General features: G+C 35.5%; 2 long non-coding RNA genes across 2 annotated transcripts; one reads left to right on the forward strand and one right to left on the reverse strand.

Moving 5' to 3' along the window:
- Positions 1-53,283: 53,283 nt before the first annotated feature.
- LOC116552858 lies at positions 53,284-69,726 on the forward strand. The gene is made up of 4 exons (XR_004269536.1): positions 53,284-53,350; positions 64,495-64,498; positions 67,908-67,916; positions 69,714-69,726. It is a non-coding gene; the product is annotated as an uncharacterized LOC116552858 (long non-coding RNA).
- Positions 69,727-70,145: 419 nt separating this feature from the next.
- On the reverse strand, positions 70,146-93,277 carry LOC116552897. The gene is made up of 3 exons (XR_004269550.1): positions 92,860-93,277; positions 73,693-73,702; positions 70,146-70,157 (listed from the first exon to the last, which is right to left on the reverse strand). It is a non-coding gene; the product is annotated as an uncharacterized LOC116552897 (long non-coding RNA).
- Between the last annotated feature and the right edge of the window lie 50,902 nt (positions 93,278-144,179).

Genomic DNA, 144,179 nt, shown 5'->3' on the forward strand with positions numbered 1-144,179 from the left:
CAGGCAACCTCCAGAATGGGAGAAAATTTTTATGATCCACCCTTATGACAAATGTCTAATATCCAGAATTTACAAGGAACTTAAATGTATTTACAAGAAAAATACAACCCCATCAAAAAGTGGGCAGAAGATATGAACAGACACTTCTGAAAAGAAGACATTTACATAGCCAACAAACATACAAAAAAAAGCTCAACATCACTATTATTAGAGAAATTCAAATCAAAACCACATTGAGATGCCTTCTCACAACTGTCAGAATGATGATTATTAAAAAGTCAGGAAACAATAGATGCTTGCAAGACTGTAGAGAAATAGGAATGCTTTGCACTGTTGGTGGGAATGTAAATAAGCTCAACTATTGTGGAAGACAGTATGGCAATTCCTTGAGGATCTAGAACCACAAATACCATTTGACCCAGCAATCCTATTACTGGGTATATACCCAAAGGAATATAAATCATTTTACTATAAAGACATATCCACATATATATTTATTGCAGCACTATTTACAATAGCAAAAGCATGGAACCAACCCAAATGCCCATTAGACTGGATAAAGAAAATGTGGTGGCTGGGTGCAGTGGCTCATGCTTGTAATCCCAGCACTTTGGGAGGCTGAGGCAGGTGAATCACCTGAGGTCGAGATTTTGAGACCAGCCTAGCCAACATGACAAAACGCCATTCTCTGCTAAAAGTAGCAAAAAATAAATAAATAAATTAGCCAGGCATGGTGGTATGTGCCTGTAATCCCAGCTACTCAGGAGGGTAAGGCAGGAGAATCGCTTGAAGCCAGGAGGTGGAGGCTGCTGTGAGTCAAGATCACACTACTGCACTCCAGGCTGGGCAACAGAGTGAGACTCCCCCTAAGTATAAAAGAAAAGAAAAGAAAATGTGGAATACTATGCAGCCACAAAAATAAATGAGATCAGGTTTTGCAGGGACATGGATAAAGCTGGAAGCCATCATCCTCAGCAAACTAACACCATAGCAGAAAACCAGAAACCACTTGTTCTCATTCATAAGCAGGAGTTTAACACTGAGAACACATGGGCACAAAGAAAGGAAAAACAGGGCCTGTTGGGGGATGAGGTTTGAGGGGAGGGAACTTAGAGGATGGATCAATTGGTGCAGCAAAGCACTATGGCACAGGGTATACCTATGTAACAAACCGGCACATTCTTCTCACATATCCTGCTTTTGTTTTCGTTTTTGTTTAGAAGAAATAAAGAAAAAAAATAAAATAAAAATGGAATGTCACATGTATGGAAACCCTACAGCCTCCACCAAAAACTATTAGAACTATTCAATGATTTCATTAAAGTTGCAGGATTCAAAATCGACATACGAAAATCAGTAGTGTTTCAATTGACTAACAAGGAAGTATCTGAAAGGGAAATCAAGAAAATAATTTCAGATATAAAAAACACAAAAATAAATAAGAATGAATTTAATCAAGGTGACAAAAGATCTGTACACTAAAAACTATAAAACATTGATGAAAGAAACCAAAAAATACGCAAATAGATGAACAAATGTCCTGTATTTATGAACTGAAAGAATTAATATTGCTTAAATGTCTATACTACCCATAGATATTTACAGATTCAATATAATCTCTATTGAAATTCCAATGACAGTTTTCACAGAAGGGAGAACAAAATTCTAAAATTTGTATGGAACCACACAAGACTCTAAAAACCAAAGCAATCTCAAGCAATAAAACAAAGCTTGAGCTGTCACAATATCTGACTTCAAAATACGCCACAAAGCTATAGTAATCAAAACAGCATGATACTGGCATGAAAACAGGCACAAAGACTAATGGAACAAAATAGAGATAAATTAATTAATAATTAATACATTTATGGTCTATTGATCTTCATCAAAGACAGCAAGAACACATGGAGAAAGGCTAGTCCCTTCTTTAACAGGTGTTGGTATATCTGCATGCAACCTTATCTCACATCATATACAGAAGTCCACTAAATTCATTAAAGACTTAAATATAAGACTTGAACCTACAAAACTAGCAGAATAAAACACAGGAGAAAAGCTCCATGACATTGGTCTAGGCAATAATTTTTTAATATGAACTCAAAAGCATAGACAACAATGAAAACAAAATCAACAAATGAGATTACGTCAAACTAAAAAGCTTCTGCACAGTCAACAAAGTAATCAACAGAGTGAAGAGGCAATACAGAACAGGAGACAATATTTCCATACCATACATATGATAAGGCTTTAATATCCAAAATAATATAAGCTGTCTGGGTGTGGTGGTTCACACCTGTGATCACTCCCAGCAATTTGGGAGGCTGAGGTGGTAGGGCACTTGAATCCAGTTAAAGGCCAGCCTGAGCAACATAGGAAGAACCCTGTCTACACACACACACACACACACACACACACACACGCACACACACAAAGCCAGGTGTTTGTAGCTTCAGCTACTCAAGAGGCTGACATGGGAGGATTGCTTGAGCCCAGGAGTTTGAAGCTGCAATGAGGTATAATTGTGCCAGTGCAAACAGCTCAATGGTAAGAAAACAAATAACCCAATATAAAAATGGGCAAAATATCTAAATTGACAATTTTCCACAGAAGATGTACAAATATCCAACAGGTATATGAAAAAATGCTCAACATCACTAATTATTAGAGAAATGCAAATTAAAACCAAACTGAGACATCCAATTTGTTAGAACGGCTATTACCAAAAAAAAAAAAAAAAAAAAAAAAAAAAGAAAGAAAGAAAAACCAGAGCAAATAAGAGGATATGGAGAAAAAGGATCCCTTAAACACAGTTGGTAGGAATATAAATTAATACAAGCATTATGGAAAACAATAGGAAACAGTATGGAGTTTCCTCAAAGAATCTTAAAAGAAACTATCATACGATCCAGCAATCTCACTATTGTATATATATTTAAAGGAAATTAAATCACTAAATCCAAGAGATATCTGAATTCCCATGTTCATTTCATCAATGATGACCACAGCCAAGATATGAAATCAACTTAACTGTATATCAATAGATAAACAGATAAATCAGATGTGGTACATAAACACAATGGAATACTATTCAGCCTTAATAAAAATGGAAATCCTGTCTTTTGGGATAACGTGAATGAACCTGGAGGATATTATGTTAAGTAAAATAAGCCAGATGCAGAAAGACATACTGCATGATCTCACTTACGCATGAAGTATAAAAAGTTTAACTCACAGAAGTAGAGAGTAGAATGGTGGTTACCTGGGGATGTTAGGGAGGGAAATTGGGAAAATGTTGGTCAAAGACACAAAATTTCAGTTAGCTAGGAGGAATAAGTTCAAGATACCTACTCTACAACCTGATGACAACAGGAAATAACAATGTATGATATTCTTGAAAACTTGTCAGGAGAATAGATATCAAGTGTTCTCAACCACAAAAATGACAATTATGTGAGGCAACACATATGCTAATTAGCTCAATGTAGCCATTTTACGATGTATACATATTTCAAAACAATATATTATATACAATAAATCTATATAATTTTTGGTCAATTACAAATAAAACATTTTGACTCTATCACCTATGGTTTTAAAATTATATTACACTGTTTTACATAAATACAGGATTTTAAACAAATAAGATATTTAAACAGCCTGGATATAGGAACTACCTTTAGATACAGGTAAGCAGTGAACTAGAGCAGTAAAGGATATTAGGGAAAACCAACTGGAATAACAGGAACCAACTAAGAGGGTGAAAGGGCTGAGATCCGCATAGTCTGACCAAAATGATCATCTATTCTGGATTACATTCTAACATGATTTTTATATGGTTTTTATTTCCTTAAATGACTGCTGTCTGCAGCTTCTTAAATCCATGTGATAGCCATCCTGGAGAAGAATGCCTGAAATGAAACAGCTGCAAGGGTTCAGATGCCTCTGTCAATCTCATTTGTCATTTTCCATCAAAGCCATCTTAGTCCAACAAGCAGTTCTGTGGTATTCTTAGTTCAGGTCTACTTAGTTGGCTGAATCACTATGACCTTTCTTTTTATGGCAACCTATTCGAATTGCTTCACTTGGCAGGGACCTCCCATTCACACCGTTGTTCTCCTCCCTCTTATCTCAAATATTGCTTTGGGAGAGAGATTTTCTGAAGAATATTCTCTAATAAATGTAGTTTTCTTCTTTTATTTTTTAAAAAATGAACCATAAATATATATATATCACCAATAGTAATTCCTGATGGCAAGCTATGTTCAAGGCTCATTTAGAGAAAAATTTGAAAAGTTGATGCACGGTACAAGTTAGAATTATGTTGTATTGCTTGTGAATACATAGTCAGCTCCAGCATAAGAAGCTTAGAAACTCCCTTTACTTGGTGTTTTCTACCATTTCTGATTTAGTTTTTTTACTGCATACCACAGGAAGCTAAAATTGCAGCAATTTCCAGGGTCAGATGGGGAGAGAAGTCCTGGATGAAATTTAGACAGAACCACACACTTCCCTTCCCCAAACCCCCCAAGATGTGGCCCCTGGAAAAGGCCTTTCATAAAAAGGACCTATCAGTTAAACGTCTCCTTTGTGGGCAGATCTGGCTCCAGTTAAGTCTCAAGGTGTATATAGAGAGTGGAAGTTTTTACAGCAATTGCTCAAAATTGTGTTTTAATTTCCATACACACATTTGGAATCGTGTTATTTTTAGTTTTTGCCATCACTGTTCAAACAAAGCAGCAGGTTAAAGCTTTTTTTTCCCTAAATCATATGAAAACCACATATAACAAAAGTCCAATGCTATTTTAGACCAAGTAAATACAGACAAGTAGACCTTAGACCTCTCTTGCCTTTTGGCTCTGCTTCAGTTTGAAGTAAGTGAAGCTTTTCTGGAAAAAAAGAAAGAAAATTATAATTCTTAAAATGAGTCTAAATTTAGGAGACCTAACAAGCAATATTCCTGCATAGAGCTGTTTTAAATTCCATGTGGAACAATCTATAAAATACAAATACATTAGGTACCATGTACGTTTGAATTTGTTTTCAGGACAGTACATGTGCATGCGTATTCTGACATCATGTTTTGAAATAATTACCATGGAGATTAATTCAGTCCTTTATTAATATAATCAGCAAATATTAAATGTATGCCATGTACAAAGGCTTAGGTTGGCTTGGGAGAGAAACAATATCTTAGTCTAGAGCTGGCCCTCAATGAGTCACAGTGTAGAAGGGAGGACAAACTATAAACAAATCATTACAACACAATGTGGAAAGTGTTAATGAATATATGTATAAAGTGCCATGAGAACACTGAAGAATAAGCAAATAACTGTGCAGGAGAGTCAAAGGAAAGCAATTCAGAAATTCTTTACCAAAGAGGTGGTATTTTAGATGAGTTATCAAAGTGGGTCAAAGTACCCAATACAATAAAAAGGCATAGGATTAAAGAGAAAAACACATAATTACATTCAGACAACCAGAAGTTGTTTGTGTTCGATTTTAGGATGATTTTTAAAAGCAGAAAAGAACCAAAGTTTCCTGATGGCTGCTGAGGAATTTGAGCATATCCTGGAAGAAATGAGGAGACCGAAAAACTTTAAACTATTAAGTAATAATTGTGAGACCTATTAGCAAGTGCAGCAGTATAGATGGGAAAACAAAAAGACCTGAAGGAATGAAGAAAAGGGGACAGAACCAGGAACTATCCCTGAGAAAAAATCAAAAGGCTTTGGCCCCTGATTAGTTGTGGGCGCTGAGGGAGAAAATTGAATCAGAGATCATTTAAATAACCTCACAGGAGGCTTTTAGTTGCAAGTAATGGAACACCAAGTTCAAAATGGCCAAAATAATAGGAGTCTCATACAAGTAAATTGTACAAATTTAGAAAAGTCACAAGCAGAGTTTCATCAGGGCAGCTCTGCTTCTCTGCAACTTCCTTGAACTGCTTTCTTCCAAACAGTAGGTTTTCTTCTAGGCTGGCCCTCCTGATGCAAGAACATACTGCCAGACTTACATAGGCCACATACTTTCTGGTTAACTCACAGGAGAGAGTATCTATGAGCTTTGTTATGAGCATCTCTGAAAACAACCGCAGCTTTGTCATGATAGGAGTGGCAAAGGTCTTTTGCTCACCCTGAATCAATATTTGTGGAGTGAGAATGTCATCTGCTAATTGGCTTAGCCCAAAGTTTCCAGATGCAATCACTATGGCAAGATACAGATTTATCCTAATTAATTTAGGCTTACCACGTCCCACCTCCTCAGCTAAGAACCAGATGCATTCCATTGAAAATATGTCTGCTACACAACTGAACCAAACATAAAATATGTGTGTGGGAGATACTACAACGTCTACCAACAGGCTGAGCAGAATCATTGTTTATACATATTACTTTGTAAGTAAATGGTCAAGACCGATTTCTACAAGCATATTTCCAAGATGAAGAATGAACTGCTTTATTACCTCTGTTCCTGCAGAATGACAATATTCTGTAACTGACAGGCTTCTCCCTGAGATAAGCAAAGACAGGTATTTAGATATGTAATATTATCTTTCTTAGAACTATGATATCTTGGAATGTCAGCTACAGAGTTCTATAATTTGGGTAAAGTTGCATTTCCCCTAATTATTTTTATTTAAGAATAAATCAGTTAACAATTCTCATTTTTAAAGAATGCTCTAATATATGCTCCCAGTACAGTGACTAAGTAAACTTTTCTACCTATTTTACATTATTTCTTGTAAGTTTTCAACTAACTTGCATGCTTCTACTGGAATTATACTTATCCAGAATATGTACTACTAATCTTCTGTTACAAAAAATACATTAATGTGTTTAAAATTCTCACATAAAATTGGCATATGTGTGAATTTTCTATCATTCAGTAGAAGTAAAAATTCAAAGATTAGCTGTTGTGTTAATTTTTAAGATGGTTGCATGCCAATTTATCAGTAAGGTATCATTAAATAAAATTCAACTGATTAACAAGACTCAAACATTTGTTTGGTACTTTGTAAAGTGGTGTTCAGAGGACTCAATAGGAAAATATATGCAGGATCAGCCAGAGGGTCAAATCCTGGTTCTGTCACTTACTAACCATATGATCTCAAGCATGTCAAGTGTGTTACTTATATCTCAGGATATCAATTTCATCACCTATAAAATGGAGTCAATAATACATGACTTATGAGATAAAAATAAAGATTAGACATAATAAAAGGTGTAATAGGCCTTCCCCACAATGTGCTTGTGTACTACATTTACTGCTTGACTACTATACAACAAACTCAAGTGTATTTGAAGAACAGGATACAAATTAAAAGTTTAGTAAACACCTTTATATGTTTTACAACATATGAATGGTAAGGTTTTTAACATCTTCTATGGGTTTTTAAAGGTACAGGAGATGTTTAAAAGCTAGATAAATTATTGCTGTACTTAAGAGAGCTAATTGTGGAGAAAAACACATTTATTGATTTTTTTTTTATTCAAAATATTTGAGTACCTAACTTGTGTTAGGTACTGCACTAGGCCCTGGGATACAATAATGAATGAACAAGACAAATCCCCTGCCTTCATGAAGCTTACAATCGTGGCACAAACAAGAAACAACTAAACAAATAACTTAAGTATGTATCACTAAATAGTGTTAAGTATAATGAAGAAGAATGGGATAGAGTGAAAACCTCAAAAGTGACCTGGCAAGGAGGGGAGTTAGCAGGCAGGGTTTTTTTAGATGGAATAATGGCAGAAGGCTTCTTGCTAACTCTACATTAATGTCTACCATACAGATTTTCTCTCAATTTAACTAACAGAAATATCAGCTAACCTCTCCTGGCTACATTTTTTATGAATGAAGTCTTAAGAAAATTCTGGCTTGATTTTTTTAGAATCAGTTTAACCTTACTGTTTGTTGGTTAATATGAAGAAATTATGAATTGGTTTGAAATTAAGGTAGATTGTCCTGGCAGCTGAGAGCATATGTCAACTTTTCAGAATATTAAGTTTTTAACTAAGTAAATTAACAAAAGCCTTACTTTGTAAAGTTTAATATTTCCTTTGCTATCTAAAGACTACACACTTTTGGATTGTGTAAAGGATACAATGCAGTTTTAAAATGTGATTTATTTTACTTTGGAATTTAACAGCATCTGATTTGTTTTCATCGTAATCATTTTAAGCACCTTCTCAATCAAGCAATACAATTTGTGAGAGGGAACTGACTGAATATCTATGAGATTACCTGGGTGCAACCATTAAAATGAAAAGACTGTTTCACCATGCATTGTGCATTGTATTGCATTGAATGTGTGTTGATTATAAAAATAATGAAAAAATGTTATCAATGTTTAATAAATATCTGAGAAATACTGTGATCAATCATAACAGTATCTGAAGACAGGTGCAGATTGATGTTTTATTATCAACTTAACATAATAAAACTTTAAAAAAATCTCTAAGGATCTCTTCAAATTGTTTTTAAAAGAGTTTTGTTTTAAAATATTGATTCCTATAAATCGAGGAGTAATATATACATGCATATTACACATAAATACATATACATATGTATGTGTGTAATTGAGTCATATTGCAATCCTGCTTTTTTCTAAAATCTTGTTTGTCTCCACTGCACCAAAATGTATATAGATATAAATTAAAATACCAGATATTGGTTAGAGATAACAGAAATGTTCAAGTTTTCTAGCCTTCCTAAGCTTTACTGGTCTAGCGCCTACCTTGTTAAACTCATCTGCAAAACATCTTGACTTAAACAAAACTATGGGAGTTTCAATCCCTGGTGCATTTTCAGAACACCCTTAAATGATACCATGATCTAAACACCAATGTGTAAAGATGAAATGGCAGCTGGGACAGCAGCCTAAAGAGTATTTGATCTAAAATCTTCTGTGGCATTTGATGTTTCTTGACCACAATTTTCTTCTTGATTTTCCCCTTTTCTTTGGTTTCCGTGACACCATTCTCGTGTACTCTTAGGATCTGCTTCTTAATTTTCGGGATGCTTTTGTTTTGTCTATCTTTTATTTATTTATTTATTTATTTATTTATTTATTTTATTGCATTTTAGGTTTTGGGGTACATGTGAAGAACATGCAAAATTGTTGCACAGGAACGCACGTGGCAGTGTGATTTGCTGCCTTCCTCCCCATCACCTACATCTGGCATTTCTCCCCTTGCTATCACTCCCCAGCTTCCCACCCCCCACCGTCCCTCCCCTATTTGCCCCCAACTGACCCCATTGTGTAGTGCTCCCCTCCCTGTGTCCATGTGTTCTCATTGTTCCTTTCCTCACTGCAGAACATAAGTGTTGCTGTTCCACAGGCTCCCGTACAACACACTTTGCTCTTCATTAACACCTATCTACTAACAATTACATATTAAGAACTGTTTCAGGCAAGGCAACGGAGAGGATGGGAAGTAAGGTTAAACATAGACTATGCTTCAGATAAGCTTATAATATGGTCAGCTAATAGGCACTCAAGTTCATGTTAGGTCCTTACTGTATCAGAATGTTTAAACTTATTTACCCATCAGAGTCATATTAAGATACCATACCTGAGAACAGAACTTCCTAGTATAATTTTGTTCTCAGGAACAAATATAATGAAATTAAATTATGCATTTCCTCATTATTGCACAGATTCAGTTATGTATATAACCCTATGATATCTAGAGAATTTTTTTTACTCAACCATGAAAATCCCCTAAGGTAGGTTAAAATTACATTCTAGGGAAAAGAACTTGGGGTTTTGGATTTAGACACCCACAGACATCATAAATAGCATATTTTTAATGAATGAAGTGAGTGAATGAGTTTGGCTTAATATAATACGATATAATAGAATATAATATATATTACAAACACAGTTTTAGTCATACACACCAATGAGCACACACACTGAGCATAAACAGATATAATTAAATGCTATATTTTAAAATTAAAAATACATGTCCATGTTCTAATTGATAATTTTCTGATTCTACTTATATAGAACCCATACCCCAGTGTACCAAATAAAACAAAATTCTCAAATATCTTTAAATTTGAAAAGAAAAATCCTGTGATTTCTAATTATGAACTATTTTATGGTTTAAATTTAGATATTATTTTTCTTTAGTAACATTTTCATTTTATAATTCTTAAATAGAAACAAACCATGAAGGAATGACTTTTAAATAATTTTTAATTAATGACATCTGAGTACAGATGACTATATCTTCATTGGTAAACACAAATATGCAAATATTTTCATTAATATTCAGTTATTCCTACAGTTAGTGTACTCTAGAAAGAAACAACAAAGCCTCTAAATGTTATAATCCTTAAGAATCTCAAATATACAATAATTCCAAGTAATTATACATACTCTATTTTTGCTCTTTATTAACTTTCAAATAAAATGAGGCAAGACCAGGGCTATTGTTCAAAATACAAGGTTGAAGTCAGGCGTGGTGGCTTATGTCTGTAATCCCAGCACTTTAGGAGGCCGAGGCAGGAGCATTGCTTGAGCTCAAGCATTCAAGACCAACCTGGGCAATACAGCAAAACCTGTCTCTACTAAAAATACAAAAATTAGCTGGGCGTGGCAGCATGCACCTGTAGTCCCAGATACTCAGGTAGCTAAGGTAGGAAGATCACTTAAGCTGGAGAGGTCGAGGCTGCAGTGAGCCATGATTGCACCACAGCACTCCAGCCTGGGCAACACGGTAAGAACCTGTCTCAAAACAAAACAAACAAAACCAAAATAGAAGCTTTACTGAGGTAAAGCTTCTCTAATGAATTAAAAAGATATAACATATTTTCTTTTCCATACTTTTTAGCTGAATTAGGCCAAATTAAAAAAAAAAAAAAATTCAAAATTCAGCCCAAGAAAGAGTCCCAACGAACAAAAGATCTACATAGAATCTCAATTAACAAATTTAGCAAATATTTATTGAGTGCTAGCTATGTGTTGGGTACAGCTCTAGGCACTTGGAAAAAGTAGGAAGGACATCTGTGTTCTTCACAGAACACAGATAATAAATGATAACAGTAAGTAAATCATATTCAAAAAAAAGAACAAGTAGAAGGGAACAAGTGTGTTAAAGCAGGGGAGGGTAGCAATTTAAAGAAGACAGGACAGGTATCATTAAAAATGTGACATTTCAGCAAAGATTTGAAGAGAGCAAGGGGATTCATCACATCAATACCTGGACTTATGAATAGAGTACATCAAGCAGGGGAAGAGCCAATAAGCAGGTCCTGAGGCAGAATATGCTGAATGCATTCTAGGGCAAGAGGGAACAGGGGATGACACAGAGTGAGGAAGGGAATGCAGACAGGAATGAGGTCAGCAGGCCAGAAGGTGCTGGGGTGTGTGCAGAGATCAGAGGGCACTGTAAGCCATTTGTTTGCACTTTGGCCTTTACTATAAGTAAAATGGGAAATCTTACTTTTTGAGCAGGGGTGAAGCATGACATTGTCCAACATGCTGTGAAAGCATTGCTCTGACTGCAGGGAGCCAAAGTTATTTATTCCACAGTGAGCTGACAAAACAGGCATCAGCATCAGCAACCCAACAAATGCAAGTACCCACATAACCATAAACCAAACTCTCCAGAAACACCTGGGATCACTCTTTTCCGTTCTTGTTTCATTCTTCTAAGAAAATTGTGCTGAGTCAAGCAAAACAGCTTCACGGACTGTAAACACTACAAGGGATTTTTACAGATTATCCCATTTCATTTTTCTTTTTAATTTTAAAATTATTTCCTTGCTTTTAAAATTATAAAATTACATGTGCTTATTGAAATTGTTCACAATATATGGAGTGAAAAGCACAAACCACCACAGTCTTCTAGAAAGAACTACTTATTAACATTTTGTTTTGTTGTGTATCCTTCAAGACCTTTTAGTACATTTGTATATCTGTATTTCTTCATTATCTTTAATTTTATCTGCATCATGTATACTGACATCTACATCAGCTTCTTCATCCTGGAGATAGATGGCAAAACAGAAGCCATGAGAATTCAGGTGATTTGCCCAGAGGCACACAGCTGGCCAGAAAGAGAATGAAGTCTAGACCTGAGGTTTCTAGAACAAGCTCCTCCAAGTTTCCCCACACGATAGATTTCTCACCACAACTCTGGATGGCCAAATTTTATTGTCATCCTCTACAAAAACACATACACTTCTGTAGAAATTACTATGACCTATTAAAGTTAGTTATTATGCATTAAAGGAAGGAGAGTTTTGACTGGTACTAAAGTAGAAAGAAAAAAGTTCAATTATTGGGCAATGCATTCAAATAGGCAGGATAACGTGTAGGTTCTGGTGCTGTGGAATTAGAGTAAGACAGTAGGATTAGAGCAGAAATTGAGAGAATGTAAAGATGAAATCTGCCAATCTTGAAATTTTACATCACACCATGTCCAAGGCTAGAGGAGGGAATGTTCTTTCTCTTTTTTTTTGTGCATCACATGATTCTGTGCTTCTGAAACCCACACATCTGTACAGTAGCGTCAGTACTATGGCCAAGTATATTTCAGGTTCAGAGGCAAAGCAGTGTGGTATAAAACACACGCAAGTGTGTTTTGAATCTTGGGGAGGCCTAGGTTCAAATCTCATTTCACTGGCTTCCTTATTTATTATCCAGACTAATTATGTTTATGTGACAGGTTTGTTATGAAGCCCAAATAACATTATATACTGCATACACACACAGACACACACACACACACACACACACACACACACACACACACACACACATACACACACCACTGCTGGCAAAGTAAACATTTATTAAATTCTAGATGCTATTTTATCCAACAAGAGTTTATAATACTGTATTTTATTCCTGTTTCCAAAAAATATACAGACATGTAGGCATTTGTAACATCTAAGATGGTTATTTTCCCATATTTTAGACCAGAAATTGAAGGTGAAAATATTTATTCAGAAATAATATTCTCAGTGAAACTTTTTTCTCCATTTCACTCTATACTTGAAGATAATCTAAATTATTATTGTATTGCTAGTTGTCTTTGCTCTTAAACACATTTTTTCAAGGTTTCATATGAGAAAATTTCCAAGCTACATCCATCTATCTATCTACCTGTCTACGTACCTACCTACCTATCAATTGATCTACCTATAGTCCGCCTATCTAAGATATGACATTGATAATAAAATCATTACTTGTGACTTTAGATATACCACCTTTGGTTGTGTTAAACACAGGCACAATATCAAGACTTTAACATATAATTACACTCAATCAGGATTTCTCAGGGTCACTATTGACACTTTAGACCAGATAAATTTTTGTTGTGGAGGGCTACCCTGTGCATTGCAGACCACTTAACAGCATCCCCGGTCTTTCTCACTAGATGCCAATAGCGCACACACACACACACACTTGTAACAATTCAACCCAGTCATGACAATTAAAAATGTCTCCAGGCATTGCCAGATGTCTCCTGAGAGAAAAGTCACCCCAGGTTGAGAACCACTGTACTATACTTTAAGTAGCATTGTAAAAAGACTAAATAGCAAAATGACTTTTACTCAAGTGAAATGTGTAATGGGAAAACAACATTTTCTCAATTGGGGAAACACCCTTATCAACACCGGAAGTCAGCATCTTAAAAACAAACAAACAAACAAAAAACCTTTCTTCCTCCTCAATCCAGACACAATGCCACACCAGAAGTTAAAGCAAAACATCCTGATTATATTAGCACCAACTTCACTGGCTGCCAGAATTGACTCCCCAACAGGGTGGAGCATGAAAAGAAAGTTACTTGTCTCTTTACAGACTGCTTGCAATGGCCTGTATTTGGGCAGTAGCCTGAAGCAACCCATTCTTTATTGAAACCATGATTGATGCAAGTTTATTGTTTTTCTTTGTGGAATCTCAAAGGATACAATATTGCTTGTTCATTTCCTTTACACAGTGTCTGTCTGTCCAGCCTAAGTAATGCAGGGTCCAAACTTGGGTTTGGCAACCTTTAGCCTCCAAGCTAAATCCCATTCTGGTGAATGCCAGGTCTGGCTTAAAATTTAAGTATCCCCCTGTCCAAGACTCATAACATACATGGTTTGACCAGATGTTGGGAGTTATTCCCAAAAACCAATCCTTCTCTAGACTAGAGGAAAAACAAAGCCACAACTTTCTTATTCTTCCTGATGTTCTTAAAGTTCCTGCTTTCAAACATGTTGGCATATTATCAAGAATGGTACTGCAGTGGTGGGAGTAGGGATGGCTAATGGGTACAAAAATATAGTTAGATAGAATGAATAAAATCTAGTATTTGATAGCATAGCAGGATGACTACAGTCAACAATAATTTATTGTGCATTTAAAAATAACTAAAAGAGTATAATTAGATTGTTTACAACACAAAGAAAGCATAAATTCTTGGTAATGGATATCCCATTTACCCTGACATGATTATTATACATTGTATACTTGTATCAAAATAGCTCATGTATCTCACAAATATCTATGCCTACTAAGTACCCACAACAATTTACATTTTGAAATTTAAAAAAACATTCTGTACTTGGGATCCTTACAATTTTCATGCTGCACAAGAGTAATGACTGTCATACAGCAGGTGCTCTAGAAGAATATGGTGGCTTGACTTTTGTCCCAAGTAGATATTACATATCAATGTCCTACTAGAATATGTTATTCTACTTTGTATTTTTCTGAGAGAATATTTGATTAAAATTCTGAGGCCTCTCACATCAGAGCTTTTACTGCTATTTCTACATGCTGAATAAGTTGGTAAAAATTCTGCTCGTTGCACACCATCCGCACAAGTCTCATACGGCATCTATATTACTCCATGAAGCCTAAGTATCAGTAGTAAACAAATGAAAACAAGATCATCTAAGCTTCACTGTCTCTGATATCCTTGAGGCTTTAAGTTACACACCCCTTCTAGCTTTTTCTTAACTCTAAAGTTGGTCTGTTCAGATAATGGAATGAGAAGGTCAGGTCACAAACCTGCTATGTTTGTGCCATGGCTGCAAAACCACTCTACTGACCAAGCTGGGGAATGTGAGTCCCTAGTGCATCCCATGTGTCTGGCTCCAGGCCTCAAAATACCATCAGCAAGAAGCATCCAGTTGGCTGCTATATCTCTCAGACATGCTCATAAAACACACACCTATATATACCCACATATCACGTTTCTCTGCCCAATGAGGTAACGATGCCTTTTTTTGCCTTAAGTTTCTAGTAATAACCTAAACTATGGTAGGCTAAAATGTCATCCAGCTCATGGTCATATCCACAAGTGCTTTCTTAAAAGGTTTTCTGACACCACGGCTTCCAATTTCACTATTTTAAAATCCTTTTGCACATTAAAACCCCCATACCTCTAGTATTAAAAGCAAGTGTGAAGATAAAACAGAAACATACTGTGCTCATGAACGAGGAGATTGTTAAGCTTGTTTTAGTGTCAAAATGTCATCTGTGCTGGTATATATATTTTTTAATTCTCTGGGAAAAAATTGTTTCTCTTCATCTGTTAAAAATTTAAAGTGAATTGAAAACTCTTTGGGAATGCAACCCTTGTGTGATTGACAGTGACAAGCACACATACCTTGAAAGCTCCACTGTAATGTTTATGCTTAATAAAAACAAATACTGTGGCATCTCAGAGTAGCCTAGTCAGCCATGCAGCTCTCTACCTGGCGTCTTGTAAATTAATCTGGGTGTTTATGCTGTAGATCATTCATGATGAACATATTGCTATAGCAACATGCATTTCTTCCATTTTTTCCTGTTAATTACACTAACATCACCATCAGCTACTAAATGTTTGAATTACTAATGAATGTACGTGAAAAGCAATGTCTTGATAACACATTTTCAATATGTCCTCATCCTCAAAGATGCATGTAATTTGATTACTTTCATTGTTAAAATTTGTCAATATACTGTTAATCCATACTGAAATTTGAACATGCTGAGGATACAAGAGGTGCCTCTATAGTACGTGGATCTCAACAAGACAGAACATGGTGAACTGGTAGAATTCTTCCTCTGATACCACACCATCTTCATTTGTATATATGTTAAATTAGCATTTGGCAAACCAGGAAAAATTATTTAAACCTATGAGCTGTTCAGGTTCTTAAGTTTCTGTGGCTCAACACTAAATATTAAAATCTATTTAGATTAAGCTTTTGGTAGAGCATCTAATGAAAGAGTACAGAATTTTTAGTTGATACGCAGTAAGTAGGTAAGACGCTTTTGGAAAATTCATGTTCATCAACACTGTGGGAGTGAAGAAAGACCATCCCAAGTATTTCTCCAAATCACTGCATCTTAGAAAAGTCCTATTAGTTTTATTTCAGTTGCACATTGATGTTTTGGGAAAAGTCTCTATTCTTTCAGGTCATCATCTTTCTACTTAGGTCATCAAAGGAGATATTTCCTAGTTATCTACTGATGTAAATCATTAATGCTTACTCCAAATATGTCTAAACACACCCACATTATTTGCACCCAAAAGCATGGCTCAAATCTTTAATAAAGCTGGACATTCCTCAGAAGATACAAATGGAGAATATTTCTATTTTCTAGAATAGAAATAGAAAATAGAGCAAATATCTTTATTCTTTGAAAATAGAAATTTTCACCCACTCAACACATACTTGAATGTCAGGGAAAGGCAAATGAGAAGCAAAGGTATTGTGAAAGACAGCTGGAGTCTCTTAGCTAAACAACTTAGTTCAATAAAATATGATCATTTAGTGGCTGGTTTAGCCAGATTGCCCCTACAAAATTTCTTCTTCTAGGTTTTGCTGTCTATTCTAAGCTAACCAGAAGTGAAATGATAACCATCAAGAAGATGAAAAAGGAATCTCTCCATTGGAGCCTTACTATGCTACCGAATATCTTAATTTTAATTTTCTTTTTCCTAAGCTTGAGCATTCTGGGGTATTCTTGTGTATCTTTTCTTTGTAAAAATTATGATTATATAAGACGATTTCCAATGTTCATGTGTAGGAATGAGAAGAAAATATGAGGTTAAATAAGACAAGGAAGACCTATAATGACGATAATAATAATAGTAACAGCTAGCATTTTAAAAAGTAACACTCTATGAGAAGTGCTATACCTGCATTACCTTATCTGTAAAATAAACATGTGATACAGATGTTCTTACCTAAAGGCAGCCAGAGAGACTATATAATTGCAGGTTGTCACACAGATCATAAATTGTACATGTGAGATTCAAATCCAGGTCTTTCTTTTGTCAAAAACCCGGGCTTCTTTAAGGACATTAGATAAGGCAAGGACATATCTAAAGGAGGTTTTCTATGCACTAACTGCTAGGGAAGAACTGTAACATAAGACAGGAGTAAAGTTCATTTTAGCAAATGTGAAATAAAAGCTGAAATATCCTTTTGGATGTGTCTACTTAACTGGGCATGTCTGGATGCTCTGTACCCAGTTTCTCCTATCATTATCTTACATTGGTGTGGTTCATTTCTCGCAATTACTAAACTAACATTAATACATCATCATTAACTAAAGTCTCTACTTTATTCCTATTTGCTTAGTTTTTGCCTGACGCCATTTTCTTCTGCTCCAGCATCACATCTTGGATACCCCATGACACATTGTCATCACATCTCCTCAGCCTCCTCTTGGTTCTAACAGGCTTTCCTCATTTTCTATGACTGAAAGTTTTGAAGAGTACTTGCTAAATATTTTATAGAATGCCCCAAAATGAAATGTCTCTGGTGTTTTTTCTCAATTAGATTGAGGTTATGGATTTTTGAGAGATCACAGAAGTGATGTTATTCTTTCTCACCACGTCATATCAAGGGTACGTGCTTTTAACATGAATTATCACTGTTGATGCTAACCGTAATCTCCAGGCTGAGTTTATATTTGTCAAGTTCCTTCACTATAAAATTATTTTCCTCTCCTTACCAAGAAAGAAATTAACATGCACAAGCCACACACAAAGAATAGAGAATTATGATCCACTTTCTTGAAGGCAGAGTATCTACAAAAAATATTTGGGATCTTCTGCAAGGGACATATTTCTCCTCTCCCTATTTATTTAATCATATATTTATATCATTATAGATTCACGGATATTTATGTTATATTTGTGTTATTGTTGCTCAAAGTTTTCCAGCTTTGACCACTGGGATCCTTTTCAGTTGGCTCCTGTGTCTCTTTGATGTGTGTCATCTATGTGTACATATGTACATATGTGTGTTTGGAGGTGGGGAGTGGTGTTCAACATTTCCTTACTTTCTGACACTATGAGGTGCTATAGGCTCCTCTTACATAAGTTCTGCCAGTCTTACTATTCTTTTTGACAATTATTTGCTAAGTGCTAGGCAGTATGTTGAGATGATTAAGAAATGCTTTAACTGGCACAGTGGCTCACACCTATAATCCCAGTACTTTGTAAGGCTAAGGCTGGCAGATCTCTTGAGGTCAGGGGTTCGAGACAAGCCTGGCCAACATGGCAAAGCCCTGTTTATACTAAAAATACAAAAATTAGCCAGGCACGGTGGTACACACCTGTAATTCCAGCTACTTCGGAGGTTAAGAATTGAACCCGAGGGGCGGAGGTTGCAGTAAGCTAAATCACACCACTGCACTCCAGCCTGGGTGACAGAGTGAGACTCTGTCTTAAAAAAAAAAAAAAAAAAAGAAAGAAAGAAAGAAAAAAGGCATGCTTTCATATCTCAAAAGAATTTAGAATTTATGTACACAAATCAAAGAAATAATTTTTAAGGTGAGAAATTGAAAGTGTGCAGTGAGTTTGAAATGTGTCTTTAAGTTTCAAATTGTATTTTGTAGAGAAAATGCTTATAAGTGCTCTTGTGGAAACAGACAGAAGAGTGTTATACCCAATTGTTGAATCAGGGAAGTAAACCAGGTGGAGGTCAGAAGAGGAATTCCTGTATAGGTTTCACAGGGGTCAGAATGGTACAGAGTGAATACTAAGAAACATCACCATATAACACAAGCATATTAAATAATGATCAATAGGATAGCTTTATTCCCATAAGCTTAAATATCTTTCTACATAGGTATGATTTACACTACAATAAAGATTGTAGCCATCCTTAGTCTTTTAGCCAGAATCTGTGGATTTAGAACTGGGTATAAAATAGGATGACTAATTTCACATTCCTGGTTACTCACTCTCTAATCAATGGCAGACTAAAGGCAGGTACTGAAAATTATTAAAAGCAGATCAAAGTATTAAGAATAATCATCTTATTGTAAAATTGTTTAATAATTGCTATTTATATAGGGCTTACTCTACATTAGACACTTTACATATATGATCTTGTTAATCCCTTCACATAAATACTATTACACTTTACATGTCTGTAATTTTCTTCATAACATTTAGAACACTGACTTATATCATTTTCTGTCATTGTCTTTTATGAGGATATTAAGTGTTGGAGCTCCTCAAGATTCAGTCCTCCAATTTCTTTTCTTCTAAATCTATATTTTTGTTCCTTAGGCAATCTCATCTAAACCCACCACCTAATCAGAGATGCATTCGATATATAAATATCTAATACACACTTTTCATCTCATCTCCAGACCTAAATATCTAAATACCTACTTGATAACTCACTTTGGAGACCTCAAATCTACTTCAAACTCAAAAATGAAAACTTTTTCTTATAACATACGTTCTTTTTTCAGTGGTCTCCAACTCAGTGAATGGGTATTGCCATATCTTACACTAGTATCCATTCCCTCCACAAGCCCTGTCAATCGTACTTTTTCATATCTTCATATTTTCCTAATATATTTCTTCTATTTGCCTCACTACTACCTAGTTCAAGCCATGATCCTCTTCACCTGGACCAATGTTTCTTAGCTTTGACACTATTGACATTTTGGATCAGATAGTTCTTTATTGAAAGCGGCTTGTATTAAGGTTAGCTCTAAGGGACAGAGCTAACAACTATATATATATAAAGGGAAGTTTATTAAGTATTAACTTACACAATTACAAGGTCCCACAAATGCTACCTGCAAGTTTAAGAGCAAAGAGAGCCAGTCCCAGTTCCAAAACTAAAGAAGTTGGAGTTCAGTGTTTGATGGCAGGAAGCGTCCAGCACTGGAGAAAGATGTAGGCTGGGAGGCTAGGCCTGTCTTCCTTTTCACGTTTTCCTGCCTGCTTTATATTCACTGGAAGCTGATTAGATTCCACCCACCAGATTAAGGATGGATCTGTCTTCCCCAGCCCACTGACTCAAATGTTAATCTCTTTTCGCTACACCCCACACAGACACACCCTCAATCCAATAAACTTGACACTTAGTACTAACCATCACAGGGCTGTTCTGAGCATTACAGGATGCTTAGCAGCATCCCTGATCTCTACTCACCGGATGCCAGTAGCACTCCCAATCAATAGTGACCATCAAAAACATGTCCAAACATTGCCATATGTCTGCTGTGATGAAATAATCCATCACCCACAATACATTACGGGTTTTCTTTGCTCTAAGAAAGTGATTTGATCCTAATATTTGCACTACTCCCTTCTGTCACCAAGCATTTTAACATATTGTTTCATTTCCAGAAATGTTCTTTTTTCCAATATTTAACTGGTTGAATTTTATCCATCTTTTAAATCCAGCCTAAGCCGTCTTTCCTTGGGAAAGCCTTCTTCAACCTATCAGAGTAGACCAAATTTCCTTCTTATAACTCTCACGGCATTATGCTTCTCTCTTTCCTCACGGTCTTTTCAATTGCAATTTTACACTTATTTTTGAGATGATTTTATTAATTATCTTCCACATTGAACTTAAGCTCAATGAGGGTAACAACTGGGGAAGCTTTTGTTTACAATTTGAAACAGACATTTCTTGGTATTGCTTCTTAGAATTAACATTCCTCCTTTTGGAAACAGTATCCGCATTACACTTTCAGGAAACTTCTTCCGATTTCGTAATGTATGCAATGGGCTTATTCGAGACTCCAGGGATGGGACATATGACCTGGGTTTAAGCTGGTCTAGTCATTCCACTTTCCTGACTAGAAATGAGCATAGGATTCAGTATGGGCTAATGAGAGAGAGTGAACACCAGGGCTTGTATTGTGTCTGTTAACACAATACCCTAACAGACATTTTCGAGTATTATTATGATGTGAACATGATGATGAAAGAGCTTGGAAGGAAGACAATCCAGAGGAAGAAGAGTGAAGGAATGGACACTACAGAGATCATTTGAGCCCTTAATCAAGCTACACCTGAAACACACTATCCATCCACAGAGCATACTTTTTCCACCACCTGAGCCAATACATGCCTCACATGTTTAAGCCCATGTGAATTGGATTTGCTGTCACTAAAAACTCAAAGTTTTCTGATTGGTCACTGGCTTGCTGGTTGCTAGCACAGTGCCTAGCAAATACTTGGTGTTCAGTAAATATTTGGTGAAAGAGTATATTATCTTCATTAGGAAACTAATCCTTAGGGAGGAGCTAAGTTTCTTTATAAAGGTTACTTAACTAATAGATAGTAAAGCAAAAATTTTAAACGTAGATTTGTCTGACTCCTGAATGTTGAACGTTGCTGTTGAATGCTCATGGCTACTAAACTATATGAGGTAAATGCTCCCATACATCCAGTTCCCTAGATACGAATACACTGGCAAGATTACAGGAGAATAGAACGCAGAGTAGATCTGAGACACACCCCTGCGGGGATAGGTGTTCTTCCACACAGTCCCATCCTTGCATTATAGCAGCTTCTTCATGCCTCCCAGAGAAGCTAAATCATGAAGTACCATATATGACCCCTCACCTAAGTCTAATACTTCTTTGACCCTTCCCTCTCATCTTGGTCTTTTCCATTCACACATTAGGTCTCCTCATCCTACCTGCTCTACCACTTTGAGGATGCTTTAAACAAGAAAAGTCCCTCTTCCCTTTTGTCTACCACTTTGAACACCTTCTCCTGAATCTATGTAGGACCTTCAAACCTAATGCCTAAAAGTTATGTAATTTGTTGAAGTGTTTTATTTTAATTATTAAATATTTTAAAATAAAAGATTACATATCATAAGCCAGTGTATGCAAGGTGCACATAATAATAAAGCATGGATTTGTATACACATCACTCCTTTTGAAAATAGAACATGCTAGTAGCTTTTAAACACAAACATTCCCCCCAACTCCCCAAAACTTCTCTTTCACCTAAATTTTGAGTTAAAATTCCTTCTTTTGACTTTCTGTTTCATGTAAGTATTTATATATCTCTAAATAATGTGTTGAGTTTAGCATGGTTTTGAACTTTACAAAAATATTCTTTACATTGAATGTTTTCTTCTGTAACTCATGCTTTTTCCTCCCTCAACACGATGTTTATTGTTTGTGAGGTTTGTCCATATTGATATGGGCCATTAATTTTCACTTTGGTATAACATTCCATTGTATGAATAGTTCATAACATATTTTTAAATCTTTTTAGTCAGTGGTATCCAGGTTTTGCTGTATGGAACAATGGTATTATGAATATTTTTGTGGAATATTTTCTCTGGGATATATATCTGTTAGTGATCTGAGTCTGAGTCATAGAAGCATGCATCTTCAACTTTGCTGAATAATACTTTTTATTTTCAAAACTTTATATTTCTGCTGGTAGGGCCTGGGAGCTTATTTTTAGACACCTTTACTTTTCAGTGGAAAAACAAAAACAAACAAAAAATATATATATATTTATATATTAATATCTATATTTAATATAGATATAAATATATATATTCCATAATTACTGTGTGTGTGTGTATATATATATTTATATATATATATACAGTAATTGAGATAGAGTAGTAAACACTGAAGAGATGAATTTAAAAAGATTCTTTTCACTTTAAGAGCCAATGAGAATATCACTGAAGACGACACACTGCAATGACTGAGGTTCTAGAGATGGACTCAAGTCAGAAAAGTAAAACTGCATACAGATAACTTTTCTTTAGCAGGCAAAAGCCTATAAAATTCATTTTAGAAAAAAAAATCAGAACTATTCAAGTGTAAATTTTCTGCTCTTCCCAGTGAATACGTTATTCCACAGGAAATTATGTTTATATGAATATTTCCAAAATGTTAGCTAAATGAGAATTCTATTTTATTAATTTATAAAAATTGTGCTAATAAACAAATATATGTATATACAAATGTGACAGATACATCTTAAGTGATTTATGCTCTTATCAAATTTCCTTCCCTTGAGTGTGGGTGGAAGCCATGACTTGCTTCTAACCAACAGTATGTGGCAGAGGTGATGTGATTTCATTTCTGTGATTTCGTTACATTATATAAGCCTCCATCTTAGTAGACGAAAGGGAGAGACACCCTCTTGTTGGCCTTAAAGAAGCAAACAGCCACGTTGTATAGAGGGTCATGCGACTAGGAATTTCCTGGTAGTCCAGGAGCTGAGAGCCTCAATACTACAACCTCAAGGAACTGAATTCTGCCAACAACCAGTGAGTTAGGGAGAGGACTACAAGCCCCAAATGAAGTCACAGTCCTGGCCAACTTCTTGATTGCAGCCTTATGAGACCATAAGCAAAGGACCCTGTTAAGTTACATGCAGACTCCTGATTTAAAGCAACAGTCAAATCATAAATGTGTGTTGTTTTAAGCCACAAAGTTCAACATATCAACAGGAATCTCACACAATAAATTAGCCATCAAAGGAATTAATAATAAAGATCATCAAGGCAATTACCATTCATTTTGTGAAATCACCATTATTATTTCTCTTGCCATTTATCCCGGCTCACTAAATAAATCCTGATAATTTTGAAACGATGGGTTCATTAAGTATGTGTCCTCCCCAACAAGACGTTTTCTCTGTCTGGGGTCATTTGGGTGCTGTGACACCTTCTTTTTCCTACAAAAAGGAGAAAGAAGTATCTAGAAAAGATTTTCACGTTGTGGTAAAAACATTTATGGTTATTTTTAAGACATGGAGTTCAGTAGAAACCACTGAAGTTAGAATGGATGGGGTAGTGAGTCTCAGCAGCTTTTCTGTGCGGGAGAAAGGAACATCCAGACTCACTTCACAGCTGGTAGGATTACTGTGCATCTCTCACAGGGCTGTATGCTGCCCTCAGGATGAAAGGAAATGAAGAAACTAATACAAGAGTGAATGAGTTTAAGGGAAATTATTTGAGAACAAATAAGTCAAGATGGGAGTCCATTATTTTTATTACTTAACTCTAAATTTATTATATGTAAGCAATTCATCAAAGGAAAAGTTATAAAAATGAGTACTTTTTGGTCCATCTATTGGTCTTGGCAGAGAAAAACTTCTGGCTCAATTACTAGGATAATATTTAGAAGAATTAGGCTGGGCATGGTGGTTCATACCTGTAATCCCAGCATTTTGGGAGGCTGAGGCAGGTGAATGGTTTGAACTCAGGGGTTCAAGACCAGCATGGGAAACATGGTGAGAGTGAGACCCTTGTCTCTAAAGAAAATACAAAAAAATTAGCCAGGTGTGGTGGCACAGGCTTATAGTCCCAGGGACTTAGGGGACTGAGTTGGGAGGATCCCATGAGCCCAGGAGGTTGAGGCTGCAGTTAGCCGAGATCAACACACCGTTGCATTGCTTTCAGCCTGGGTGGCAAAGTCAGACCCTGTCTAAAAACAAAAACTAAAGAAATTTAAAAGAATTAAGTTAAATTTTGACTTTTTTTAATGTAGTGGGAAAAATAAAAATATACATATTTGTATAAATACAAGGAAATGTATAGGAGAATCCACAATTATAGTAGATCCCAGGTAGGTGGGATTATGTAAGAAAGGAGCCGGTTTTTAATAATTCCTTTACACAGCATTATGTTATTTAACCTCTTAAAACAAGCATAGTTCCTTTTGCAATTTAAAAAAAAATTCAAATATACTATTTAAAGGAACCCTCTGATGAGAAAGGACATTAGATGCAGAAATAGGCTGTTTCTTCCTTTGCTTCTTGTATATCAGGAATTTTCCCTTTCAGAAGGGAAACCCAGGCCTAAGATTTTTCATTAAAGAAAAACTCAGTTAGAAAGCAATACAGAGGAGGACTTCTTTTTTCTTTTTTCTTTTTATTTTTGTAGAAAATTTGTAAAAGAAAATTGCTTCCTAGCTGAGACCATGAATGGCAAGTTGCAGCTGAGAATGAATTTTTAATACTTAGTTAAAAGTCCTTGATAACAGAGGTTTATTATACAAATGTTAACAAATCCTTAATTATGTCAGTGTTTGCAACAACTCCAACTGCATTATCCCAGTGGTTCAGCACCTTATGTATATACTATTTCTATCTGATTCAATTAGATCTCCAACATAATCAATACAGAAAAGACTTAAACAATTAGCTTCCTTTTCACACTCACAAAGTTGGTCACAGAGTAGCTTAGAAATCTTTATTCTTGACAATTTGGATTGTATGGGCTGCCATGTTTCCAGCATGGTCCATACAATCATTATTATTGTGTAATTTAAGTTTATTCATGTTCGTTCTGGTGTTTTGGGGGGTGGAAACCTAATCCAAAGTGCTCCTTTAAGAATACCAAACGAGAAAACTCACATCTCCAACTTGAGGCAACAAGAACTATTACAAACATTAGAATATGATTAAAATATCTCTGAGCTCCCTTTCTAGAAAATTAGAAACTAGACATGCCAGTTGTTTTATTTCTTTACTGAATCCAACTATGGTTTGATTGAACCAGGATTGTTATTGTTCTGTTTTTGGCCGAAAACCATTTGCCTCAAATCTGCTTTTACCATATAAGCAAATATAATTATTCGAATATTTAAATATGAATAAAATCTCATTAAATATCTGTACAGAAAACCATGGCTTCTTTTTAATGAAAATGCAAAAACCAAGGATGCCTTATTTAGAGCCCGTCTGAAATGTGCCTCTGAAATGTGATTTGAATTCACATCAGAGAAAGCTCATAACAGGACAGCTTTTGTCAACTAACATTTTCTTTGCACCAACCATGTATCGTTAAGGAAGCAGAGCAATTTTACGCTAGAATATGAGGTTTGATTTGGGTCAGGGCTGCAGAGTGCAGGGAGCACTAGCATAGGGGGGCTGCTATTCTGACAAGCAGCTGTGTGACCTCAGGGAAAGCATTTCACCCAACAGAAAGCATCTTTCCTCAACCATCAGATGCAGATAACAATGCTCGCCTTCTTTAAGTAGTACAAGAAGGCTCAAATAAGATATCAAAATTAGTAGCATCCTCATCTTTCCTCTTCATCTTTTCTATCCAGAGTTAATAGAACTTAGCATGTGCTATCGTATTTTAGTCTATGTATATGTCTGTCTTCCCCACTAGATTGCACACTCTTCTAACGCAGGTACTGTGCCTTTTTTTCTTTGTTTTCCAATTAATGTAGGAGCACAATACATATTTGGAAACATAATATTCAATAATTAAAATTGCTTTTAGAAAGTGAAGCATCACATAAATACAAGGTGTTGGATATGATTTTGCATCAGTATTGACAAGAATTAATTTTAAAATGAAAATCCCTTTATGAGACAGTCATTTCACTCTGTAGTACACTATGTTCTGAATTAACTAGATCTACATTTCTCACTGAATTCAGTACTATCACCATGGCCATCATCAACTAAGCCCTGACTTTCTCTTGGATAGGTTTTTTTTAAAAGACCAGTGATCTTTATAGTTTACATTTCCCATCTCACATTGAATGAAGTACATTCCATGGTTGGAATTGTGTGTTAAAAGTAATATAAATAATTTCCCCAAAAGGAATTATTAAGCTGTAAACTTTCTCAGCAAGATTTCCAAATGCATGCAAAAGATCATTGCACTTCAAGGACAGTTTGCCAGCTTGAGCAACATGGTGAAACTCCATCTCTACAATGCGAAAATTAGCTGGGCATGGTGGTGCATGCCAGTATTCCCAGCTATTCCTTGGGTTGCTGAGGTGGGATAATTGCTTGAGCCCAGGAGGTCAAGGCTGCCAAGAGCTGTAGTGGCGTCACTACACTCCAGCCTGGGAACAAAGCAAGAGCTTGTCTCACAAAATAAAAAATTAAAGGACAGTTTGCACAAACATTTTCCATGGCCTCTTTATTTCCAAACAGGCAGGAAAAAAAAAGAAAAGAAAAAGAAAAAAAAAATACATTTTCAACAAGAACTGTGACAAACATTAGAAGAAATGTATAAGAAGAAATCTACTTCAAAGGCAACATGGCTGTCTATACTCTAGCTCTAGCATAACATACATTAAAAATGAACTGATTGTTTCTTTTTAAAAAGATAAAAATGACCATTTATGGCTTGGTAGAAATTCCAAAGCCATTGACCAGAACCTAACAATTTGTATAATTATCCAAATAGTATATGAAAGAATATCATAGTAGAAAAAGACCAATAAGATAATTTTTGAAAGTCCATGAATGTAGATAAAATTATTCTATCTTGGTAATAGATAAAATTCCTTCAATAAAACTGAACATTCTTTAGATTAAAAAATAAATTAAATAACATTTTTCAAACCGTCAGTGCTTGGTATATAATAAGCAGTCAATACATATAAAACAGACGATTAAACATCAATATAGTAATTGAGAAATATGTTAGAAAATAGGCTTTGGCCCCACTTCCACTTGTTGATCTATTATATAAAGTCCTAATTCAGCAGTTTAAGTTATACATTTTCCTTTTCTTAAATGATACTTTACATTCTGGGATAAAGGTACAGAACGTGCAGGTTTGTTACATAGGTGTATATGTGCCATGGTGGTTTGCTTCACCCATCAACCCATCAATTACATTAGGTATTTCTCTTAATGCTATCCCTTTGCTAGTCCCCTAATCCCCCACTACCTGACAGCCCCTGTAAGTGATGTTACCCTCCCTGTGTCCATGTATTCTCATTGTTCAACCCCTACTTCTGAGTGAGAACATGCAGGGTCTGGTATTCTGTTCCTGTGTTGGATTGCTGAGAATGATGGTTTCTAGCTTCATTCACATTTCTGCAAAAGACACATACTCATCCATTTTTATGGCTGCATAGTATCCCATGGTGTATATGTGCAAGGTTATCTTTATCCAGTCTATCATTGATGGGCACTTTGGTTGCTTCCAAGCCTTTGCTATTGTGAACAGTGCTGCAATAAACATACATGTGCATGTGTCTTTATATTTGAATGACTTATAATCCTTTGGGTATATATGTAGTAATGGCATTGCTGGGTCAAATGGTATTTCTGGGTCTAGATCCTTGAGGAATGATGACACTGTCTCCCATAATGGATGAACTAATTTACACTCCCTCCAACAATGTAAAAGCATTCCTATTTCTCCACATCTTCTCAACAGCATCTGTTGTTTCCTGACTTTTAAGTAATTGCCATTCTAAATGGCATGAGATAGTATCTCATTGTGGCTTTGCATTTATCTAATGACCAGTAATGATAAGCTTTTTTTTCATATGTTTATCAGCCACATAAATATCTTCTTTTGAGAAGTGTCTATTCGTACCCTTTACTCACTTTTTGATGGGATTGTTTGTTTTGTTTCTTGTATATTTATTTAAGTTCTTTGTAAATTCTGGATATTAGCCCTTTGTCTGATGGGTAGATTGTAAACATTTTCTCACATTCTGTAGGTTGCCTGTTCACTCTGATGATGGCTTCTTTTGTTGCGCAGAAGCTCTTTGGTTTAATTAGATCCCATTTGTCAATTTTGGCTTTTGTTGCTGTTGGTGTTTTACTCATGAAGTCTTTGCCCATCCCTATGTCCTAAATGGAATTGCCTAGGTTTTCTCCCAGTATTTTTATGGTTTTAAGTCTTACATTTAAGCCTTTAATCCATCTTGAATTAATTTTTGTATAAGGTGTAAGAAAGGGATCTAGTTTCAGTTTTCTGCATATGGATAGCCAGTTTTCCAAACACCACTTATTAAATAGGGAATCCTTTTCCCATTGCTTGTTTTTGTCAGGTTTGTCAAAGATCAGATGGTTGTAGACGTCTGGTGTTATTTCTGAGGCCTATGTTCTGTTCTATTGGTCTATATCTGTTTTGGTACCAGTACCATGTGGTTTGGTTACTGTAGCATTGTAGTACGGATTAAAGTCAGGTAACATGATGCCTTCAGCTTGGTTCTTTTTGCTATGGATTGTCTTGGCTATATGGGCTCTATTTTGGTTCCATATGAAATTTAAAGTAGTCTTTTCTAATTCTGTGAAGAAAGTCAATGGTAACTTGATGGGGATAGCATTGAATCTATAAATTTCTTTGAGTAGTATGGCCATTTTTACGATATTGATTCTTCCTATCCCTGAGCATGGAATGTTGTTCCATTTGCTTGGGTCCTCTCTTATTTCCCTGAGCAGTGGTTTGTAGTTCTTCTTGAAGAGATCCTTCATATTCCTTGTAAGTTGTATTCCTGGGTATTTTATTCTCTTTGTAGCAATTGCAAATGGGCATTCACTCATGATTTGGCTATTTGTCTATTATTGGTGTATAGGAATGCTTGTGATTTTTGCACATTGATTTTGTATCCTGAGACTTTGTAAAGTTGCTTATCAGCTTAAGGAAATTTTGGGCTGAGATGCTGGGGTTTTCTAAATATACAATCATGTCATCTGCAAACAGAGACAATTTGATTCCCTCTCTTTCTATTTGAATACCCCTTATTTCTTTTTCTTGCCTGATGGCCCTGGCTAGAACTTCCAATATTATGTTGAAAAGGAGCAATGAGAAAGGGCGTCTTGTCTTGTGCTGGTTTTCGAAGGAAATGCTTCCGGATTCTGCCCATTCAGCATGATACTGGCTGTGGGTTTGTCATAAATAGCTCTTATTATTATATGTTCCATCAATACCTAGTTTATTGAGAGTTTTTAGCATAAAGGAGTGTTGAATTTTATCAAAGGCCTTTTCCGCATCTATTGAGATAATCATGTAGTTTGTATCACTGGTTCTGTTTATGTGACTGATTATGTTTATTGATTTGTATATGTTGAACCAGCCTTGCATCTCAGGGATGAAGCCAACTTGATTGTGGTGGATAATCTTTTTGATATGCTGCTGGATTCAGTTTGCCAGTATTTTATTCAGGATTTTTGCATTGATGTTCAGGGATACTGGCCTGAAATTTTCTTTTTTTGTTATGTCTGTGCCAGGTTTTGGTATCAGGACGATGTTGGCCTCATAAAATGAGTTAGGGAGGAGTTCCTCTTTTTCTAGTGTTTGGAATTGTTTTAGAAGGACTGGTACCAGCTCATCTTTGTAACTCTGATAGAATTCAGCTGTGAATCCATCTGGTCCTGGGCTTTTTTTCATTGGTAGGCTATTCACTATTGCTTCAATTTAAGAACTTATTGTTGGTCTATTCAGGGGTTTGACTTCTTCCTGGTTTAGTCTTGGGAGGGTGTATGTGTCCAGGAATGTATACATGTCTGGTAAATTTTCTGGTTTATTTGCCTAGAGGTGTTTATAATATTCTCTGATGGTAGTTTTTATTGCTGTGGGATCATTAGTGATTTCTCCTTTATCATTTTTTATTGTGTCTATTTGATTCTTCTTGTTTTCTTCTTTATTAGTCTGGCTAGTGGTCTATTTTGTTGATCATTTCAAAAAACCAACTCCTGGATTCATTGATTTTTTTGAAGGGTTGTTTTTTTGTGTCTCTGTCGCCTTCAGTTCTACTCTGATCTTAGTTATTTCTTGTCTTCTGCTAGCTTTTAAATTTCTTTGTTCTTGCTTCTCTAGTTTCTTTAATTGTGATGTTGAGATGTTGATTTTAGATCTTTCCTGCTTTCTCCTGTGGGCATTTAGTGCTATAAATTTTCCTCCAAACTCTGCTTTAGCTCTGTCTCAGAGATTCTGGTACATTGTGTCTTTGTTTTGGTTCCAAAAAACTTATTTATTTCTGCCTTCATTTCATTATTTAGCCAGTAGTCATTCAGGAGGAGATTACTCAGTTTCCATGTAATTGTGTGGTTTTGAATGAGTTTCTTAATCCTGAGTTCTAATTTGATTACGCTGTGGTCTGAGAGATTGTTATGATATCAGTTCTTTTGCATTTTCTGAGGAGTGTTTTACTTCCAATTATGTGGTCAGTTTTATCATAAGTGTGATGTGGGGCTGAGAACAATGTATATTCTGTTGATTTTGGGTGGAGAGTTCTGTAGATGTCTACCAGGTCTGCTTTGTCCAGAGCTGAGTTCAAGTCCTAAATATCCTTATTAATCTTCTGTCTTGTGGATCTAATATTGACAATGGGGTGTTATCGTCTTCCACAATTATTGTGTGGGTGTCTAAGTCCCTTTGTAAGTCTCTACAAACTTGATTTATGAATCTGGGTGCTCCTGTATCAGGTGCATATATATTTAGGATAGTTAGCTCTTCTTGTTGCATTGATCTCTTTACCATTATGTAATGCTCTTCTTTGTCTTTTTTGACCTTTGTTGGTTTAAAGTCTATTTTATGAGAGACTAGGATTGCAACCCTGCTTTCCATTCGCTTTGTAAATATTCCTCCATCGCTTTATTTTTAACCTATGTGTGTCTTTGCATGTGAGATGGGTCTCCTGCATACAGCCCACCAATGGGTGTTGACTCTATCCAAGTTGCCAGCTTGTGTCTTCTAATTGAAGCATTTAGCCCATTTATATTTAATATTGTTAGGTGTGAATTTGATCCTGTCATTATGATGCTAGCTTGTTATTTTGCCCATTAGTTGATACAGGTTCCTCATAGCATTGATGGTCTTTACAATTTGATATGTTTTTGCAGTGGCTTACCCGGTTTTTCCTTTCCATATTTAGTGCTTCACTCAGGAGCTCTTGTAAGGTAGGCCTTTTGGTGACAAAGTCTCTCAGCATTTGCTTGTCTGTAAAGTAATTTATTTCTGCCTTGCTTCTGAAGCTTAGTTTGCCTGAATATGAAATTCTGGATTGAAAATTCTTTTCTTCAATAATGTTGAATATAGGCCCCCACTGTCTTCTGGCTTATAGGGTTTCTGCAGAGAGATTTTCTGTTAGTCTGCTGGGCTTCCCTTTGTGGGTAATCTGACCTTTTTCTCTGGCTGCCTTTAACCTTTTTTCCTTCATTTCAACCTTGTTGGATCTGACAACTATGTATCTTGGGATTGCTCTTCCTGAGAAGTATTTTTGCTATGTTCTTTATATTTCCTGAATTTGAATGTTGGCCTGTCTTGCTAGGTTGGGGAAGTTCTCCTGGATAATATCCTGAAGAACGTTTACCAACTTGATTCCATTCTCCCTGTCACTTTCAGGTACATAAATCAAAGACAGATGTGGTCTTTTGACATAGACCCATATTTCTTGGAGGCTTTGTTTGTTTCTTTTCATTCCTTTTTTTTTAATCTTGTCTTCATGCTTTATTTAATTAAATTAATCTTCAGTCTCTGATATCCTTTCTTTCACTTGATCGATTCAGCTATTGGTACTTGTGCATGCTTCACAAAGTTCTTATACTGTGTTTTTCAGCTCCACATCGGGTCATGTATGTTCTTCTCTAAGCTGGTTATTCTGGTTAGCAATTTCTCTAACCTGTTTTTAAGGAACTTAGCTTCCTTGCATTGGGTTAAGGGCAACCAGAACATGCTCCTTTAGCTCGAAGGAGTTTGTTATCACTCACCTTCTGAAGCCTACTTCTGTCAATTCATCAAACTCATCCTACATCCAGTTTTGTTCCCTTGCTGACAAGGAGTTGTGATCCATTGGAGTAGAAGAGGTGTTCTAGTTTTTGCAGACTTTATTGAAAACATGGAATTTTCAGGCTTATTGCACTGGTTTTTCCTCATCCTTGTGGATTTCTCTACCTTTGGTCTTTGATGTTGGTGACCTCCATATAGGGTTTCTGTGTGGATATCCTTTTTGTTGATGTCGATGCTATTCCTTTCTGTTTGTTAGGGTTCCTTCTAACTGTCAGGACCCTCTGCTGCAGGTCTGATGGATTTTGCTGAAGGTCCACTCAAGATTCTCTTTACCTTGGTATCATCAGCAAAGGCTGCAGAATAGCAAAGATTGCTGCCTGTTCCTTCCTCTGAAAGCTTCATCCCATAGGGGCACCTGCCAGATGCCAGCCAGACCTCTTCTGTATAAGGTGTCTGTTGGCCCCTGTTGGGAGGTGTCTGTCAGTCAGGAGGCATGGGGATCAGGGACCCACTTGAGGAGGCAGAACTCAAGAACTGTGCTGGGAGATCCACTGCTCTCTTCAGAGCAGGCAGGCAGGAATGTTTAAGTCTGCTTAAGCTGCCCCCGCAGCCGCCCCTTCCCCTAGGAGCTCTGTCCCAAAGACGTGAGAGTTTTATCTATAAGCCCCTGACTGGGGCTGCTGCCTTTCTTTCAGAGATGCCCTGCGAGAGGAGGAATCTAGAGAGACGGTCTGGCTACAATGGCTTTGCCAAAGGCTTCCTGGGAGTTTTGTTTACACTGTGAGGGGAAAACCGCCTACTCAAGTCTCAGTAATGGTGGACTCCCCTCCTTCCCACCAAGCTCAAGTGTCCCAGGTTGACTACAGATGTTCTGCTGGCAGTCAGAATTTCATGCCAGTGGATCTTAGCTTGCTGGGCTCCATGGGGGTGGGATCCACTGAGCTAGACCACTTGGCTCCCTAGCTTCAGGCCCCTTTCCAGGGGAGTGAACGGTTCTGTCTTGTTGATGTTCCAGGTGCCACTGGGGTATGGAAAAAAGCTCCTGCAACTAGCTCAGTGTCTGCCCAAATGGCCACCTAGTTTTGTGCTTGAGACCCAGGGCCTTGGAGGTTTAGGCACCTGAGGGAATCTCCTGGTCTGTAGGTTGTGAAGACTGTGGGAAAAGCATAGAGTGCACAGTTCCTCAGGGCAAAGTCACCCAGGACTTCCCTTGGCTAGGGGAGGGAGTTCCCCAACCCCTTGTGCTTTTTGGGAGAGGTGATGCTCAACCCTGCTTTGGCTTGCCCTCCATGAGCTGCACCCACTGTCCACCCTGTCCCAGTCAAATGAGCCAGGTACATCAGTTGGAAATGCAGAAATCACCCATCTTCTCCATTGATCTCTATGGGAACTGCAGACTGGAGCTGTTTCTATTTGGCCATCTTTCCAGTCCCTCATTTTCCTTTTTATCATTTTTTGTGTGATCTAATATTGGCCATGTTTTATCAGGAGTTCTTTGCTTTACCATTTTTCAAATGAGAAACTGAAGAAAGAGAATTCAAGTGACTTGTACAAGATCAAATAGTAAATCTATGACAGAGTTGCCAGGGCACTATAATTCAGTGTTAGAATCTTCATTACCCCTTCAGACCACTGAAATGCTCTCTTCAGTCACCTGTAAATTATTATCCCACTGAAATTACATATATATCAGATTTTAAAGCTGATACATTCATTTTGATGTGAAAAAATACGTAATTTCAATTATACTTCATGGAATCATTGCTTCTCCATTAGAGGGTCAATTTTTAAAAGAAACTTTTAGATTTAATGTTGAAAATATGGGAAATTGGAATGTGGCTAATAAAATTATACTATTTTATAAAAGCTATTTGTTTTGAACCTCTTCAAACCCACATGCAATTAATTTGTAGTCACTGGCATTCTTTGTTACTTTAGAAAACAAGCCAACAGAGTGGAGAAGAACAGTTGATAAGCAAATAAGATGAGCAAGAAAGAGAAGAGTTGACCCAGCAAACTCACTACAATGCCCAAAATATGAGTGTTCCAAACTTTTGGCATCAGGGATTTCTATCCTTAAATATTCTCCACCGTAGGCCTTATATTTTGAAATGTCTACTTAATTTCACAAACTACACTTAATAAGTTTTTTGAAAACTTGTTAAACTTATAGTATTGAATTAGTCTAATTCCCAGCAAAAGCAAAAACCCTAGTTATCTCCGTCGTGTAATCAAGGGTAAACCTATACATACTTCTTAGGGTTACTGAAGCAATAAAAAGACTTCAACCACTGCCACCTGCTCACTCAAGGATATGTGAGGATTCACACTGTGAAGAATTACATTAGGAAATCTAGTACTTGCTCTGTACCCGAAGGTCCATGATTCTTCTTGTTTAGAATACTCATGACATGAAGAGTCACTGATGTATGCACCTCACTCTTTTTGGCACCTGATCTATCAAGTCTTGCTGAATCTACCCCCAAAGAATATGTCTATTTGTCTCTGTCCTCTCTCATCTTTCCTGTTCAAGGAAGCAGTATCCTTTTCATGGACCCCCATAACAGCCTCCAACCAGTGCTCCCTGCCTCCATCTTCCTCTCCTCAAAATTCATTCTCCACACAGAAATTGAAATTTTCTTTTTAACATGTAAATAAGATAATGTTTCTTTCTCACTTATTTAAAGTTATTCAGTGTTTTTTTTTTTCTTAAATTTAAAAGAAATCCCAGACTCCTTACCATAACCTACAAGATGTTTTAACAATCAAATCTATTCCTTCTCCTACAACTTCATCTCAAAGTCTTCTTTTTCTAGACACTGGGCATCAGTCTCATTGTAATTCTTTGTTTTCTCCCCAAAAGTCAAACACATTTCTTGCATTTGCTGTCACCTCCACCCAGAATTTCCTTCTCTCTGATCATCCCATGGCTGACTCCTTCTCAACATTCATGTCTTAGTTCAAATAGCACCTATTACAGAGACTTTCCTTGATGCCTTGATCTGCCACAATCTTTTCAAACATCTTCTATCCTATTATTTACCATATTATTTTTCATTAGCATTTTTATTACTAAGTGTATTCCTCACATTCATTTTATTCATTTGTTTGTCAATATTCTTTTATCAGAATGTAAGCTTTCTGACAATGGGGACTGGCACATAGTAGGCAGGCATTCAACAAACATCTGGGCCAGGCACAGTGGCTCACACCTATAATTCCAGCACTTTGGGAGGCAGAGGTGGGTGGATCACGAGGTCAAGACATCGAGACCATACTAGGCAACATGGGGAAACTCCATCTCTACTAAAAATACAAAAATTAGCTGGGCATGGTGGTGCACACCTGTAGTCCCAGCTACTCGGGAGGCTGAGGCAGGAGAATTGCTTCAACCCAGGAGGCAGAGGTTGCGGTAAGCCAAGATCGTGCCATTGCACTCCAGCCTGGGTAACAAGAGCAAAACTCCATCTAAAAAAAAAATCTGTTGAACAGATTAATGAGTGTTATAAGCTAATTTTTAAATTAAACCTATTTAGAAATATATCTGATCTTCTCCATTTGATATGCTTATTCATTAGTGATGTTCACCTTTGTTCTCTTTTTTGTGCGTTTGATAATCAATTCTTTGAATGAGTAAATTTTTAAAAATTCTAAATTATTTTAATTCCATCAGAGACTTCTGTGCTAGATAGAATAATAAAAACTTGGTTTGGGGAACACAGCTTGTAAATGGAAGACTAAGAAGAAATATAAGAATCAATCCTAGATTTCCAGTCGAAGAAACGCATGGAAGCAACTATAGTACCAACTAAGGTGAAGTGAATGAAGCTGAAGAGGGAGAACTAAGATTAGGGAAGGCAGCTGATTGCGAATATGGGCTGCGGTCTGAGGCATGTGCAGGGATACAATGGCAAATGAACCTGAAGCAGAACAGATTTGAGTGGCATCTTAATTTTCCAGAAAATAGAAAAATCTTAAAGAAGAATAAATGATAAATTTTCCATCTGTTTAGATGTAATTTCCTCCAAATAGCTCTCATCCTCAAGGTATTGATAGGGGACCCCATAGCACTTCTTATTTCCCCTTCAGTGTATCTGCTCTGATGAGCTGTAATTGCCACTTTGCCAGTTTGATTTCTCCATCATCTTTAAGTTCCATGAAGGCAGTATTGTAAATATCTTACTCACCATTTTATCCTCAGCACCTGGCAAGATATCTATATCATAAAAAGGGCTCCATAAACGGTTTTAGAAAGAAAGAAGACAGAAGGAAAAGAAGGCAAGGAGACAAGAAGAAGGAAGGGTGGAAGGGAATACAACGTGGTGAGGGAAAAGCAAGGCAGCCTCCTCCCTCCTCAACACCACCCCTCCCAACAAGCAGTGGGGTGAGTGGCACCTACTCTGCTGCTCACCATTTGAAAATCTTGATATGGTTCATCAAGTGAGTGCATTTGGCAGAATAAATTATTAGAAGATTAAATGCAACATATTCATAGTTATAAAAAAATAAGCCAGTTTCAATCGTTATATTTATAGGTTATATCTTTTGCAAGTTTTAATTGAAGAAACACTTTAAATATTTATCCAGATTTCAGAAGCATGTATTAGTCATTGATTTAATATATTCTCACACTTGTATTCAATATTTAGGCAATTTACTATTTTTATCTTAATTAAGACTTGTCTTTTTAACTTTCAGCAAGCTAAATCACATGTGTTATCATAGAATTCTAAATTCTGAAGTCCTCTGTTTGATAGGGTGTGACCTTACTGTAAAAGTTATTCTTTATGAAAACATTTGAAAATATAAATACATATAGTGCCTCATTTGAAATTATTCATATATTTAACATTTGAATCATAAGTAGGAAATGGTGTAGAAGTATTAATTCTATTTAGTGAGTACTTCCATTTTCTATTTGGCATTGGAACAGTCACTCAGGAAAACTTATCTGAGTCTATACACAAAATAGCCTGCCTTGTCCTTCTCTAACAAGGAGACTATCCTAACCTTTAGTTTCACCATTTGTTTTGGAAGAACATGTACTGCACAGCTAGAATGGCACCTTAGACAGCACAAGAATGAGAAATCAGAGTTTTAAATGCAGATCTACAAAAGGCTTCCTATTCAACAAGTCAATTATTTCATTTATATCAGTTTCTTTCAGTTTAAAATGAATCTTTTAAGTGAAAACAATCAACAAATAATTGAAATAAGTATACAATAACAATTTACTTATGATATTAGCATACCTACTTTTAAGTGATATTCACTTTTAATTTAGAGTAATGTGAAACACGTTGATCATTTCACTGCCAATTACTTGTGTTCATTGCACAAAATTTTAAAAACAAACATAGGGTGCTCTCTGCCCTCAAAAATAAAATATCATTTCCAGAGAGGTCTCAGAATATATCTTGATACACTGAAGTATGTCTAAGCCATTCAATTTTTGGATCCTGAAAATATAGCCAGCCTTCCATAGAAGAAAAGCCTATACTATACTTCCTGCTTCTTGATAAAATAAATTAATCTTAAGAAAAAGTGCTTATACACTTACTTTCTTTGACTTACTACACTGAGGAAGAAAGGCAGCAGTATGGAATATAGTGAGCATAGAATTTTGAATCTGAACTACTGGTTTTGAGTCCTGGGTCCACATTTACTACCTTGCAATTTTGGGAAACCCATTTCCTTCCTCTGAAACTCAGGTGTACTGTCAGCATTCACAGATAATACTGCACATACTTACATAACATATCTCAACAGTATGCAGTGAAAATACTCTCTAAAAAGCTGTGTTGAGTGCTATATAAATGTTCATCATTGTATTTCCATAATCTTTAACATGCATTCTTTATTATGGAAAGTGTTTCAAACCTTCCAGATTCAAGTAAGGTGAATGTTTTTGACACGTTTTCCAATCTGGTGCCAGGTTATCTGCACATAGACCTAAACAAAGTCACATTGCACAGCTTTCATGTACTGGGTATTTTCCTTGACATTGACAAATTCCTGGTTGCCACGGTTTACAGAAGATAAATGCACATGGGCAAAATAAGAACAGAATAAAAGCAATCTCACTTTGGATAGTATCTAGCAGGCCCTAAACATGATGGTTGAATGAGTCTTTTCTGTGGCTAAAATGAAGGCCTTTTTGGTCAAGGCTTTCATGGTAAGGCAATCTATTAGGTCTTTTCCCCAGATTAGTTTTTAATCCAGTTTCCCTGACTACTTCCTAATAAAAAAAGGGAGTGTTTGCATCAATGTCTCTGCAGCCTCATATCAAGCCAGACTTTGCAGTACAATGGGCTATTATAGGCCATATTTTCCTCTTAAAATTCAACTATATATATCTATTAGTGCTACCAGTAACCTGCCTTAATAACTTCATTAACTAGCCCAAATATGTAGTAATCTTTTATATTATCTTAAATCTTCTTCTTTATTCCCACATGGAAAAAAAAATCATGTTTGTGAGATAAATCTTTGAGTATAATTTCTCCAAGCAGATTTTGGAATTCTCCTAAAATAAAAATATGAAGAGCCATGGAAGATGATTGGGATAGCTAAGAGATCAGAGTTGGCACCAGCGAATGCCAACTAATACAGTTTTTATGGAGCAAATATATTCTTTTGCTGTTTTAAAAAATGAATTACAGAAACTGAAATTTAATTCCTTTTTAGGCAATTTTTTGTAACTCTAATGAATTTAGGAAAGACATTTAGAAAAGAGGTCCAAAAAATAGAGCTATCTAACATCTGGGACTTTCCTACCTTAATACAAGTTCTTGGGTCCACTGCTCTGCCCTCATTTACCATGTTCGTTTAACTTGGTCTGCTGTATCAGTTTTCTTACTTAGAAATGAAATTAACTATACTGCCATAGTGGCGTCCCTCCCACCATTAGTGTCTGTCTTACTCAGCTTCATCTTGTTATAGTTCTAGCAGTTGGGTGTATTTCTTTCTGAGAAATTGTTAAAAAGGAATAGAGGTTTAGCAGACTGTAGCAATGGAAAAACATCCTGAGAATTACAAGGGCAAAAGTTGAGCAACACTGTATGTTGTTTTTATGAAAATACGAATTGTTGAGAACAATTTATAAAAGGCAGATTTATCTTTTTTTTTTTTTTGTACTTTGGGCTCTGGGGTACTTGTGTACATCCTACATCCTGCAGGATTGTTGCATAGGTACATACATGCCATGGCGGTTCGCTGTCTTCATCCCCCCACCTCCATTGCCTACTTCAGGCATTTCTCCCAGTGTTATCCCCATCCCATGCTGTCCCTCCCCCCACCCCCCTACATAGCCCAGTGAGTGTTGTTCCCTTCCCTGTGCCCAAGTGTTCTTATTGTTCAACACCTGCCTATGAGTGAAAACAGGTGGTGTTTGGTTTTCTGTTCTTGTGTCAGTTTGCTGAGAATGATGGTTTCTAGATTCATCCATGTCTCTACAAAGGACACAAACTCATCATTTTTTATGGCTGCATAGTATTCCGTGGTGTATATGTGCCATATTTTCTTTGCCCAGTCTATCATTGATGGGCATTTGGGTTGGTTCCAGGTCTTTGCTATCGTAAACAGTGAAAAGGCAGATATATCGTAAATAGAGAAGTCATAACATTGTAATCTTAAATTTTGGCAGTTGTGAGTAGTTCATTATAACTTTAGTATTCAATTATATTAATGGTAAGTGATTTCTATATTCATTAGATTCCATATGCAGTCTGAAAGCCCTGTACATATGAAAAATGGAAATAAATCTTCCTAGCTATTGGCAAAATATACGGCTTTGTTGCTGTTATATCATTGCCCATGTTGATGGCAGTGGTGAGGTAATTTTTTGAGGGGAGACTTTGATTTTTCATCAGAAGTAAATATGCAGCAAAATTAGATGTAAAACTGAATTCCAAACATGCTCTCTTCTTTACAGATTGTAATAAGTTCTTCGTTATTTTTCAAGACATATACTTACATAAACATATCACTGATGTTTTAAATAATATGAAAATTAAGAAGTAAGGTCAATACAAAAGGCAAACTATATGCATAAGAGATTTTAAAAATCTTTGTGTATTTCTTTGCAGAATAAGCCAAATGAAAAACATAATCATCATTTATATTACACTTATTTATATTTTATATGGTTCTTAAAGCAACCTGTAAAGAATCAACAATCCCGTAAAGAAAAGTAACTTTCAGACATACATTTGTCTTCAAAAAATAGTTGTTGCTAAATAAAGGAATTGAAGAGTGTATGAGTTAATAATTACCAGTAATTTTAAAAATGAGGCCAGGCACAGTGGCTCATGCCTATATCCCCAGCACTTTGGGAGGCCAAGGCAGGCAGATCACCCAAGGTCAGGAGTTCAAACCAGCCTGGCAAATATGGCAAAACCCAGTCTCTACTTACAAAAAGCAAAGATACAAAAAGTAGCCAGGCATGGTGGTGGGTGCCTATAATCCCAGCTATTCAGGAGGCTGAAGCAGGAGAATCACTTGAACCTGGAAGGTGGAGGTTTCAGTGAGCCAGGATCGTGCCACTGCACTCTATCCTGGGTGACAAGAGTGAAACTCCATCTCAAAATAAATAAATAAAGCTTACTTGCAAACTATTCTGACAAGGGATCAATATTCAGAGTATATAAGAAACTCAAACTATTCTACGGCAAAAAATAAAAATTCCCTTTAAAAAGTGGGCAAAGGACATGAACAAACATTTCTCAAAACAAGACATACAAATGGCCAATGAGTATATGAAAAAATGCTCAACATCACTAATCACTAGAAAATGCAAGACAAAACCATCATGAGATATCCTCTTACTTCAGGTAGAATGTCTATTATTAAAAGGACAAAAAATAATAGGCACTGGTGAGGATGTGGAGACATGCAAACTTCTATACACTGTTGGTGGGAATGTAAATTAGTGCAGCCATTATGGAAAACATTATGAGGATTTCTCAAAATACTGAAAATAAAACTACCATATGATGCAGCAATTCCACTATTGGGTATATATCCAAAGGAAAGGAAATCAGCATATCAGAGGGATACCTGTCATGTTTATTGCAGCACTTATTCACAATAGCAAGAATATGAAATCAACCTAAGTGTCCATCAAGGGATCAACTGATAAAGAAAATGTGGTATATACACATATATACAATAGAATACTATTCAGTCATATAAAAGAATGAAATCCTAACATTTGCAGCAACGTGGATGGAACTAGAGGTCTTTATGTTAAATCAAATAAGCCAAACACAGAGAAACAAACATTGCATGTTCTCACTCATATGTAGAAGCTAAATAAAAAGTTGATCTCATGGTGGTAGAGAGCAAAATGATAGATACCATAGCTGGGAAGGCTGTGGAGGAATAATGAAAAGAAGTTGGTTAATGGGTCCAAACATACCATTTGATAGAAGGAATAAGTTCTCATTTTTGATAGCAGAGTGGGGTGATTATAGTTAACAACAATGTATTATGTATTTCAAAATAGCTCGAAGAGAGAACTTGAAATGTTACCAACACATAGAAATGACAAGTTCTCGAGGTGATGAATATTCTAAATACTCTGGCTTGCTCATTACACATTCTATGTGTGTAAGAAAACATCACATGTGCTCCATCAATATGTACAAATATTATATATCAATCAATAAGAAAATAAAGCTCAAAGAAATTAAGTAACTCACCAAAGATGGCACACTAAACTGTTTTAAGATACTGGCCTTGAATACAGGCATTATGACTCCAGTTTTATTGTGCTTTTGACCTCCCTGTAATTCCCTTTTCAACAATTGACACTGACCTTTATCCACTTTTTCCTCTGCTTTAGCTCTAAGATATCTGAGGCAAGTAAATTTCAAAGCAACTTTCAGGCTTACCTACCATATGTACACATTAATTTATAGCATTTGCTTCTTTGTCTCTGTTCAAATCTGGACTTGGGAAGACATGCATAGAGAACTGTGTAATCGAATTGGAGTAAGAGGCAGGGAGTACTTTCTAATTTAAGAACAGACTGAAAGAAAATGTATTCACCTTTAGTGTGTGCTGGGAATCCCAGCAAAAGCAATGACAACATTGACAATCCTGATCTTCTCACTTAAAGAACATAGAAGTTTTGATATCTTTCCTGAACTCATAGCACTCAACCAGAAAGACCTAACCATTTAAAAGGGTGGGTAGAACATAATTTGTTTCATGTTGCATTTAATTACTATTCAGTATGATTATACACTGAAGTTTACAAACTTAGGCAAAATTTAGTCAATTCAAGCTTATCCTAATAATAAAGCCACTCTTTTTTTTTTTTCCCCATTTATTTATTTTATTGCATTTTACATTTTGGGGTACATGTGAAGAACATGCAAAATTGTTGCATAGGAACACACGTGGCAGTGTGATTTGCTGCCTTCCTCCCCATCACCTACATCTGGCATTTCTCCCCTTGCTATCTCTCCCCAGCTTCCCACCCCCCACCCTCCCTCCCCTATTTCCCCCCAACTGACCCCAGTGTGTAGTGCTCCCTCTTTATGTGATTCCCAATATTGCTTCTCAAGACTTAGCAATCAGACTGAGTAATCATTCAGACTATATGACTTACTTAAAATCCAAAGTTTATGTGGATGAGTCTATGGGAAAGTTACCGGTTGAAAACAGTTAAAGGATTGAAAACACTCTCCTATATAGGCAGGAAAGTGATTCTATAACCTGCCAAAATATTTGTACGTATTTCCCAAGACCTGTAAAAAAGAGTAAATAGGCACTTGCAAGAGCCACTGATTTCCCAAAGGGTGAGAAAATGGGAAAGACGCAATGGTTAAATAAACTTAGTTGCTCTGGACAATTAACCCTATGGATCAAGAGGGATTATTCTTGTATAATCATCTTGCTGGCTATTGGTTGGCATTTAAGATTAAGGTAAACATAAGTAACTGAGAAAAAATGATGCAGCATACGAGTTCCAAGTATATTAATTCCATCTTTGTCAGTGTTTCTTACGTACACTTGGAGAGTGATGGCATTTTTTTCCCCCAGTCAAATAAAAAAAAGGTTTTCCTTAGACAAGGAATTTCATCATTTCTGAACTTTTACAAATGTGTGCCCTACCTATTATTTTCATATGCTTTCTTAACCAGCAAATGATGTGGTAAAATTGTGGGTAGCAGCAGCATGAAGAACAGAACCATTTTAATTTCTCCCATCTGGCATATTAGCATTAATAAAAGATGTTTAAAAAGAGAAGCTTTGAAAGGCTTTCACCTCTTGATTTAACAAGATAATAAGGAAAGCTTGCAATCTGCCACTAAATATAACTGATAAGAATGAATATAATATGATGATCACCAAGATTAACCTCTGAGACAATTTGTAAAACCCTGCTGATTATAATACAATCATGTTAAGACTAGCACTAAAACTGTTGTTGTTACTTTTTAGTACAAATAAAATAGAAAAAAAATCCCATTTTGTAAAAATATTGATTACATAGATTAATAGAACCAAAATCGGGAAGTTACCTACACCTGCCTGATCTGTATACTGACCATAGTGAATCTCCCTCTCGATGGTGTTTGTTGATCAAATATTACTACTGAATGATTACATTGCTAGTTTAAATTAAGTACAGCATAATATTGATTGTATGTTTCTATATCTGATTTACCTAGTTTTGTTGTTATCACAGTACAACTCCCTTCACTAACACCTCATTAATATTTTCCCATTTATCCTGGGTTTTTGATGGGACAGGATAAAATTTTACTTACCCAGGCAGTTTCTCAATTAAAATGGGATTTGGGGATCCTATTCTTCTTAATTGGAAAATTACCTGAGTGGTTTGTCCAAGCTTTTCATAGCTTTTATGGCTTATCTTTTTGACCACAACTACAGTTCCAAAGAACACTATAGCTGAAAACTACATAGAGCAATAAAATGAAGAGATCATAAGGGAATTTAACACAAATGTAATCTCAATTTCTTTGTTCAACTTATTCTTCACTGTGCATCAGGTAAGTGTTTCAGATGGTTATCTTACAGGGTAAAGGGGCAGTTTGGGAATAAAAAATTGCTTACAAACATTCTTGTTTCTACCAAAACCCATTTATAATAAGGTCAATGAGGTCATCTACTGACCCTAATATCAAAAACTACCTATAAATACAAAGACTGGCCTGCTTACATAAGATATACCTATATTATTCATGTCCTTAAGTGAAGGCATAGCTTTTGTCTTGGTTTGGCTTGTTTATTCAAGGCAAAATTTGGTATCACAAAGTTTAGAGCTTAGAACTGAATGAGAGATGTTCCTAAGGTATCCTTGATGCAATCTTGAACTATCTGTAGCTAGAGGAATTTATTTATATAATTAATCAATAAGCACATAGGGAGTATATAAAAACTTGTTACTTTAGCTTTTGCACATATGGTATCCAATCCTGAAAGCCCCCTTTGTATTACAAAGACACAAATAAACTGGTAGCAATCACAACAAATGTGTACATGCTACCTTATCATCACAACTATATATCTTGTTTAATTTCTCAATTGAAAGCAACTGTGTGTATTTTTAACATCCAACGCAAAAACAGTGCAGATTGGAAGCCAATAATGAGAATTCTGTGCACAGAATGAGACTGACTGTGGCCCACAGGAAGAATGATAAACCCATGGCAACCATGACAGATTTTTATTTTTAGACAGACTCAATTAATCAAAATCATTTGGCTAGGATTTTTTTAGATAGAAGAATCAAACTCCAAAAATTCCTACTCAGTGTTTAAGGCTATAAGAATACATAAGTACTTCAACCACTGAAAATTAGAAGAAAATAAACAATCTAAGTCTTCATTCATTCTTCACATAGGGGAAATAGGGAATTAGATCTTGCATAGTATCTAAGAATACCCATAATTTTTCATCTATTATGTTCAGTATTATTTCCAGTAATCATAAAAGTAAGTACTTTTCTTGTTTCTTCTAAAAATCTAAAAATCATTTAAAGTGGAGTTTTAGGGCCATAGAATGTATCACATGTACTCATAGGAATGCATATTTTAGATGAAAAGATTTATATGCATCCTAAAATTATTTTATTTTTTCTTTTATTCAATTTTTGATTAATTAGACCGATAAATATGCTAAATAGTACATTATTACCACTTGCATTAAAAGAAAAATGATTTTATTTCTTTTAAAAATATGGAGTTAGATTGGATAATTAGCATTGAATATTTTTTAAAGCTCAAAGATATAAGCAAACACATTGCTTTCTGTATTTCAAAGACTTTTTGAAAATACCAATGGAAAAACAATTTTTTTAAAAAAATTACCCCTAACCTTCCATATTTTGCAAAGTAAAAAATTCTTGATCCAAAGTCTTCTAACCAAAAAGAGTTAAAAAACAAAATAAAATAAAAAGCCTCCAGTTGGCAATTATTTTCCATAGATCTGTCCTCAGGGTAAGTTTTTCAGGAAAATTTGGAATTCCCCTGATGGTGAATTTTCCAAGAACTATACATAACTTTAAGACAGTGTCTATAATAGGGATCAATCTTAAAGGTAAATTCTTTGTTTAACAAAATCACAGGACTTGTATGTTGATTATACTGCTTGAATGGCTTTGATTTTGTTGAGAAAAAGCTGGTCCAATGAATTCAGTGTTTCCAATTCTATTTCTCCAGCCAAGGGATATTGATGAATCACTAACAATTCATCACCACTACTGGGAAAGTAATGTAAAGCACATTTCATGTTAATTCCATATTGGTAGTATCAAACTTGTATATGAAAGGTGATACAAATAATACTCTTTATATTGAATACATTTCTAAGTGACAATTAACAAAACATCAACCCTATCAAAATAGAAAGCAAACAGGTCATCTCTAAATAAAAAGCATTAAGTAGCATGAAAAAAATAATTTGTGTCAGATCTTGGTTTTTAAATGCCAAAGCAAGGGAGGAACCAAGTGTGCTTAGGAGAAATGGCTGGTTCTAGAGCTGGGGTAAGGAAAGTACAAGATAAGCCTGAATCATCTTGTAATACTAGGAGAGAAAACAAAGAATTGTAGGGTGTGCCAGAACACATAAACCATCCTGAAAGAGCCCCCAAAGACCAAAGCTGAAATAATTTGATCATCAAATAAATAGTGAAATATTGGATTTATAGCCCAAAGTACAAAATATATGCCTCTGTATCCATACTGATGTAAATGAATCTTTTAATAATCAAACAAGTAGGAAGAAAAGGCAAATCCTTAGCTAGGAAATCCATATAGTATATGTAGATTTTCAGGAGGTAGAGCCTAATTCTCTTCCTCTTAAGTATGGACTAGAACTAGTGACCCATTTCTACTGAATAGAGCACAGAATGAGAAAAAATAGTAACTTTACAGAGACAAAACCAAGCAAACACTACCTTAACAAACAGTGAAAATTAACATCGTTGGTGATTCCATGGGGATCTCATGTATCTTTCTTATGATGTAATAATCAGGCCACTTTGCCTTTGTAATATTCACTAGAAAATTCATAACTCTAGTCTAATAACTATAAAAATATTAAACCCAGATTTGGGGGCATTCAATAGGATACCTGGCCAGTACTCCTCAAGACTCTCAAGGTAATGACAAACAAGACTGAGAAAGTGGCATAGATCAGAGGAGACTGGGGAGACATGACAACTAGACATAATGTGTTATTCTCATTGAATCCTGAAACATTAGTGAAAAAACTGATGACACGTAAGTAGTATGGAGTTTAGTTCATAGTAATATACTAATGTTGGTTTCTTAAGCTTGAGAAATGTACTGTGGTGATATAAGATGTTAACAATAAGAAAAACTTGTTGAGGTGTAAACAGAAACTCTATTATCTTTCCAAATATATACTTGGAATATATATTTGGAATACTGAAATATTTACATAATTCTAAAATTATTTTAAAATTTAAAATTAATTTAAAAGTAATTGTCATAAATAGTGGTCTCAGAAGGAAACTCTTGCATATAGGGTCTAATAATTGTTTTCAAAAGGTGCCAAGATCAGTCATTCAAAGCGAAAAGGACAGTTGTTTCAATAGTACTTTTTTTTTTTTTTTTTTTTTTTTACAAAGATGGGGTTTTTCCATGATGGCCAGGCTGGTCTTGAACTCCTGACCTCGGTGATCCACCTACCTCGGCCTCCCAAAGTGCTAGGATTACAGGCGTGAGCCACCGTGCCTGGCCAAGTTGTTTCAATATTAACGTTGGTAAAACTAGATATCTGCAAGCAAATGAATAAAGTTGGGGCCTGACTTTATGCCATATGTAAAAATTAACCCAAATGGTGAAAGACCTAAATGTAAGAGTTCAAACTATAAAGCTTCATGATACTGGATTGGGCCATGCTTTCTTGGATAGTATTCAAAAAGCATAGGCAACAACAACAGCAACAACAAAAAAATAGAAAACTGGACTTAATCAAAATTTTTAAAAATTTGTGCATCAAAAGATACAATCAACAGAAATAAAAGGCAACCCCTGGAATTATAGAAAATACTTGCTAATCATATATCTTATAAGAAATGGATATCCAAAAAGTATAAATAACTCCTATAACCTAGTGAAAAGAAAAACAAATAATCCAGTATAAAAGTGGGCAAAGGAGAAGAATAGACATTTCTTCGAAGTAAATATGCAAAAAAATAGCCAATAAACTCATGATTATTGGTAATTATTAGGGAAATGCAAATAAAAACTATATAAGATACCACTGCATATCCATTAGGATTCCCAATATTAGAAAAAAAGAAAGTAACAAGTATTGGCAAGGATATGTAGAAACTGGAATTCTTACACATTGCTGGTGGGAATATTAAATGGTGTAGCCACTATGGAAACCAGTATGGCAATTGCTGAAAAGAATTTCAACACAGAATTATCATCTGATTTACCAATTCCCTTTTGGGCACACATCCCAAAGAAATTAAAATAAAGACTCAAACAGATATATGTATACTCATGCTTATAGTGATATTATTCACAATGGCCAAAAGGTGGAAGGCACTCAAGTGTCTATTGATGGATAAATGGATAAACAAAATACGGTCTACACAATACACACAATGGAATATTATCCACCCTTTAAAAAGAAATTTTGACACATGCTACAATATGAGTGAACCTTGAACACACTATGCTAAGTACAATGAGCTATCACAAAAAGACAAATATTGTATGATTCCACTTATGTGAGGTATCTGGAATAGTCAAATTCATACCAAGAGAAAACAGAATGGTAGTTGCCAGGGGTTAGGGGAAAGGGAAGAATGGGGAAGTAATGTTTAATGAGTATAGAATTTCAGCTGGAGAAGATGAAAAAGTTCTAAAGATAGATGATGGCGATTGTTGAAATAACAACTTGCATGTGCTTAATGCTAAAGGACTGTGTACTTAAAGATTGCTAAAATCGTAAATTTTATGGTTTTTATCTATTTTACCACAATAAAAAACTTTAAAACTACTTGTCATAACATGTTCATTTTTTTTTAAATTTTGTCTCATGGGGAGGGAGGGAGCGAGGGAGGGAATAGATGATGTGATGAGTAGATGGCTGGATGGATAGACCAAAAGACAGACAGACAGATAGATAGACAGACAGACAGACAGACAGACAGATAGAGATATTATGAGTGTTTCCAGAGACAGGGATCAGTTTGCTGAATATAACAAATGGAAATTAGAAACTGGATTATAAAACCAGTCATTATTGGAAAGTTAAAAAATCCAAAACCAGGTAAAGATAAATTATTTAAACATGTGAGACATTTAGCAACATACATATTAAGTTTGTTACATTATTCAATTTAGGAGAAGTCTGTAGAGATTAATGAGGGCTAATACATTATTAACTATTTTTTAAGACAACAACAGGATATCACACATTAGTTTTCTTGATACCAGTAAAAATAACAAAAATTAAAGATGGAGATAAAAAATAAGTATACTGTCATATAAGTAAAAATAATTGGTTAAACACTTTATCTTTGTTGTGATAATTGATTAAAATACAGCATTAATGGAAATAATAAACTAGCTTAAAGGAAACATATGGAAAAACTAATAATGTTTTGACTTTTTCTTTCCTCCTAACGATATTTTCTTGTTTTCTTAATGTGATTTTCCCCTTTATGCCTCCTCACTCTCAAATCCCATCTTTCTCATTGTTTCCCTAGTCAGTCTATTAGTAAGAGCCAATAAGTCAGTTAATAAGAGATTTTGCCTATCAGATTTGACAATGGCATGTCTTTAGAACACAAAAATTGAAGAAAAGAGTTATTCATTCTTTCACTTCTCATTTAACATATGCTTTTTAATTGTTTGATTATATAAAAGTTTGTTCTTTATACTGTCCTCTGATCGAATATTTTGTTTCTCATCTTTTTTGTCATATGGTGTAAGCCTTTCCTTTATTATTATTAGTCCTGCTTTTCCCTCTTTTCCAAGTACCAGGCCATTTTTTTCAAAGCTTACCAACATTTCTTTTGATGTATTGTTACTTCATAACAACTACAAATCTTACATGTCAGAGCCAGCACATAGTAAGTGTTCTGTAAAGGTGTTGAATGAATGAAAATTGGTGAATCTTGATGCCCTCTCAACATCAATTGCATGTAGAATGTTAGCTGTACTCTTCTGGGTTATAAAAACTTCAAATAAAACCAATTAACTACTCCCAAAACATTTATAAATGGTAAGTCTCAAAGTTCAATTGAAAACAAAGTCACATTTGTAGAAAAATCTGCTCTCATATATTCTTCAAATGCATTAGATTGTAAGGAACTTCTTTTTAAACCCAAAAAGCAATTATAATGCTTGAATGCACTGTCTGTGTTTGATTACTAAGGTATCGATTAATGCTGAAAACATTCAACATTGTTTTAATTTCACAGAAGCCTAGCAAAGAGAAAATAAGAAGTATACATCTGGTTAATTCTCTAAGTTATAAATTTACAATTAAAATTTGGCCAAGCTTTAGATACTTAAGAGTTTAATTGACCATGTAATTCTGAAACACACTACATGGATTCTATTACAGTAAATGCATGATTATAGGTACATAGCTAAATCATGACAAATCCTGCACATCAAATTCTACTTTTATTTACATTTCTTTTTTTTTTTTTTTAAATGGCTTATCCTTGAATCAGAGACATAATCTCCTAAAACATACCATATGTCTTTTCCTGTATAGCACATGTTAAAAAACAGCCTTAATTAGAGTCAATGCATTGTTTAGTTTCTTCACTGCCACTTCCTTTATTGTGTTGAGCAATGTAACAGAGTTAGGCTTGCATCTTTGTGGAGGTTGGAGACCAAGTTAGTGGAGAGGAGGCCTTGGTGAGTCCAGAAAATGTGGGTGACTGTCATAGGGCATTAACTAGAATCAACGCAACATAGTATTCTGTTAGGAAACAACATAAAAGAAAATCCTGTGGGTTTTTTTTTTTTTCTCATGCTATCAAATATTTATAAGATATAAATGCTCCTCTAGTTTTGTGAATATAAGAGACTTTATTACATATCAAGTGAAAGAAAATAAGGAATAATTATTGACTTATAGTTTGTTTGTTTATTATTTTTAACAAGCCAAAAATAACAATTTTTATGATAAAATTGATAATGTAATATTCGGCAGATTTATCAGTCATATAATTAGAGAATTCTAGAGGAAGTCTAAGGCTGAGTATCCAATGTGGACTTGCAAAGCCTGTCTTGTTCAAAGGAATTGAATTTCTGGTTCAAATTCATTTCGAAGACTTTAGTCTCATTGATTACTTTAAAAGCACTGAAAAATAGATTATTTTCTTTAATATCTGACTTGATATCCCTTATTCCTTTTCTCTTAATCTTCAATTTTCTAGCCCATTCATTTTATTTAAAATAAAATGATTCTTTTTTCTGTAGAAAATCGTATTCACCCTTACTTCTTGTATGGTATTTTCTTTTATTCAAAGCATTACTCCAACTAAGCTTGAGCTGTGTTTCTCTTTTCCCCTCTTTTCTCTTCTTTGCCTTAATAGACAATCATAGAGGCCCACATAAGCTCTTTATCTAAAATCATCCAGCAGTGTTATCAACTGTCTATTAAACCATCCTCCACAACTATGCAAGAAAGAAAAATGTAAAATAATCATAACTTATAATCCTATTTTTGTTGTTTCTTTTAGAATATAACCAGACAGCAGGAATTTGGGGGTAGCATTTGTTCAAAAATAATGAGCAATCATCTGCTGTTTGCATATGAAGTTTTTAGGTACTTTTAGTAGAAATAAAAACATGTGACCACTGTCCTCAAGGATAATTGATTACAAATCAGTCAGTAACCGATGAATGGAAGAATAGAAGAATTAAAGTTCTTCTAAATTATAATAAATTTAATAAACTATTAAAAGTTAAGATTCATGAAGAATAATTAGCCACTTTCATCCTTAGGTTTTTACTACTTTAAACTTCTAAACTCATCTTTACTTATCTGCTTCCTCATCAGAGCCTTCAAATCTTACCCCTTTGTCCTTTCACAACCTTCTTAAAAACCTTCTACCCCCTCTCCACTTCCACAAAGATCTATTTGTCATCTTTAAAAAATATACATACAACCAGGCAGATTGGTGGTATTACACATTTACGCTTTCCAATCTGAGGTGTTTTAGCATCCTAATTCTACAATCATTTTACACATTGCTAATTGAATCCCTTTCCAGCCTCCAGAGTAGCTATTTGAAACTGCCACCGATCTCACACATAACCAAGGCCCCTCACCCCTCTCCTCACATTGCCTACCTCCAGCCACACATAAGAATTAGGAGCCATTAAGGACAAATCTGTCTATGCAGAATCTCTGGTCTCTTCACAGGCCCCTCCTACCTTCAAACACACATCTATAAATGTACCTATACTGCCACTCTCTTTTCTTCCTTCCTTTCCAGATTGGCCCCTTAAAAATTAAAATATTGCATTGTTCCTCAGCATTGCTTCACATATTTTTATTTTCTTTTCCACATTACTACAGAATTTCTCTTCTTATTTTAATGACAAATTTCTGCCACAGCTTTTTGGATATCTTTATTGCTTCTGTTTTCTCAACCCATTGTTTTTTGACTCTTGCTTCCCAAATAGACACCTCTTGACCTTTCTAAGATGAGCAATAGCCTCCTCATTGCAGAATCCTTGTCAGCTGACTCTCTTCTCCCTCGCAAATTCTCCTCCTCCCTTTACTTTCATTATACTACTTTCTCCTGTTTATTTCTCTAAGCCTCTGATGCTATTTTCCTTCTCTCTCCATGATTTCCTACCTTCATTTGCCTGCCTCTTAAATGCTGGAATTCCTCAGGATATGATCCTCTCCTCACTCGATACACATTCCCTGAGGAGCGAGATATTCTGACACAGGTGTTTTAAGATGTTCTTTTGATATAGCTTCTTTGACTGTATGGTTTTGATGTCATGGGTATTTTTAATAATCCTCCAAAAACAATTATTAAATGTTAACTTTTTAAAAATTACCAACAAGGAAGTCCTAGCCACAGGAATCATACAAGAGAAAGAAATAAAGGGCATCCAAATTGGAAAAGAAGTCACACTATCTCTGTTTGCTGGTGAGATTATCATATTCCCAGAAAACCCTAAAGACTCCTCCAAAGGTTCCTAGATTTGATAAATGAATTCAGTAAAGTCTTGGGTTACAAAATTAATATACACAAATCAGTAGCACTGCTATACACCAACAATGACTAAGCTGAGAATAAAATAAAAAACTCAATTCTTTTTACAATAGCTGTGAAAAAATAAAACACCTAGGAATACACTTAACCAAGGAGGTGAAAGATCTCTACAAGAAGAACTGCAGAACACTGCTGAGAGAATTCACAGATGACACAAACAAGTGGAAATACATCTCATGGTCATGGACTTGAAGAATCAATATCACCAAAATGACCATACTTCCCAAAGCAATCTATAAATTTAATGCAATTGCTATCCAAATACCAATAGCATTTTTTAGATAATTTCTAAAAATCCCAAGATTCATATGGAAACAGAAAAGAGCCTGAATAGTCAAAGCAATCCTAAGCAAAAAGAACAAATCTGGAGACATCACATTTCCTGATTCTAAACTATATTACAAGGCTATAGTAACCAAAACAGCATAGTACTGGTATAAAAGTAGAAACATAGGCCAATAAAAAAGAAGTAAACCCAAACACTTATGACCAACTGATATTTGACAAGGCATACAAAACCATAAATTAAAGAAATGACACCCTGTTCAATAAATGGTATTGGGAAAACTGGATAGTTATATGTAGACACTAGATCACTTTCTCTTACCATATAGAAAAATCAACTCAAGACGGATTAAAGACCAAAATCTATCACCTAAAACCATAAACATTCTGGCCAATAACTTGGAAATACCCTTCTGAACATTGGCCTAGGCAAAGAATTTATGAATAAAACCCCAAAAGCATATGCAGCAAAAGCAAAAATAAATAAATGAGACCTAATTAAAATAAAAAGCTTCTGTACAGAAAAAAAAAGTCATCAGAGTAAACAGACAATTCATAGATTGGGAGAAAATATTTTTAAAGTATGCATCTGACAAAGGACTAATATCCCAAATCTACAAGGTATTCTAACAAATCAGCAAGAAAGGAACAAATAATTCCACCAAAAAATGACAAATTACATGAATAGACAATTCTCAAAAGAAGATATACAAACAGTCAACAAGCATATGAAAGAATGTTCACATTGGTAATCATCAGGGAAATGCAAACAAGATACCACCTTGCCCTGGCCAAAATGACAATTACTAAAAAGTCAAAAAGTGATAGAAGTTGGCATGTATGTGGTGAAAACGGAACACTTATACACTGCTGCTGGGCATTTAAATTGGTACAACCCCTATGGAAAACAGTATGGAGATTTCTTAAAGGACTAAAAGTAGATCTACCATTCAACCCAGCAATCCAGCTACTGGGTATCTACCCAAAGGAAAAGAAATCATCAAAAAGACACTTGCACACATATCACAGCACAATTCACAGTTGCAAAGATATGGAACCAACATACATGCCCATCAACTGATAAGTAGATAAAGGATATGTAGTATATACATACCAGGGACTACTACTGAGCCATAAAAATGCAGGAAATAATATCTTTTGCAGAAACTGGAGGCCAGAGGCTGGAGGCCATTATTCTAAGTGAAGTAATTCAGAAATGGAAAACCAAATACCATGTGTTCTAACTTATAAGTGGGAACTAATCTATGGGTAAACAGAGGCAAACAAAATGGTATAATGGACATTGGAGACTCTGAAGGGGGAAAGATAAGAGGAAGGTGAAGAATTTAAAAACTACATATTGGGTACAAAGACACTACTTGGGTGATAAGTATGCTAAAATCTCAAACTTTACCACTATACAATTCATCCATGTAATCAAAAACACTTGTACCCCTAAAGCTATTGAAATAAAATAAAGTAAAAATTACCAGCTATAATCCTCTTCTCCACAAAATGAATTCAATGAAATGGTTTCATTCAAGCATCCATGAATAAAAATGGAAACATTAAATTATTTAAGTCAAAATATCTTCTCCACACACTGAGAAATCTAATCTTACTGTCTTTTCCACATGGTGATAATTTGCAATCTATTACCCAGGCTTCTCTCTTTGATCTAAGGCTCAAATTTTTTATAGTTTACTGAACATGTCTACATAAGTCTGTACTGATTTCTTTAATGAATCCAAAACTCATCTCATTTTATTCTCTTCCCAAGCAGATCATCCTCCATATAATCCTCTGTTTAACAGTACCAAGACAAACCCAGCCACCCCATTCAGAACCCAAGAACAATCTCAGATTTCTCATTCTTCTTTTCCTACATTTGAAGTTCACTAAATTCAGTAAGTTCTGCCTTCCTTTAAAAAAATCTGTCAAATTTTTCCCAACTTTCTAACTTCAGTATATGGCTGGAATTCAACGCTTTCATCATTTTTGGACGCAATAGGCTCCTAACTGGTCTCTTAATATAATTTGACCATCCTTCAGTCCATGCTCCATCTTACTGCCAGGGGCATCTTTCCAAGAGCAAATCTGATTGTGTTACTTCTCTACTTAAAGCTGTGAACAGTTTCCTACTGCCTATAAGAATAGGTTCAGCTTGTCTTTTCAGAGTCATCATTTGCCACTCCCCCACACTCATCCTGAAATCTAACCACACCAAACTAAGCACAATTCTCTTAACAAGTACAAACTTAAATGCCTCCTAATTTGGAGATGCCCTTATTTCCCCCTGCCCATATCTATCTAATGAACGCCTAATTAGTTCAGAATTCCTGTTGCACCCTAAATACACTTCCAAGAGTACATGTATCATATACTACTGCAATCATCTCTAAAATGCTTTCCTTTTCTTCTACTAAAATTGTTTAAAGAACAGTATCTTATTTGTCTTTGGCTATGAAGTGCATAGTAGAGTGCTGACATTTGGTACTCAGGAAATTTGGGTGAATAAATAAGCGCAATCACTGTGCATGTTTGAATTGTACAAAATTTTCTGATTACATTCCTTGGAGAAAACAGCAAGTCCATCGGGGAGAGAGGTGAATGTTATATGTGGCTAAATTTCAATCAGGGGCAAACCTTCTGATGGTGCTGAATTCTTGGCATGCAAGAAACAAGTGTTTTCAACAGATTCTCATTTTATTGCTCCGTTTAATTCAGATTAGTCTCACCTTTTTCTCTATTTCATCTACAAAGTCAATCACTGAGTATTCAACTTCCTTTTTTAAGATTCTCATTCAAAAGTGTCCATTGACTGCTCCTAAGCAATACAATAGTAAGTGGAAAAAAATGTAGGCAAAGGAACAGTCTGATTGTTTAAAAATGATCATGACAAAGGAGCTTTCTGTGTGGTCATATTCTTACCCGACACAGATAGCTCACTAATTTGGGTTTTTAAAAAGTTATAAAGAATAAACCTAGCTTTACCAAGATTTTGCAAGCATTTAATTTTTCAGTGCTGAAAAATAGACTTGATCAACTGTTTTTCCCCCATAAGGTTCTACTTTAAGACCTCCATATGCTCAGTTTTAATAATCTGCTTCCAAAACCAGGAACCATTCCAAATATGAGTTATGGAAATATTGTGCTTCTTATTAAAAACAACATGAAAAGAAATATCTGAAGCCCAGGTATCAATCTTTAAAACACATTGAGGCAGATTCATGTGAAAGGTTTTGTATGAAGAATTACTGCTTAAAATCACTTTTACTGAGGCAGTTTAACTCGTTTCACTAGAAGTGAAAATTGCTATGACAAATATGTCACTATGGAGGTCAAATGGTAATTTGCACATGCTAAACAGCTCAGCAGGAAATTACATGTGATCCTCAAAATCACTAGCATTCCCACCAGAAATCATTTTAGAAGACATGGAGGTCACATGGATTGTGTTAGGGATAGAACTCTTTCAAACACATGTTCTACCCTCCCCCTTGGGAGGAAGAATTAAAAGGTATGGAGAAAGGTATGATCAAACTGTTTGAAGTTAGAGAAATGTTGCAATTTAGTGTAGTTAGAGAAAGGGAACTGGAGAAAAGTCTCATCCAGGACCAGTTTAAAAAAAAAAAAACTGCTTAACTTACTTGAATCTTTTAATACCATTGTATCACTTGATGTTAATAAAATGAAATTATGTCACCCTGAAAGGAATTGCTAGGCTCTCTTAGCAGATTTGCTTCACCTGCATGTGCTTCCTACAAAAACCATCAGATTTAATTTAGTGGTCTCATGGCATAGTGAAGTGAATGCGTGTGCAATGAAACGAAGGGGGATGACATTCAGCGGTCTCTTTTCTTCTTATGTTTCTATGTTGAAGAATCCTGTAACCTGTTAGTGATCATAGGTAAACAGGAGATTGTGAACACTACGATAAAACACTATGATTAAAACTGTATTAATGTGGTTCCTTCCTTCCAATGACAAGACCTTGAAGAATTCCTCAGGGGAAAAACCCAGGAGAGAAGTAATACCTTTTCTTTTCTTAAGGACCCCGTCTGTAACTATGTCATGGCAAAAATGTTTTACTTCTTATGTCTTCCCATTTTTTCTCTCATTATTATATAAAGTTTCCTACATCTGGAAATATACTAATTCACTGATTTATTGTTCATTGAGTACCTATTTTGTCCCAGGAGCTATGCTGTGTTGGAGAACAATTGTGGCAAAGGTACACAGTCTCTTTTCTTCAGAAGCCTTTGGTTTCATGGGGAGTACAAATGAGGATGGTAAGGACTAAGACAGGGGGACTTTACATTGCTATGTGGGCACATAGAATAATCACCTTGCCCGAGATGACCAATCAGGAAGACTTTCCGGAGGAAGAGACACCTAAGCTAAGACCTCAAGAGTGGAGCTGGAAATTAAGATTGCTTAAATGTTTGTCCTGTCCAAGTCTCATGCTGAAATGTGATCCCCAGTGTTGAAGGTGGGTTCTGGTTGGAGGTGTTTGAATCATGGAAGTGGATCTCAAGGGGACGTTAGTGTCATCCCCTTGGTGATGAGTGAATTCCTGCTCTGAGTTCTCATGAGATCTGATTGTTTAAGAGTGTGGGCACCTCCCTGCTCTTTCTCTTGCTCACTCTCCCTCAATGCCCTGTCTCACCATGTAATGCAGTGGCTCCTTCTTTGCCTTCTGTCATGAGTGTAAACTTCTTGAGGCTCTCACCAGAGGCAGATGCTAGAGCCATGCTTATACAGGCTGCAGAACCATCAACCAACTAAATTTCTTTTCTTTATTAATTTCCAAGCCTCAGGTATTCCTTTATATCAATACAAGAAAAAACTAACATAAAAAGTGAAGGCAGGAAAATACCTAGGCCAAGAAAATACAGTGCATAATCACCTGGAAGTGTTATACAGCCTAGCTCAATCAAAGTAAGTAAATATGTCTAATATATCTAAAGCATGGCACTCATGAAAAAACTGCTGAGCAACAAGGCTGGATTGGATTGAGATAGTGGAGGACTCTGTAAGGCATAGTCCACTACCTTGAGAGCAGTGGGAAGCCTCTGAAAGTTTTCCAGTAGAAATTAGAGATCAACTTTGCACTTAACTATATTACCTTGACTGAATTGTGGATGAGTCTAGAGGCTGAGATGCCATTAAGACTTTCATTGATCATGGTAAGGGATGAGTGTAGATTGATTAAGAATTGTAACAGTAAGTAGCTATTCCCAAGTATGTCATGCACAGAAGAAACTGGCTCTATAGGACTGAAGCTCAACAGAGCGATTGATATTGAAGATGTGAGTTGAGAGCCACCTTAATATGGATGCTATAGAAACTGCAGCATTAAATGAATACATTAAGTGAGAAAAGTAAAGGAGCAATGAGTAAAACTGGAGGAAACCCAAGTTTAGCTGGTAGATAAAAGTCTTCAAAAGAGACAAAAAAAAGTCATAGAAAAGCAAGAAAAATGTGAAGTTTCAAAAGTCAGAAAAGAAAATGTTTCAAAGGAATTTATGGTCCATAATTTCCAATAATGCAGAAAAACCAAGTAAAATACAGACTAAGAACTGTTCATTACATTTAATAATAAAGACGTAGATATGTAAATGTGGTAAAAAGAAATTCAGCAGAGTCCTAGAAACAGAGCCAGGCTATTGAAGTTCAAGTACAAGTAGAAGTGAAATATAAAGGCAATTGTATGTACAACTCATTAAATAACATTAACCATGAATCAGAAAGGTGGAGGGGCTCTGAGGGGGAGAGAAGGTTTGTATATAGTTCTTTTTTAACATGAGAAACATTTGAACTATGAATACTAACCAATATGGAGAGATTGAATCAAAAGATGGTCATGAAATCCTTAACAAGAAAATAAGAATGCTCCAGACACAGGTAGAGGGATTAATCATAGACACAAGGAAGTACTATCACAGTTGAAAGACAGTACAAAGTTGACAGAGTTTCTTTATGATGGCCTACATTTTCACTTTGAAGTCAGAGACAAGATTATCTGTTGAGGACAGGGGAGAAGAGAAGATCAGAGTTCTGAGGAACATATAGATGTGTTGAAAATGTCACCATGGAGAGCAATAAAGGGAGGCAACTAATGATTCCTAGAAGTGTAGGTTGGCTCTGTTGAGGAACAAGTTGATTTTGGAAACCCAGAATCTATAATAGTACCCCTGTCTTTCAGTTTGTTTGATTTTCAAAAGCTGTAGAACTGTACTGAACTAGGATTAATCCAGTTCAATTTATACAGCATTGAGGCTTTTCAGAAAAGGTACAATAGAAAAGCAAGAAGGCAACACAGTTTAAGGATATTGACAGGGCATCTAATTTGGGTTAGGAGGGATGTGAAGATGAAAGCAGACTTGTTCACAGGGGTAAGCGGAAGAGACAAAGAATCAGAAGTCCCCACATATTCCAGAAACTGTGTGGCAGAAAAAAGTATATTGGAGAATGGAGGCATAAACCTTACACATGGAGTGAGATTATTGAAGTCAATACTTCAGAAGAAGTTTGGGCTTATAAGAAGATCCAACATGCAACAATGGAATGGGATAGCTGAAGTAGCTTAAAGATAAAGGTCACATCATTGACAACAAAAATAAGAAATTGAAAGCCCAAGTCATTGCCTCGGCAGGTCATCCAAGTAGATATTGAAGCACCCAAGAAGGACAGCAGGATTGAGATTGAGAGCTCAGATGATAAAAGTCTTCACTGAAGGCAGGGAAAAAATTCTGAAAGTTGTTTTTAGTCATTCTATCACCATACAAAAAATATTATTTCAACCTGAAATTCCACCTCTTCCAGAATGTTATGATAGACATGGCTCAATCACTTTCACCCTGAGAAAATAATTTAACTCAATAACATTTGCTATTTCACATGTGTTGATGTTATTAGTAGCTTTTTAAACTCTGGATTAAAATGCAATTGTAAATTGTTCTAGATTATGAATTCACTGAGTCATATATAACTAGTCTGAATACCTCTGGGGATCTAATATAATAGTAAAACCTGTAAATAATAAAACAATATGTAATTTAGAGGCACTTGCTCCTGGCTTGATGATGTTACGTAAATGATGAAAAATGCTATATTTGAGAAGTTCAAGTTTAATACAAACTATAAAAGTTTAATGACAAGTTATGTTATTCACAATCCCAAACTTTTTTCTTCATTAAATATGGTTCTCTATGCACTACTAATTCTCAATAGACAATTTGTCAAGGAATAATCAGTAACAGAGAAGTGAATCTTACGCTTACTGAAATTTGTCCCCTTAAAGACACCATTGTCAGTAGAAATAAAATAATGCAGTTAAACTACTCTTTTCATCTTTTATGGAAAATGACCTACATGATATAGCCTCTTCTGAATGTCTTAAAATATCATCTATACATCAATTATTGACTTCTTTTTAAGCCCTTCTACTTGTGGAGTGGTGTTTCCCAAACAGTGCTAAGGATGGCTTGTATTATTTGTTAAGTACACATTTCTGGGTCCTAAGTAGGCACACTGAATCAAAACCTCTAAGAGAAGAACTAGAAAAGTGTTTAACAAGCCCCCCAGGTGATTCTTATTACCAGGGAAGCTTGAGAAACAACAGCTTTAGGATGTTCAGGCTTTGATCCCACATTTAACAGATCCAAGTTATAATCTTTTTGAGTTTCTTCAGAACTTTTCTGCCGTTTTTCTTGTTGCCAACTACGACTTCTTTTCATGATTTTCTTATCAATGTTCCTGTCTCAGAAACATTTCTCTCTTCTAATCACAATTATAAATTATTGCAATGTAGAAACTGAGATAGTGAAATTTGTTGAACTGTAAGTGAAATAAGAATGTGTTGGCTCTGGTTAATGATCAGGAACCACACTCATGAGTAAAACTATAATCATCTTTAAAGATGTTGTGGTATCTTTCCAGATTGTATTCACTTCTAAATGTTTTTGGTAATTGTCCAGATAATTGTCAGATAATTTATTCTAATATAAACAGACATTTACAGTTGGACAATGCACACAAGTTTGATTTGATTTCAGTATTTTACCAAATGCACTCATTCCCACCCAGATATATAGCACTGCATAGACACTGCCTAAATTCCACTCTTTAAGTTATAGCAGAAATAAACTGCATTTGACGCTTTATCTAATTTATTTGACAGAAAGGAAAAGATTAAACAGGTTATTTATATGTACAAATTTCCCAAAGAGAAAAACCATTAAATATAGTTTCCTAATCTAATTGCTGGATTTCACAATTAGACCAATGCTTTTCTATTTAAGTATCAGTCTTCAATAGTTAATCTGGGTAAACTGGTGAAAACTGGAGAAGAAAAAAGTAACTTACAAGGCTAGAAGATGGACCTGTTTCGTTGGCTGTAAAAACGAGATTACAGGTTCTTTGGAGAGGCAACCACACATTCAGCAGTTGGTACACGAGTGAACATTTCCCTGACAATGTAAGATTACTACGAATTGATAATGACCTTAGAGAAAAGTGATGCTGACTGCTTTACATCTTGGTATTGCCTGGTCTGAATGATTTGTACCCCATTTTCATGAAGTGTTTATGTTCTCTTGCAGACTAGTTTAAAGATCCCTTTCAGCCCATTTGCTTGAAAAGAGAGGCAGAGGAGTCTTCTTGAACTATAATTAAAGTCTCAAAGAAGTTGGCTTTCTCAAAATGCTGAGCCTTACCCTCCTCCAAGTTGTTTGTGTTAGCTTAATAGGGCCACTGCAACCTGTCCCCCTCTTCCTTGCTGTGCTATTGAAACACAGTAAGAAGACCCTTTGAGCCAACCATCTGCTCTTCAATTAAACTAGCAAGCATTTTCTTTTCAATAATTTAATGTGGGCGTCCTTTTGTTTCCAAGTAACTGCTGGTAAAAATTCATGAATTAACTAGGGAAATACACTAAAGAAGGACAAAAATTTACTTGCAAGATGGAAAACTTAGGAAAGCAAGGTATGACAAGACCACATGGTATTTTTTGCCATGATAGTTGGTCCCATATTTTCCTAAACCCTGTTATTTAACTACTTTCCAATGAGATCCCAAAAACAATTGCAATGGATGTGGCTATAAGTAAGCATGATGCAAGATTTACTAATAAATTGGACTGCTTTATAATTACCCGTGAAATAACAACACTTGACCCTGATTTATTTTGTGGGCTGCCTTTTTCTCTCTAAACATTTTGAAGTTAATTTTTTTTCTTAAAACCAGATGTTTTAACATTTCAAAGAAGATGCATGGAATGCAAACTCAAGACCAAAACTGTTTTAGGCTTGCACTCGTTATTACTGTTATTAAAGAAAGGGCCAGGGCTCCACGCAAACTGGAAATGAGCCAAAAATTCTAATTTAGATGACAGTGGCCATCTTGAAATCTTCTAAACATACAAACAGCTTTCTTTCCATTTTCTGTAAACACAGAAGCAAGGAAATATGAAAACTAGATCAGACAGGAAAAGAATTGCTCACCTCTCAATTTCATTGTGATGTAATGATGGTCCATTTTACTTCACTTTATGGCATGGGAAGGGTTCCCTTGTTTGGAATATCTAATTAAAGATGTTAAGGTTTAGTTAGTAATAAAATCTATCAACCCCCATTTGTTTTTGCAAATATTTTGACAGACAATTTTGTCTCTGTGTCTATGATTGACTCCTTTGACAACACAGGAATTTACAATAACCTGGGCATTGGGAGCTGAGGCGTTTCCAAGAGGCTTCTCTACAGTGAGAAAAGCAAAGGGCTCCTGTTCCGTCCTCTTGATTGTATCCAGCTGGTTTCAGAAAAGCATCCACTCAGTCCACTCTAGGGCCAGAGCTCCTAGGTAGTGGTTCTAAAGGGATAAGGACAGGGAGAAGGAGGTAGGAGATAAGATAGAAATGCAAGGACCATGCTGATAACAGCAGTGACAATAATAAGGAAGGCTGACAGAGTGACATGTGGAAATGTGAGTTCATTCTAAGCCAGAACCGAACAAGCCTTTTCCTAAATGATTACTTAGGTAATCGCTTTTTGCTTGATTAGATCATTGCATTAGGACTTTGGCTCACTTTATTTATTTATTTTAAATTGATAGGCTTTGTTAACTAACCAAGGTAAGTACTTAGAAGAAGTAACTTCACAGGACTTTTCTGATAGATTTGCACAGCATCAGGTTATAATCACTGGTTTCTAGCTAGCAGATAGCCCCTTGAGGCAGCAAGGATTTAGCAAAATATCACTGCCTGGAGAAATAAAGGCAAGGCTCATAAAATGATGTAGTGCTTTCCTGTTGTTGCTATAGAATCATTGTTTGCCAGATTACCTTGAGGGAAAGTGGCCTTCAGAGGGGGTCGTTTATGATTACTTTACACAAAATGGAACGTGGAAGTAGAATAGAAAAAGATTTGATTTTTGTATGCCACTTTTCATAGACAAGTCATGTCATAGGACATTAAAAATCAGCAATATATTGCTCCTGTATGGCCTGGGTAGACAAATACAATGGCTAGTACACATTCAGCAATAAGATGATGTAGTCTGTGTTGCAAGGAAAGGAAATGTTGGCCAGAAAATGAGATTTGTTCTGTTACATTGACTGGGGTCTGGAATAGATAGTGATAGAGTAGGAGTCCTTTTTCAGTCATTTAGTAAATATTTGGGTGTTTATTCTGTGCCAGGCACACTGTTGGTATATTACCATGGTGAACTAAACAGATGAGTTCTCAGCCTTATGAACTCACAGTACCTTACAAAAGATCTGTAACAACTAAGGATGACAACTGTGGCACGTGCTGCAAAAGAGATGCCTGGCGATATGCAGGGGGTATTATGAAGGACTAAGGTGGAAGGTAGGTGAGGGTTTAATAGAGGAAGGAGGAAGCTGAGTAGGAGAAAAGAAGGCACAGAAAGCCTTCCTAGTAGAGGAAACAACCTGTACAACGGTCCTACATTGGAAGGCAGCTCGGGCAGATAGGAGGAGCTGAAAGGAAGCCTGTGTGGGTGGGAGTAAGGAGTAGGCAGAGTGCCCTCAGAGGTGAGCTGGGGGAGCTGAGAAGAGGCGGGATCTTCCTGGGCTATGTAAGCTCTGTTCAGGGCAAACCCCAAGGGCAACAGGAAGCCACTAACATGTTTTAACTGTCATCAGAAAATCCCAGGAAATATGATTCAGTGTTGCTGCCCCTGTCTGCCATTCAAAAACCCCCATTTTCTCCTTTTGGAATCACGGCATTACACTTATTTTCAAATACTCTTTGCTCTTATTTAAGGTCGCCATTCAATACATTCAGAGACTTGCAGCTAATTTCTCCTTTTGCTCAGCACATTAAGAAAATGTCTAAACAAGATTCTTTTAACACCAAATGCACGTTTCAAGATTTTTCATAACAATAACCAAGAAAATTGAAAGGGTTATTTTGTGGTACTTCCTGTATAATTATTATACTATTTCTCTAAAGCCATTTCTAAATTGTGGAAAGAAAAGAGTGCTTTCGTCTCTTACGCTGATGGTAAAAGCAAATATTTACAATACAGGCTGTCCAGGAAAGAAATAGAATACACATATAATCTGTTTTTCTTGCAGTATCTGCTGCTCAATTTTATAAGTAGCTGCCGGCCAACTCTATTTCGAACCCAAACCCAAAATTTTGTGCCTTTTTGTTAAAGCGAACAGAATATTTTGCTTAAATATGTCAAAGAAATTGTTGAGAGTCATTAAGGGCTTTTGGTTGGCTGGTTTGCTTTTTTGGCAATTTGGAATCTCATTGTGAAACAGCTTACAGAACCATGTAGCAGAAGAAGAATTATATTGTTGTAAAAGCTCAGTACAAGCCGAAATCGACATTAGAGTATGCATTTCCAATCACGAGTAGGTGGTACAAACACGAATCCTACTGAGAAATAATGAGATGTGTGTACATATGAACCTCCTGTGTATCTTTTTGAAAACATATCCCCAAGAGAAAATGACATAAAACAACTTGCAATTAAACTTTATTTGATGCCAGATGAGAAACAAATGTTTTAAAAACTGTAATTTTTAATATAATAATTATTTGCTTTGCATGTGCAGACCAGCAGCTTCTTATACCACTCCAATTCCTCAGCCAACATTTATTTCTGAAGTAACTCGATAGAGGCTGAGATTTTAATTGCATTTTCCCCCTGATTCGTATATGTACTCTGTAAGATTTTTTAGAGAAATGAATTTTTTCAGTCTGACTTTTGAAGTCACATATAGACCATTCTGAAATTGAATGCTTGCTTTATAGATGTTCCATAAGAACAAAAATAGTGTATTTCCCAATCTACTGTATGTAAATAGCTCATAAATTTTTCCAGGACTACAGAGTAGTTTCTTTTAGATTTCCAAACAGTATAACTATTTTTCCCAAGTGCTTCAACTACCAGAACCTCATTTTAACGACAAAAATTTGGAAGGCTCTCTGCGTACAAGATAATAGACACACCTTCATAGTACTAATTCATTGGCTAAAAAGGAGCATGATGATAGGAAAACACAAATCTGTAAAAAAACTAGCAGAATGTATGGTTTGTAACCACAAGTGCTTATGCAGACATTTGAAAATCAGCACTTCAACTGCATTTACAATATACTAGTTGTTCGTTCTAAAGGTAAATGCTTGTTACACATGTGGCAGTACGAGCCATTACAGTCCTTCTAAGGGTCCAAGGCCAGTGGACTGAGGCCATTGGAGTATAAGGCAAAAGAGTTCACAGAATACCTACAAGCATGTGTATTAGTAATAAATTATTTGTATAAACATATATGTACATAATAATGTTTATATCACTTTACAGTTTAAAAATTGTGTTATACTCACAACTTCATTTAATTTTCACAACAAACCTGGGAGACAGTTATTGCTACTATCATATTAACAATGAAGAGTCTGGCTCAAGTAAGTGATATGACTTGCCCAAGATGACTGAGAAAATAATTATTAAACTGAAAACTTGTCAGTTTTTTTTTTTTAATGATTGACTTACAGTAACTTATAAAAAGTTTCAGAATATTTCAGGATAGGACCACAATGTGACAAAATCTAACACACCTGTTTTTTAAAAAGCTTTCCCTGCATATACAGTCACATATTGTTGTAGGGAATTTTCAAATATTCTAAAATTAATGTATCCATCCTAATAAAAAGGTTTTAATGGGGCTCAAAAAGTTTCTTCTTCCAGCCTCTTCCATTCAAAGCCAGTAATAATCAAAGCACAGTAATGATTCTTTGAGTCACCCTCAGAAAGGGAAAACTGTAACCATTAAATTTAGATATAATTAAAACCAAGGCATGATTTTACACAAAACTGATTTTTTTACTTAGTTCATAATAACAAAGGAAAAATTACTATAAGATACAACAATATCCACCAATTTCTATCCACTGAGTATCTTCTATAAGATATCCTAAAGACTTAAGAACAGGAGACACAAAATTTGAATCCAGTGTTAGAGATACATGTATAAACATGAATCATCTACCTGAGTTCTTGAAAAGGACTAGGCAACTTTTGATTATAACCTTAAATGTGTGCTACTACATGCAAATGTGATGAGATTTAATTTTTAATTTTCTTTTGTTTATTTGGCAAACATTTAACATCTACAGAGGGAAGCAAAATTCATTATGACATACAGGCTTATTACAATGTTACAATCTAGCAGAAATGGTAAGACACGGCGTGAAGACCAACTGCATCTTGGTTGCCAACCCACTATGCTAACTTCTGGTTAACCTCAGTTTCAAGAAGGAACTGGAATCCTTATTTCCAGTATATGTATTCTTCTTTGTGTAAGAAAATGTACTTACCATAAATCTTGCCCTTAGGTCAAAACGACCTTGACCATCAATCCTGCCTGTTACAGGTTCACACAGCACCCTTTCCTTTCCCTGGGAGATCAGCTTCATTGTCCTACATGTTACTTCCCTATAGTATATAAGCCCTGGGTCTGGGGGTAATAGCATAGGGATCCAGCATCTTGTCTTGCCACTGCCCAAGACACAGACATGGCTTCTATTCATAAGTCTTTATTAAATGTTTCTTTCTAAGCAACTGTATTTATCAGCCTCTTTCTTCAGCCTCTCAGCTTCCTCAGACTTTGGGAGTATGTTTGTGTAGGTCTGCCCATCATGGAACATATGGATGCTGCCACTTAGACCCTTATTGAAAGGAAGACAGCTATGCTAGACTACGGAAGACCGATAGAGTCTGAGAGGCAGATTTAGGGAAGAAACAAATTCCTCATACAGAGTGTGATGAGAAAGGAACAGAGCATGCTTAGGCAGTGCAGGTAGTCCACTTTGGCTAGGCTGCAGGTTATAGGAAAGGTAATCATGATGACCGAGTCTAAAGATGTACACATAGGCCAGACCTTGAAGGATCATGAATATCAGGCTGTTGTCATTTGACTTTATTCAGGAGGTAAGAAAGACAATTAAATGTTTCTCTCAACAATGTCAGAAATATATTAATGTGGACATTATACAGGATGAATAAGGAAAGAGAGATTGAATAGGTGAATCCCAACTGGGAAACCAAAAACCCACGTGACAAAATCCAGTAAGATTCTGAGAGCAGGCATGGAAAGAAAGGGACAGATGCTGAAGATACTGGGAAAGAACTGACAGGTCACAGAAGCACATGATGAAACTGATTGAATGGATGTGAACAAGCAGAGCAGGGGAGAAGAAAGAGGCAAAGCAACTTGAAGGATGGGTAACCCAGAGAATAGGGCTACCAGAAAGAAGCTCAGAAAAGTTAGCACATGGGTGTTTGGAGAAAGGAGAAAACATAAAGAATAGTTTTGAAAAATATTTAGCTTGAGATGGAAGTCTCCAGGCCCGTCATCTAGATGAAAATGCCCAATAGGGAGGTGGATATTCGGGTCAAGAAACCAAGAAAAAGATCAGACTGGCATATTGGTTTGGGAGCTTTTAGAATGAAGTCAGATGGCTAAGGACAAAAAATATACACTTTGAATGTGGTTATACCTGGGAATGGTCTCCAAAGTTAAATGTAGGTTTCAGAAGGGAGTCATATTTAATATTTACATTTTAAAATTTGTATAAACTGTTAATACATAATAAAATGCCTTTCAAAGCAATTTTCCCAGACTATTTCCTTCTTCATAAGTTCTGGTTTATTGACAGATAGATAAATATATCTGATTTATATCTCAAATTTATTATTTTATTAATATATAAAATAACCAATATTATGATATATAATCTCCTTTGAAATAATCCAGCGGGTTAAGATTTGTAAATTTCTTTTGAAGTGATATTATGCATGGAAAACCTTGTAGCAAAAGAGATGAGAAGCTGGAAACAGTTTCTGCAACACATCACTTGACAGGAAGTTATCAGAATGAAGTCTTATAGGTAACAATCTTATAACCATACATGGTGTTTGTACTAGTTACCATACAGATAGGAAATGAAAGGTCCATTACGGTTTCTTATCAGTTGTATATTGGTGTAATTTAGAGAGTTTGATAGCATGAACCTGAACTGCAAAAGCCTCCAGACAATGCCCTGTTATCAGTCATCTAACCTTTGAGTTTAAACAGCGATGTTTGTAGACTTTCTCTTGTCTCTAAAGGACATTGTCTTCCCAAAACATTTAGCTGAAGCTATTAGTTTCATTCCCTTCTAATATTTTTTTTTCTTAACCATGGCACCTAAAAAACATATCAGCCTTCTAAGATTAAAATAATACAGTGCAATATCATTGGGCTACAATTAAACACAGTCTGTGTATGGCTTGCTTCGATATATAGCGATGATATGATACAGACAGAGTCCCTATGCTAATCTCTCAGATTTTCAAACTGATCATGTTCACCTTTTTGCCCTTTTAGAGGGATTTTCACAAATGCTTGAGTTTTCATGTGTTTAGTTTCCAACATTGAGATATCTTAGACAATGACAAAATATTGCATGATTCTCCAACTCCTTGCCTACTAGGGCTGAAGACAACCATCTGGATGCTCACTAGGTAGCCAAGAATCAGGGAGAGCTTCCCTGTGAGAGATTGTGGCAAGGGCAGGAAGCTCTAAACCGCATCAGTAGAGCAGGGAGAGCCAGAAGCCATGGAAAGGAAAGGTAAAAACAAAACAAACAAAAATTAGGAAAGAAGCTAAAAACATTTTTTAAACAATGATAGGAGATATCAGGTGGGGAAGGTGCACGTACCTAGGCTGTGGTTTATATCAGTACTGTTCATAAGAATAAGCAGGACTCTGTGGCCTCACTGGACTTCCCAGGATTAAAGATCCAGGTACAGAATGACTCAAACAGAAAAGCTAATTCCACTTCTCCACCAAGGATGGTTCTCAGTTTGAATTCAAATTACTGCTTCCATTTACATATTCTAATCTTGGAATAGCCATTGAATCAACCTGTGTCCTGCTTCTACATTTATTATTGGCTTATATAAATATTAGCTTCTTTCATCCAGTTCCTACTACTGTAGCAGAAATCTAAGGGCAGACTTACTGCTGCTGTAAAGAAATTAAATTCTTACCCAGTTTAAGCTAGGATTTAACCCACACTGGATTTCCTATTGTGAAATTTTTATTTTTTCACCTCAGTAAGGAGCACTAAAATTATCGTTATCATCATCTTCACTGCTCCCTTTCCTGCTAGTACCACACAACCCCAGTGTTTCATGGGCCTCTCCTAGTGTGGCACTGTGGTTTGAGAAAGAGGAGCAAAGACCCTCTACAAGCCTACCTTCTGTTTCCAAAGGTTGTGCTTAGCGCAAAATCCCCACTTTCAGGGCTGCTGCTTCTGTCTCTAGGATGGTTTTCAGCAGCAATCTTTGATAAAGGCAACAACAGCAGGTGGGCCTTCAGGACACAGTAGCAACTCCTAGTGCCTTTTCCCAAAGAATCTGTCTGATTTTTGTGTTAAATGGCACCCTTGAACCTTTCTTTGACTGGATAATCAACAGTGTTATATTGCTTTCTGCAATTACAAGCAACAATTCCCAAACTCTGTTCTTCAAGGCCACATGCATACACACACACAAACACACACACAGGCACATAGCTAGAAGCATTGTTGTCTCCACATTTATTTTATACATGAATTTAATATATAAAAATATTGAATAAATGTGCAAACAACTACAATTGTCATACAATTATCTGCTTTTAAGAAATGCACACCAGGACACGCAGAAGTCATGAGAATGACTTTATAACTTTTAACCTACACTTTGATGCAGTATTTACCACTTAACCCTCAGGTTGACATGCATTGTCTATTTGAAAATGATTGGTTTTTAGTAGCATTTTACAACTCTAAGATACTGTATGCTTTTAATATTTGTCATATATGAAAAATTTATACCTCATGATCCTATTTACCAGGAACTATAATTGAGAAAAGAGGGCATTAAACAAAAGAACAATAATTGAAAAAGGAGGGAATTAAACAAAAGAAGAGTCACGTCGTTTTCAAATTGTGTCTAAGTAAAACATGTCAACAAGTAAAATTCAGAATACTTCAAAATTAAGATGATGAATCTCATTTTTTCCTGTCTTTGAAGTAAATCTTAGAGTAGTCCATCTAAGATTACCCAAAGGCTGCAAAATATGCAATTCCTATTCTCTTCTTCTACACAGTATCTATATAAAACAAGATTTCATATTATATAACAATGTTAAGTGAATATGCTATAAAAAGATTTTTTAATAAGCTGTCCTGGTAAAATGTTTTGGTATTTTATTATACTTAAGATTGAAAAACTTAAGTTTTTTGTTATTAATGAAATAGAATAAATTATCTGATTGGTGGCGCTCTAAACCTACATCACATATATGAATAAGTTTTTATCATATTTTGCAGCTTTTAACTCTGATATGACACGATGTTTGAGGTCTTCTTTAATCAAATTATGCAATATGTCTTATGATTTCTGTTGGTATTCCATTAATGCGTTGTAACTTAAACATATTTCAGTAGTCAGGTAAGTTTGGAATACATTGCCCTAAAGGGTTGCTCAGACTCGATCCATTGAACCCATCTCATGCTTTGCAGTGTAACATAGTTCTGCCAACAAGCTGAACTTGATTAATTCCCTTATTGCCACACTGGGGAAGAAAGCACAGTTTCCCTGTTCCCTGAGTCAGCATTTAAGTTCTCATTCTCTTCCTTAACAGTGGGTAAAGTGTCACACTCTATCTTGATGTTCTCCCTGAGTGTGTCTGAGTGGAGCCTATTTTGCTTTCTTGATGCAGAAATCTAGTATTTAAGACTTGAGAAAAGCTTATCCATAGTTTACTTCATTTCTGCAAATAAAATCCTAGGGATACACTTAGAGTCCTAGAGTTCCCCAAAATATCTATGCAAATTAAACTGTAATGAAGATCTTGAAATACACTCATTCTATAGATGTTTCCTGGGATAATGATTCTTTGGACATAATTTCTTAGAGTGTTTAAATTAAATATTTTCTGCACACAGAATAGTAAGTGCTCTTCCAGTTTTTCCAGCTTTCTTTTATCTTTTTTCTTTAATACTGTGACTTCAAGGTCATTGTAATGGGATAGTGTGCGTGTGTGTGTGTGTGTGTGTGTGTGTGTGTATTCTTCCTAATCCCCCTCTATAAAGTTGATGTTACATTTTAACTTAGGTTGAGACATCTTAGTTTCTTATTAAAATCTGTGATTAGCAAACTAATTATTATACTGCCAATAACATTCATTTTGGCTTTCTTTTTCCTCTTTTCCCTTTCCTCTTCCTAGACCTAACAGATATATTTATCTATTATGATTACAGATTTAGATCTAGAACATATCCCAAAGAATTTTCTATCAATAGGCTTCAAATGCACATTTTTCCTTTATCTACAATGTCATTCTTTTTAGTCTCTATAGTGTACAAGGTGTTACCTAGAAAAGGATTTTACTCAAATTATCCAAAGCCTTGTTCATTTATCAAAACCACTGTCCACACTTCACAAAATGAATAGCAAATTGCTCCCATTCATTTTGAACTGATAACTTGGATTAAAAGTCTTAGACATCAATGCTGAAAGGCATGGAAAATTCCCACACTCCACCACCAAATCCTGACCTGGGAGATTTGTACTAATGTTCACAGGAAGGCATAAATTGCAGAATACATTCTACCCTGTTGACTCATAATTTTTAATGGAAAAATGCAAGACTTACACAGTTCCTTTCTCCCAAAAGCATTTTAAGGATGCATACGGCATCTAAAATCCTTACCAAGAAAAATGTATTTTCCCGTGATTAAAAAAAGACAGTGCCACTACACATTGGTAGTTATATTTCAAGAGAGTGAGAGAAACAGAGAGAGGGGGAGAGAGAGAGAGAAAGAGAGAGGAATTGATTTACAGATTGAAAGAAGCTGATAAACTACAGTGTTATAATGTAAGATGCCTAATATTTTTTTATTTTGACAACTGTCCTCCAAATATGTATCAGAATAAATCTCCCCAAGAACACGTACTGCCCCAGAATATCTTAAGATATAACCCTGTATATATCTTTAGAGAAAACAAGGAGGTATACACATCTGAAGAAAGTTTGCTATTTGGACATAAACACTGAGAAGTTAGTTACTATTACCCATCTAGTTCCCTCGGTAAAAACCTTGAGATCCTTTTGTATCTCTACTTTCAATGCTACCCTATAAGTGCTAGTTAAAAGATTTGTTTATCACCATCATTTTACTCTCAACTTTTCATTTATGTCCAATTCCTCTCCATCTTCCCAGGCAAAGACTCTCATCCTCTGTCGTAACCACCTAATTCCCTGTTACCAGTCTCTACTCATCTTCTAAAGAAAATCATCTGTAGGAATGATTTTCCCAAAACAAAATTCTGATCATGCGCTCAAAGTTAAAATTCTCCTATGACTTCCACTTGCCTATAGTGCCCATCTGAATATTACCCATCTAAATCTCCTTAGAAATAAGGAACAATGCCCTTAGCAACCCAGCCTTTCAGACTGACATCTTCCCAGATTCCCCTCCCATCTTCCCCCTTTCCCCCATTCCCCTCCTTATCTGGAGATGTACAATGCACTTTTCTACCTTATATTTTGCCTAAAATACACCCACTTCCCTGAAAACAGTGCTACTTGATAAATTACTACTTTGTTCATACTCCTACTATTATATTTATTGAATTGCATATGATTTTATTTCCCTTAAGGAGGAAGAGTTATTTAAAGTCACAAATCTGTCTAAATCACCTTTGGGTGATGCGAATTTCTTGGTATGTAGTAAATGTTCAATAAAAATTTGTTGAATAAATAGAAGATGAAATCTATGCTTGAGAACTATGATGCTTTTGTGCATAAGACAACTAGTCTTTGAAATTACACCTTCTTTGCCTCTCTCACACCAATTATCTCTCCACCTTTCCTGGAACATAGCCCCTAGAAGCATGCTTTGCCAACACCAAGCTTTAACTCCAACCCCTGCTTGCTGGCTATTACTCTCAAGGTTCCAATATAGTCACCCATTTTCATTTATTTTGCCCTGAAATTTATTTCACTGTAAATACATTAATTGCCTATTGATGAAGTATTTTGTCATCTGACATTGGTATTTAAATTTTCCATCTAAACCAAGAAAAAAACAGAATCTTTTTTCCACAATGATATTGATCTAGAGGCTAAAAAGTAGACAGATTAGGCACTAATCTACAAAAAAACCTCCATTGTAGAATCACCCAAGTTGAAGAAAAATGTTAGAACACTTAAAAAGAGCTATTTAGCAAGTTTTAATTGCAATAAAATGATTAAACAAAACAATAACCATTAAAATACATCCATGAAGTAATTGGGTATTCAGATAATTTTATTTTAATGACTTTCAAGTTGGAGAGGCAGCCAAAATGGCTTTGACATTGACTTTGGCAATTTTATTTATTTCAAGTATCAGGCGTCATATCAATTGATCAACAGCCTAATACTTTTAGATATCTTGAACTGTTCTACGTATAATCTAATTATCCTGTCTATAAAGAAACCATTTCAACTCATTGGCTATAATACAGAGATAATTATTAGCATGCAATTCATTCCATTTGAGGTGTTAAGTGCATTCTACATGTTTTAACAGAAGCATCACACTGAGTTCTGTGGTCTTAAAACAAGACCATCACCCTATTTTGCCAGATGATTTTGTTTTCAACTCAGGGAGACCTTCCTTCACATGAGGAACATCATTATCAGTCACCATGATCACTCACTTTACCTTTCTTACCTGAGTGATTTGTGAAACACTGTAAGCCAGTGAATTGTGAAGTCATCTGCAAATTCATTTCCTTTCTTACAGGATAATATCTACTCAATCTGGTTAAGATTAGAGATTCAATTCTTTCATTCCTCTTTTTGGTCATTTTAAACTATGCACACTGTGGTCTTTACTGTGTATTATAGTTTGGCTAACAGCAAGCCATTTTTCAATTTTTAGAAAATGTTCCCCTTTCACGGATGGGGTTAAACCACCTATAAATGTAAATACTTAACGAGTTGATTGAAAAATGGTAGAAATTTCATTTGAAGTCTTCATTTTCTTGGAAGTTTAAAGTACTTTGTACCTCACAAATTCTGAAACATAGTCATTCAAGTTAATTAATGGCCACGGCTGGCTAGCTTCCAGCATCTATGTACCATCCTGCCCTCCCGGTCCCTGCCCCCTGAGCTGACTGTGGTAAGGATAACCGCAAGATGAGATCCACCCCCAGGCTCCACACCCTTCCACCACTCATAGTTAAAACTATGATCAGTAAACTAAAATTACCATGAAGCTTTTCTTCCTTTCTTTTTTCTTTTTCTTGTAAAAAACAAGTCAAATTTTATTTTAGATAAAAAGGTACATGTACAGTCTTGGTAAATTGGTATATTGGATGATGGTAAGATTTGGGGTCCAGATTCCATCACCCAAGAAATGTGCATAGTAAACAATACTTTTTCAACCCATATCCACCTTCCCTCTCAGTCCAGTAGCCGATGGTGTCTATTGTTCCCATGTTTATATCCATTCATATATATATGTGCATGAGAGAAATACACTTCTCTCCTTTTTTTTCTGCTTGCTGTACAGTTATATGTGTGTGACTCTGCTTTGGATATGATTGGATGAGGTGGGTGGATCACTTGAGATTGGGGGTTCAAGACCAGCCTGGCTAACATGGTGAAACCCTATCTCTACTGAAACACAAACCTCATCCAAACATATAAAAACAACCCATACAAATGTATATGATTGGATTAAAAATGAGATTGGTTGATATGTCATCTCTCTTATAATGCTGTACTAAATTGTCAGAATTATAATAATAGTTATAAGTATAATATGGTTTTTTGTTTATTGGTTTCGTAAAATTCAGATGAATTCCTTGCCAGCTCTCATTTTCTATACCTATAAAGTAGAGTTCCTTCCAAGAACAGATCCTAAAAATTTTCTGTCAAAGTCATATTTGTCATATCAGTGTATTGCCTTTAACTTATTATAGAATCAGCCTAACTGAACTCTGAATGAAGTTAAATGCCAGGATTAAATTGTTTTACAAAACAACAACTTACAAATGAATTTGTAATTGGAGACCATCCAAAATAAAATATGACGTAACTTAGGTTAAAAATCAATGAGAAATGTTTTAGTAAACCTTTCTGTGATCTATTTATCAAGTACCATAAATATTTCAGAGAGATTTATAAATTAGACTTGTAACTGAAACAAACAGCTATGTAGCATTATTCTGTTTTACAAAAGTTGAACAATGGTATGATCATATTTTGCTATGAATAGTTTTTTATAAAAGGGTAATTTTTTCATTTATGTAAAAAAATACAAATAATACAATTAACATATCAAGGAATAATAAATATGTTTTTCAAGGGCTGTGCCCCTACAACAGTAACACCAAGTATGCCCACATGTGGCATAAAACAAATTAATCTTTTCCTCTTTTATTTAATTCAAATTTTATTTCTTAATTATTTGTTCCTATCATACATAGGAGAATATTCCAGGAAAAAATAAGAGAGTTAATGAACAATTTAGCCATAATGTCTTATTCTCCCCACTCACCCTATAGATAATCATTTTTTTTAAAAAAAAGAACAATATAATTTGTTCCAAGTAGTTTAGAGAAGCATGGAATTAAAAACATATATCTGTTTTCTCTCAAGTCTAAATGTATCACTTCATATAGCATGATTTCAAAGCCAAAGATTGTACTCCTTTCTTTTGTCCAAAAATATTAGAAGTAGCTGTGTATACACTAATCAATTTAAAACTGTTAGTGCAACGTCTTTTTCCAAAGTCAAATGTCACATTGCAAGTCTTATTAGGTGGTTAAAAAAAAGACAAGCCATGAATCCTTCTGAAAACCTAACATACTTCCCTATGGAAATAAGTCACATAACTCAGATGCCAACAATTCAGCAAAACTGAAGCATTTGGTGACTCTTCTCTTACAGCTATTTTGGAGAATCTACATAAAAGGAGAATATACAGATTTTTAAAATAAACTTGAATAATCCATTTGGAAGAACAAATTAATCTTGATGATAAAGTCAAACGCAATAATAAAGAGCTGAAATAATGAAACCTTAAGGATCCACTGGAGAGAACACAGTGTACTTTATAGATCTGCTCTCCCATAGTTCTCATATATTCTCTTGGAGACTCCAAACGATGGAGGCTAGAACAGTTAAGACCCTAAGGCCAAGCCTGTCTCTCAAGGCTATCCCTGTAGGAAGCCAAACTCAAAAGATCCTGCTGTCAACTAAAAAAAAAAAAAAAAAGCTTATTAACACTGAAATTTTATTTTAAAAAATCACTTACAATTCTAGTCAATATTTAATTTTCCTTTAAAGAACTGTGTTTGGCATAGTTTTACTAGTATTTTGTCTTTAAATTAGTTTTATATTTGGCAATAAGCCCTATACCCTTGGTTTGGTTCCTTTTTCTTACAAGTCAAGAATAGTGATGGCCTCTTTCCATCACTGTGGTTGCTGATCAGATTTAATGTGTTAATTTTGGGAAAAGTATTTGCTCAGGCTCTATTATTTTTCCTATTTCAGCTTTATTTGTGTGGCAGTGCTTTCAGCTACACACACACACACACACACACACACACACACACACACACACAGCCATAAATCACTTCTTACATTACCTCCATAATATCAACAAAAGCCAGACAAAATTAAAATCCAGTTAAGTCAAAATCTCAATTTCTATCTTTACAAATCAAATTTTTCTGAAAACAATTAAATATCAACAAAACTAAGCAGTTTTTGGTTTGCTTTATGTTTGGTTTATTTGGGTTTGCTTTCTCCTTGGTAGGTATTTATAAGATGATAAAATGGCAACACAGTGGCCAAGCAGAAGGTAGTTGCTAGATATTTCACAAATTGGATACCATTCTCTAAATAATTAATAGTTGACTTCATATTGCAAATATCTTTCACATATTTCTACAAATTGGTTATAAGAATTTACAAAGGCTCAAAATCAAGTAGAATAGTTATTAATTTTTCAAGGGCCACCTTTAATACTAACTCTTTTTATTTAATACCAATTGCTTTACAGGACTGATTGATAATTTTTGCACCAAACTATGAGATTTGTAATTGTTATCACAATACCAAAATTACTGATGAACATGTTAAACTGAAATTCAATTATGCCACAATATATGTTTATAGATTGTTTTCAGAAAAGGTTAAAAATATTTTGAAATCATGGCCTTAGCTAAGGCTTGATTATATTGGATATATGAAAGCTATTTTTTTAATTACCATTCCACCATATATTTATATTATGTTCATAATGTAATTTATTTATCCATCAATTCCCATCACTATCAATGGAAAGTATAACCCCACATTCTCAGAAAACAGGGTTTAATGATCACTATCTCAGTAAAACCCATTAGTATACTGTCAACTTGATCAATCCCTTGTAAAACAATCTTTTCTCATGCCCAATGTTTCCTAGTTTATATATTTAAATTTGAAGTATTTTGTTATAGCAAAAAGAACTCTCTTTACTTCCAACAATGTCTGTTAACAGTTACTTGTAAGAAGAACCAATGTAACCTTCTTGTATCCCCTATTTTTAAAAATTTAAATCATCTAGATATCTCCATTGAATTAAAATCTAAATGTGGTGCAATTATGGAAGAGTTATAAGGATTGTCTATTAAGATAAATAAATTTTAATACTGGTGGACCTAAAAGATCTTTCTCCATCAACATTTTGATACAAATTAGAAATATTTATAATTCAAATTTTACTATGTTGCATTAGTATTTATGAGCTTTATAAGTATTCTGAAATATTTAAATATAAAATTTAGAAATACCCCTTATCATGTAATTCCTAAATATTATTTCAAAACAGCATATTTAAAATTCTAGGTAATCAAGAAAAAGGAAAGAAAAATTGGTAATAAATATATATTTCTTGTGATGCTCAAGAACGAATTGCTCTCAAACTACTGTTTTATAATGTTACATTATGTATTGGTTTTTATTTCATGGAAATCTGACGTTTTTCCTTAGAGAATTCTGATAACACAGAAACTGACCCTAAAAACAAATTTAAACATTTTTGGAATAATACAGTATATATGAATTAATTAAGTCAGAGCCTTACAACTGTAATCTCAAGGCAAGTAATAAACTATCAAAAATAGTTCCCTTTGGAAAGGCTTTAATGCTTCCCATTTCAACTGCTTCATATCCAAGAAATATAGCATGACTATGGTAAGCTACAATACGAGATTATGTGCTGCATATATATTTATTAGGCACTTTCTTTTGAGCATTAGTAGAAGCTGAAGCTGTCTAGAGATGTATTACTTAGATATTCTGAATCAAAGTAAAAATAGAGGTAAAATGTCCTTTAATAAGAGACCCACTTTCTGTTCACTTGCATTTTTCTGGACTAGATATAACAATGAAATTATATGACTGCTTTGACAGTTTCCAAACATTAAACATTACTGGTTGTCCCTGTTGCTTTTCTTCTTGGAAGGCAAACACAAAATCATTGCAATCAAAAAGTAAAATCTGCTCTATTTTGGTTATTCTTTTTCCAGTGTTAAATTTATCAACATAGTTTTTAACATGTAAATTTTGCTCCTTATTGTCAGAAAAATATCTCTATGCAGCTTTAGATAACAAAGGAGTATCCATTTAAAAATTATGTCAAACTAAACATAATAAAAAACATTTTAAAATTTATTGGTATAAGGAAGTCCATACAGAAAGCAACAAATGAACAGAAGTCTGTTTCTCCAAAACTGTGAAAACACAAGTGCCATTAACACTGAATCGAGTATACATCCAGCCTTGAGAATTCAATGGGTCTGCCTTCTCAATAAACACGTTCTTTATAATGTTATTCATATCCAGAAATTACGAATGTACCTTGATACAAGGACTCATTTGTTTTGCAGTCTGGTGTGATATGAAATTGTTCCAAGAACGACTATCTTTTAATATTTGGTACATATTTTTTTCACAAGGTGCTTGTGTTTATGTGGAAGGAACATAGCAAGACGTTGAATGGTAAGAGTCTTATGACACAATGCTTTAAAATTATATAGATCAGAATAAATAAACTTGTATCAAAATATAAAATAATGGTAGACAAAAAAATCCGTCAGCACGTTTTATTTAAGTAACTTGTGGTTCATCATACACATTTGTTGTAATGCTTCTTTATAGGAATAGAAAATAAAAGTATATTTCTATTCAGAAACTGAAGTTTAAAACGAGCAATGTGAATGAACTCTTTTCTATTCTACATATTATAGACTGCATATTTAATTACTTAATGTATAAATAATTTAAACTTGAATTGGACTTGAACTTCTCATTTCCTAGAAGAATTTTGAGATATATGCCTAAGGGAAGTTTGACCCTTGAATTAATCCATTTCTCTAAAAATCCATGTACCAGAACTTGGTTCAGCTCTATAAAGAGTCACTGAAGTGTCAGTGTCATCATTTGAGTTTCAGCTCTCTTTATATTCTCAATGTAGGTAGGCTCTTTAATTAGAGGCTCTCAATCAGCAAACTCTCTAATTGACACAGATTCCTTAGTTTTCTCAAATGGAATAGTAATTTTCAGGCAGGCATTCAAGAAGGAATATTAAGCATATCTTCAAAAAAGTAAAAGTGGTGCCAGAGAAAAACCAAAAATATTCTTATTTACTTCCTGCTACCAAACACCTACAAGGCATTAGGAATTGGTTACTATTTATAACTTCCTTACCAACTTCCTTTGTCTACAGTCATCATACTGCTCTGAGATACACCTAATTTGGTCAGAGAAACAGTGACCTAAAGTTTTTAAAAGACATGACTGCAGTTTGAGGTTTGCTAAAAGTGCAGATGAAAATTGGTTAAAGTGTTTCCCAGACAAAAATGACAACTGGAAGGGTAAATGTTGACAGCCTACTTCAATTCTTTCCTTACCCCTTTTTTAGGGGAGAAATGAGAAACTAGAGCTGTGAACATTTAGCGAGGTTGAGCATTGACAACTGGCTTGAGTCAATGGAGGTACTGGGATCTGGACATCTGTGGCTTGAATGAGTCACCAAAACGATGTAAGACTTTTCAACATTTTCTTTTTACAAGGCAGAACACTTAGATCTTTGGTTAATTTTTTTACGTTAGTTAAATTTCTTCTTTTTCTACCCTCAAAACTCAGTGTCAGTAGACCACAGTTATTGAGGTCAGCGATACCCTGCAAGGATCAAATTGAGAAGTCATTGAAGACTCTCAGCTCTACCAGTGACTGCTGGAAAGTTACATAACTTCATTTCTTCATCGGTAAATTGGGCATAATACTAGTCCTAAGATGAGGAAATCCATCACTGTATAGAGAACTTTCAGAACAAAGCTTGGCATGTAACAGTTGCTATGTAAATGATTACTAACCTTGTCATCCAATTATTTTTCTCAGAAGCCAAATTAAGTAATATACATGAATATATAATTATTACATAGTCTAGTTGGCCAATAGCAACACAGCATTTTCAAAATTAGTCCTATTTTAAATAATTTTCTATTTCAAATACTTTTGAGCATCCAAAAATGAGCAAATATCTAAAATGCCAAGCAATATTAATTTAATACACTTAAACAGTGTATTAATATTAATTTAGAAAATGTCTTTCTAAAGCTTTGAATCTCACTGTATAGTCATTTTACTCATGTTGGTACGGTTTTTTTCCTAGTGATTAAATAACATTTTTGTGAAAACACTTTCACTAGCTTTTAAAAGTCAGAGAGGTTGGGAATAAGAAAAGTAAACAATGTCTGCTTGTCATTAGAGATAATTTAAAGAAACACACTGGCCTGATAGAAATATCTAATTTTTAAAAAATTGTGAATGCAAGTGTCAGTAAAATTTACAACTTGCTTTAAGACAAGTTAGACTATAGAGAGAGTTCATTGAAATATAGTTTTGAGGTTTGCTAAAACTGTCACTTTTCCTTAAGCAGGCTTTAGGAGTTTGTTTCAGGTTATCACTCTAGGAAGACTCTTATTCTGAAACATATGAAGAAGACCTGTTGAGATAAAGGTGGAAGAGCTCATATACCTCGTGAGGGATAGTGAATAAGAACTGTCCCCAGTCATTCTCCAAAATTCCCTGAAAGTCTCCACGAAGAGATGCTTTTAAATATTCTCTTGGGTGGGGCCATTTTTTATTTTCTTGTGCTCTCTTTTACATGATATGCAAATTAATTACAGTCATTTCCAGCACTGACTCAAATGAGTTTCAAAATTGAAACAGAACATGGTGTAGGAAAGGGACTGGTAAAAAGAATTCATGGCTTGAAAACAATTTCCAGACTGTTGGGCTTCGGAAGAGAAATGGTGGGAGTGACAGGAGGTCTGAGGTACACGTTTACGTCTTCAGAATAATTTTCCTGCCCTGTCCTTTTTTGCTCTTTTTTCTTCACAAATAATTTTTTAAAACACAAGGAAATTTAATCTAATTTCCATTAAGGTCTAGGTGACGTTTAGTTTTATTGCTGTCTGAAAGAGTAGAGAAAATATTTGTGGGTTTTATTTTAGTTTTTTTTTTAAGTATTTTGAGCTCTTTTTAAAATTTAAGTATTTTTTAATCTCTCCCTTCTATTCATGACATCTAATTAAAAGCCACCAGTGATCAAGAAATCACTAGATCCCTTTACATTTTAAATGTGCCAAGTTACTTTGTTGCACATCTTATACAAACCCATGGTACCAGTTAAGCAAACTCCTGTGCAAACAGTTATTCAAAAACTATACTTGAAATCTCACCTGGCTGAGGACACTGGCAGGATCCAATTGTTATTGTCATAGTAGTACTCCATCCTGGTCTCCATTATTAGTATACAGACATTTTACATAAATTTGAATATACATATCCTACTTGCCCCGATGTTCAAAATGTCCCCAATGAAATTTCAGCTTGATAAAAGTTGAGTTATTTATTGTTGATACAGTGTCAAGGAGGACACAACAAAATAAACCATTAGAACTTCTACTCTTTTGCCTAGAATGCTATCTTTTTTATTTTTAAATTTCATGAGTCCATAGTAGGAGTATATATTTATGGGTTACATAAGATATTTTGATACAGCCATGTAACGTTTAATGATCATATCAGGATAAATGCAGTATCCATCCACTCAAGCATTTATCTATGGTACAGACAAGCCACTTATACTCTTCAAGTTATTTTAAAATGTACAGTTACATTATTTTTGACTAATGTGATCTTGCTGCGCCAATAAATAGTAGGTCTTATTCATCTTTCTATTTTTCATACTCACTAACTATCCCCTCCCCACTCTTCTCAGCCTCTGACAACCAACCTTCTATTCTTTATCTCCATTAGTTCAATTATTTTTCTTTTAGGTCTGACAAATAAGTGAGAACAGTGAATTTTGTCTTTCTGTGCCTGGCTTATTTCACTTGACATAATGAGCTCAAGTTCCGTCTATGTTGTTGCAAATGACAGGGTCTTTCTTTTTCATGGCTGAATAGTACTTCGTTGTACAAATGTACCACATTTTCTTTATACATTCACTTGCTGATGGGACACTTAAATTGCTTCCAAATCTTGGAAAAGTTCACAATAGTGAACAGAGCTGCAACAAACATGGGAGTGATTCTCTTTAATATACTGATATCTCTTTAATATACTTTTTCCTTTTTTGGGTATATACCCAGCAGTGAGATTGCTGGATCATATGGTATCTCTACTTTTAGTTTTTTGATGTACCTCCAAGCTGTTCATCATAGTGGTTGTACTAATTTACATTCCCATCAACAGTGTACGAGAGTTCCCTTTACTCCACATCCTTGTCAGCGTTTGTCATTGCCTGACTTGGATATAAGCCATTTTAAGTGGGGGGAGATAATGTCTTACTGTAGTTTTGATTTCCACTTCTCTGATGGTTAATAATGTTGAGTACCTTTTCATATAACTATGACAATTGTATGTCTTCTTTTGAGAAATATCTATTTAAATCTTTTAGCAATTTTTTATTGATTGGTTGATTGAGACAAAGTCTCACTCTGTCACCCAGGTTGGACTGCAGTGGCACCATCATGTCTCATTGCAAACTCTGCCTCTCTGGTTCAAACAATTCTCCTGCCTCACCCTCCTGAGTAGCTGGGACTACTGGCATGCACCACCACACCTGGCTAATTTTTGTATTTTTAGTAGAGACGGGTTTTCACCATGTTGGTGAGGCTGGTCTCAAACTCCTGACCTCAAGTGATCCACTCGCTCAGCCTCCCAAAGTGCTGGGGTTACAAGCATGGGCCACAATGCCTGGCCTCTTTTAGCAATTTTTAATTGGATTATTAGATTTTTTTTCTTATACAGTTGTTTGAGCTCCTTATATGTTCTAGTTACTAATCTCTTGTCAAATTAGTAGTTTGCAGATATGTTCTCTTATTCCGTGGGTTTTCTCTGCACTTTGATAATTGTTTTCTTTGCTGTGCAGAAGCTTTTTAACTTGAGTAGGTTAAAAATGTGATGTGATCCCATTTGTCCATTTTTGCTTTGGTTGCCTATGTTTCTGGGGAATTACTCAAGAAATCCTTGCCCAGTTTAAAGTCCTGGAAATTTCCCCCAGTGTTTTCTGGTAGTAGTTTCACAGTTTAAGATCTTAGATTTAAGTCTTTAATCCACTTGATTGATTTTTATATATGGTAAAAAAAAAAAAAAAAAAAGTAGGGGTCAGTTTCATTCTTCTGCATATGGATATCCAGTTTTCCCAGAACAATTTACTGAAGAGACTAGTATTTCACCAATGTATGTTTTGGCACCTTTGTCAAAAATGAGTTCACTATAGATATATGGATTTAACTCTGGGTTGTCTATTCCATTCCACTTATCTATGTGTCTTTATGCAAGTACCACCCCTTTTTTGTTACTGTAGCTCTGTTGAATAATTTAAAGTCGAGTAATATGATTCCTCCCATTGTGCTCTTTTTGATTAGGATAGCTATGGCTATTCTAGTCTTCTGTGGTTCCATATAAATTTTAGGATTTTCTATTTCTGTGAAGAATGACATTGGTATGTTGATGGGGATTGCATTAAATCTGTAGATTGCTTTGGTTGTATAAACATTTTAACAATAGTGATTCTTCCAATTAACAAACATGGAATATCTTTCCATTATCTGTGTGTATCTTCTTCAATTTCTTGAGTAAATGTTTTGTTGTTTCTATTATAGAACTTTTACTTTTTTGGTTAAGGTAATTCCTATGTATTTTATTTTATTTTATTTTATTTGTAGCTATTATAAATAGGATTACTTTGATTCCTATTTCAGATTGTTCACTATTGGCTTATAGAAATGCTACTGATTTTTCTACATTGATTTTGCATACTGCAACTTTACTGATTTTTTATCAGTCCTATAGTTCTTTCGGTGAACCTTTTGGGTTTTCCATGTATAAGTTCATATCATCTGCAAACAATTTTACTTCTTGCTTTCCAATTTGGATTCCTTTTATTTCCTTCTCTTGTCTGATTGCTCTAGCTAGGACTTCTCTATAGTACTTCCCTTTTCTCTGCAATTATATGTAACTTTTTACGAATTGCTAATTGTGATGAAGGATATTAAGAAATCCGATGGCCTGAAAGTATTAATTTTTCCTCAGTGTCTAATTAAAATTTAGATGGCAAATGATTACTCTGGGAACAATATGGGTTTGTAAGCAGGGTTTCCAAGATAAAATTTCAGATAGTGTATCACATTAGCATTTCAAAATTTCAAAAATGTCTAAAAGTGTTTAATGGTATACATCATGAGAGCAGCAGATACCAACACTACTCAATATGGCACTTTTTCTCAGGGTGCAACCAGCTACCTGATGGCAGGTTAAATACATTGGACCACTTCCATCATGGAACAGGCAGCCTTTTGTTCTTACAGAATAGACCCTGGATATGGATATGAATTCCCTGAATGTAACGCTTCTGCAAAAACTGCCGCCTATGGACTAGAATGTCTTATACACCACAATGGTATTCCATACAGCATTACTTCTAATCAAGGAACTCACTTCACAGCAATGAAGTGACATAATGAGCTCATGCTCATGGAATTCATTCGCTCGCCATGTTCTCCACTGTCCTGGAGAAGCTGGCTTGATAAAACAGTGGAATGACCTTTTGAAGTATCAACTGCAGCTCCAGGGAGCTGTATGTGCTCAGAATCAGCATCCAATATATGATGCTGTTTCTTGCATAGCCAGAATTCATGGGTCCAAGAATCAAGAGATGGAAATAAAAGTAAGACCACTCACTATTGATCCACTATTTTTTTTTTTTTTTTTTGCTATCTAGAAAGAATTTTTTTCTTCCTGTCCTTGCAATCTTAGATTCTGCTGACCAAGAGGTATTAGTTCTACATCCTAGCAATTCACTAGCAGAATTTTTTCTTCCTGTCCCTGCAACCTTAGTTTCTGCTGGCCTAGAGAGTTTAGTTCCAAAAGGAGGAATGCTTCCACCAAGAGACAAAATGATTTAATTGAACTGGATTGCCACCTATCCACTTTGGACTCCTCACACCTTAAGCAAAAAAAGGGAGTTACTATGCTATCTGGGGTGACTGACCCTGACTACCAAGGAGATATTGAACTGTTATTCCACAGTGGAAGGTAAGGAAAAGTATGTTTGGAATACAGGAAATTCCTTAGACCATTTCTTAGTATTATTATTCCCTGTGGTTAAGGCCAATGGAAAACCACAACATAATTCAGGCACTACTAGGAATGGCCCAGACCATTCAGGAGTGAAGGTTTGGGGCACCCCACCATGTTAAAAGCCACAGCAAGTTAAGATGCTTGCTGAAGGCAAAAGGTATATAGAATGGAAGAAAGCAGTTATAAATACCAGCTGTGACCACATGACCTGTTACAGGAAGGAGAAATGTAATTGTCATTAGTATTCCCTCCTCATTTTATTATAAATATGTTTGTGTGTGTGTGTGTATTAATACCATGTAATATAAAATGTATTGACTTTGTATCACAGTATTCAAGGAGAAGAGTAAACATGAGTCAAGAACTTTGTATTCTCTTCTGCAGAAAAAGCGCATTTGTGGTTATGTGCTGGATACTTGTACCATAGCAGGCAGAGATATAACCTTGTTATTGTTTTCATTTGAAGATTAACTATGGTTCAAGCAGATGTGTATGGGGACCAGTTGATAGAAGTGAACTTCTGGTGATTAATTTTATGTATAAAGTTGGTTGGCCCATGGAATGCCAGATATTTGCTCAGATATTATTCCAAGTATTTTTGTGAGGGTGTTTCTGGATGTGATGGACATTTAAATCAATAAACTTTGAGTAAAGCAAATTGTTTTCCATGATGTGAGTGGTCTTCACTCAAACAGTTAGAGACCAGAATAGAACAAAAAGTCCAGGATCTCCTCTAGATGGGAGATAATTCTCCAGCAAGCTTCCTTCAAACTATATCTACATCACTGGCCCTTCCTGGTTCTATAGCAAATGGCCTGTGGATTCAAACTGGAACACTGACTGTCCTGAGTCCCCATCCTGCCAGCTCACCCTACAGATTTTGGACTTGTCAGCCTCCATAATCATGTGAGCTAATTCCTTATAGGAATATATATATGTATATATATACACACACACATATATATATATAATTTATATATATTTATATATATTCTTTATAGATATATGTATAAATATTATATATATATATATATATATATATATATATCTTGTTGATTCTGTTTCTTTGGAGAACTTTGACTAATACAATATATTAATGAACATTTTATTATGACTAAGTTGGATGTGCCCTTGTTATTCCTCCTTCTTTTGTATTAATCTCTCTCTCTCTCTATTTCTTTCTCTCATCTTTATCCTCCTATTTCCTACTTTGATGATATTAATCAAACAACATTTTCCTTGGAAAATTCTCTTCTTGGCAATCATTTCATCTCAACATGAACTAATACCTCAAATGATTCTCAAATATATGATTCCAAGCCAACTCCCTGTGAAGTTACAGATCCTCATTTCCAAATGCTTAATAGTGATCTTCATCTGGTTATTCATCAGATTTCTCAATATGTTCAAAACTGAACTTTTTTCCAAAAACTATACTGTTTTCTATTTTCCTTATTCTGTTAATAGCAAAACCTTCCACCCTGCATGTTTTGGTTACTCTAGCTCAAAATCATCTTTACCCTCCCTTTTTCTACACAACTTTTTGCTGAATCCTGGCAACCAGTTGCACAATCAACAACCAGTGCAGCTAGATGTTTCCTTTGCAACATCTCCATCATCCCTCTTCCTCTGCCATTGACACCCTGGTTCAAGCCCAGGTCAGTTCCCCCTGGCTTTCTTCAAGACTTTCTAACAGGTTTACCTTATTTTAGACTCTTACCCTCTGTTCATTTTCCCTATGGTGTTGAAATTATTTTCCTGAAGAAACCATGCAAAAATCTTAACAGAAGGAGAAATGAGTGAATGGAAAACATGTCCTCATCCAAATACGTAAACCCAAGTGTGGTCTCTACTGGAGGGATGGACCACCATAAAAGTAACCCAAGTTGTGAGGTAGCTGTACTGCTGATGCCATCCAAGAACAATAAGCCACACACGAAGGGTAAAGGATAGGGTGTGACTTCAAACGTACAAGGCAGAATGAAGAAAAATTCCACATTCACGATAATGCCAAGGCTTTGACACATTTGGGTTGAAAGAGAATGATGGGAAACCATGGAGGCTTCAGAGGATTCAGCCAATCAAAAAGCCAAGGATGAGCAACCGACTTTAGGGACACGGCTGTTACAACTAATTCTCTCTCCAGCTTCATGGAAGCATCTGGCATTGTCAGGGCTGCTCCTGTCTACTGACATTGCAAGAGTCAGTGACCAAGGATGATTTGGTGCATATTTTTAATCTGCCTCTTAACTCCAGAATTCTTAAAAGGAAAGGTGCTAATTTCCATTGTTATCCCTTGCTTCGTACTTGGTTGTATACATCTTAATGTTGGTAAAAAACAAAACAAGAAATCTTCAGCCTAACATTCAGTCAATTCACGATCTAATTCTGGCTTACCACTTCAAAGTTATTTCTCATCAGAAATTCTTGGCTCCAGCAAACTAAGCTGATGTTCTAAGTACATAGTTCACATTTCCTGCCACTGTTCCGATAGCCTTCCTCGTGACCAGAATTCTTTTTCTCCATATGTAGAAATTGTATTCAGCCTTCATGGACTAGCTTAAATGCCATTTCCTCCAAGAAGCCCCACACTTCAAACATGTCCCCTTCTCATTCTCTCCTTTCCAAATCTACAGGAAAAAAAAATGAATTATTTCTGAAGCCATTCATAATTTCCTTTTCATGTTGTTGCTTTTATACATTAAACCCTCCTACTTTTCTGTAAGTTCACTAACAACAGTTCCTATCTGAGTCATCTTGATCTGCCTCCCCTGCAATAAGCAGTATTCTTATACACAGTGAACACAGTATATGTTTGCTAAAATAAAAAAATTTTGATTGAACTTCTTACATTTTAAAAATTTATACTTTATGTATTTGCTGACCTAGTACATCAGCAGCAGAAGCAATTTTAACAAAATAATTCTTCCTCTCCCTTTTCAGTTGCATACAGCCTAGTCATAGCATTTTGGGAACTTCATCAGATATGGCAATAAATGTGTCACTGAATATCTGGGAAACACTAAGAAAGGCAGATACACATTCTGATGAGAACAATGCTAATAATGATAAGCGTTATACATATACAGCATTGTGATGTGTTAGACATTGGCCATTATATGGATTAACTCTTAAATCTCACATCACTCTTATGACGCTAGTATAGATGAAGAAACTGATATACAAAGAGCTTAAGAAATTTGCCTAAATTCAAGCAACTAGTAAGTGGCAGAGATAAGATTCAAATCCAGGAAGTCAGGAATCAGAGTTCATGCTCTTAAGTCCACTCTATAAAATATAACTCCTATTCTACCCACTATTCAGAAAAATGTCCATGTTGAAGGGATGGTCCTTGGTTTGAAGAGTATCTCATCTTCCAGCTCCCTCCAATGGATGAACCCCTTCTCAAGGGTTAATGGAAGGCACTGTAGAGCAAAGGGCACATGAGGGATCAAGGACTCCACTGAGTATTTCAAAATGATATTGGAGCAATGAAAATTTGAGTAATACATCTCCAATGTCATTATATAAGGCTTTCAGTACAGGGAGGTATAGAAAATGACGTGTTTTAAGAGTGTTGCCTTTGTAGTAGCCTCAGAACCAAACTTTCTCAAAAGTAAAGTAGAATATATGTGAATACTGGAATCACGAATACCCTTATTGCACACACCCTGCTGTGAGTTACTCTTTGAACAGAATTGCTGCTTAGACTTCAAACCACCACTGTGACCTCAAGAGGTTAGCAGAAAAGAGAAATTCTTTGGTTTAGAAACCATAACATGGGTAAAATGCCATTTAAAGGCCTAAGACTTAGAACTGAATATGGCTTTTTGGGAAAAGTCAGTCAATCCTCTTATAAAAAGGAGGAAATCTCAATGATGTCTAATGCTTTTAAATTCCAGATTAATATAGAAAGACCTAATAGCAGTATAATGTTATTTTACCCATAAAAGTAGATGTCATGTTCTTCAATATCATTAGCTAAATCGTGTTCTTTAATTGATCATCTTCATACTAGACTTTTTTTTAAATTTGTGAAAATCTTTTCAATGTGAAATGGTAGATACCTGCTAGTGTTCTGGAGAAAGAAATAGTGAAATATAGACTACATGAAATGTTTTGGGACCATGAAGAGTATATAATGTAGCAAATTTTAAAACAAGATTCAAGAAGTAAGCAAGCCACGCAGCCTCACTCTAAAACAATGAATTTAAACTATATATCTAGGTTTGATAGATAAAAAGAAAGCTTCTCTCAAGAGATAGTCCCAGAACAGAGGACAGAAGTGTTTATATAACCTTGTGATTGAACTAGAAAAACAAAAACAATAACAACAAAACCTCTCAGATTGTAATTCTGAAATCATATATGGGTAAAGGAAAATTTCTAATTTATCTCTCACAGATTATATTTTTATAATAATTTCTGTCCCTTTCCCTCAAATTCAGCAATTTTTGGCCTTCAGTATATAACCAAAAAAGAATTTTCTTTTTTTTTCCCCAGAGGCAGGTCATACAAATCCCTTTTACAACAGCTGCAAAAAATAAAAATAAATACTTAGGAATATATTTAACTAAGAAGTGAAAAATCTCTATAAAGGAACTATAAAACACCACTGAAAGAAATCATAGATGACACAAATGAAAACACATCCTATACTCATGGATTAGAAGACTCAATATTGTGAAAATGACCATACAGTCGAAAGCAATCTACATGTTCCATGAAATTCCTTTCAAAATACCAACCACATGTCTCACAGAATTAGAAAAAAATGAACCCCAAATTCGTACAAAGTCAAAAAAGATCTGGAATAGCCAAAGCAATCTTAAGTAAAAAGAACAAATCTGGAGGCATCACACTACTGGACTTCAAATTATACTACAAGCCTATAGTTACCAAAACAGCATATTTCTGGTATAAATGTAGGCATATAGGCCAATGGAACAGGAGAGAGAACCCAGAAATAAAGCCAAATGTTTACAAGCAACTGCTCTATAACAAAACATACAAAAACAGAAATTGGGGAAAGGACACTCAGTTTTGTAAACGACACTGAGAAAACTGAATAGCTACACATAGAAGAATGAAACTGGATTCCTATCTCTCACCTTATACAAAAATCAACTCAAGATAGGGCAAAAGCTTAAATCTAAGATAGGAAAACATAAAACTGCTAGAAGGTTACTTAGAAAAGCTCTTCTAGACATTGGCCTAGGCAAAGAACTCATGACTAAAACCCCAAAAGCAAATGCAGTGAAAACAAAAATAAACAACTGGGACTTAATTAGATAAAAAGGCTTCTGCAGAAAAGGAAAGATTCAGCAGAGTAAACAAACAACCCACAGAATGGCCGAAAAATATTTGCAAACTATGCATCCAACAAAGGGCTAATATCCAAAATCTACAAGGAACCCAAGCAAATCAACAGGAAAAGAACAAATAATCCCATCAAAAAGTGGGCAAAGGATGTGAGTAGACATTTATCAAAGGAAGATATAAAAATGGCCAATAAGCATGTAAAAAAATGCTCAAGAGCCTATTAATCCTCAAGGAAATGCTCCTTGAAATAATGGCCATTATTAAAAAGTTAAAAAAAAATAGATGTTGGTATGGATATAGTGAAAAGTGAACACTTATATGCTGCTGGTGGGAATGTAAATTAGTACAACCTCTATGGAAAACAGTACGGAATTCATTAAAAAAAAAAAAAGGAGATGAATTTGATTCAACATTCGATTCAGCAATCCCACTACTAGGTATCTACCAAAAGGAAAAGAAGTCATTATGTGAAAAAGACTCATGCACATGCATGTTTATTGCAGCACAATTCACAAATGCAAAGATACAGAACCAACCTAATTGCCTACTGACCAATGAGTGGATAAAGAAAATGTGGTATATATACACCATGGAATACTACTCGGTCATTAAAAAAATGCTTTTGCAGCAACTTAGGTAGAACTAGAAGCCGTTATTCTAAGTGAAGTTATTCAAGAACGGAAAACAAAATACTTCGTGCTCTCATTTGTAAGTGGGAGTTAAGCTATGGGTGTGCAAAGGCATAGAGAGTGGTATAATGGACTTTGAATACTCAAAAGGGAGAGGTTGGGAGGGGGTGAGGGATACAAACTACATATAGGGTACCATGTACGCTACTTGGGTAACCAGTACACTAAAATCTCAGATTTCAACACCATATATCTTGTCATGTAATCAAAAAACACTTGTACCCCAAAAACTATTGACATAAAAATAAATTAAAGTTGAAGATCTTAAGAAAAAGAAATAATAATAATAATCGTCATTGCTATATAGATAATACAATAAAGGAAGGGAGGGAGGAAAAGAGGGAAGGAGGATGAGAAGAAAGGAGGAGAGGAGCAACGGAGGAAGGAATGAAGGGAGGAAGGGAGAGAGGAAGGAAGGAAGTGGGGAAGGAAGCAAGGAAGGAAGGAAAGAAGGAAGGAAGGAAGAAGGAAGGAAGGAATATTTATAATAATAAATATTTTCTTAATGCAATAGATGCTCTTAGATTTCCTTTAACATAATAATTAAAGAATAACTAATGGTAGAAAAATAAAAAATAGTTCCAGTCACTTTTGAAGAAAAATGATTACAAAATGACTTACATGATGTTTATAACCTCAAGTAATCGATGTTATCATTCTAAGCTGTTTAAAATAATCAGCCTCATAAAACTTTAATGACCACCACTTTCTCTCACTGTATTTATAGTGAAGCCTCCTTATTCATTTATAAAGAGATAAACGAAATCCTCAAATACTTGTATTATCAAATTGTTACATGACATGGGTTTTCTCCCTTCCAAGTTTCAGATGTGTCCAAGTCAGTTTTAGTCTCATAATACAAACTGCATGCTCTATAGTCTCTTCCATACAAATTTCACGGATTATAACAGACTCTGAATATTGGGGGCACTTAAGTATCATTAAAACATTTTTATCTAATCTAATTAACTTTTCCTACCATATTGAGTATATCAACCATAGTTTTACTATTATCCCTTAGGCTGAGCGATTATAGTATAATTTATTGAGATGAAGCCAAGAGCATATAACTAGTAAATCATCTATAATAAGCAAAGTGGAAAAGCACATTCCCTCTGCACAGGTGGATGATAATATTTGTGCCAAATAATATGGCGCTTCTCCCCACTCCTTGGTATTTTAAACATGCATTTTGTTGTCAGGCTCCCTGCCAGTAGGCTGCATGGGTCGCAGTGGAGTCTGGCTAATAATTCAAAGGTGAGTTAATTAGAGGCTGCAGTTTGGAATGTTATCAAGCTGCTTCTTAGACATCTATCTGCTTTCCATACAGGTGTGAAATATTGACAGCAAATTTTAGAAGTGTGATGACATTTTTACCTTTCACTTACTTGATTAGATTTTGATATGACTCATACTTTAACCGGAATAGCAACTATAACTCTGTTCAAGTAGCTATTTACCATAAGAAGGCACTGGGGAAGTTCAAAAGAAATGTAGTATTTAACGTATTAACAAAAATCTTGGGAATTAATGCCATCTCCCACCAGAAAACAGAAGTTTATTTTGAATTCTTTTGGTCAAAATTAACCATTTATACCACAGTACCTTTCATTAATATGTTTTGAGACTATGATGACACTGAAAGCAGATTACAATGAAGCTTTGTTAGTTTATAGTAATACATTAATTATATGATCACATTTCCTGAACTAATAATAGACCACAATGGATACAATGTCAACTTCAGGGCTGTTTTTGCCTTATATCATATCAGGAGAAAGAAAGACTATAAAGAGGCCCAAATTTTGACATGTATCTGGGACTATAACATAAAGGGAGACAGTTCTATAACATGTCTTTTACCATCACACTCCTTGGAGTCCAAGTTTTTTAATGCATATATTGTGATTAAGAGCTTTAGATAATGATTGTATCTAAACGTCCTTTTTGAATTGCCCTATTTTTTCCCTACGATACTAGGATCATCAGTAGAGCAAACAGACAAATATGCATCAGAGATAAATATACATCAGTAGATACAGCAATTAATTGGGCAAATGTTTTCTATGTAAGCAATGCTTCTCTTTTTTTAATCTCTTCCAGTCAAAGTCAGACACAAGCTTCAATCTCATGTTCATGCAGGTCTTCTATTTTCTGCGTTCCCCAAAATAAATGCCCATTTGCTAAGCCTCCAAGTCTGATATGAAACTCTTTACATATGACCTTTAAATATTTTTGCATGTATTTTATTTACTTTTCCATGAGTGATGATGATGATAACGGTTATGATGATCATGAAGATGATCGCAACAGAGTTGAGGACAGGTTTGCTTTAAAATTTTAAAAATTAAATTTAAATTGATTAAAATTCACCCAATTATTGGTCCTTTTATGTATTTGTGGAAAATATTTTAATTTTGTTCCACTGAAAGCAGAGCCTCAGACTAAGGGCATGTGGCTTGGTTTGGAAGTCATCTCAGTAAGCAGGAACGGAGTGGGGAGAGGCAGGGCAGAAAAGTGCAAATGTAAGAGCTTATTAATGACCTTACTTCTGTAAGGGCTCAATTCCGCTCAGACCTCTAGAAAGCATACCGAATGCCTTCTAACATTGTCCACCTGAAGAAGAGGAGTTGGCAGTTCTTATTTCTCGTTGTTTAAAGTTTGTGCACAGGGGCGATATATTTCCCATTTTTAAATAACCCATACTTCATTTCAGGCCATAGGTGAAATGCCAGCACAGCTGAGAAAGCCCAGCTTTCTCAGTAAAAATACAAAAATTAGCTGGGCATGGTGGCGCATCTGTAATCCCAGCTACTCAGGAGGATATAAGGTGAAAGATGCCAACCAAATGCTTGAGATAGGAAACCGCCATCCTGAGAGGAGTTATGTCTAAGCTTACAAGAAACCAACCATGAAATGCAACTGTGGCCACAAGCATAAGTGGCCGAGGGGATGTAATGAGGGGTACCAAAAAATGCCCGTTGCGAAAATTATTTTTCAAGACAAACACTCTTTTACAAGGTTTGTTGTGGTTAAATTTTTAAGTTCTCTCTCAATCAAATATTTTGCTTGAGGATAAATTAGTGCCTGACATTTCATCACATTTATTTTCCTTTGCCTCACAAAGCAACTAAGAGATGACAGCCTTGACTGCATTAATGTAAGAAAGGAGAGGAAAGAATCAGCTAAGACTTCCTGCCTCTGAGCACAGATTGGTGGTTTATTATTATAAAAATTTGGTCTTCTTTGATAAGGTAGACCAATTCCCCATAACATGCAGTAAAATGATCAAAATGAACGTGGCAGAAAAAACTTTTTAAAAATCCAACAGAGCCAAATGCGGTGGCTCATTCCTGTAATCCCAGCACTTTGGGAGGCCAAGGTGGGTGGATTACAAGGTCGGGAGTTTGAGACCAGCCTGACCAATAGTGAACCCAGTCTCTAGTAAAAATACAAAAACTAGCTGGGCATGGTGGCGCATCTGTAATCCCAGCTACTGAGGAGGCTGAGGCCGAAGAATCGCTTGAACCCAGGAGGAGGAATTTGCAATGAGCCGGGATTGTGCCACTGCACTCCAGCCTGGTCAATAGACCCAAGACTCCATCTCTAAATAAATAAATATCCAACACAATTCATAAATTGTGGTAAGTGGGATTATTTATTGGCAGATATTCACTCACTTACTTCTCCACACCTATATTACACTGTTACACTCGTAATCTCCAATAAAGCAGGCCTCCAGATGTTCAATGCTGCTGGTAATACAAACAAAATCTCGGTAAACATTTGTACATTGGCATGTATCCTCTCAGAACTCTCCCCCATGAAAAGCAGCCGCTATACAGACATCATACAATAAAGAAACTCAGGCTACATACTCAGTAAGAAACCCAAAAGGAAGAGAAGCCATCTTAGACTTTCTGACACTAGCTGAGTTCTCCTCTGAAAGCAGATGCTTGAGTGACCCCAGTCATACCATATGAAACAAAAGAACTACCAAAAAAAATCATGAGAAATAATAAAACGCTGTTTTTTAAGCTATAGGTTTGGATAGTTTTTCTGCCACAATGTCTAACTGATACAGAAACTGGTGCCAGAAATGGGATTCTATATAACAAAAACTACAACATGTGGCATTGACGTTGGGAACAGAAAATGAGTAGAGGCCTGAAGGTGGCAAAGAGATTTATTGGTAGACGCTTGAAAATCAGTTAAGAAAGTGTGGATGAAGCTTGCAGAAAGAGGAACCTTTTGTTAGTGGAAGGATAAACAAGATCATTGCCTGTGATAACTTTGAAGATAGAAAATATGCTTAAGAAACTAGTGGATATTTCCAGGTAGAATGATGAATATGTCAATTGATTCCTTTAGCCTCTTCTGATAAGGTATTGCAGAAAATAGTTGAAGTAAAGATAGAATTGGTCAATTTCCAAGCACAATTTAGAGAGGATATTTCCAACCTAAAACTCCGTGGGTGAAGAAAATGAAAATCTTTCTTATTTTCAGCCTCTCCAGGTGGCAAAAAAAAAAAAAAATCTCAAGTAAGAAATTATTTCAGGGCAAAGATAAAATCCAGAGTGCTACCAAAAAACATGACTTTGGGATCAAGTTCAAATGAAAGATGAAGGTGTAATATGCTTTGCTGAAACCCCAAAAGATTTAAGGAAATGATTTAAAGACCTATACAGCATCTTAGAATTCTCAGGGTGTTGTTCCACAGCAGACAGTATCAAGTAGAGATGAGCTCGTCTTGAAGAGATGTATGAGTACAGCTTCAACCTAACTGAGTAAATTATGGTTTGATATATAGAAAACCCAGAAGTTATTCAAAGGCGTTGAATCAGTTTTGGATAGAAATAGTTCAAAATTAAAAGATGTATCTAGGCCCCCAGCTTTGTGCAGGCAGGAAACAGGCTAGACATTTTTTTTAGCGCAAATATATGCCATTCCACATGGGAAAGGAGAGATAAGTCAGAAAGAAAAGCCAAGAGCTGAGAGGGTGAAGCTAGGAGTCAAGAGTGTGCAGCCTTGAGTAATGGGTAGGAGAACAATGCCCAAAGTGCATAATTGAATTTTAATCAAGGAAAAGTCCCAGAACAAGGGGAATTGAAGACATTGACCTAGTAGGATTGGTTAAATGTATTGCCATGGACAATACTATCATGTGCCTTCAATTCTGCCTCTTTTTAAATGAGAACCTCTACTGTGCTTATCCTGTCCCACTGTGCCTCAAGTATGTGTGGAGCAAATAACCTATCTTTTTAGTTTTCAAACATTTTCTACTCAAGAAGCCATGCCTGAGGAAGAACATCTAAGAAGCCACATATAAGACATCACATCTGAGACATCTCATTATACCAACACCTGATTTAACCAGTAAAGTTCAGAAATTTTTGATGGTTCCAATGTTTGTGTTCACTTCAAAATTTATGTTGAAACCTAATCCCCATTTGATGCTATTAAGAGGTGGAGTCTTTAGGGGTGATTAATCATAAGAGCTCCGCCCTCATGAATGAATTAGTTCCCTTTGAAAGGCTAGAGGGAACTAACTCAGGCTCTTTTTGTCCTTCTGTCCCTTCTATCTCTTCTGCCATGTCCTCACATGTGCTCAAGGCATCATCTTGGAACCAGAGTCTGACATCTTCAACAGACGCGAACCTGCTGGAGCTTTGATTTTGAACTTACCACCTCCAGAACTGTGAGTAAATACATTTCTTTATAAATTACTCAGTCTCAGGTATTTTGCTATAGCATCACAAACATACTAAAAGTTCAAGCTTATGTTGGAAGAAAACGTGATTATACTTTGGGAATCTCAAAAGGGAGTATATTTTTCAAGTAGAATGGATGTAAATCATTAGGGACGAAAGGGCGATCTGTGGTTTATCATCATATTGGTGTTCCCAAATGAACCACAACTTTATTTATTCATGCTCTTATGTAGTCCTCTACCATACTGGGCATGTGACTTCTTTGCTAAAGGGATGTCACCAAGTGTGACGCAAGCAGAAATCTGATAAGCCCTTATGCTTTGGGACTTATGTTCCTGGAATATAAGTTGAAAGTCAGTTGCTTGACTGGAAAAAGCTCATGCTAAATTACTGAATTATGATGATCATGTGGTGAGAGGCCCCGAAGGATGAGAGGCCATCTTAGATGCACTAGTTCTAAGTGAGTTTCTAGCTGAAAGCAGGCATAAACATGATTGCAGCTACACCACATGGAGCAAAAACGCTGCCCAGCTGAATTTAGTCAGCACAAGATTCTAAGCAGTAATAATTCACCATTACTTACAGCCCCTATGCTTTGGGGTGGTTTGTTATACACCACTGGATAATGATAGCACCATCTCCATGGGAGAACTATGCTTCTCCACCTCATCAGTCTTGGGCCTAGCCTTCTGTCCTGTGTCTTTGTATTCCCATACTGAGCATGATCTTGGTTTGACCAATTTAGTGTAAGTAGATGTGACAAGGCTAGTTTTAGCTTTAGACTTGAAAGGGCATTGTGGATTTCAATTCAACCCTTCGGCAGCTTCTGACTTCTGAGAAGAACATTTTCCAAGTGGCTATTGCTTCTGAAGTTTGGGCTCCAGAACAGGGCCAGGACTAGGATGAGACAAGTGAGATGCATGAGGCACAAAACTTAAGAGGGCACCTGCTCAGAGTCTTGCAAATGCCATCACTGTACTTGCACATCTCTGAGATGAGTTCCTTCTTAAATTTTGTGTCCTAGGTACCTGACTTACCTAACTCTATTCTTGATCCTTCTTTAAAATCATATTTGTAAAGCACACCTGACCCAACTCACCTATAGACACATTAGACAGAAGTAAATGTTTATTGTTGTATGTTACCAAAATGTTTGTGGTTACTTTTTTCTCAACAAGGTGAAAATATAAACCTTGATAATCAAACTATGCCATTCAGATACATGACATCTGCATCTTTATATCCCATATTCTTATGAATTAAATCATGTTCCCCTCCATCAAAAGCATACACTGAAGCCCTCACCTCCATGTGCCTATATTTTGAGACAGGGCATTTAAGAGATAATTAAGGTTAAATGAAATCATAATAATGGGGCCCAAATCCAATAGGACCACTATCCTTATAAGAAGAGAAAAAGATACTAGAGATTTCTAGTCTCTAGCATAAAAGAGGAAAAGGTCATGTAAGGACACAGTGAGAAGGCAGCTATCTGCAAGCCAAGAACAGAGACCTCATCAGAAACCAAATTTTCTGATACCTTGACCTTGTACTTCCTAACTCCAGAACTGTGTGAAAATAAATTCTGTCACTTAAGCCACCCAGCCTGTAGTATTTTGTTATGGCAGCTCTAGCCCACTAATACAAATACCTAGCATGGTGCTGAATGCATTTTTAAAGCTTGTTGCATAAGAGCTTGCCATCTCTCCTTTTCTCAGCATGAAGTATATCTTATCTTTAAGTAAAATGTATAAAGCTCTAAAATCCAGCATCCAAAAAGAAAGCACCTGCCCACTAGTCGCATGATATAAATTATATCCTTCAAAGGACTCATTTGGATTTGGATTTTGAATTGTTGTCTTTCTCTGAACCGGACCTGTGTGGATACAACCTGCATTTACAGATCCTTTCTTTAAGCTGTGCCACCTACCCATTCGCTTTAGCATAATGGTCTTTGCGATTTATCTAGCAACTTCGAAAGTGGCCATTTTGCCTTCAAGAATGTCCTAAAATTTTAATCATTATAATGAAAAGGAATGTAATTTTTAAAAATCTTAGAGCCCATGTGGTGCAGGAAAAAATGGTTTAGATTAAGAACCAAAGTTAACAATCCTGGCACTTGAATCATAGGTAAGGTAATAAAAGTCCATGTGTCATGATTTTCTCAGCTTTCAAAATGAGATGTCGAACCAGTGATTCCTGAAGCCACTTCTTGTTCTATGGATTTATGAATTTATGACTCTAAGTCCTAGAACATATAGTTATCTGATTATTTGACTTATATCACATATTGTCATGTTATTTGTTAATGCTTTGGCCTAATCCTAAAATGTAGTTTATGGTTTTTTTTTACTGTAAATATCTGATGTTCATTTAAAATACATGTACGAATTAAGTGTAATTTTTCTCAGAGATTGAACATGAGAAAAATGTACATCAGTGCTACATAATTAAGTACCATTTATTTTTTGCACTGTTTAGGCAAGCTACAGATATTCAATTGCCATTGAAATATTTTTGTAAACCATGCAACCTTTTGCACAAAAGATAATTATGAAATAGCTAACATTCATTTGACCACAACCAATAAATAATTTATGAACTGGGTGTTTGAAATTATGCAAATATTCTAAATACTTTTTGTTGCCTGTACATCTGAGTAAGTATGATTCAGAAGAAAGTGTGCGATGGATTAATAGATTCAACATTGAAGAGATTTGCATTTCTACAGAGTTCTTTTCTTTGCTGGCTCCTACTATCTTTAGTATCATGGCTCAGAAAACAAGCTTGACAATACTGTCTCCAAATGTATTTGAATATCCTGGCATCCCTATTCATCAGCCTCTTTGATGCTTTAAATGTCTTTTGCTTTCTTTCCAGAACTCTTTATGAAGGCAGAGAGATATGCTTTTAGTAGAGTATCCAACTATTTCATAATACACACTAAATGGAGGGGGAAATAGGTGTCTTTAAATATTTTATATATCTGTGATAGCCCATAGCAGAGTTCTGATAGAGTAAGTTGCAGATTGGGCTCATTATTGGGAGCATACTGCATGCCAGGTGCTACATACAACATCACTGCAATGACTAGGAGCTGTTGACTTCAGAAATTCCCTATCAAAACAGAAATCTTATTGAAATCTATATTGAAAACTGTAAATTGGTGGACAAACTCTATTAGCAATTATGTTTATATTGCCTTTAGAAATATAGACTAACATTGCATGAAGGAAATGAATTTGATTTTATTATAATCAAGTATAAAAAGCTCTTATCATTTTTAATAGTGTATCATCCAAAAATATTTCTTACAAAGTACTATGAAATTTGGGGGTCATTTATTTTCATGTCTTTCAACACCCTGGGGTGGGAAGAGGGTGGCATTTCTGTTAATAAAGATATTCAGAAATCTTCAGTCACTATTATTATACTAAAAAAGATTCATTATTTATATTGCTAATGTGCTGTTGCTTTATCTAACTTTTTTTTTTAGTCTAACAGCTCTGTTTGCCCAGATATACCTTGGTTTCTAAACAAATTTCATCACACAGGGAAATACATGTATTGATAGATTGGTACTGCTCATTGTTTTGTAAATCCAGTGGGGAATTATACTCTACTAAGAGCTATGGATTGGCACAGATACTTGAGTATTGTTTGTCTTAAAAAGCCTTTTCCTGTAATGTCCAATTGCTTAAGAGCTATCTAATATTTTACATATATCCACAAAGGATCATTCACATTATGTGAGTTTATACCTTCACTAGTATCAACGCTTATTTTCTCGGAAAGAAACAATTTCACTTAACCCTACTTAGTCTTTCATACTCACAAAAGTTCCTAAAGCAGTTATTAGGTTTCACTGTTAATGCAAATACAAGATTTGTAAGAAGTCTCATTACTATTTGCCCTGCTCATACCCTCAAATGTCTTCCCTTCTATTTACCTACTTACCTCCTTTTTTTTTTTTTTAAGTGTTTACTTGTGTGCTTTTCTACCCTGAAAACCCAAACCCACAAACTCTGATGACTGGAACAAAGAGCTCATTCTTTTTGGCACTGTTGTATGAATAATACTTGCTTATTTTATTTTTCTTTAAATGTGCTATGTCTTTTGTTCTATGGTTGCACAGCACAGAATCGCCCACCTACTCCACTCCCCTCAAAATGGAAGGTGGCACTGTTTTCTTAAGTTATCCATAAATAGTGGAGCAAAAGAACACATCAAAAGCTGTGCACCCTGGGGATTGCTGATTCTGTTCTACATAGAATTCAGCTGAGTTAACTTTAAAACATTCCTTTTCATTTAAGTGCTCCCTTAAAACAGCGTAAAGGATAGAGCACCACGTAAGCTGCTTACAATTTCGACTGCACATTTTATCAGGAAAGCTATCTATCCCAGATTTCTTCTCTTCAGAAAAATTTTAATGATCCAAGGTCACACCTTTTAAAAAGAATGAGGTCTAGTTTTACATAAGAAGGTCCAACTTGTAGGGGTTTATTTTCTTTTTATGCTCAGACCTCACAAACCGAGGACCGCAGTCTTCAAATAGCCTTCCTTGTTAAAATTGAACTCAGAAAAGAAGGTTATTCTACCTCAGAATTTTAAGTAAAGCTTCTACAACAAAGTTCAGTGTTCCAGAGCTTTAAATAAATGTGAATTAAAGCAGCACTCCATCACTAAGGTGTTTAAATTGGGTTGCTAATCCCTTTACTCTTGAAACAGGGCCCAGCATTTTGGGGGAGAGGAGTGTAGACCTGGGATTGTTTCTCAAAGTGGGAGCCTCAGACCACCTGCATCACAATCACCCGTGGTGCTTATTCAAAACAAATTCCTAGGCCCGTCCCAGTCCCGCCGAATCTGAAGGCAGACCCAGTCCCCCTGCACCACTGACACATTCCCCAGGTGATTTTTGCATCCACCGCAGTTTAAGAACCGCTGCTGGACATCCATCACTGTGGCCGAAGGAGTCCAGCTGGCATCACCTCTTACCCTCGTAAATTCTTCCATTTCAGGAGCCTGGTGCTTTTAAGTTGAACCTTACCACCACTTTGAGGCTAGGATTATGCTAAGAAGATTAAGGTCCCTCCGAATATTCAGAACTTTTGTCTCCCTGCTGTCAGCAACCAAGGAAGCTGGCAAACGCTGGTCTCGCACAGTAACATTTAGTGCCGGTCAACACACCGTATGGGCTAACATCTGAGCCCAGAAATAGGAAAGGCGAGTATAAATAGATTTGAATTGGGGTTGGACAAGGATTTGGCAGGCAAAAAATGACTGTGTGTTGATGGGGTGGGGAAGGATAGCTGCCAATTCAGGGATCCGTGGTGGAGGAGCTTCCTGACCCCTGTCCACCTCAGAAGCTAGAGGTTCCTGAATGGTCTCTGGACTTCTGAGCCTTTGGCTATAATTAGGGAGGTTACTGCTTTCCCTGGCTTCTTCCATATGCATGTTAGTTGTGTTTGGCATTAAGCAGCAGTGTTTGAAGAGTGTCTGGCCCCCACTAGCATTTAGTTGAGCCAGTCACTGGAAAAAATGACAATGGTATCTGGCATGGAATTCAGGTGCTAAAATACCTTTATTAAAATAGAGGAAATGGCACCTATTAGGAAGTGACCCCGAGCTACTAAGTTTTATTAGGCTGACAGGAGGTGATTTTTCCCCACTTTGAAGCATATTGTAAATTCCCTTCTGTCTTTCATGGTATTTAACTACAGAAATGGGTGCATTCAGTAATTTCAGATTTTCAGTACTATTTTTATTGCAACTCATTTTGTGTAGTATCAGGGAATACCGAGCTGTGACTTGGCATGTTTCAATAAAACTTTTTGTACATATTTAGCTAAAAAAGAAAATTTGATGGGGTAGGAGGGAGAGTCAACACTACTGGCAATTTCCCATTAGCAGTGCAGGAGGTAAAAGTCTAAAATAAAGCTTGTGGGAAAAGTCTGAACATGGCATCCAAGCTGAAAAGAAATGACATTTCTCTTTTTTCATCCTGAGGTGGGAGAGAAGACTTGACAGAAGTGAGTGAAACCTCACTCAGTAATATTCCTCTGAAGCCAGCCCTGATGTCAGCAGTGAGATGAAGTGGGCCATGTCCACCCTCCACAACTCTATAAAACCACTTTAAAGTTAGCACGAGGTGCTGGCTCTCCCCCTTACTCAATGAAAAGCATACTTCTTGATTAAAAATATATGTTTCTACTTTATGCCAAAACAAGAGAGCATTATTTTCAAGATGATCATAGAAACCAAGTTAAATGTGTTTCTTATTTCAAGAGATAAAAAAGCATCGTAACGGTGAAGAAACATTTCAGTGCTGGATGTTGGTTTAATGTAGCACTACTATGCACGTAATTTATTTTGAAACACAGTGATGTATGAAAATCTTCCGCATTCTTGACAGAATGAGATTACACATCCATCTCTCTCTATGCTTTAAAGAAAAAAATAACTTGACTTAGCCTGCCAGTGTTACAAATAATAACTGCGTATGTCTGCATTGTAATACTCCTCCTGTTATTTCCACTTTCAGATATAGTAATTCCTGGGATAATTTCATTCATAAAGGGTTCCCTTAGGAGTAAGTTGGATGGTCAGAAAAAGATATTGAAGATAATTTGTAGTTCTGTTGGACAACTTCTCAACTCAGTTTGATTCTCCCTTGTCAGGAGACTAACAACACTTTGAATGTGGATGGGAGAGAGAATGTTTAGGGGATGCAGATATAGCTCCTTTTGAAGAGGGTGAGCTATTTTAGAGGGGAGCAGGCTCAATGGGAATACATACGTTTACATGGAAGCTTTTATGAGGCTTGAGAAGAGAGGCTTACTGTCTCACCCTGGAAACTAAGTTACTAGATAGTAACATTTTTCCACCCCTCACCTTTTCTTCTGAAGCATGAAGCAGAGATTATGGGCGAAATATATGGCGTGCAAAGTAAAGGGAGATATAAGGAGAAACGAACAAACAAAAAGGTTTACTGCCCATGACGGAACAAGGCAACTTCTTAATTTTAGCTATTTAATTACCCTCAAACAATATTAAAGATGAGTGTCATTTTAACATTTGGATTTTAAGAATACTTTACAGAATAGATTCATCCATAAACACAAATATACAGCGATATTCCTCTGGATATTTTCTCTTCCATATAACTTATAGCATTTTTAATCAATTCACATAATTAGAAGCTTACCTACCCATCATTTGAGAAACCAGAAATTTCTATCTGCAGATATTTCTTACTTTTACTGGTTTGATTAACCTAGACCCAAGAGGTATCTATTGAATCATTAAGGTTTAACTTTGTTTAATTTAGGTTTAGCATTAAAATACATATTATAGTAGAAAAATTTCTTGAAATTAATCCATTAATGATACTCAGGATAAATCTTTATTAGAATACTTGATTAAACAGAATAATGCATAGTCCAACTATTCTAGACAATACATTCTTCTGTAATAATGCACTAAAAAGACAGATGGTAATGTTAGATTATGTACCAAGAATAGCTAAATTGTAAAATCTTGTGCAGAGCATTAATATGTAAAACCTTAGAAATATGGAATTAATTAACTTATTTATTAAGTATTTATTTAGTATCTACTATGTGCCTTATAATATATCAAATATTAAACAGTACCTGAGAAATACATGGCATTGTTCCTTTCCTAAAGAAATTTCTAACATACATCAGAGATTCACATTAGTAACCAATGAAAAGCACACCACAAAATGTAATCAGAGCATAAAGCATGACACCTAAGCAACATAAACAGCCAAGTCAGTAGATCGAGACAGTGGTCCAGAAAGGAGAGAAAAAAAAAAATAGTTGTTTTATTTACTGGCAGCATTATTGTTTTCAAACCAACAGTACCTACAAATTGTGGAAATTCACAAATGAGTATACCAATGTATATGTGCCTTGCCAATATGTCTCCAAGCTTTGTGCAGCCCACTCTTTAAGTTCAATTTCAGCACACATTCACACAATATGTCCTATATGTCAAGGCCAGAAATGTTCCAGAAATCAAATATTAAAACTTCATGGTAGTAGCAACTTTGCTTTAAAACTTAAAATTTAAAAATCTTTAAAATTTTGCATCCTGAAAAAAATCATACATACAGAAACCTTTCACTTCTTCATCTACAAACAGCCAACCTGTTTCTGAGATTGAGGACCGTGGGCATGGAAAATTGCTAGACTATTGGTTCGGAGTATTTCTGGGACTGGTGCTGTGTTACCACTACTGCTACCCAGGCATAATAGGCACTGCCAGTTCTTTAGTTATTGTTATAGCTGCTAGGAGTCTTTTAATAGGTTATTTAGAAAAAAGAAAAGAGGACAATTGACCCTGGGTGGTTTTCAAATGGTGCTATTACTGGTTTGTTTTCATAGATTGGCAGTACCCTACAAGAGGCAATGTTCAAGAAATAAAATTACAGTTGTATTAACAGCTTCAAATTAGGGGTGCTTTTTCAAATCATTGTGCAGATTTTAGTGGCACAAGAATGAGTGGTTTTAATTGAGCCTTCTCCCTGAGAAGGCTTGAGGAAAACTCTTAAGCCCAACAGAAGGAAGGGGAAACCAGGACAAGAGCCACATTATCATTTTCTGAAATTGCTTGTCAGTATCTGACAAAATCTTATCATAATTTTTATTCAAAGAAATAAAATGCTGGGAACTGGTCCTCTGCCGTAGAGCAATAGAGTTTAGATATCTCACTTTGGAGGAAAATCTTCAGAAGCTGAACTGCCCCAGGTTCTTGCATAATAAAATGATCTTCTGAGAAGTTGACTAGCATATTTTGGCTGTGAGCATCAGAAAATACCACAAACAAAATATTGGTATAGCTTATAAAACACTCAAGCTGAATATTAAAAGCATCTGTTTTCAAGGAATATAATTATAAAGTACTTGAAGTGAATCAGGAGGCAGGATTCACAAAACATTAAGCATGTCATAAACAAGCCATTTGACTCATCCAGATAGTATGGGTAATAGATGGACTGCTGATTTACAAAGGAATACTTTCATTGAAGATTCTGACATCAGGAACCATGTTGGCAAGGGTCAAATGCCTCTTGGTGTCATTCCGGGATGAATAAATTCTGGGCCATTTTTTGAAGTACTTTGATATTCCTTTTTTAAGAAACATGCGAACAAAGATAGCCTTAATATTTTATAATCTGGTGAATTCATGTGGTTAAGACCATTCCAACAAAGAATGTGTTGATGGTAAGCATTAGAATATATTATACACCCATAAATTGTGGCCACACTTTATCTGTAAAAGGGCATTAACTGTCCCTCAGGAATGAAAGATTCAAATGTGCTAAAATGCAAAGTATCTCCTTTGTTTTTATTTGCACATATCAAAAGCAACAAACTTCATTGTGGACATTATGAAGTCAAATGTAATTCATAATGGTACTGCTGTTTTGTGAAAGGAGAACAGACAGAATCCACTTTCTAAGATTAAATTGAAACTTCCTTCTCCAAATGTTAAGCTAAAATTATGGGCAAAATTCTTTTCTCACATTTGCATCATGGGACTTAAGCCTGTTATTCTTTCCTCCTACAAGACAGGCTCCTGGGAGTCCTACATACTTATCAGGAGCAAAATATTGGATTTGACATCTGCAATATACATCTTTGTAGAATTTTGTCCCAAATCAAAATACAAGCTTGTTTTTTATTGTTCTCTTGAGGTCTTAGAAAAGAGTTTGTCTTTTTACAGTCTCAGAAATGATATTAATTTTCAGAAAGAAAGTCTCTGAAAGCATTAGTCCTACAGGAATACGTCCAGTAAGACCATTTTACCCTACATATACATTCATAAACTTTGTACTACATAGAAGATAAAGCAGGAAGGGCAAAGATAAGGAAGAGGCGTGGAGAATGAAGAATGATAGGTTATGAAAAGAAGAGGTCACTAGGTGTAAAAACTCGATGCTTCCAAAAGCAATGGGTTTCTAAGGTTAGCATAACCTGATGTACTGATGGGGAGCAGTTGCTAAAATCATAGACTGAAACAAGTATTGAAGCTTTATGTTCACTTTTATATAACTCTCACTCTCCTTTTTTGCTCATTTACTGTGCTTTATTTGACTGCTGATTGGAGTATTTGACCCTGACAGTTCTCTTCACAGATGGAATATTAAGCCTGAGAACCTTTAGCAAGCCACACAAGACCAGCCTTGGGACCCAATGACATCTTTGAACTCTGGCTTTTTCCTCAAGCTTGATTAGAGATTTTATCCTGACTGCCAAAGGGAATGGGAACCTTTAATGAGAAATGGTGTTTTGTGCAGAAGCCACTGACACAGGAGTGAGAGGGGCTTCTACAAATTAGAGGCTAACTTGACTGAAAAGCTATAGGACTGAAAAATCACTTTACAGAACCGCACCATTATAAATCATCATATAATTATGCATGTAATATATAAAATGAACATAAAGCATATGGAGAATAATCTTCATAGATATTGTTAATATGAATCTTAAATGCCACAGTAAATGTTTTGCCACCTCAAACTCTTAGTGCTATAAGAGTGAATGAATGAAAATTCTACCATTTGAAAAAGGACAATATATGTACCATATCTTATGTTATTTAATGTTCTTTTTACTAAAAGAACAATTTTGGTTTTGATATGCAGTTTGTTGTGGGGGAAATGTATTTCTATTGGTGTTATTTTAGTGGTACTACTTTTCTGATTTTATTAATATATAGAATAACTGAAAAATAAAATTCTTAAAGGGAAAAGTGCAAATGCTTTCTGTAAAGCACACCCTCTGAACTCTGGTAGGTATACAATTAAACATGAGCTTGCCTTCTTTAGCCTGTTGATCTTTTCTCCTGAGAAACAGCTAGCTTAAAATTAAAATTATGAACAGGAGATTCAAAATATTCAAATAATCTGTTGAATATTATTTAAAAATTAATAAATTATCCATGGGATTAGTTGTGAAATTCGATGAAGTTTTTCAGTAAAGCAGAGCCATCAAATTATTCTATAGGTCTCCATTAAGCCACTCTAAATTATTCTATATGTTTCTGGGATATAATTAGATATGCTTCTGTGTACACTGGGCGTTACGATATTTCAGTCACAGTCACAATTTCTAAAGAGACCACCAGATCACTCAGGGGAGAGAAGCCTTACTTGGTGCTCAAGCTTTCTTTGAATGGTTGCTAATACATAAGATGAACTTGGAACCAAATTATTTGTTATCTCTCTGTCAGGATTTCAATGCTTTGATCCATTCAGGAAAACAAAGTTCCAAGTTTTAAGTAAGCTCAGTCATAGATTACATGGCCTGCAACATGAAAAGACCCTGCAGGAAACTGTTAGGAGGCAGCATGGCCCTTTCTCACCTGGCTGGTTATTCTAGCAGACTGATTACCCCCATCACGGCACAGAAGGCAAATCTGTGCTGTGGTTTCTATCAGTGCCCTAGTTTTTCTTGTTTCTCTTTCCTGCGTTTCAATCAAATGCGCCACTGAGACGCTCTTCTCTTTACCTTTCTTACAAGTTGTCTTTTCTTTGTTCAGAAAACATAGATATGTACCAGGAATACTAGATGTTTACTGTAGTTACTCATGCAGGCTGAGTATTTTTAAGGAAAAGAAACTGGTGTTTTTAAAAAGATCTCTATTTTAATCCAATCCACCTCCAGTGCTACAAAATGCAATACAAAAATGTTTGTTTTAAATATTTAGCAGCTACCAGCTGAACTAAAGAATCAAGGCTCAAAAATAAAAAAGATATAGACTTGATAGCATATTTGACCAACATAATTAATTTTAACTTTTAATTATAGTTAAGTGTGGGAGTCCCACATAGTCACAATTCAACAGTTCTCCACATTTTATATGCCTGATCGCATGCACTTTGTTATCAGCACTGTGCCTAGGATTCTTTTGGGTGTTTGTGTTTGTTTGTCACCTAAAATACAAGCTATCTCTCCCAGCTTTGTGTCATATCCAGATTTCACCAGCTTGACATCAACATTTTGTCTATGAAGGGGTGGGGGGAAGAAAGAGATGACTTGTGTGCATGAATATGTGTTTACCCATGTACACATATATACATTCATCTTGAGAATCACTGTTTTTTAAAGATTCTTAGACATCTTTTAATAACTTTTTGAAGACAAGTACAATGAAGAAACAAAGATATTAAATATCTTAAGCAAACCTTCAAAGGTGTCTGAGTTTCAGTACACTGACGATTCTGAAAAACCAATGAGTTCTTTGAGCCTTCTGAAAATGCACCAACTCATTTCTCTACATCTATGGTGACACACATTCTCCTCTCCAGCACCTACTTACCCTTTCCTCAGAGGTCACTCTTATTCTGAATTGGGTGATACCTATCTGCCTGCTTTATTACACACATACATACATTGTTTGCTTTCACTTAGGTTTGAACGTTATAAACAGGCATCATACGTCTGCATTTTTGGACACTTGTTTATTTTACTCAAGATTATATTCTTAAGATTTGTCTGTGCTGTAGATCAAATTATGTATGTAGCTATAGATCAAATTAATGCTTGTTGCTGTGTAATATCCCATTACGTGACTATAAGTTCTTACCTATTATTCCACAAATGGTCTTTCAAGTTTTTTCACCATTTTTTGCTTTTATGACGCTTTACTATGAAAATTCAAGCACATCTAGAAATCGAATACTGGGTGACAAAATAAATGTTAAGCTTCACAAAATAAGGCCAAATTGTTTCCCAATGTTTTAACCTGCATTTTTAAATTACCCTTAAGCTACTGTGTAAGTAACATTAAATGGAAATTTGAATAGATTACATATGGCTATGTCATTTGAATAGATAGTAAATGAATATAATGACATTTTCAAAACATATAAAAAGATACACAATGAAATTTATCTCCCTTTTCATATCTATCCCTTAATCCTCTATGTCCCCTCTTCAAAGACATGCCTTGTTACCAATCTTAAATGAACTATTCTTTAAAAATAGTTAATGTCAAGTCATTGTTGGGGCATGAATTTGATTTTTTTGAAATATCCAAATATATTTAGGACCAATTTAAGTAATCAGTAAGCAGTAACATTTTAGGTCAAAATTAATTTATGTTTAAAAATAATGACTCAATATGATAAAGGGCATATATTGAAAAGTTACAGCTGACAATATCCTTAATGGTGAAACATAAGGTGGAGAATAAGGCCAGGATGTCCATGTTCACAACTACTATTCACTAGTGGACCAGAGGTCTTAGCCTGTGTAATACGCTAAAAAGGGGAGGAAAACCCAAGGTAAAAAAAAAGAAGTAGTAAAACTATTTCTATTCACAGATTGCATGCATATTTACACAGCCAATCCTAAAGAATCAACAGGAAAAGAAGAATAACTACTGGAACTAACAAGTGAATTTAGCAAGTCTCATATTAAAAGCCAATGTATAAAACCCAATTTTATTTCTATCTACTAGGAGCAAATGATTGGAAATTTAGTATTAAAATTGTTCTGTTTATATTAGCATAAAATACTTAGAAATTAATTTCATCAAATATATATAAGACCATACTGAAAACTAAAAAAGTTGCTTAGAAAAGTTAAAGATGACATAAATAAGTAGAAGGCCATTAACATGCCTGTGGATTAGAAGATTTAATATTTGTGATTCCCTTAAAATTAACTTATAAATTTAACTGTCTCCATCATAACCCTATTAGGTTTTTTATATGAGTTTACAAGCTGATTTTAATACTTACATGAAAATGCAAATGACTACAAATGGCCATAACAACTTGAAAAATATTTTAAAAATTGGAGGTCTTACACTACTTGATTCTAATACCTACTATAAAGTTACAGTAATAAAATAGACTAGTACCAACACAAAGATATACAAATAGATTGATAGAACAGAATAGAATCCAAATTGGAAACAATTTTATACAGATAATTGATTTTTCAATCAAGGCACCAAAGCAATCCAATGGGGGAAACGCAAGTCCTTTTAACAAGTGATGATGGAACTTGATATTGACATGAAATTTATTTATAAGAAAATACTTGCCAAATATTCAAGTCTTAACTAACCACAGTGCATTTGTCAGCCATATTTCAAGTAACATAGAGTTCCATTAACTTGCAATTCAGATAATCACACAACTACATTTCCTCAAGACAGACATGTTATTTCAGGATGCAATGGGAATGCTTTACACATACTTTCCATTTTGTCACACACAATATCAAAAAGGTATGTACTCAAGGATAAAGATATAATTAAATTAATAATTTATGCTGCTTTATTAAGGGCAGTATTTAGAAAAGCTGATTTCTGTTTCTTGTAAGTGTGTGGCAGTATCTACTATTACAGTTTGGTGTCACTGTCTTTCTGCTAAGATTTCAGCAGTTTTCCCAATGATTACTTTGGCAGCATCCTTGTAAATGTCAACACTGTGAAAAAGGCAATAACATCTTACTATTATCATGAAAATAGCACTGACACTGCAGTCTTCCTGAGAAAAGTCAAAAGGACCCCACCCCAAGTATCTACAGACTACACTTTCAGAACTACTGATTAGATGAAAGATAGATAGATAGATAGATAGATAGAGATTAATTCATTCAGCATATTGAAAGAGCTATTATTAAGTAAGGTTATTACTATGGATCCAGTCTCTTAAACAGAGACTGCAGAGAAACAAATGCCCACCCTCTCATCCTAGTTTGTTTATAGAAATCCAAGTCTACATTTTTCTATTTTCTAAACCAGTTGGAAAGAAAACAAATTTTCATAATAATATATATACATATACATATATACATACGTATATGTATATGCAGGTATAGACATAGATATTATACACCCATATATAATAAATGGGAAGCTTGAGTTTTTACCATGATGGTATTCAATAACATAAATTATAATATGCTCTTAGACTGAGCACTTTTGTTGGATTCCACACTATGTAGCAAGGTTGAGATGCAGCTTTAGCCACTAAAACTAGCCAAGACCTTGCATCTTACTGCTCAGAGGCTAAATTTCCATCCAGCACAAACTCTGTGACTGTATCACTGAGAGTCTCACTGCAGCTTATCTAATTGTGCTACACTATATTACTCAGGAAACATAAGACTATTATATTTAACTCTTTGATTTCTTAATTGAATAATTTTGTGGGATAAATGCTAAAGGGGAGAGAAATTTGCCAAGACTGGCTTTTAAAAGACACAGTAATTAGCTAGAGACATCACTCCTTCCCCAGGACTAAGGAAAGACAACGTTCGTGATATACCGTGTGGAGAAAAACATGTGTCTTTTTAAAATATTCTTTAACTCTCTACTATTTTTAGTTCTCGTCTGCCAGGTAACATAGTAACATTCCCTCTCACATGTGTCCACATTAGGTCAAATATCAATTCTGGAGCTAGATGAGTAAAATAAAACATTTGTGAGAGACGAAAATATCAGTCACATCCAGACAGCCAGATATTATAAAATATCAAGCAGTCAACATTTAAATTCTTTAATGTTTAGACTGTCAGTTGTAGGACCCCTACAAATTTAAAACAAAACTTTTATCATACTTTCCTGTTATAACTGAGAAAGCTATTCTGGAAAAAAAAATCCTGATGTTACTATTTTCATTTTCCTATGAGGTCACAGCCAGCCTGCCTACCTTCCTTCCTTCTCAAATATTTTTTGAGTACCTACAGCTTGCCAAATAGTCCTGTGATATCTCATAGCATGGTATTATGCCTCAATGTGTGTGGCTTTTTAATCTATAGAAGTGATTAGGGAATCTTTGAAACCAATGCCACAGAAACTGTACCCATAATACATAATTACCTAAGACAGCAACAGCTTCTTCGCTCTAATCATGAATTTTCTCTCAGTCTCAGCTATCTTTTCTCCTATTCTCTCCCAACCTCTGTGCTGATGATTATGTGCTGTAATTTTTAATATCTCCTGTTTATGACATTATTTTGGTATTATGTAATTTCCTGACTTTTACCCAATTCCACTCATTTAACAACATTGACTATTCACTTTGCAAAGAGTTTACTCTCTTTGCTTTGCTGTATTTATTACCATCACTGAAATTTTGACTTATCATCTTCTGCCATATTTATAAAACATACATAAATCTGGGAAGACAGTCTAGCGTTATGTTTAAGTAAGATCTTGGGCTCTGAAGCCAGTCTGCCTCAGTTTGGATTCCAACTCACTCATGTCCTAGCTTTGGGGCCTAACCTCTCTAAACCTGTTTTCCCAGCAGAATGGGGATACTCCTAGTGACTCCTTCAAAGAATTGCTTTAATATTAAATGAGATAATATACAGAAAGCACTTAGCATAGTACTTGGTATATGGTAAGAGGGAAACAAATATTAATCCAATGAAATTAATATGGTAAACAGATCATGTTTGTCCTAATTCACTCATTATCTTGATTGCTATAGGTTAATTAGTACTCTTTGCACTTTCACTCGTTATTAATAATTGTCATTCTTGCCTGCTAACTTTCCTGGGTCTCCAGTTTGCTGACTTCAGGTCTTGAAGTTTGTCAGCCTCCATAGCACATGAGGTAATTCCTTGTAATAACCTCCCCATCCCCCAAACCTTTTTGTTTTCACTCTCGCTCTTCTCCTGCATGTGATATATACTTGCATCTTATTGGCTCTGTTTCTCTGAAAAACCCTGAGTAATACAGGTGGGAATGAGAGCAAACTATAGAGCACATGCTTTGCTCCAGCTGATGGCTTTCTTGAAAGAATGGTGACCCAATGATGCCAGATCATTTATTTGTCAAAAGAATACAGAAATCTAGGATTTTTACTATCTCAATTTTTAAATACTGGCAACAAATTCAGTAAAGTATAAGCACATCTCATCAGCCAGGCAAAACATGTTGAGAGGCCACAGACATCCCAGGATCTCTCATTATTTACCTCTGCTTTAAGTAGAAGCCATTAGAGGTTTTCTGAGCAAGATTATTCTTATGTTAGCATATGGAATGAAATAAAAGAGAAGCATACGAGGTCTCAGAGACCAGTTAAGAGGCTCTTGCTACAATGGAAGTTCAAATAATAAAGTCCAGAATAGAGTCCTCACAGTGAGATTACATAGGAAGGAACACCTGAGAGATGAGGAGGTAACAGACAAGGAGGAATGTAATTCACCATTCCAAGGACCAGGTTAATGACTGGGCTGTTGGCAGAAGTATTCCTTCTTCTGGTGTTGCAACAGTGACTTACGAATCTCTGATTTCATTTCTTTGACAAAAAAAGAAAAGGAGAGGAGAGCTTATTCTGTGAAGTACATGTTTTTATTTCGGTAACACTAATATAATAGATATGCTTCAAAAGTTCAATAACCTAAGAGATAAGATCAGCGCTTACTCATATAACAGTCCTATATGGCTGTAAGATAGGTGTGCTCTCCACAATGATTCAGGGGTTTAGGCTTCCTTCTCTTGAAGCTACTCCACATCATAGGGCCTGTGGGTCTTTCACTCCGTTCAACAGACAGGTAAAGAGCCTGAACTACCAAGCAGAGAGTTTCTAATGTGCCCCACCTGGAGGTAGAGCATATCACATTTGCCCACCTTCTATTGAGCAGAACTTCATCACAAAGTCATACCTAACTACCAAGGTGGAAGAAGAAAGAAATTTTATAAATAACCAACCAGTTGGTCATACTAGTATAAGTATTTATCCTCCCTCTTTAAGCTCACTTTCTCAACTATAAAATGAAAAGTTTGGATTTGGTACTTTCTGAGATTCCTTTCAGTTTAAGTTTTTTACTATTTGAATAGAAGCATTTTAAAATCTATAGAATGATTTTACTTTTGAAGTTTTTTCATTGATTGTTTCATATTATCATAATACTTTCATTACTTAAGCAAAGGAGTACTCTTCCAATCACAGCTAGACTCAGCCTAGCCTTTGACAAATCATGAACCACTGTCATAAAAGCAACAGACAGTATTAGTGAAATGTTATGACCTTCTTTGGTTAAAAAAAAATTCAAAGCCAGATGCTATATTAAAAGCATTGTATCCGCTACATGGCAAAGCTGTTATTTTCTAGAGACTTGGACTGAAACAAAGATTCTTTCGATGCTGATTTACAGCTGCATAACAAGAAATAAAAATCACACTGGTTATTTCATAAACACTCTCCTAGTGAGTGCTGATGGATCACATCTTCATAACCATCCTAGCTCTGATCAGAATGAAGGCCACCACATGGACCTGTCTTTTCTTTACACACCTCTGAACCAAGTCCAAGATATATTACTCTTTCCAGTGACTGATGCCACTGGTTTTAGGGTGGCACTCTTCAAAGGTCTCCTTCCAGTCACTGCACTTTATCTGACTGTACATAATTTTTACCCTTGATGATGACTTTGTCCTTATTTAGCACATTTATATTCTGGCTTCTACTATATTTTCTTCCACTACTGGTCAGTAGACCACCCACTCTACTAATAGAAAGAAATATTTTTTTAAAAAAAACCTGTACCTTTCAATGATAGGACATTTATGGAATAATGTCATGTTTTGTCTTAAGATAACACCTTATAACATTGTTTTAACTGATGAAAAGCAATGTTCGTATGATTTATTTCATGACATTTTATTAGCAATTATCATAACACTGATCACATACAATAAATTGGCATACGATGATATTTCCTTTCTGTATTTCTAGATACCATAGGTATTCACTACTGTGACAATGAATATATATAAAATATAATGTAATTTTTTAGACTTTAATTAACACCGAATGAAATTATGCTATGAAAAAACAAAAGATGAACAGCTCTTTCTTTTCATTCTCTTGTTCCCTCTTGTTTCTACAAAAATAATTTATAATTTCCACTTGTCCTGCTGCTTCTCCAATATCCCAGTTTTAAAACCAAATCAAAAGATGCCAACATAATTCCAAAGTGAGAGAATGCTTTGGATTCTGTACTCCTCCTGTCTTCCTCATCTTTAAGAGATTTTAAGTCTTTTCTTTCCCAAGCTGCCAGTTACGCTGAATTGTTCTGAAATGTGAATGACTTTTTTTGTGTAAATACGAGCTACCATCAGCTACAGTAACAATGCGAACTTCACACTTGTCATTTACTAAAACCTGCCTTTTGAGCCCTGTCAGTCATGTGCCTCTACATGTGTGTTTCTTGGTTGGAGCAGTGCTGTTTTGTGGCAGCTTCTGTTTAGGAATTCATGTCGCTGTTTGGCATTTATGTAGTTCAGCTGTTACAGAGTCAGGGTAAGAGGAAAGAAAACATGCAGGAGTGAAGGTTTCAGGGGCAAAGCAGGAAATAAGAAGGGGCTTTAGGTTATGAAATAACAATGCCAACCATGTGGCAGCAATAAACCACAGGCACAACCCCTTGGTCTAGGAAAGACACTGCGACAGAACAACAGATGTAGCTCACACCCATGCTGCTGATCTGGGTGGCCAAGTGCTATTACAAAGGGCAAGTGTTGCATGAAATATTAGCAGTTACATTCACCTTTCAATATTTTTCATTCTTTACAACACTGAGCTTGATTACAATGTGTGCTACTGAGCTTGGGTGTGCTTAAAGCAAAGACAAAGAGACTCTGGAAAAGAGGCACATGGATGAGAAGCTAAATATTATACTTTAGGTTCTAACTAGAGTTGACAGAACTGTGTATGATTCATAATGTGGGTTCAAATATGCCCAGAAGTTCAGATATTTATCCAAAATTTATCTGTATATAACTGTATCCCTTGGGGCTCCTGTATTTTAATGAGACAATAATAGGAGTAGGCTTTCTCTAGAGTTCTCAAACACTTTGAGCTTCTTAAGAATCTCAAGTCACTAGGAAATCCTGAGTTTAGAGATTTGAAGTTCAGGGAGTAAGCGCTTTCAGAATATGTACACAAAGAATAATGCAAATTAAATTTCAGTCCTTTTCGAAATAACTCCAGAAAGGTAATATCGGTTCTCACTCTTGTTTAGCTGACATTTTCTATTTGTGCTTGCCAAAGGAAGAATGTAAATCTCTAGGGATTATTTGGAGGATGTGCCTTATAAATAGAAAGAGATAAACAGGTAGAAGTAAAATAAAAATGCATAGAAGTTTAAAAAAAGTTTTCAAAAATCATTGCTTTCACTCTATAGCTGCTCCCCATCTTTAATTAAATAATTTGTTTTCCAAGTGATGTATTATAAATTTGTTTTGAAATCTACACTATAAATGTCTCTACTGAAATATGATAAACCTTAACACATCAGCAAAATATCAATGCCTTATTAATATTTTAATATTGATATATTAATATTTTCATATTTTCTTAGACTACTTCTTTAAAACAGCCAGACACAAATGCCTGCAAGTAACTAAATGGTATAATCATACTTTAAGATATGAGCACAACATAGTGTTTATAGCAGATTCTCACTCACTTCCAATTTCTTGGGCACACACATGTATTCTGGCTTCATGTATACTCACCTATTTTTAGTTGGAAAAAACCTCTAAGTCTAATAACTGAAATGCTATATCCATTATGGCTAAAATTATCTACACAGTATATGTGTATTGATAATGCCCAACCATAAGAATGCTTTGTATTTGTACACAATGAGCAATGTTCTTACACTTAAAGTCTCTTCACCTACAATGGAAAAAGAACTGTCAGCCGAGGGTATACACAGCAATTTTTTACACACTTACTGTTTCTTTCATTTTAGTCATTTGCCAAACCAGAAGAAGAATAAATTAAATTGCCTTTCTTTTCTCTTCTACATTTAGAAAGTGTATTTCATTAGTTCTTTGTGCCTTTCAACTTTTTAAAAAATATAACGAAGTGGTTAACTTAGGCATAGAGTCAACCAACTTTTCATTTCAAAAGCTCAGCAATGAAACTATTCTTAGATGACTAAGAAAAAGTACTAGATGACTAAGCCAATCTAATTATTAATTAACATCTCAATGATTCAAAAAGAGATGTGAGCTGGACATGAGACCAGGCATTATCTGCAGCTTTATGTTATGCTGTGCATGGCACGAAACTGCTGACTTTCCTTTTCTGAGAGGGCTGGCAGTATATTTATTTCTCACCTACTATTAGAAATAGTATCCTAGAAGATTTACTAAATGAATGCTGCAAAGAAATAACAAATTAATATGTAGCCTTGGGTCTTACTTCTAAAAACTTTTTAAGTACTCATATGGGCAACACAATAGCAATAATACACAGATTAGCATAGTATTTGTACATTGACAACATGTAAATGTGTACAGTCATCCTTATTCTTCAGTAGATACCAGCAGCCAGGAGATGTCGGCAGGGTAAAGACTACAAATGGGCACAATGAAAGTTTGGGGTGGTAATGGAAATGTTTCATATTGTGATTCTAGTACTGGTACTATGACTGTATACATTTGCTAAAACTCAACAAATATGACTGTATACATTTGTTAAAATTCTCAAAATTGGCGAATTTTAGTTTGTTATAGCTCAACAAAGATGATGAAAATATGTTCTCAAATACTAAAAAAAAAAAAAAAACTGTAGAAGCTATATTATTTCTCCCCTTGTACTGACTGAGGTAATAAAATTTCATGAAAAGTACCACCGAACAATGTGAACACATGGGCACAGGAGGGGAACAACACATACTGGAGCCTGTCAGGGGGTGGAGTGGGAGAAGTAAGAGCATTAGGAAAAATAGCTAATACATGCTGAGCTTAATACCTAATGACGGGTTGATAGGTGCAGCAGACCACCATGGCACACGTTTACCTATGTAACAAATCTGCACATCCTGCACATGTACCCCAGAACTTAAAAATAAAAATTAAAGCAAACAAAAAGTTCATGAAAAACACAGGGTCTTTCCTCTTCTATTCTTCTATGTCTGAGGAATTGAGCCATGGCAGAAGCAGAGGTTTTAAATTAATTTATCAATCTCTGGCAACCAAATAAAAATTCACAATATTTAGATACTGTAGTAACTATTTCAATGTAATATCTAACAAACTAGATATTAAACTAAAGCAAATGTTTAGGAAACATGTAAAATTGAATGATCAATAATTGATAATCTCCTGCTTCTCAAAAGCAAACAAAATGTATTCAAATCTTTCGCCTATTTTTTGATCAAATTATTCGATTTTTTTCCTATAGTGTTGTCTGAACTCTTTATATATTCAGGTTATTAATTCCTTGTCAGATGGGCTTCACGGACTGTATGCTAAACTTCAAATTTAAAAGATCATGTCCATAAACACTGCAATGAATAAAATTCTTCAGTCACTAAAAAAAGCAAAAAAAAAAAAAAATAATTTAAGAATAGAATCTTTCTTCAAGGTAAATATTATTATGCAACTTTTGATCATAAAAATCTATTTTTCTTTCTCTAACCACTCATTGGATTAAAACTTAAGACAAATATATATGTTCTTCACGTTATGCACAGAGAATACTGTGTACAGAGAATATGTATATAGGTCTGTGTCTGTCGCTAGTATATTCGCAACAGAAGTTTTAATCTTTTTTCTCTTTAGGCTTCTTTTTGGCATGTCAATCTGATGAGGTGGGAAAAATGAAGCTGGAAAAGAAAACAAAATTGAAGCTAAAGACAATAGAGAAGATTGATTAAACCCACGTTATCAAGTAAGTGTCAATAGCAAGGAGCTACTGGGATCCTGCCCTGCTTTTTCTCTGAACTTTTAGCCTTACGTCCATCAAACCTCAAGATAACTATCCATCATGGAGTCAACGTGGCGAACAACTGTGTGGTCCTTTGATAAGGGACAGTGTCACAATTTGTCTCCTTCTCTTCCCACAGATCACCACTAATGGGGCAAGGCCAGGCCACAACAGCTGCAAATAACCCAAAGACATTCTTTAGTGGAAAATAAATTCTCAGCAAAATTGTAGAACAGAAATCTAAGCAACCTTCAAATATACATAAATTCAATGATTATTTACTTAGATGACTCATGTCAATTATATTTGTTCTTTTTCTAAATACTAGTTTTGGTGAATCCAAGTTTTAAGTATAATTAAGTAACAGGATTGTGATACATTTATAAATGTGATGATGTTAACCATCCACTGAGAGTTACAATGTAGCATCTACATAATCTGAGTAATATTTAAAATCTGTATCTGGACCATGCTGTCATTTATGCAATGCCTACAAAAAGGTAATTCATGCATTTAGATGTATGATAGAACATCATTGCCATTTAAAAACAACACAATTTAGTAAAGTTGCAGCATACAAAGTCAACATACAAAAATTAGCAGCACTTCTATACACCAATAGTGAACAATCTGAAAAAGAAATCAAGAAAGCATCTATTTACAATAGCTATAGAATAAATAAAATATTTAGGAATAAACTTAGCCATGAAGGTAAGAGATCCCTGCAATAAAAACTATAACATTTTGATGAAAGAAATTGAAGAGGACATGAATGGAAAGATATTTTGTATTCATGAATTAAAAGAATTAATATTGTTAAAATGTTCATATTATCTAATTGATCTATAGATTCAATGCAATCTTCATCAAAATACCATGGCATTTTTCACAGAAATTTTTTTTTCCCATTTATTTATTTTATTGCATTTTAGGTTTTGGGGTACATGTGAAGAACATGCAAAATTGTTGCATAGGAACACACGTGGCAGTGTGATTTGCTGCCTTCCTCCCCATCACCTACATCTGGCATTTCTCCCCTTGCTATCTCTCCCCAGCTTCCCACCCCCCACCGTCCCTCCCCTATTTCCCCCCAACTGACCCCAGTGTGTAGTGCTCCCCTCCATATGTAAATGCAAAATACCCTGAATAACCAAATCAATCCTGAGATAAAGTACGAAGCTGGAGACATCAGACTATCTAACTTCAAAATGTACTACAAAGCTGTAGTAACTGAAAAAGCATGGCACTGGCATTAAAAAGTGATTGCTATGGTAACTACCTTGATTTGATCAGTACACAATGTGTACATGCATTGAAACATGTCCTATATCCCATAAATATGTACAATTCTTATATATTAATTATAAATGAGAATTAATTAATGATGATTAAAGGAAGAGCTATCCCCAGCCTTCCCTCCACAAAAACCCTCTGCCTAACGAAGAATGCTTAGTATCCTAGAAAATGACTATGGCATAATATTAAGAGAAAGAAAGAAAAACTCAAAAAATACTTGTTATAATTAAAAGTATGTTAAACAGCCAGGCACAGGGGGCTCATGCTGGTAATCCCAGCACTTTGAGAGGCCAAGGCAGGCAGATCACTTGAGGTCAGGAGCTCGAGAACAGCCTGGCCAACATGTTGAAACCTCATCTGTACTAAAAATATAAAAATTAGCCAGGCATGGTAGCAGGCACCTGTAATCCCAGCTACTTGAGAGGGTGAGGCAGGAGAATCGTTTGAGCCCAGGAGACAGAGGTTATAGTCAGTGAAACAAGATCGCATCACTGTACTCCAGCCTGCTTGATGAAGTGGGACTCTGTCTCAAAAAAGAAAAACAAAAACAAATATATATATACATATATATATATATATATATATATATATATATATGTTTATATGTTAAACATTCACAGAAAAAAAAACAGAAGCCTGCAAAGTGTATCAATTGGTATATTAGTGAGATTATAAATAATTTTTTTCTTATTATTTTAGTATTTCTTGACAGTTTATACACTTGAAAACTTAGCAAGTTTATATTAGGGTTTCCTAAGTTGTGTCAGTAAATATTAGCTTTAAAATAAAGAGCTCTGTGCCATCACCAACAGGGAAGAAGTCATCTCAAGCAGGCTTGTGATTATCTTACCATGGGCCAGCAGACCCCTTCCTCTTGAGCAGGAAGCAGCTCTATTTAAAAGCAATGAGAAGAAATGCACTCCTAAGCAAGTGTTCTGAGGCCATGTGAGCTAGTCTGAGTTTTTCCACTGGAATAGAATAACATGGAAATGAAGGAAGAGAACCTAAGGTTTTATGAAATTAATTCAGAACCTCAGAAAATACTCAAGTGGCACAAAGCAAAGGATTTATTCTTCTTCACCCTGACCACATTTCTCTCCTTAACCTATTTGTTTATGAGACAGAGTCTTGCTCTGGCACTCAGGCTGGAGTGCAGTGGCACGATCTTGGCTCACTGCAACATCCGCCTCCTGGGTGCGAGTGATTCTTCTGCCTCAGCTTCCGGAGTAGCTGGGATTACAGGTGCCTGCCACTGTGGTCAGTTAAATTTTGTATTTTTAGAAGAGAAGGCGCTTTGCCATGTTTTTATGATCTTGAACTCCTGACCTGAAGTGATATGCCTGCCTTGGCCTCTCAAAGTGCTGGGATTACAGGGGTGAGCCACTGTGCCCGGCCCCCTTAAGGTATTTAGTTCATCACTTCTTTTGCCCACAGAAATGCTCTTGGGGTTCATTTTAGACTGATTTTATCTGTGTAAAGATATCTGAGTACAAAACCCTGAGTTTCCCCAGACCTCAAGTCCCTCTCTAGGAAAACAGTTTCTTAGCCCTTACATGTCTTCTGACTTTCTCAAATTGTTGTGTTGTCTGAAGTATATTTTGTTCATCTTAGAGACATTTTTGTGTATTAATTTTTACCCAAATATAGTCATGTGTCAGAGAAGTACAGTTAGCTAGTGTTGTTTTTCAGTTCACATTTTTATTGAGAGTGGACAAGGATGAGGTAAAATAAGGTCTGTGAACAATGGGACAGTGGACAGTAATAAGGACCACCAAAAGGGAGGAGAAGGTCCCTTACAGGCAAAGGGGGGAACCCAGCAAATGAAATCTTGCTTCAACCACCATCTGATGCTGGGTGAATCCTATTGATCCCGGTTAAGAATGTGAACTTCAGAATAGGACCAACCTGAATTCAAATCCTGTCTCTACCATCTAGTAATTTTGAGGTCACAAACAAGTTACCTACCCTGCCCCAATAGTGTGTTTCCTTCAGTGTTCCATATGAAAGTAATATATACTTCATGAAAACATTTTCAGTAACAGAGCAGGTAATTGTGTATTTAACCACATATAATAAAAACTTCATAAATATTCATTACCATTCTCTTTTTCCTTTCTTTTTGTTTTCTTCCGTAAATTAAGGCCACATTATACTCTCTAAATTCACATTTTCAATGAGTTTTCAAACTCTATTAAAAATATCTGATTACCATCACTGTCCCTGTTGATGGTCAGGTCTAGATCTCCAAAGGATTCTAGGCTTCTGAGGATTCTACCCTCTGTGTTGAGGAGAAGATCAGGCCGTGTTTTAGCTTCTTACATACAAGGCGTGGAAACTCTAGTGTGTTTCTCGGATGTGGAATTTAAACTGCCTGTTCCATCCTAATCAGTAACAGGAGGTAATGAGTCCCCATATGTGAGCTGTGTGAGAGTGGAGCCACATGCAAAGACCAGTAGAGAAATGGCTGTCTCATCACAAGCCCCCAGATGAGGCCTCTCAAATTCATAAGGCAAAGCAAAGAGCCACAAGACCCGGGAGCCCCCTTGAAGTTCAGTAATGAGCGTGATGAGGGGTTCAGGAGTGCCACGTCAGCAGATTGTCTTGAATCTAAAGGTTTGCTCAAACTGAAAAACTGCCAGAAACGTTGACTCTTAATTAGCAACACAAACTCCTTAAAAACTGAATAGCAAAGACATTCTAATTGTAGTGTCTTTAGTTTGTCACATACAAACTGTTTGGAAGTTCCAAATTCCAAAACATTATGAAAAAAAAATCTTCCAAGTGTGTAGGGTAAGATATAATTAGAGTACAATGAAATTGATGTTTTAAGAAACGTTTTTATTTTTGTTTTTTAGCTCTATAGGTTTGAATAAAAATAGCTCTAAACAATAATTGTGATGTGTTAATTGCTTTATACTTTCTCATGAAGTCAGCAGAAGTTTTGACTTCATGAAGAACCATAGGAGAGAGGCCTTTACCAGAACCAAAAAATGCTACCAGTTATTCCAATTTGATGGGAAAATTAAGTCTATATTATATGTAATAATAATCCATAATGCTCTAACAGCATTTAGCAATACAAGCATTATTCCTAAGGGTATTTTCGAACATGAATAATTATGAAATTTAGGTCTATTAGATTATCAAACAGAATGAAACTCCTAACACACAAATGAGAAAAACTTGTGTCATTTTTTGCTTTGCATTTCAGAAGCCAAAGAAGCAAAAATTATTTTCACTAACGCTTTCCCATTCACAAGGAACTACACACACACACACACACACACACACACACACACACACACGTGCACACATACGCATGTACCCTAATACATGAATGTGTATGGCAGCATCTTACAGGATCCTAAGCATATGATATATATGATAAAGCATTGATATGCCACAAACCTGGCCCTAAATTGTCATATGTGACTATTCAATGCAGAGAATGTTTAGGATAACCCAATTTGAGAAAGCTGCATTACAAGACCAGATTCTATTTTTAGGCTGGATTTTTTCTAGACAGATGTTGAAAACCCATAAAAAGGATTTTTTTAAGTGTTATTACTGGTAAGTTATTGCACCCTTAATGTGGTCCGTACTGTGGCAATAGAAGCTTCAGGAAAACATCTTTTCTTTCTGTCTCTTTCTCTCTTTAAACTTTATTTATAGCCTTGCAAAAGACTAGCATTCACATAACCCGCCTTTGCAGGCATGCCAGAAGATTAATGATATCTCAGTGTTCTTGAGAACAAAAATGTGTCTACCACTGTGTTGAATAATCTCTCCTTTCACACATTAAAAGTGAGATGAGGCCCACTTTAGAAAGCAAGGACAATGTGTCAGAAAGAGTTACTTGGCTTAAAGACATACCCGTATTGCTATCCTGAATCACAAATTGTTTTCATGCATGTTATCTTGAGAATAAGAAAGCTTTTATCACCATCACTTTTTAAATTTTACATAGAGCCTCAAAATCTGACTTATTCCAGCATTTTTTGTTTTACAATCTGTTGCTGGTGAGAATTGAGAATTTGGAGAAAGTTGTTCATTACGACCTCTTATCTCTACTCTCCTCAAATTTAGCTAACAAGAATGAAAGCTATTTGAAAATTTAAATACTATAGATGTAGCTATTTTTGTTAAAGCTACCTTTTACCTAGCTTATTATAGTTAGTAATAATAACATTAACTCAACTTTTATTAAAACTTACCTCATTCCATGAACTATTCTAAGTGTTTAATATATATTATCTCATTCAATCCTCATGACAATCCTCAAAGGTAAATACTACTATTATTCCGTTTGATGAAGGAGCGAATTTAGTCTTAGAGAGATACATGACTGACTCTAAATCGCCCTTCTAATAAGTGACAAAACCAAAACTCCAACCTTGGTTTGTGGGACTTCAATGTCACACGCTCAACAATTATGACATACTGCTTCTCAGGCTACATTCATTTAATATGAACAATTACTCAGCCATGTGCTACTTGCAGAATGTTTATAATTTCCAGGCATTTCTTTGCCAGTGTTTAAGTACTTACCACATACAGGTGCCCACCACTGGTCTTCAGAATTATAAAAATGAGTCAAACACTATTCCTGCTCTCAAAGTATAGTGGGACCATAGAGCAAACTTGATACATTCTCAGGATCTAGCCATTCAGAGTTTTTCAGATCTGCCTGACATCATATAAAACATTAAAATGTACTCATATATCAAATGAAATACAATTCACATAACCACATCTGAGTTGAGTTATATTTGCTTGAGATTATTTTTATAGGCATTTTAACATTTACTAATTTTGATGTAGTTTTTCATAATTTATAGCCAGAATATATATATTTTCCACAGCCTCAGAATTTTTTTCCCACGTTGTCTGCCTATAAAATTTAACAGTACATTGGTCCTAGTGTGAAAGATAGAAAAGTAAAGAAGGAAAGTGATACAATGTGGTAAATAAATGATAGAGATGTCTGCAAAGAATTATGAGAGCCAAAAAATGTAAAGAGCAAAGGAAACTTCAAAAAAAATCTTAGAATAAGTACAGGTAACAAAATCTCCATTTACAAAGCTATTGAGCTATAAAAATCTGTGTCATCTTCAAGAAATATCAAGAAATTGCATCTTAAGAAGCACATTTGGGCAGTGTGATAGAGGATAGGGATGGAGACTTACAATTTATTTTCTTGTAGGTGTTTTCCTTTATCTAAAGGAAATCTTAATAGATATTATGCTGAAAATTCTGTTTCTTTGCTGTACTGATTGCAGTAGCTTGGTTTTCATTAAGGCATAATATAAATTACGACTGACATTCCTTTTCAGACATTTTTACTGCCAATTTTCTTAAGATAACTACAAGTTTTGATTTAGAATATTAATTCATCAGGTATTTGTAAATTATTTGGGTTAATACTACATATATAATGTATATATGTATATGTAAACATAGTATTTATAGTATGTGTGTATATACAGCATATTCATTATACATGTATTACATATCATACAGTATACACAAATATAGTAAATACAGAGTGTATTTCTGTGTATGTGTATTTAGATGCACACACCAATATATATATGTGCCAAGCAATCAGGGATTTTATATACATATGCTTTATGACTACAACCCTAAAACCTCTTTTTCAAACATGATATATGTCCAGTGGAAATGAACAAATCCTATACTTCCCATTTAAAATGTTGAGCAGAACAACTGACCAAAAAAACTTTTGAGAGCTAGTAGAAAACTTTGAGGGTAAAACCATGTATATATGTAAGAAACAATTTACCTTGTAACTGTTTTTAAGTAATTCTTTTCAAAGCATGTTTAAAATCTGTCTCCTTTGAAAAGCTGATTTGATAGGGCCAGGACTGGTGGCTCATGCCTGTATTCCCAGCAATTTGAGAGGCCGAGGCAGGTGGAGCACCTGGGTTAGGAGTTAGAAACCAGTCTGGCCAACAAGGTGAAACCCCATCTCTACTAAAAATACAAAAAAAATTAGGCAGGTGTGGTGGCACATGCCTGTAATCACAGCTACTCGGCAGGGTGAGGTGGGAGGATCACTTAAACCTGGGAGGAAGAGGTAGCGGATCACGCCACTGCACTCCAGCCTGGGTGACAGAGTGAGACTCCATCCCCCCCCAAAAAAAAAAGTTGATTTGATAGAAGAGGAGGATTAAGCAAGTAGCTAGGTAGAGAGATCTCTAAATTAAGTATATTTTAAAATACTAGAGTGAAGATACGCACTATATTTGTGGTTTGAAATGGGGGTACTGAGACTAAAATTAACTGATATGGTAAACCAATCTGATAGAACCATACTCTCACTAGTTCAAAGCTGTATTACTGAGGACTCTTGCTCTAAATGGACATAAAAGATTATGGAATTTGGGAGTTTGTTTTCACCCTGTGGAGCAGTAGGAAAAAAAAAGGATGAACAGGTATTTCAAAACATAGGCAGAAAAAATATAGGTTACATGACGTAAAAATTAATATGAAAAAAGGCCCAAAGAACTGAGAAAAAAATCTCCCTTTCAAACTGTAAAAACGTGAAGCCTTTGAATTACTAAAATAAATTGGTTGAATAAAATGTAACACGTATAACTGTGACCAGACAAGATTTGAGTTGCTTCCTAAGGCCTAGATATTTGGGATGGTAATTATGCCCGGCTCAAATTAAGTTGTGATGTCATTAAATGGGCATCACCCTTGACCACATGTTTCATGCCTTAAAATATTACTCTTCATTGTGTAAACCTTATAGTGTGAAACTTGTGTATTCTGACTTCATTTGTATGAGATTTTAACAACATTTTCAATTTTTTTTAAAAGCAAATCATGAGCTTTGACCCATTTCTCAGTTGTTCTTGCTTGAAAAGACTTACTGACTAATATATCTGCACTCACAAATTTTTATCCGATACAATCTCAATTACTAACATTAATCTAAATGCTGGGGATGTAACCTTGAAAAATGTAGACATGTTCTTTACCCTGTTGAAATTTGGAGTCTAACAGGGAAAGTGAGGTAAATGGACACTTGCAAGGCACCATAAAATATGTTACGATGGTAAAAGTAAAGGCATCATGAGAAATGTCAAGAGAAATGTCTTGGAGGAATCAATGCCTATGAAGGCATCCTAGAGAAAGTAAAGTATAAACTAAGGCCTACTGTACCATTATCAACTGAGCCAGCAAATAGTAGGGAAATTAGGGAAATGTTTTAGGCAGAGAAAAAGCAGGTGCAAAATGCCAGAGTAGAAAGCATGGATACCACGCAGATGAGGAAACCAGAGAGGTAAACAGAGACCAGATTGTATTTAAAGAGACTATATTTTCTGAAGCTGAGAAAAAAAGATGATTATATTTACTTCCCAGAACCATTTTTAATATTTCATATAGAGTAATGAAGACAAGGCTAGAGGTGGAGGAGCTATTTAAAATGTTGCCTTAGTAGGTCAGGCCACAGGCAAGTTAAAGCAGGGGCAGCCGGGATAAAATGAAATTAAGGGATTCCCTAAGATGAAGACTGTATAGGACTTGATATTACATATGAGTGAGTCAGGAGAAGGAATAGAGCAAACAAATATAACCCTTATGCTCATTTGATGAACAACTAGGTAAATACTGGCACCATTTAATGAGTGGAGGGAGGATAGGACAGGGAAGATGGCAAGCCCAGTTTCCACATGTTGAATGTGAGGTATATATAGGATGCCAAGCAGGCAGGTGGATATAGAGATCTGATGCTTAGTGTCAAATTGAAGCAGGTAATAGAAATGTGGACATCATCAGCTTTTAGATTTTACAATAATTGAAATTCTAAAACTACTAGCCAAGGAAAATGGGTAAAACAATGAGAGCAAAGTGCCAAGGGCTGAACCCTGAGGAAGTCTAACATTTAAGGAATAAGAGAGAAAGAAGCACTCGGAAAGAACTGAGGAAGAGAGAGCAGAGAAAACTTGATGGAAATAAGAAGAGTGAAAGCGTTTCTGAAGATTCACGTGCTCAACAGTGTTCAACGTGGCTGAGAATTCAAGCAACCCAAGGACTAAGGGGGCCCTTTCTCTTTGTACAGGCCATTTGGTGACATAGAAGATCATCGTCTCAAGGTAATAAAAGACAGAAGTTAAAATACCATATACAATAGCATAATACATTAAGAAGTTTCTATCAGCATATACACATACATATATGTGTATTTTCACAAAGCATATACACATCTACATACATACTCTCATTCAAACATATTGTGATGTACATACGACTATTATCCTCTTTTCTAGATGAGAAACTGGAGACAGGAGGGACATACAATTAATAAGTGGTAAAGTTAGAAACTGCAATAGGCTGAGGACTTGAATGGGAAGTGAACGAGTAGAGAATGGGAATGTAGATAACTTTCTCCAGCAGTATAGCTGTGATTTTCTCGGTGAGCTTTGCCTGGAACGATTACCTATCAGGTGCAAGCTCTCTGGAGACTACTATCCAAATTGCTGACTGAAACTCAAGAATAAACAAATGGTTTATGAAGTATTTTTTTCTTAAATATTGTGCATTCAAGAAACAGTGGTAACAACATGAAAAACTTTCTTTTCAAAAAAAAAAAAAAAAGAAAAACTTTCTTTTCAATGTACAATTGCCTTGATTTTTGACAACAATACACTATTGTTGCCCATTAAGCCTAAAATTCAAGTGTAACCCAAACTGCCAACTACTTCAAGAAAAATTCCAACAACGTTCTCCCAAGGGATCTACCAATTTCACTAGAGTCCTGTACACTGTATTTTAAACTCTTAGTATGTCTGTATGAAGTGCCCATTTTGTGTGTGCATTGTCTGGTGATATTGTTCTTCCAGAAACATCTTTATGAAGCTAGGATATGTTCAGCTGGTCAATCTGCTCCACCATGAGAAATTCATTAAATGATAAATTGTCAAATAGGTTGAGTTTTTAATAGTACTTGTATCAGTGAAACATCACTGATTTGTGTGGAATAAAAGAAGAAATTATCCATAATTTTATTTTGGAGCCACATTCATCTACTGGAACTTTATTATATAAGCCATTGTTGAATGAGAAACCACATTGAAATATCTGCTATTTGCATGACTTACTACACTGGTACATGTAATATGAGTGAGAGGATAATTATAATTAGAAAAACCTATTTTTAAATGATATTTGGAAACACAGAGTGATCTCCAAAAGTTAAAAAAAGTGAAAAAGTATACTTAAATAAAATTGTTAAAATCGTGGTAGATCAGTAATTTTTGGAAAGTTTAGAAGACTGTCTATTCAATTACCATTATCATTCCAATTTTCAATTTGGTTCTGCTTTCCATCTCTTTCCTAAAAGAAAAAAAAAGTTTCATTTCTAAAAATGAAAACCAATAATGTTTGCAGTAGCCTCAAGATTTTTCTTTGGCCACAATTGCCGATTTTCCATAATTGAATTTCCCAATGACTGTCCCATGAACTTTATTGTCAGATTGACGGGCAAAAGATGCTCTATTCTCCCTCATGATGAATAATTACTTAAGGGATGCTAAACACGATGAATATGAAATTGAAAAGACAATGATTTGGTTTTTACCACAAGATGCATAATAATACTTAGCTGAAATTTTAGAATAAAATAAGTTTTTTTCAATATTTTGATATGTTACATTGGTCATGTTGAAATGAGGTTACGCTGTCCCTAGGACAACCCTGAAAGTCTAACAGGCGCTGTTCCAAACCTCACCATTTTCATAAATATCAAGTCTCATATGTCAGCTCAGAGAGAGGTTATGGTGCCCTCCTCTACCAACAAGAGACACATTAGGGACTGTGGCCATATACTTGGCTACAGACCTTATTTTAGCATTGAACACCTGATTTGTAAAGGTTACCTTTCCCAAATTAAAGGAAGAATGAGACAGAGAATGTGAGGTCTCCCCTATACTGACTCCAGGTGCTTAGATAAGATCCTTTAAGTTTCTCAATAAGAAACCATACCTCAGGTGACACATGGATCAAATTCACAGAATATTGAGCGTGAGAGGGAAGTTGGGAGAGAAGAAAGCTTTCCTTCTTCATATTTCTAGAATGTGATATAGCTGGGATATTCACAAGATTTTCATCTAAAGTAATGAATAAAGCCATGAAATATTTTAAAAGTTTTGGGATAGTAACTGGGGAATACCTCTGTGCTTTCTTGATTTTTGTTTTTCTATACCAAATTGGGATTTTTTTAATGTTTTTTATTTCTTTTAGCCACATTTGTCTTAACCTGTCTCCTCTCATATATAAAATACCGAGAATTATCACTGTGATTATGTGACAAAACAATATCTATACCTCAATCCTTTGGTTCAGACCATTAAATTCAAGAATAATGACCAAGTGTACATCTGTGTTTTCTAAGCTCTCACTACCTAGAACATAGGCAGAATCCACTTGCACTGCACTTGACTTCTTCTAAAGGGTTATCACTAAAGACTAGATAAAAATGAACTCAACCATTTTCATTCGGGAGTCAGGCAACCTCACTCAACACACCTTTCCATTCCCTTTCTCTTCTGGCTGATAAAAGTCTCAAGTCCTAAATAACAGGCCAAGCTACAGAGAAGTGTAAAGAACACAAGGAACATGAGTATGTGAGAAAAAAGGAAAAATGTGTTTAAATGTTAGTTTTGAATAAGTGAGGAGTTGCTACTTAGCTTTCTTGCCTCCTAGTCTTTATCTGTCTCTGCTTAGATTAGTCAAAGAGCACCCTTTCAGTTTTCTCAGTAATAGCCATCAATCTTATCCATCAGAATCTTTCTTTAGAAACCTAAATTGGCTTCAGTTCTTGCAATGCAAGTTGGCATGAAGTCTTTTTTTTCCACAAATGATATAGGCAACTAGAAAGAAGACATTCCAAAGTCTACATTATCTACTCATTAAAGACAATGAATAATCTATTCGAGCTCACAGAAGCTAAATCTCTCATCAAATTCTTCCTCCATTTTCTAAACAGAGCCTCTCAAAGATACTAGGTGAGCACATTGATGAAGACTCCAGAGTCAGCTGATGCTGATTCTAACATAACTGCCCTTCTTTGCAGGTTCATTACCTATTTGCTTTTTTTTTTCTAGGTTGCTTTGTTAATTTAGATAAAGCTATTGGTTTGTTTGGGTTTTTTTAAATTATACTTTATGTTCTGGGGTACGTGTGCGGAACATGCAGGTTTGTTACATAGGTATACACATGCCATGGTGGTGTGCTGCATCCATCAACCCATCATCTACACCAGGTATTTCTCTTAACGCTATCCCTCCCCTAGCCCCCCAACCCCTGAAAGGCTCCAGTGTGTGATGTTCCCTTCCCTGTGTCCATATGCTCTCATTGTTCAACTCCCACTTATGAGTGAGAACATATGGTCGGTGTTCGTTTTTCAGTTGCATTGTACTGTTGTCTATAGTGGCAAGATTGAAGTGAGAGACTGATGTAGACTTCTGGTGACAAGGCTCTGTATCCTGACACAGATGTAATTTTTTTCTTTGTCATTATTTGTTTATTTATTTATTAGATGAAATCTTGCTCTGTCTCCCAGGCTGGAGTGCAGTGGCATGATCTCGGCTCACTGCAACCTCCGCCTTACAGGCTCAAGTGACTCTCCTAACTCAGCCTCCTGAGTAGCTGCGATTTGTATTTTTAGTAGAGATGCAGTTTCACCATGTTGACCAGGCTGGTCTCAAACTCCTGACCTCGGGTGATCCCTCTGCCTTGGTCTCCCAAAGTGCCAGGATTACAGGAGTGAGCCACCATGTCTGACCTTTGTCATTTTATTAAAGCATCTTAAAACATGGAAAGAATCCATAGAAACCAGTTGATTCATCTCTGTCTTCACTGTGAAAGCATTACCTTCACATTTTACATTTGAGGCAACTGAGGCCCCAGAGAGTTAAGGAATTTGCTGAATGGTCCTTTTTTCATAAGGAAAGGGAACATATATTCCACACCTCCATGCATTTTTATGCATGGAACTGCATGGTGTTCACTGCACTCATGAAAGACAAAGTAAAAAGGCCCATTTTATGCTATCCATAAGTTTGCAATCATGAAAAACATTTATCTACACAAAAAATTCAAAATATTATATTATAATTAATAAGTCCACCAGCTATGAGGCCTGGAGTAAATTGTACCAACTTCTCTAAATCTCAAATTCCAGTTTTTTAAAACAAAGAAAATTATAACTATTTCTATACTACATAATTAACATACAGAAAGCTCCTGAACAGTGTCTAGCATGGTAGGCATTCAGTAATAAACAGTAGTTATCAGTATTCACCAAACTCTGGTGAATTCAACATTTAAATAATTTCTCTTACAACTTGAATGAGGGGTATTTAGGAAAAATAAAGCACTGCTTTAAATTGCAGGTAGTAAACATGAAATATTAACCTAAGGAAGTATAGAGGCTAGGTACATAAGTAGCTTCGTGAAGGGGTTATATAAATACAGCATTGACAATGGACTTGGACAAAAAGGAAAGAAGGTCGTTGAGAGGTTCCTGAGTTCTAAGGGTGATGGTAAGAAATGACAACTTTCCTAATAATACTTTTTGCAGTTATTATCAGATTTAGCATAAAGTGATCCCATTAGGTAGCAATGCAGTTTCTCTTACATTAATGGGAGGCAGTTTATCTAAAACAACTGAATTACTTAATGCACATATAGCAATGGACAGAGCTCAGAGGCTCAGATGCATGCTGAGTAGAGGGGCAGAACATAGCTGCAGCTTGCATGTCCAACTGTATATGTTTTAGGTAACGTCTTTAGAGCATAGCAAATGTGCTAACAGCAACACAATCCTCTGGTATGCTGATCAATTTGATTTAGAACCATTCTAAGCATCCGATTGTGACTGCCCAAAGCATATGCAAGTTGACCCAATTTCCTTCAACTCATAAAGAATACATAAACACTATCCAATGACAAGGTCTTTAAGTTTCTTAGCAAATGAGATTTCCTTTATTTGTGTAATATGAATATTTTTCCTTTCTACTAATGCCAGGACTAAATTATGACAACAGTAATTAACCATGAAATTTCCAAGACTGCATCTTTGCAAAGATCCCATTTGCATTATAGATCAACAAGCTGTTTTTCCTAAGAATGAAGATTCAGATTGGCTTTTAATGTTTTTGGCCCTCGTTCACTCCTCTACTAGTTAAGGGTGCTAGGCAGAAAGTGGTGAACTGGTAAGCCCTAAAGATACCTATTGCTGTCATTCAGACTTCTGACAACCCTCTCTTATCAGCTCTTCAGCATATAGAAGAACAATTCACACTCTTGCTAAGGCTAGAAAAGTGAAGCATCCAAAGATACTGCTTTCCAATGAAGTAATAATGCTCCATTAGCTGTTTTGCTGTTACACGTTTTACCACAGACAACTCTTCTTTAGGCTGCCTTCCCGTATGTGGCCTTGTGATAAATTTTATCAGCGGTCAGCGGGACAGGGTTGCAGGCCGGGCAGTAACACAGTGGCTTTTTATCTAACTTAGTTCCCCCTCTCTTGCCCCCCACCCAAAGCGGCATTTTCTTGGCATAATTTACGTTGTGGCATTTCTGTTGGTAGATGTGGTGTCAGCAATTTGTGTTCCTAGTGGAAGTTTACATGGAAATGAGATACTTAGCCACAGAATAAAATTAAGGATGGGATAAACTAATAAAAATTGCAATGCAAGGTACTTGCGCCTGTTCGTATTTTTAATTTTTTTTAAAAGAGTATTGTCTCTTGCTGAGAAAGCTTGTTTTCCAAGTCTCAAACTCTGGTACAAATAGTATGTATAGAGTACACCTAGTCACAGTTAAAGCTAAGTTTGTGTCAGCACTTGTGTTAGAAGTTCTTACATTCCAGAGGCATGAAAGCAGTGGCATCGTATTTTAAGTTAAGGTGATATTTAAAGTTTTAGAACCTAGAATGTTTAATCACAATTTGTAGTGTTTGTACCTTGAAAAAAATACGTACATATGGTATATATTTTTGTAAAGTTAAAAAACTCAGCCCAGTGGAAATATTAATAGAGAAATCATTTTACTGAATAAATACTCTTTGTCCCCATATGGTTTACCATAAAAAGATTTTCAGTTATCCCATTGCAGGATATTGAGAGCTTTTAGAAATAGCTGTGTACTGCATTAGAAATGAAATAAAAGCATTGTTTAGACTTCTTTCCAAGGACTCTTGAGATAGTTCAAGCTCTGTAGTTATTTAGACTCTCAACTTTTCCATCTTAGAAAGAGTTCTTATATGAATTGAATGTTTGCATTCATTCCAAGGTACAGCAGACTGGATGAGAGACACAGATAGTGCTCTTTCATGCATCTACAACCTCTCTAGGGGTTCCCATTTCATTCTTTTCCTCATAGAGAACACATTTCCCAAGAAGCAAGGCTGCACATAGACATCATGCATTCTCTAGACGGAGTTTCGCCATATTACCATAGGCAGCTTCCTGCCATCTCATCAACAACAGATTTTTTTCACTTATATTTTCATACTTTTTTAAAAGTGTTTAAAAAATATCTCAATGGCATTTTCCACCTTCATTAAAATTTCCTAGTTGATCCATTCATCATATGGACTGTATCTTTGAGTATTTGGTAATATTCTGAGCTGAATGCGGAATGATGGTTATTTTATACACAAAGATATCCAGAAAACAGATTTCCTTCCATGAATGCTGCCTGAATTTCTGAAACAATTTTCCTCGGGTCAAACTGGCAAGAAAGATTTGCACTCCATTAGATGAAAAATTTCACTTTTTTGAAATAATTTAAGAACCTGTCCTTAGTAATTTTGATTAAAGATGAATGTTTTGAAATCTGCTCCCCGTATCTAACGTGTATCTACCATAGTCTCGCTAGGCTCTGAATACCAGAGCAGTGTACCTGGCTTACACATACCAAAATGCCAATATATGTATTCAGCTTTGTAATTATGCCTTTAAAAATACCTTGCCATATTTAGCCACTCCTAAATATGTATTTACACAAGTCTATACACTGTAAGTGTTTACCTGGGAGACAGGAAAGGTCTCTCTGGTAAATATTATGGTTTTATAGCCTTTCATGAAGGAATTTTTTGTTTGCTATGTAAAAAAAAAATCAGCTCCTCTCAGTTATAATTTAATAAAATTTTTCTTTCCCTGTAAATTTACTGCATAGCACTTGAGGTAAAGCCCTCCAATGTTTAAAGAAAAAAAAAAAAAAAAGACAACATTGGTGTTAGCTTTGGATACAGAGTAGCTTTGATTCATTTTACTAAAGACTTCAGACATGGATATGATTTCTGAAGACCAAACAAACAAAAATAAACTGTCAAATATATTTTAGAGCTAAGGCTATTGAATAATTACCCATATTCTCAGACTTTTTAAAGTCAGGATCTCTAGGAAGATCCAGATAATTTACATTACTTTGCCCTGAATTTTCCAGACTATTACCTTAATTTTACACTTTATATTACATGAGTGGATGTAGGTAAAACAATCTCAACTGATAAGAAAAATTATAAAATTCATGATATGAATAAATTCTGACAGAAAAGCAAAATACATTTCCCAGTATACCAGTTCAAAGACAGGAAATTTTTAGTGCATACTCCAACTTACAAATATATGGTCTTAAGTGATTTCGTTTACCTGACTTACTCTTTGAATTTGTAAATTAGGCTGTGACCTACCCTAGGACTAATGACTGATAAGTCCATAGTTAGATTTTAAGTACTGAATATTAAAGAGAAAAATATTTGCATGTCTTTTTTTAAAAAGACATGCTTAATAAATTGAAAGATACAAAGTAAAATAGAACATCCTTGGAGTTGAAGAGATATCCTGATATTTGGTAGATTCTCAAAATTGATGCTCCATCCCCTAACTTAGCTCTCCCCTTAGAATCTGAGACTTTAGAAGTCACTTGACGTTAACCAAATGCCCCTTCCCTTTCTTGAGTCACTTTGGGGTCCTTGACATGTATATAATTTAATTTGGAGTCCTTTTTTTTTATTGTACTTTAGGTTGTGGGGTGCATGAGCAGATCATGCAGGATTGTTGCATAGGTATATACATGGCAAGGTGGTTTGCTGCCTCCATCTCCCGGCCACCTATATCTGGCATTTCTCCCCATGTTATCCCTCCCCACCCTCCCCACTCCCCACTGTCCCTCCCCTAGCTCCACCAACAGACCCCAGTGTGTGATGCTCCCTTCTCTGTGCCCATGTGTTCTCATTGTTCAACACCCACCTATGAGTGAGAACATGTGGTGTTTGATTTTCTGCTCTTGTGTCAGTTTGCTGAGAATAATGGTTTCCAGATTCATCCACATCCCTACAAAGGATACAAACTCATAGTTTTTAATGGCTGCATAGTATTCCATGGTGTATATGTGCCACATCTTCCTTGTCCAGTCTATCATCAATGGGCATTTGCGTTGGTTCCAGCTCTTTGCTATTGAAAACAGTGCTGCAACAAACATACGTGTGCATGTGTCTTTATAATAGAATGATTTATAATCCTCTGGGTATATACCCAGTAATGGGATTGCTAGGTCAAATGGAATTTCTATTTCTAGGTTCTTGAGGAATCGTCACACTGTCTTCCACAATGGTTAAACTAATTTATTCTCCCAGCAACAGAATAAAAGTGTTCCTATTTCTCTACCTTCTCTCCAGCATCAGTATTTTAAGAAGGAAGATCTCTCTGAAGTTATCACTCCTGTTATTAATTCACTTTCTTCTAGAAGGTAAATGTGCAGGATTTTCAGCAGTTTGTCTCTGAAACCATGGAAGATTTTCCCATCATCAATGGACTTAGAGACTAAGAAGAGAGGAGCAAAGAGAGAGGCCCCTTACCTGAATCCTAAAGACACTTAATAAGCTATGGCTTTACATTTAAAGGATTCCTCTTCTCTTTCTTTGTTCTGTGCTTTCAAGATTTTTCCTTTCAGAATCTTTGTGTGCATGGGTATTTGTACACAGAGGATATGAGACTGATTTATGTTGAGAAAGTAAGAAATATAGGCATTTTTAGCAAGTCAAGGTAAGGAAACACTGCAGGCTTTTTCAGGATATAAACATATCAATTCTTTTTTTTAAGGGCCCCAGTTATTTTTCTTGCACAAAAAGCGCTTGTTGAAATTTGTCAGTGTAACAAGTGCTTATATGTCTTTCTATGTTATATCTAAGTACAGCTGAGAAGAGATCAAGAGAAAAAGAGATGGAGAGAGTGTATGTGTCTGTATTTATGTGAGTGAATTTTATATATAAACTATATAAAAGGTATTGAAATATTTACATCCCAAATTCAGATGTTTTAAAGTACTTTACTTGTAAACATTTTTCTTTATTCTCAAAATGTGAATGATGCACCATTAAAAAGGATTGAAACAATCTTTTGAAATATAAAAACAGAATTTATTTGTCTTTAAATATACTAGAAATTTAAATAAGAAGATATGCTTGATGAACATAGAATAGAGGATTTCGCAAGTAGGTCACTAATTCAAATCTGATACAGAGAGTACTGAATACCCTACAGCTGGCTATTATCAATATCTAAAATGAATGCAACAAATATTTTATTGCATTTCCCTATAAATTTTATACCTACACTATTAATTGAAATGGAACATAGTATACGCTTTCTGTATTTAATTTACACTTTTGAAAATTATTCATCATTTTACATTCACAAAAGTAATAGTAAATTCATTGTCATTCCAGTATACCCACACACGTAGCTCCTAAGGGCAGAAATAATATATTCTCCACCTTTTGTGTATGAACCAGCAAGCTATAACTCTTTTGGCTCCATCCTAGATTCTCACATACTTTCAGACATGGCAGGCTAGGAGCACTCCTATGTGAAGTACACACATCCCTCATGGCCATGGTGAATTTTGTCAACCAGGTACTGCAAGAACTAACATATGAGCTAAATCACTGACCCTTATATTGTAATCAGAGTCTGTTAGAAGAAGCACTGCCTTCTGTCTCTTAATATCTCTCATACATTTGGGGAAACACAGTTATTTCTATCCACTTACTTCTGACTAGTCACATCACACCTTATCCCCACTGAGACCCAGGCACAAATTCAGAGTGCCAGCATAAGTAAGAAATACCTGTGATGCTAAAGATTGTTCATCCACCTCCTTGCCTATTTTCTTGGAAAGAAAGATGTGTATTTGTCTCCCTTCCCTGAGGAATCTTTCCTGAAGCTATGACAAGATGGTAGAATTCAAGTTTCACTGGAACCTGAGACCTGCATTTGTTAAGGTATGGGATGTTGTGAAGGGGACTCAGCTAGAATTAAGTCATGACACTTTAGTGTGGCTGCCAAGTGTAATCTCAAATCTACATTGTCTGAAATTCTTAAGTGGCGGTGCCATTCTAATCTGCACTGGTTGAGACTGTCCTGGATACATTGCATTGAGCTCCTAATGCTACGTTATAAGCCTACACAGTATTCAGGAATGATTAACATAAGGTTATGTGGAAAACACACCATATCCAACAGAGTGCAGTTGAAACCACTGGAACAGGTTAGAAGTGGAATTTGAAATACACTTCAAATATCTGAAAGACAGTCATGCAGTCTTTCAGGGCAGGTTAGGCTTATTTTGCATGAAAGCACAAGATAGAGTTTGGCTGAATATGAAGTACTTTCTAGAAGTTGTGCTGCACCATGAAGAAAATAACTGCCTCAAGAGAGTCCAGGCAGCATCCAGGAATAGGGTAGATGGCCTTCTGGGGGTTAGGGTAAATGACCTTTAACCCCTTTTCCAGTGCTGAATTTGTGTGAATCTAAAAAAGCATCCCAATTCAGGGAGTTTCCACCTATGCCCCTGGAGAAGTATCAGGGTACTGTCAAATCAGAGTCACCCCAGTGAGGCATACTTTTGTTTGTTCCTTTCTAAACCTAGGATTTCTGTCAAGGAAGCTGAATTTCCTGCAGTAAACATGATCATAAAAAGAAAATGGGTTCTACAATCGGAGAACCCTGGTTTAGAATACGAGCTCTTCCATTTTATTAGCTGTGTAAATTCGAGGAAATCACTGAGCTAAACAATCTTAGTCATAAAAGTGAGAAATAATAATCCTCATGCTTTGTGAGGATTATTATTTTATGCTCACTTAACTGTGAGCATAAAAATCATCTGAATGTGCCTGGCATATGCAGTAGGTGCCTATTGTCGCAGATGCATAAGGACATAATACATAGATATTGTGGCCTAAAAAGCTCACTCCTAGACATGGTCAGAAAGGACGCTCATATTGCAGCAAGTTCTGAATCTCTGAGTTATGGTGATGTCTGTCAATTACCTGCTTCTAAAAAGGCTCCCCTTTCTATCAAGAACACACACATTTCTATTATTCTGGAAAAGGAAAAAGATCCTATGGTGGTTTATACACCTTAGAAAATGGTGCTACAAACATATAAAATATGGTAAATGAAATAATAATCACAGTGATGAACTTTATCAAAATTTACATGAGATGAATAATGCAAAGGCAGGGGAAATTATTCTCTACCAGCAGCAGAAATCCTCAGCATAGCTCATTCTTAATTTCAAGATTCTTCCAGTAATGCAGAGTCTGTCTGATTATTATTTCTTTACCTGTTTCAAAATCAAGCACTGAAGGATAAAAGCATTGGTCACATGTACAAGAGAATTGCCTGATTTTTTTGCTAAAGAGATACTTTTCATTCATGGCATATGATTCCTAAATTTCCCAACTAAATGTTTTGGTCTTTCAACCAGGAGGATGATTAGTTTCACCTATTAATGGTTGATGGGTTTGATCTAACAAAACTGCTGAGTTTATTAACCAGTTATTCTGTATAGCATCCTCCTCTGTTAAAATTAATATGTATGATCCTTTGTATTTATTCTTGCTTCCAGTATTAATTTATTTATATTTAACATGGCTACTTCATTGAAATTGGTATCAGTGAATTTTGATCCAGTCGGTCTTCACCACACGTATGGGGGATTTCTGGCATGAATCTGGACTTTTACCATCCCTTGAAGGATACTGCTGGAGCTTCCAGGTTCTTTGCAATAGGAACAAAAACATGTAATTCACACTGAACGCATAGTATAGGTTATAATTCTTGCTAAAATGATTCTGTATGCCCGAGTAGGGATGATTAGATTTAACAAAAACATTTACGCCTAACTTAGATTGGTAACCTTAAATATACAGCAAAGTTAGGCAACCTTTTCAACTGGTTGAATTCTTTTATGAAAGCTAGTTACAATACACAATTTCATGCAGCAGCGAGAAATGTGAGTAGTTGGCAGTTGGGGATACATGTTGCAGAAACACAATTTTCTCACTCTAGCACAAGTGCATATGTAAACAAGAAAAAGGGCAAAATGTCCAGAGGCTTTGGGGCAGCCTCTGGCTTCCTGCCCTACCTTCATGTGGCAATAATTTCCCTAGGCAAGAGGCAGAAGGCCTCGCCCTGACACACAGCGTCTGCCTTGCCTCCCACATAAACACCCACAAGCAAGTATGACCTCGTGAGTATTAAGAAGAAAGCCCTGATCTGACCACACAGCAACTCCGGAGCATGAGCAGTGGACACTGCCATGCTCCTGGCCAGTGTCTCACTACAGGCATAATAAAATGACTTTGTCAGGAGTCCCAGTGGAGCATTGGCAACTGAGTACACGTTCTCCCCTTGGTAGGTACGACCACGGCACAGCACGAACGCTATGCCTTGGCAGCAAGGGAAATTGGTGATAGCATTTCCTAAACTGAAATGAGATGAATGATTTGTCCTGACACTTAAAAGTCATCTGATATGTTAAATCACCTCTAAAAATAAAAACTAAAGATTTGAAGAGAGATTCATAAGTCTTACAAAGGGAATAGATAATAAGGTTTTTGCATGTCCACAGTGATTTTAAAATATGAGAAGGAGCATCAGTAGAAGAAACTAAAATACAAAATCAAGTATTAAAATGTTTGTTTATAATTCAAGGACTGATGAGTATGGACAAACTCCTACAATAATTCAGAGAGTGTTTGTGTTCAATGAAAAAGCTCTTTTATACATTTAGTTATTACAGAGTTTAGCAAATATCAAGGACTGAGCTAGGCTTTAAACAAGTACAAATGTAAGTAGCCCCTACCTCATAATAATCTATTCATGGATATTGGGTATAAATCCTTTGGATAGTAAAAAGACAGTGGTAAAAACTACAGAAATATGAATAAAGGCATTAAAAAGAAAAATAAATATTCCAGAAGAACACTTAGTATTTTTTTAAACTTCACTTCCTGTCTTCACTTTCCTGTCTGTCCCGTTAGGTTGCTTCACTGTTCAGAAACACTGCCTCACTTTCCTACA

The sequence above is a fragment of the Sapajus apella genome, unplaced genomic scaffold, assembly GCF_009761245.1.
Source record: "Sapajus apella isolate SASKATOON/1434 unplaced genomic scaffold, GSC_monkey_1.0 scaffold1, whole genome shotgun sequence".
Classification (NCBI taxonomy): Eukaryota; Metazoa; Chordata; class Mammalia; order Primates; family Cebidae; genus Sapajus; species Sapajus apella.